A 144,179-nucleotide genomic window follows, 5' to 3' on the forward strand; every position below is an offset into this window, starting at 1 on the left:
TGTTGAATGACTACAATCACACCCTAACACTCCTCTCCTGTCTAAAATAGGTCCTAAGTGAAAAAAGAATGACATCCCCCAAAGAAGAGAAAATTCTACCTTTAATCTCCAATATTAGCTCTTCCCTAGCCATGTTAGGTCTTCCCTGCAACATAAGGTCTCCCACCTGCCAGCCTATTCTGCTGACTTTGGACGTGTACAATGAATAAAATACAAACACATACACATACAAATTGTATTGCTTTTGTTTCTCTGGTAAACCACAACTCACATCGTTTTACAAATCTAATAAAGTATCATAAAAATTGAATGTTCAAAGTAAGATTCATCTCAAAACTTTGACAGAAAGCACAGAAGTGATGTGGAGATCAATAGAGAACTATCACTGTGACAATATGATTATTATCTTGAACTGTGGTGCTTGGAATATTCTTTTGCAGAGAGAAAGCTACCCAACCCCATAAAGGCAAGTTGTCTGGGCTGTAGACTCAGAAATGAATTAAACCTCGTCTCACTATTTATTGGTTGCATGTGTGAAATAAGGCACATAAGCTCTCTGTATCACAGGCTCATCAATTTAAAAGTGCAATTGACTTTAAAATTCCATATAATAATAAAAATAAGCAGCTATGTTCCTATCCACAGGAAAATACGGTCTTTCAGTTAATTTTTACTGGATATTTTCTTTCTTCCGAATGTGAAGAGATTCTTGGAATCCTTTGGAAAAATTATTGTATTATTTCAATTCGATGATTGTATTACTGAAGAAATAATTCCTTGGTTTATATGCTTCCTGGGGTCAAGTGAGAATTAACATCTTAATATGTGTTCAGCTATTTGCTCAGTGATTAACATAAGTCAAGGTAAACAATAAATGTTTATTATTGTTCACGGCTGTGGCAGAGAACATGTTCACCAAAAATTTCTTCCCACAGTTCTCCACATTCTTGCAGCTTGATAGGACCATGTGAATAGTTTGAGCCAATTAGATATAAGAAAGCGGAACATGTTTAATTTCCAAAATGAACCACCAAAAAAAGGGGAAGAAGTTGAAAAGACTAGATGTTCCAAATGTTGCAACTTCAAGATATAAACAGTTCAGTTCAGTTCAGTCGCTCAGTCATGTCCAACTCTTTGCGACCCCATGAATCACAGCATGCCAGGCCTCTCTGTCCATCATCAACTCCCAGAGTTCACTCAAACTCATGTCCATCTAGTCAGTGATGTCATCCAACCATCTCATCCTTTGTTATCCCCTTCTCCTCCTGCCCCCAATCCCTCCCAGCATCAGAGTTTTTTCCAATGAGTCAACTCTTTGCATGGGGTGGCCAAAGTATTGGAGTTTCAGCTTCAGCAACTGTCCCTCCAATGAACACCCAGGACTGATCTCCTTTAGACTGGACAAGTTGGATCTCCTTGCAGTCCAAGGGACTCTCAAGAGTCTTCTCCAACACCACAGTTCAAAAGCATCAATTCTTTGTCACTCAGTTTTCTTCACAGTCCAACTCTCACATCCATATGTGACCACAGGAAAACCATAGCCTTGACTAGAAGGACCTTTGTTGGAAAAGTAATATCTGCTTTTTAATATGCTATCTAGTTTGGTCATAATTTTCCTTCCAAGGAGTAAGCTGGGTTCTAGAGCAGCTAGGTGGACTAGAGATCCCTTGTCAATATCTACAGTTAGTGTGAAATAAATGTTTCTTGGATGAAGTTTTTAAAGTTAGATGATCTTAGCCTCAATATCCTATTTGGTTTAAAAGAACTATGTACCAAGCTTACTCTACAGTAAGAATAATCAGTGACATTCCCAAAAACCAGATTCCAAAAAACCATTAAGTAAAATATATTGAATGATCTACATAACTTGTACTAAGACAAAATAATAAGATGAATCACATTGAAAAGAGTATTTTCTTAACATTTTGTTTGTACATTTGCTTTTAAAGTTTGACTTTCAGGGAATTTATATACTTTTTACTACAGATAAAATTTATTTTAAAACTCTTTACAGTAGGTTTAATTATTTTTAGGGAGGCTAACATGTATTAAAAGGGCTTGGCATTTTCAGTTAGAGAGCACATTTTAATATTCAAGATAAATCCTTTTATCTGAACAAATGTATAAATTTAGGTTCAGAAAGTTATAATACCATTTCCACTGTCACTCAAATGTGACTGCAGATTGGGATTTTGTCAGTATTTGAAGAGCATTATTCTTCAATTATCAGAATGTTGAGATAATGAAATGATAATAGAATAAGGTTTTTTAAAATCAGTTTCAATATCTCTGATGATACTTAGAAGAATAATTCAAGTACCAGTAAAACAACTTACATAATTATAATACTAGTGATACATAGAACTGTGACTGGAACACTCTGGAATGCTAGACCATTGTCAATAAGCTTCATCATATTTAATATCATGAGCTAAGTCAGTCACATATTTTCTCATTGAAAGGATAAATCATATTTAAATTCCCCAAAGTAAATTTCCTTTAAAGTTTAGAGGAGAGTATATTTAGACCTAAGGAAAAATATTCAGAAATATATTAACTCCCTATACTTTCTTGAGATTATACTGTTGAACTATATTTCTGACAATAGTCATTCTAAATGTTAGTTTAAAAATGAATTTCAAGGAACTTACTTTGGTTTGCAATAATCTAGTTAGTCACAGCTAGTTATTTTCAACAAAAGTTACCTACATTAATAACAACACTGGAAATGGGGACCTAAAACATCATTTACAGTCAAGAAATGTTCAGTTAGAAAGATGAAATATTCTTTTCATAAATTTTTTTCATATAATCTCAACTCACTCTACAAAGGTAATAGAGAAAGTAAAGTAACAAAAACTAATATGAAAAAAATATTTTGAGATAAACAATGCCAAAATTATCTTCAAAATAAAACCTACAAAGTAGTTCCATTAATGAAATATCTGACAAGTTAGACTCAACACATTGGGAAGAAACTTGCAAAAAGTCAAATTCTAAAGACAAAAATCAAAAGCAGGATGACTTGCACAGGCATTGTGTATGGTTAGCTCAAAGTAGGGTGCATTTATTAACTCAGTGACAATTTAAAGATACTAGCTGCAGAAACAGTAATATTTTATATGTGAATAGCATTTTATGTTCTCCAAAATATGGGCTATGAATTACTTATTAATCAGGAGAAATATATTAATATGCACAGCTGCTGTCATAAAAGTGAATTTTTATAAAGATTCTATAATGCAATTATATATAGCTCAGCACATAAAATAGTGAGAGTAAAAGCATTAGTCATTCACTTGTGCCCAACTCTTGGTGACCCCATGGACTGTAGCACCTTGCTCCTCTGTCCATGAAATTCCCCAGTCAAAAATACTGGAGTCAGTAGTCATTCCCTCCTCCAGGGGATCTTCTCCACCCAATGATCGAACCTAGATCTCCTACACTGCAGGCAGATTCTTAATAGCTAATTATAAAATATTAAGATAAATTATATATGACAATAGGAACGTAACTACTTTAAGCTGTATACTTATAAACTAAAGAACTGATATTAAAACTTAACTATTGCTTTAAAAAAATATGAAATTATTAGAGGGAATAAAATGAGAATTTCATTCATGTCCAAGTCCTGCCCATGAGACAAGGGCTGATAGTTTATTCTGTCCCAGGGAGATTTTCCCTAATTTAGGGAAGAATAGTTTTTCCTCATAATTTAAAAAAAAAAAATCAAGTTTGGGGAAATCACCTGTGCTAAATCAAAATCATGAAATATAGTCAAAGTAAGAGCATATAAAGCTAATTATTTGGTGTCTAGAAAATCAGAAGAAGTAATGAGATTTTTTAAATATGGGGCCAGTTCATTCAGTTCATTTAAGCCCTAGGATGTAGCTCAAATGGTAAAGAATCTGCCTGCAATGCCAGAGACCTGGGTTCTGATTAGGAAGGTCCTCTGGAGAAGGAAATGGCACCCACTTCAGTGTTCTTGCCTGGAGAATTCCATGGACAGAGGAGCCTTTGGAAGACCCTAGTCCATGGGATTGCAAAGAGTCAAACATGATTAAGTGACTAACACACACACAGTTCATTCAGGGTGGTCTTAATAAAAGGACTAAGATCTTAAGACTTCTTATATCATGTAGAGTAAATAGCAGTTGCTTCAGAGATGAAGCTGACATAATCATACTGACCTTTCCTTACAAGTCTAAGGGATAAGAAAGAAAGAAAATTCGGTATGCTTTCCTAATTTATATATCCTGACTCCTATGAAATGAATCCATGTCTGATTCATGTCTCTTTCCTGAGATCATCAGAGGGCAGACACACTGAAACCATACTCACAGAAATCAAGTCAATCTAATCACACTAGGACCACAGCCTTGTCTAACTCAATGAAACTAAGCCATGCCCATGGGGCAACCCAAGATGGGCGGGTCATGGTGGAGAGGCCTGACAGAATGTGGTCCACTGGAGAAGGGAATGGCAAACCGCTTCAGTATTCTTGCCTTGAGAACCCCATGAACAATATGATAAGGCAAAATGATAGGATACTGAAAGAGGTACTCCCCAGGTAAGTAGGTACCCAATATGCTACTGGAGGTCAGTAGAGAAATAAATCCAGAAAGAATGAGGGGATGGAGCCAAAGCAAAAACAATACCCAGCTGTGGATGTGACTGGTGATGGAAGCAAGGTCCAACGCCATAAAGAGCAATATTGCATAGGAACCTGGAATGTCAGGTTCAATGAATCAAGTCAAATTGGAAGTGGTCAAACAGGAGATGGCAAGAGTGAACATCGACATTCTAGGAATCAGCTAACTAAAATGGACTGGAATGGGTGAATTTAACTCAGATGACCATTATATCTACTACTGTGGGCAGGAATCCCTCAGAAGAAATGGAGTAGCCATCATGGACAACAGAAGAGTCCGAAATGCAGTACTTGGATGTAGTCTCAAAACTGACAGAATGATCTCTGTTTGTTTCCAAGGCAAACCATTCAATATCACAGTAATCCAAGTCTATGCCCCAACCAGTAATACTGAAGAAGCTGAAGTTGAATGGTTCTATGAAGACCTACAAGACCTTTTAGAACTAACACCCCAAAAAGATGTCCTTTTCATTATAGGGGACTGGAATGCAAAAGTAGGAAGTCAAGAAACACCTGGAATAACAGGCAAATTTGGCCTTGGAATGCTGAATGAAGCAGGGCAAAGACTACTAGAGTCTTGCCAAGGAAAAGCACTGGTCATAGCAAACACCCTCTTCCAACAACACAAGAGAAGACTCTACACATGGACATCACCAGATGGTCAACACCAAAATCAGATTGATTATATTCTTTGCAGCCAAAGATGGAGAAGCTCTATACACTCAACAAAAACAAGACCAGGAGCTGACTGTGGCTCAGATCATGAACTCATTACCAAATTCAGACTTAAATTGAAGAAAGCAGGGAAAACTGCTAGACCATTCAGGTATGACCTAAATCAAATCCCTTATGATTACACATTGGAAGTGAGAAATAGATTTAAGGGCCTAGATCTGATAGATAGAGCGCCTGATGAACTATGGAATGAGGTTCGTGACATTGTACAGGAGACAGGGATCAAGACCATCCCGATGGAAAAGAAATGCAAAAAAGCAAAATGGCTGTCTGGGGAGGCCTTACAAATAGCTGTGAAAAGGAGAGAAGCTAAAAGCAAAGGAGGAAAGGAAAGATATAAGCATCTGAATGCAGAGTTCCAAAGAATAGCAAGAAGAGATAAGAAAGCCTTCTTCAGCAATCAGTGCAAAGAAATAGAGGAAAACAACAGAATGGGAAAGACTAGAGATCTCTTCAAGAAAATTAGAGATACCAAGGGAACATTTCATGCAAAGATGGGCTTGATAAAGGACAGAAATTGTATGGACCCGACAGAAGCAGAAGATATTAAGAAGAGATGACAAGAATACACAGAAGAACTGTACAAAAGGATCTTCATGACCCGGATAATCATGATGGTGTGTTCACTCATCAAGAACCAGGAATCCTGGAATGTGAAGTCAAGTGGGCCTTAGAAAGCATCACTATGAACAATGCTAGTGGAGGTGATGGAATTCCAGTTGAGCTATTTCAAATACTTAAAGATGATGCTGTCAAAGTGCTACACTCAGTATGCCAGCAAATTTGGAAAACTCAGCAATGGCCACAGGACTGGAAAAGGTCAGGTTTCATTCCAATCCCAAAGAAAGGCAATGCCAAAGAATGCTCAAACTACTGCACAATTGCACTCATCTCACATGCTGGTAAAGTAATGCTCAAAATTCTCCAAGCCAGGCTTCAGCAATATGTGAACCGTGAACTTCCTGATGTTCAAGCTGGTTTTAGAAAAGGCAGAGGAACCAGAGATCAAACTGCCAATGTCCACTGGATCATGGAAAAAGCAAGAGAGCTCCAGAAAAACGTCTATTTCTGCTTTCTTGACTATGCCAAAGCTTTTGACTGTGTGGATCACAGTAAACTGTGGAAAATTCTGAAAGAGATGGGAATACCAGACCACCTGACCTGCCCCTTGAGAAATCTGTATGCAGGCCAGGAAGCAACAGTTAGAATTGGACATGGAACAATGGACTGGTTCCAAATAGGAAAAGGAGTAGGTCAAGGCTGTATATTGTCACTATGCTTATTTAACTTATATGCAGAGTACATCATGAGAAACTCTGGACTAGAAGAAGCACAAGCTGGAATCAAGATTGCTGGGAGAAATATCAATAACCTCAGATATGCAGATGACACCACCCTTATGGCAGAAAGTGAAGAGGAGCTAAAAAGCCTCTTGAGGAAAGTGAAAGAGGAGAGTGAAAAAGTTGGCTTAAAGCTCAACATTCAGAAAACGAAGATAATGGCATCCAGTCCCATCACTCCATGGGAAATAGATGGAAAAACAGTGGAAACAGTGTCAGACTTTATTTTTGGGGGCTCCAAAATCACTGCAGATTGTGACTGCAGCCATGAAATTAAAAGACGCTTACTCCTTGGAAGAAAAGTTATGGCCAACCTAGATAGCATATTGAAAAGCAGAGATATTACTTTGCCGACTAAGGTCCGTCTATTCAAGGCTATGGTTTTTCCTGTGGTCATGTGTAGATGTGAATGTTGGACTGTGAAGAAGGCTGAGCACCAAAGAATTGATGCTTTTGAACTGTGGTGTTGGAGAAGACTCTTGAGAGTCCCTTGGACTGCAAGGAGATCCAACCAGTCCATTCTGAAGGAGATCAACCCTGGGATTTCTTTGGAAGGAATGATGCTAAAGCTGAAACTTCAGTACTTCGGCCACCTCATATGAAGAGTTAACTCATTGGAAAAGACTTTGATGCTGGGAGGGATTAGGGTCAGGTGAAGAAGGGGACCACAGAAGATGAGATGGCTTGATGGCATCACTGACTTGATGGATGCGAGTCTGAGTGAACTTCGGGAGTTGGTGATGGACAGGGAGGTCTGGCTTGCTGCAATTCATGGAGTCGCAAAGAGTCGGACACAACTGAGTGAGTGAACTGACTGAAGTTCAAGGATCGAGAAAACAACTGGAGTAGCCGTATCTCCAAACACTCTGTATATAACTTGCATTAATGGCACCATGTCTTCAGAGTACTATGACTAGAGAGCTATGTTATTTAACTCTTAATATTGTATTAATCTTGCCCTCAGCCTATAACTTGGATGATCAGGTTCATTACTTACTGGGGTTATCAAACCTACTTTTCTGAAGGATCTGATTTCCTGAGCCCTGCCTTTTATAGGTTTTATGTTATCTTCTGTTGATCTTTACTATGAAATACGGAAGTAACAACATGCACCCTAGGAATCCCCTCGATTCCATACATATTTCTTCTTGTGACAAATTATTAGCAATCTATTTTCCCCTAGGTTTTGTAACCATCCTTCTTTATTTCTGATGTTTCAGCAGAATGAAGAGCTCAAAATAGCCAGGTGTTAGTCTCTACTTCCAGTATAAACAAATAATTATATCCCTTGGATCAAAATATTCCTTTATTAGGAACTAAGATAAATAGCAAAACAACATCCACAAGTTTGCATGAAAGAAAAGCAAAACCTTACAAATGTGTTGTTTGTTGCAAGGGAATCAAAACGCATACCATGAGGAACCCGTGTACTTATAGTATACATGTAGTATTTACTAGAAAAGTATACATAGCATTGGTTGGAGAATAACTCACAAAGGAGAAGTAGCACAGTGCACACTGTCTACTGAACTATCATTATTTCAGAACTTAGGCAGGGTGGAGATGGTCTGAATGCATGCTGCTCACTGTTCAACCAAGGAGGGCCTGCAGGACGAGGAGGATGGGAGAGTGACTGGGAGAGCATTCCAAGACGGCAAACAAACCCAACACCAAACTGTATTGCAGATTCACAGGTGAGCCTTATAAAAGACAGGAAAAGTCTAGTTTCACTAAGAAACAAAAGATACGTCAGGATACCTCTGGGCTCAATTAGAATGTCATAGGGGATGCATAAAAATCAGGGCACTCAGTGCCCTGGGGAAAGTCTTGCATGCCAGAAATGTGCATATAAGTTAAAGGCCTACTTGTCTCTCTATTGGCTCTTAGCACTAGGAGTCAAATTTCTCTCCCCCTTTTTTCAGGGGGAGAGAAAATCTAGACTTGACTCTTACTGAATTTATCGGATTTATTCTTATCTTATCAAGTATAATATGAAAGGTCTCTCCAACTTCTCTTAGTTCCCGGACCAGTGAACTCTATGAGAACAATAGCACCATGTCACTATTTCAGAGCAAGTTCAGCAAAGTCTGTAAAATAGCACAAGCAACCTCAGAGGTGTTATCTCCCAGGCGGCCCCCACATTGACTCTTTGGTCATTCCACTATTTGGCTGGATCAGCCAGTACATGAGTTAAGTACATTTGGTGGATGTACTATTTCTCACACTGAAATAGGTTTCTCAGTTAGAAGTAATGAGGTGCGGGATGTATGATTGAGAGTAAGGTGCTCTGAAATTGTACAGATGAAGGTGCTGGAGGAGGAACCAACGTGGATGCTTATGAAAGACAAATCCACTTATGAAATATGTATCTATTTTTATGAAAACAAATTTTGAGTTTTATACTGTGCCCCAGGCCTTGCAAGTCTGCACACAGGTCCCTCAGTGATAACCCTCCCTACTGAATGTTGCCCCACCAGGGGTGCAATTCCCATAGATAATGTGTCTGTGACTGGTCTTTCCTTCTTTATGTGGTCTGTAATTGAATGTGCAGAAGATATTCAACCAACCCTCAGGTCTTCAGGATGAATTATCCTGTATATAGGTATGGATTCAGCATGTCCATGGGACAGGTTAGTTCAAGGTCTTCCAAATTTGTCATTTTGGATGGACAGGGAGGCCTGGCATGCTGCAGGCCATGGGGTCACAAAGAGTTTGACACAACTGAATGACTGAACTGAACTGAACTGAAGTCTGTTATTCTCTTCACCTACTTTACTGAACTACATAGTTTTCAGGAACTGGGAATATAACCAAAGGATGGATTCAATAGGCTTACTTTGAAATAGACTTGGGCCAAACCTTTATTTACTGGTCACCATAAGCTTCAGTGAATCATTGTGGCATTTCAGGTCCACAGGGATTAAGGTCAACTCATAGTCAGTTCAGTTCAGTTCAGTTCAGTCGCTCAGTTGGGCCCGACTCTTTGCGACCCCATGAATCGCAGCACGCCAGGCCTCCCTGTCCATCACCAACTCCCAGAGTTCACCCAGACTCATGTCCATCGAGTCAGTGATGCCATCCAGCCATCTCATTCTCTGTCATCCCCTTCTCCTCCTTCCCCCAATCTCTCCCAGCATCAGAGTCTTTTCCAATGAGTCAACTCTTTGCATGGGTGGCCAAAGTACCAGAGTTTCAGCTTTAGCATCATAGTCCATGTCTGGGGTTTTCCTCTTTCTCCAGCACAGAGTCACAGACAAAATGACTATTTACCCTATCAGCTGGTGTTTAGAAGATGCCTTACAGTCCTGTACACGTAACTGTTTCAAGACCCTCCTTAAGAGGGCCTGGTCGCTTCTTCAGTCAAGGGGTTCTGGTTTATAGATGAGCTAGTATAGAGGAATTGGGTGGAAGGACCTCTTATGGCAATGATGAAAGATTTCATTCCCCATATTTGTATTTTATTATATTTTTTCCTAGGACCCTGTAATCAATCAGCCATGCCCCAGATCCCTAAAGATCAAAACACTTTGAATGGCAGTTGCTCTTATCTCTGATGGTTGAGTACTGTCAGCTGGCTTCTGTCACTCTGGGATTTTACCATTCCCATTAAAATCATGTAGATTAATTTAGTGGCAGTTTCTACCATCATACCCAGTCTATTCATGGCAGCTAACACCAAGCTTGAAAGGATTCTGCTTCTCCCCTCATAATGCATTTCCTAATGCCCCAGGGATGGGAGTGTTTTCTGTAACTTTCAGGCAACACTGTCAAAAGGAGAGAAAGCAAATTGCATATGACAATTTTATAGTAACATCACTAGATTAAGCCTGTTGGATTCCTTCCTCTAAATGATTACAGGGAAACTCTGGCATCTTGACCTCATAAAACATAGCCCTTGTGGAATCCATGCTTTAGTCAGTCAACCAAGCAAATGGTTCATCATTTACAGCTGAGTTAGTCCATTAAATCCTGCACCTGATAGTTACAGCCTATTTAATTTTCTATTCTACCTCTTAGTCCATCATGCTCAACATCAATTCACGTACATGATTCTTAGCTGTCACATGGTAAATATAAGCAATTCCTTTTATTCTGTGTGCTCTGTAAGCCTCCTTCTCCCAAAATAATTATGATTCTCCCCCTGGGTTTTATTGGAAACCCAATAAGTGACTCTAGTTTTAGAAGTATGATGTGGGTATTTTATGAAAGGCTAATTTCCTCCAAGAGAGGAAAAGAGTTGTTTCAACTCTGGCAAATGAATTTGGGGGCTCAATTATGGGATTTATTAAATTTTGGAAGCCCAGGGTTTCCAGCTTTCTCTGAGAACACACAAATATTTGTCTATGTCTGAGGAAATCATTCCTTCCTCCTTAATAAAACTGGTAAAGTTTCCTGTCCAACTTGCTTTAAATTCCTCCAAACTGTACCGTAAGACTTTAAACCTGATCTTCAACCATGTCTGCAAATTTAAAAATCCATTTACTACTGTTATGATATTCTCTGGTTTTTATCAGAATTTTGAGCTAACAGTTCAAAATTTTGAGTTTAACCTTTTTTTTTTTTTTTTTGGTAAGGCCTTCAATGCTGTTTCAAATACAATACAATACAATACAATACAATTTCAATTACAGTATTTATAACCATTATTGCCATGGTGGACAAGTTCAGCAGTTTATTTAGTTCTTAGAGCCCTGATACTTCAAATAGTTTTGATGCTATCATGTACCATAGATTACCAAAATTTCCCTTTTTTGCCTGTAAAAATGTCATTCTAACATTCACGCTCTAACACGTGAACAACTCTAAGCCCCATTCTTTCTTGAGGGCTTGTTTCCCAGGACTATTCCTTATAGGTAAAATTGTCTCTGCCACATTTCAGCCAGGTAAACAGAAATCACTCTGGGTCCTCAAAGCAAATTCAATGCAAGATATTGGTTTCATGTTGATGGAAGAGCTAAGGATATTGTGAAACAAACCAGAGGTTAGTAACGATAGGAAGCCACTTTCCTGGATCAGTATTAAGGGAGCCTGAGGCAAGAGTACCCAACATTACCTGGAAGTATGGCAGGAATGGAGGCCACAGAGAAGCCATACTCATCTCTGGAGACATAGCTGCTGCCAGAGAGCTTATTCAAAGTAGAGCAGGAAATGGAGAAATATCCCAACTTCTCCCAAACTCCTGGTTTCATTCCTCATTCTCCTGGCATTGTTGGGGGTCACTCCTCCTATGATACTGAGTGAAATACTGGAGAGTTTAGAAAGAGATTGGAGAGCAAACCATCTCTACAAATAAACAAACGCTGTTGTCCTTTCTAGAACAGAGCAGTTCACTTAGGAGGAGAAAATATTTCCCTCTCCACCTTGGAGTGAACTGCTCTGGTTACACTGAGCAATTATCACTGCATAGTGAAAAGGGCAGCAACCCCCTGCAGATAATCTACTTAGAATTAGAAAGAAGGAAAGAGAAAGAAAACCAACTAAGTATGCATTAGGATGTTTATCAGGAGTAAGAAATGGAGGGGAAACAAGCATTTGAGAACTAACACTCAAAACAGATGTCCTTTGCTTTATTACAAGAGACTGGGATGCAAAGTAGGAAGTCAAGAAACACCTGGAGTAACAGGCAAATTTGGCCTTGGTGTACAGAATGAAGCAGGGCAAAGGATAATAGAGTTTTGCCATGAGAGTGCACTGGTCATAACAAACACCCTCTTCCAACAACACAAGAGAAGACTCTACACATGGACATCACCAGATGATCAAAATCAGATTGATTATATTCTTTGCAGTCAAAGATGGAGAAGCTCTATACAGTCAGCAAAAACAAGACTGGGAGCTGACTGTAGCTCAGATCATGAACTCCTTATTGCCAAATTCAGACTTAAATTGAAGAAAATGGGGAAAACCATTAGACCATTCAAGTATGACCTAAATCAGATCACTTATACAGTGGAAGTGAGAAATAGATTCAAGGGATTAGATCTGATAGAGTTCCTGAAGACCTAAGGATGGAGGTTCATGACACTTTACAGGATACAGGGATCAAGACCATCCCCAAGAAAAATAAATGCAAAAAGACAAAATGGCTGTCCAAGGAGGCCTTACAAATAGTTGTGAAAAGAAGATAAGTGAAAAGGAAAGGAGAAAAGTAATGCAGAGTTCGAAAGAATAGCAAGGAGAGACAAGAAAGCCTTCCTCAATGATCAATGCAAAGAAATAGAGGAAAACAATAGAATGAGAAAGACTAGCGATCTCTTCAAAAAAATTAGAGATATCAAGTGAACATTTCATGCAAAGATAGGCCCAATAAAGGACAGAAATGGTATGGACCTAACAAAACCAGAAGATATTAAGAAGAGGTGGCAAGAATACACAGAAGAACTATACAAAACAGATATTCATGGCCCAGATAATCATGGTGGTATGATCACTCACCTAGAGCCAGACATCCTGGAATGTGAAGTCAAGTGGACCTTAGGAAGCATCACTATGAACACAGCTAGTGGAGGTGATGGAATTCCAGTTGAGCTATTTCAAATCCTAAGAGATGATGCTGTGAAAGTGCTGCATTCCATATGCCTGTAAATTTGGAAAACTGAGCAGTGACCACAGGACTGGAAAAGGTCAGGTTTCATTCCAATCCCAAAAAAACAGCAATGCCAAAGAATACTCAAACTACTGCACAATTGCATTCATCTCACACGCTAGCAAAGTAATGCTCAAAATTCTCCAACCCAGGCTTCAACAGTATGTCAACCATGAACTTCCAGATGTTCAAGCTGCTTTTAGAAAAGGCAGAGGAACCAGAGATCAAATTGCCAACATGTGTTGGATCATTGAAAAAGTAAGAGAATTCCAGAAATACATCCACTTTTGCTTTATTGACTGCGCCATAGACTTTGACTATGTGGATCACCACAAACTGTGGAAAATTCTTAAAGAGATGGGAATACCAGACCACCTGACCTGCCTCTTATGAAATCTGTATGAAAGTCAGGAAGCAACATTTAGAACTGGACATGGAACAACAGACTAGTTCCAAATCAGGAAACGAGTAAGTCAAAGTTGAGTATTGTCACCCTGCCTATTTAACTTATATGCAGAGCACATCTTGAGAAATGCTGAGCTGGATGAAGCACAAGCTGGAATCAAGATTGCTGGGAGAAATATCAATAACCTCAGGTATGCAGATGACACCAGCCTGATGGCAGAAAGCAAAGAAGAACTAAAGAGCCTCTTGATGAAAGTGAAAGAGGAGAATAAAAATTTGTATTAAAACTCACCTTTCAGAAAACTAAGATCATAGCATCTGGTACCACCACGTCATGGCAAATAGATGGAAAACAGTGGAAACAATGACCAACTTTATTTTGGGGGGCTCCAAAATCACTGCAGATGGTGACTGCAGGCATGAAATTAAAAGATGCTCACTCCTTAGAAGAAAAGTTATGAACAATCTAGGCAGCATATTAAAAAGGAGAAACATTACTTTGCCAACAAAGGTCCATCTGGTCAAGGCTATGTTTTTTTCAAGTAGTCACGTGTGGATATGAGAGTTGGACTATAAAGAAAGCTGAGTGCGGATGAGTCGATGTTTTTGAACTGTGGTGTTGGAAAATACTCTTGAGATTCCCTTGGACTGAAAGGAGATCCAAACAGTCCATCCTAAAGGTGATTAGTCCTGACTATTCATTGGGCTGACTGATGCTGAAGCCAAAACTCCAATACTTTGGCCACCTGATATGAAGAACTGACTCATTTGAAATGACCCTGATCCTGGGAAAGATTGGAGGTAGGAGGAAAAGGGGACGACAGAGGATGAGGTGGTTGGATGGCATCACCTACTCAGTGGACATGAGTTTGAGCAAGCTCCGGGAGTTGATGGTGGACAGGGAGGCCTGGTGTCCTGCAGTCCATTGGGTTGCAAAGATTCGCACACAACTGTGTGACTGAACCAAACTAACTGAAGCATTTAACTTTGAAAAGTGAAGGAAAGAAGATTTGGTCAAATTAGTGATAAAGACAGTGTTATAGAAACTCAGAAACACAGTTGAGATAGGCCAAGGTGGATGAGGATGTTTTCAGGACAAAGGATTTGGATCCATTTGATTTGGTCTATCCCTCATGAGAGATGGCACTGTGAGTAGGTGGTAGATTTTAGGTTCTTCCTGATGAAATGGCGAAAGACTATAGATAATTACATGAAATGTGAACACAAGGAATTAAATGGTTAGCAAATATTAATCAAGTCTGGGGTCTGAGGGCAAGATAGTGTAGTAGAGGATGTGAGCTCACCTGCTCCAACATAAACACCAAAATCACAACAAACGGCTAAACGACAACTGGACAAAAAAAGAAACGAGACTACCGGAAAAGATAGTAGGAGGAGCACATTCACAACATAATCAAATCCCATATCCAATGAGTGGATGACCCACAAATGGAAAATAATTACATCACAGAGGTTCTCCTACAGGAGTTCCAAGCTGCACATCAGGCTCTCCAGGATGGAACTCTGGCATCAGAAGGAGGAGCCTCCAGAACATTTGGCTTTGAAGACCAACAGGGCTTAATCACAGGAACACCACAGGACTGGGGGAAACAGAAATTCCACTCCTGGAGGGCGCAATGTCCTGTATGCACTGGGAAAATGTGCGCAGGGGAAAAGACAGTGACTTCATAGGAGACTGGGCCACATGTACCTGCTGGACCCAGAGAGTCTCCTGGGAAGGTGGAGAGGACAACTGTGGCTCACTGAGGGGGCAAAGAAAACAATATAAAAGATCAGTGAGATTAAAAGCTGCTTCTTTGCAAAGATAAATAAAATTTGCAAACCATTTGCTAGACTCATCAAGGGAAAAAAAGGGAGAGGGCTCAAATCAAAATTACAAATGAAAAAGGAAATATAATGGATCATCAGGTCGAAAATGAAAGCGAAAGTGTTAGTCACTCAGTTGTGTCCAACTCTGTGTGATGTCATGGACTGTAGCCTGCCCAGGCTCCTGTATCCATGGGATTCTCCAGGCAAGAATACTGGAGAGGATTCCCTTTCCCTTCTCCAGGGGATCTTCCTGACCCAGGGACTGTGAACCCAGGTCTCCAGCACTGCAGGCAGACTCTTTACCATCTGAGTTCACCAAGGAATGATATAAACAACTATATGTCAATAAAATGGAAAACCTAGAAAAATGGACCAATTCTTAGAAAGGTACAATCTCCCAAAACTGAACCAGCAAGACATAGAAAACATAAGTGAAACTATGATTTTAAAACTCCCAACAAATACAAGTCCAGGACCAGATGGCTTCACAGGTAAATTCTATAAAACATTTAGAGAAAGGCTAACACCTATCCTTCTCAAACTATTCCAAAAAATTGCAGAGGAAGAAACATTCCCAAACTCACAGTGTGAGGCCACCATCACCCTGATACCAAAACTGAGGATAACACAAAAAGTATATTACATGCCAATATCACTGATGAACATAGACCTCAAAATCCTTAACAAAATACTAGGGATCTGAATTCAACAATACATTAAAAGAATCATACACCATGATCAAGTGGGATTTATCACAGAGATGCAAGGATTTTTCAATATTCACAAATCAATCAATGTAATACTCCACATCAACAAACTGAAGAGTAAAAACCATTATGACCATTTCAATAGATGCAAAAAAATTATTTTGATTAAAATAATTCAACACCCATTTTTAATTAAAATTCTCCAGAAAGTGGACATAGAGGGAAACTACTTCAATAAAATAAAGGCCACATATGACAAACCCACAGCTAACATTGTACTCAAAGAGGAAAACCTGAAAGCATTTTCTCTAAGATCAGGAACAAGACAAAGATGGCCATTTTTGCCACTTTCATTCAAAATAGTTTTGGAAGTCCTAGCTACAGCAGTGAGAGAAGCAAAAAAGAAAAAGGAATCCCAGCTGGAAAAGAAGCAGTAAATGAATTCAGTAAATTTACAGGATACAAAACTAACACAGAGAAATCTGTTACCTTTCTATGCACTAACAACTAAAGATCAGAAAGAGAAATTAAGAAAACAATCCCATTGACCATCACATCAAAAAGAATAGAATACCTTGGAATAAACCTACCTAACAAGGCAAAAGATTTGTATTTTGTGAACGATAAGACACTACTGAAAGAAATTGTAACTGACACAAACAGATGGAAAGACATACCATGTTACTGGATTGGAAGAATCAATATTGTCAAAATGACTGTATGACCCATTTCCTATCAAATCACCAATGAATTTTTTTTTTTGCACATTTAAAACAAAAGACAATCTTAAAGTTTGTATGAGAACACAAAAGACCCTGAATAGTCAAACTAATTCTGAGAAAGAGAAACAGCAGGGCCAATCACACTCCCTGACTTCACACAGTACTCTAAAGCGTCAGTAGTCAAAGCAGTATGTATGGTACTAGCACAAAGAGAGACTTACAGATCATTGGAGTAACATATAAAGCCCAGAAATAAACCCACACACCTACAGTCAATAAATATATGACAAAGGAAGCAAGAATGTACAATGGATAAAATATAGTCTCTTCAATAGGTGGCGTTGGGAAAACTGGACAGTTATGTATAAAAATTTGAAATTAGAACACTGTATAAACCATACATAAAAATAAACTAGAAATATCATAAAGGACTAAATGTAAGACCAGGTATTTTACAACTCTTAGGAGAAAACATATGCAGAACACTCTTTGACATAAATCACAGCAATATCTTTTTGGTTCCATTTCTGTAAGTAATGTAAAGAAAAACAAAAATAAACAAATGAGACTTTAAAGCTTTTGCACTGTATAGGAAACCATAAAAAAATGAAAGGACAACCTATAGAATGCGAGAAAGTATTTGCAAACAATGCTACTGACAAGGGATTCAGCTCCAAATTTATAAACAGTTTATACCTGGTAGCTCAGACAGTAAGGAATCTACCTGCAATGCAGGAAATGCTGGGTTCGATCCTTGGGTTGGGAAGATCCTCTGGAGAAGGGAACGACAACTCCCTCTTGTATTCTTGCCTGGAGAATTCCATGGACAGAGGAGCCTGGCGGGCTACATACCATGGGGTTGTAAACAGTTAGATATGACTAAGCAAATAACACTTTCACTTTTATGCAGCTCAATGCTCAAACAAAAAAACAACCCAATCAAAAAATGAGCATAAAACCTAAATAGACATTGCTACAAAGAAAGCTTACAGATGACCAAGAGGCACATGAAAAGATGCTCAGCATTGCTAATTAGAGAAATGCAAATCAAAACTGCAATGAAACATCACTTCACACCAGTGAGAATGGCTATCATCAAAAAACCTACAATCAATAATGCTAGAGAGGGTGTGGAGAAAAGGAAACCATTCTATACTACTGGTGGAAACGTAAATTAGCGCAGCTATTTTGGAAAATAGTGAGAAAATTCCTTGAGAAACTAAAATTAGAGTTGCTGTATGATCCAGCAATCTCACTCTTAGGCATACACCTGGAACAACACTTGGTTTGAAAGGATACATGCACCCCGATGTTCACTGCAGTACTGTTTATAGTAGCTAAAATATGGAAGCAATGTAAATGTCTATCAACGATGAATGGATAAAGAAGAGATGGTACATATATACAATGGAATATTATTCAGCCATTATGAAGAGTTAAATAATGCCATTTGCAGAATGGATGGACCTGGAGATTATCATACTAAGTCAAGTAAATCAGACAGAGGAAAACAAATACATATTACTTATATGTGAGATCTTGAAAAACGATACAAATGAATTTATTTACAAAACAGAAATAGATCCAAATGCATAGAAAACAAGCTTATGGTTACCAAAGGGAAAAGGTGCATAGGGATAAATTAGGAGTTTGGCAGTTAACATATACACATATCTATTAACAAAATAGATAACCAACAAGGACCTACTATACGGCACACAGAACTTTACTCAATACTCTGTAATAGCATATATAAAAAGAATGGACATATGTATATTTATAACTGAATCATTTTTCTGTACACCTGAAACTAACACATCATTGTAAATCAACTATAAACCAATATAAAATAAAAATCTAAGAAAGTGTTTACTGAAATTATATTATTAATTTTCCAGTGGAAGTCACAGGTGCCAACATGGATTGTTAAAATTAGGCTGGCACACCACAAAGATCTTGTTTTTAAAACTAGATAGAACTAAATAAAGAGGGACAAATCATCTTTAGTGATTTATATATATAATGTTATTTATTGTGTTGTACATAATTATTTATAGGAATGCTGAAATTTTTTTTTTTGATTCTGCATTCCTAGTTTCCAATCACTGAGTAAATCAATCCAGCACACTGAATGCATGGGATAAGCAAAAATTCTAATTGTACACAGGTTTGAACATTGGCTCCTTGAAGGACAAGCTGTGATAGAAATATGAATTCCAGAATGTAAAATTCCTAAGAGAATTTTGTCTCTCCTGCTTTTATTCTCTTAAGATTACATAAACACCAATGGCATTTTGTTGCAAAGAGACCAGAATTTTTTGTGTGTTGCTGTGTACGCATTGTCATTATTGAATTTTTATAGTTCAGCCTTCCATTAACTTCTGAAGAAGCTGACAAACTTCTCCAATTAGATTATTGTTTTCAAAACTTTTTGACTCCAGGAAAACATTAATGGTGATGTGTAACTAGGTTAGCATTATAGCTTTATATTTCTTTTTTTTAATGCCTATAGAAACAGAGAACATTTAGAGATAGAAGGAGTTTTAGTGAACCAGTGAAGTTGCTCAGTTGTGTCCAACTCTGTGATCTTATGGACTATAGCCTACCAGGCTCCTTCATCAGTGAAATTTTCCAGACAAGAGTACTGGAGTGGGTTGCCATTTCCTTTTCCAGGGGATCTTCCTGACCCAGGGATCGAACCCAGCTTTCCCATATTCAGGCAGATGCTTTACGATCTGAGCCACCAGGGAAGCCCAGAAATCTTAGAGGTCACGTTCTTAGAGGTCACGTAGTTTTGTTTACCCTATTTCACTGATGAGAAATACCGAAAGGATATTTATCAATTTTTCCAGAAGTTCATAAATTATTAGTGACAGAGCCAGGATGGGAATCCATTTTTTTCCAGATAATCTAAGAAAGCATTCTTTCACTAATGTTTCATTTGTTGACTATGCCAAAGCCTTTGACTGTGTGGATCACAACAAACTGTGGAAAGTTCTTCAAGAGATGGGAATACCAGACCACCTGACCTGTCTTCTGAGAAATCTGTAGGCAGGTCAAGAAGCAACAGTTGGAACTGGACATAGAACAGACTGGTTCCAAATTGGGAAAGGAGTATGTCAATGTTGTAGATTGTCACCCTGCTTACTTTACTTATATGCAGAGTACATCATGAGAAATACCCGGTTGGATAAAACATAAGCTGGAACCAAGATTGCCAAGAGAAATATCAATAACCTCAGATATGCAGATGACAGCACCCTTATGGCAGAAAGTGAAGAAGAACTAAAGAGCCTCTTGATGAAATTGAAAGAGGAGAGTGAAAAAGTTGGCTTAAAGCTCAACTTTCAGAAAACTAAGATCATAGCATCTCGTCCCATCGCTTCATGGCAAATAGATGGGGAAGCAATGGAAACTGACAGACTTTACTTTTGGGGCTCCAAAATCACTGCAGATGGTGACTGCAGCCATGAAATTAAAAGACACTTGCTCCTTGGAAGAAAAGCTATAACCAACATAGACAGCATATTAAAAAGCAGAGACATTACTTTGCCAGCAAAAGTCCATCTAGTCAAAACTATGGCTTTTCCAGTCGTCACATATGAATGTAAGAGTTGGACTGTAAAGAAAGCTGATCGCAGAAGAATTGATGTTTTTGAACTGTGGTGTTGGAGAAGACTCTTGAGAATCCCTTGGACTGCAAGGAGATCCAACCAGTCCATCCTAAAGGAAATCAGTCCTGAATATTCATTGGAAGGACTGATGCTGAAGTTAAAACTCCAATACTCCACCTGATGTAAAGAACTGACTCACTTAGAAAAGACCCTGATGCTGGGAAAGATTGAAGGTGGGAGGAGAAGGAAACGACAGAGGATGAGGTGGTTGGATGGTATCACTGACTTGATGGACATGAGTTTGAGTAAGCTTCGGGAGTTGGTAATGGACAGGGAAGCCTAGCGTGTTGAAGTCTATGGGTTCGCAAAGAGTCACATATGTCTGAGTGACTGAACTGAACTGAACTGATAGTTGACTTCATTGGAGATGGTGGAGCATGTGATATAGTTCTTCTTCATAATTATGAGTCAGTACAAACATTACAAACACTTATTTTCTATTTTTGAAGGTAACCCAAACTGGCTTATCCAGGGGATAACTCATTCCTTACTGCTATCAGCTTCAGGTTATTTGCACACAAATTTCTTCAGTTCAGAGTCATCTTATCAACAGTTTTCTCCTTGTTTGCCTATGCTGAATTTCTTACAAAAAAAATTAGCTTTTGCTTCTGCCTCCCTCTCTCAAATTGAAGCCTTTTTTAATCTTGGCTATTCAAGATGGAACTCTCTTATCATCTTTTTACTTTATAGTTTAGTGTAATACAACAAATAGGAACTGGAACTGCTAAAAACACAAATCCAAAACAGCCCAGAAATAAACCCAGGTATATATGGTCAGTTAATACAATGAAGAAAAGACAGTCTCTTCAATAATTGGTATTGGGAAAACTGGACAACCACAGGTAAAATAAAATTAGAACATTCTCTAATACCATATATAAAAATAAACTCAAAATGGATAAAATACCTAAATGTAAGACCAGAAACCATAAAACTCCTAGAGAAAAACTTATGCAGAACACTTTTTGACACAAATTGTAGCAATATTATTTTTGGATCTGTCTCCTAAAGCAAGGGAAATAAAAGCACAAATAAACAAATTGGGCCTAATTAAACTTAAAAGCTTTTACACAGCAAAGGAAACCAACAATGAAAGAAAAAGACAATCTATTGAATGGGGAGAAACTATTTGCAAATGATATGACTAATAAGTGGTTTATATCCAACATATGTAAGCAAGTCATATAGCTCAACATCAAAACTCCAAAAAATACAATTTCAAAATGGGCAGAATACCCAAATAACCACTTTCCAAAGAGGAAACGCAGATGGCCAACAGACACATGAAAAGGCTCAATATTCTTAACCATCAAGGAAATGCAAATCAAAATCACAATGGGATATCACTTCACACCTGTCAGAATGGCTGTCATCAAATATCAAGTAAACGTTAGCGAGGATGTGGAGAAAAGGAACCCTTGTACACTGTTGGTAGGAATGTTAATTAGTACAGACACTGTGGAAAATAGAATGGATAATTCTCAAAAACTAAAAACGCAAGTATCATTTGACCCAACAATTCCACTCCTGGGTATATATCTGAACATAGCAACATTATACACAATTGTTAATTTGTGAAAGAAACCAAAGTGCCCATTAACAGATGACTGGTTACAGAATATGTGGTAAATACATAGAGTACTACAGTCATAAAAAAGAAAAGAATGAAGTGTTGCTCTCTGCAACAATAAGGATGGACTTATAGGGTATTATGCTAAATGAAATTAGTCAGACATAGAAAAATACTATATGGTATCACTTATATGTGGAATCAAAAAAAAATTAGTGAACATAACAAAAAGAAAAAGAGTCATAGAGAACAAACTAGTGGCTACCAGTGTGGAGAAGTGGGTAGGGCTATCAAGTAGGGGATTAAGAAGTAAAAATGATTATGTATAAAATAAGCTACAAGGATATATTATACAACATGGGGAATATAGCCAATATTTTATAACAGCTATAAATGAAATATAACCTTTACAATTGTATATCACAATATTCTACATCTGAACATAATATTTTACATCAACTATACTTCAGTTTTAAAAAAAAGTAATTGAAAACCAACTTGCTAGTCAGGAACAGGAGAGGCAGAGAATTAAATGTTTGCCGATCCTCAATCTATGGCATTTCAGGAGGAAAAGCAGACAGCCTCTGACCCGGGACAGGGCATTTACCTGTGAGCCTCCCATTTACCCCCGCATCACCCCCTCCATGGATTGTGGTCTCAGGCAAGGCTGTGTTAAGGAGTCACATCTACATCTTGAGAACATACCTTCAAAAGCATCAGCACAACACCTTCACCTGCTCCCACTGCATCCAGAAATGGGAGGACCCTGAAAGGCTGAAGATGCCAGTTTTTCCAGCTTTTTGTCTCAGGAGAAATTCAGGAACAAGGAGCTCCTACAGGAAAACCAAACTGTGATTTGCTTTCTTTCCTGTTTGCACATCCTCTCCCCTCTCACAGACACCTAACATTTCAGCTCCAACATGAAGTATGTGGGCTGCACTGACCTGCCCCTTCCAAATGCATGCAGAGCAGATACTGTCACCCCCAACTTGGACCAAAGGCTGGATGCAACTCACAGATCTACCCAGTAGCCTCCATGCTTAACCCTGGCCTCAGTCTAGAATCACTCTAAATCACGTAATTAAATTATGATTTAATTAATCACATAATTAAAATAGCATTAATGCTTCCACCCAGATCAATCAACAGACTCTGAGGGGGGAGGGCACAAGTGATGGTATTTCTCAAACCTGTGATCCTAGTGGGAAACTAATGGGAACCACTTAACAGCATTTCTTCTGAAGCTGCTTTAAAGTGTATGAAAATCTCTTGAGGATCAGGGCCCCCCTCTAAGAAGTTATGATTCTGTAAGTTTGCAGAATCATGGGCAGGGCCCATGAAATGTCATCTTTAACAAGTGTGGTGGTGTTGCTGCTGCTGCTCCTGCAGGCTCATTCTCAGTAGCACTGAGCTTGAGATGCCCCACACAGCACACCTGAGTCCTCTGCATAGTGTGAAGGTTGGGGAAGGAAGCATCCAGAACCTCAGGCACCATTGGGCCAATGCCCAGTGTCAGAGCTCATTCTGGAATTGGCAGTGCTATGTTGCCTGGAACGCATGCTGCAGCCATGGAAAGAACCATATGGTGGCTTCAGAGTGGTGTAAAGGGCCCCCTCAGAATTCTACTCGAAGCTACACTTTGTCCTCGAGTCTAGTATCTGGTCTCTGAGAGACGACCCATGGTGTGAACACCTGTCCACAAGTGAGCAGGACCTCCTCTCCAAGGCATGAAGGTGTTTTCATCACAGCTTACCTCCAAATAAGTCAAAGACAGCAATTGAGGATGGGTTAGCATCTTGTGATGGGAATGGAAAGAAAAGTCTTTGAAAAGGAGGCCATGAATTATTTAATGATACACAAAGAAAGTTGTGATGCATGATACATGATAAGGGAGATCACAATAACTGAAAAGAATGCAAAGCCACACACCAATAGTCTTTTAAGGATGACATGTGGGGGACTTGTTGAAGTGGCGTGTACACAGACAGATGTGCCCTGAAGCTAAAGAAGCTAAAGCTTCAGGGGCCACTCCAATGACTTCAGATGGATCCCAGCATTTATGTTGACACGTGTTTTTGCAATTTTTCCAAAAATGAGCTATTGTAACCATGATTTTTTTAGAATGCTTTCTTTTTTCTAAACTCAATGTCCCTATTACACTTTCCCTGAATGGGATAGTGGGAATTAAGCTAAGTGAAAATTGAGTTGGTAGATATACACAGTTTGGATTTGGACTGAATAGTATATATTGGTAGTATTCTCAAACACTTCCAGGGAAAGATAAATAACCATGCCCTAATGTATCAGTATTCTTGCCTGGATAATGCCATGGACAGAGGAGCTGTCCATGGGGGCAGGCTACAGTTCATGGGGTCGCAAGAGTCAGACATGACTCAGCGACTAAAGAGAGATAGAGAGAATGTATCAGTGGTTCCTAGGAATACTTCAGCCTCCCACTGTGCTGTTTCTAGGTGCTGAGAGCTTATCACTCTATGAGCAGGGCCTATGAAGCTTCTACTACCAAGTGCAAGAAGGCACTGGAAAAGGAACATTTTTGAAATGTAGCAATTGGCTAGCTGTTTGAAGAGTAGCATGCTATACCATGCTTGTGTCTTAAGTGAAAGTAAAAGATCCAGCCCAGGCCTCCTGCATTGCAGGCAGACTCTTTACTGTCTGAGCTACCAGGGAAGCCACTTGAGTCTTAAGCAGGTATTAATAAAAATTTTCACCGTCTTTCTTAGTTTTGTATTTATGGTATTTATCCCTTTTTCAAAATCTATTAGCTGTATTTTCTCATTCTAAATATTCACTTTCATATGTAATTTAGCATCATTTTGTATTTTCTTTAAAGAGCCCCTCTAACCCCCCACTTTTATGTTTCAGGCCCCACAGATCATAAATCAGTACTTAGGTGAATAACTTTCCAAGATAATTCTTCTGGGTTTCAGCACAGCCTGATCCTGGCTCATTCCAGGAGCCAGAACTGAGCAAGGTGGAGGCAGGAAAGAGCTATTATGAGCAACCAAAGAAATCAAAACAGGTAAAAGCCTCTTCTGAGAAGTGCAATAAAAAGATCAACATCAGAGACTATTGACAAATCTAAGGGCATCATCATGGTGCCAGGAAACAGGTTCAGAAGTTTCACAGGCCCAGTTGTACTGCAGAGAGTAATGAGCAGTGGTTGCACCAAAGAACATTTCCATGAAAGAGCTGACATTTCTAAGACTTGTTTTTATGAATGTGCACTGCCTAATAGGAGAGTAGTTTGGCTTATTTCAAAGTCAGTACACACACTATGTTCACTGACAATTATCAAAGGGAAGATATTTAACACACGCAAGACCACAGCCCCTAGGGACTGAAATCAGTACTTTGTTTTACTTGTATTAGTGTTTTTAGTATATATAGTTGAAAAATATGCTGTACACATATACATACTCAAGTTCTTGGGTTCTGGGAGAGGGATATTTCTTCTGTTTTTATGGGATTTGGAGGAGGGCGAAAACAGGAATTAATTCCCTCTTGCACAAGTTTATGATAATCTGATTTCTGATGCGAAATTTGACTAGACTTTCGATTATTCATCATAGTGTCTCAGTCATGAAATTAGCTGTGCAGTAATTTAGTTCAGGGAGCACAGCTAGTTTGCAATATAAGCTGCTTAGAAGCCAAGCATCCCATCACCCAGAGTAGGGTGTTTATACTCATTCTTATATTTTGCATGTGAACATGAGCAAACAGCAGGCACCCAATTTTAATCTTTAGGTGGATTGAGAAGGAAACCAGTTCGGGTGGAAAGATGTGAGTTTTGTAAGTATACAGACAGAGGATACAATCCTAATTTTGCTTTGGAAAGTGATCTAAAATCTCTACAACTCAGCTTTTTCCTCTGAAATGTGGGAACTAAAAACCCACCTTGGAAAGTTGTGTGAGGATTCAGTGGGGTGACTGTTGCAAATGTCCTTGTTATAAGTGCCTAGTAAATTGCTTCCATTTGTAACTGATACAGGAAATCATATCCTCTGAGAAGTCTGTATTAGGCATTTATACATTATCTCATTTAACCCACATGTCTGCTTTACATAGTAGGGGTTAATATTTTTTTTTTTAACTAATGAGGAAGAGTACTTTCCACATACCAACTAACAATTAGAGAGTAAAAAAGATCAAAACCAAATCTTGTAATTTCTTAGCTTTCTAACAGAGAATCTGCAAGTTAAGATACTGTGTATTTTTAAATGATTTATTTTACCACTATTACTCCTGACCCAACACACACTCAGGTTATGAGAAATGAGAATACAGCATAAACATAACCTGAATTATTTTAAACAATCAGGATTAAAATGTAACATTGATACCTTCAGCACAGTGAATGAGAGCTCATCCCTAAAGAGATTAGGGAGTTGACATCTTCAGATGAAAACTATGACAAGATGTCAGCAAAAGAAAGTTATAATTCTTCTAACCCATTATTCACTATTTCACTGAGACTTGAGGTTGACCTAAGTAGAAAAATAACCAGTGTCCTTCAGACCCGAAGAATATGTTGAGTGAATTGATTCTGTATTCCCAAATTACAAATAATGCTCCACAATTGCAACATGTGTTGGAACTCTATTTGGCTCCTGAAAGCCACATTACTCTCGCTCTTTTAAAGAACTTAGCTATTTCTGGACAATTTTAGTTCCTCCTACTGTCTCTTTTATTCCAGTTGGCTAAGAGATGATTAAAATATGTTCACAACAAATACATTTAGATGTGACAATAGCAAAAACATTGGGGCAGTGTGTTGTTCTAAGATTCTATTTGAGGGAGTTGAATCCTGACTTTTACTTGTGGCCAAGTGCCCTTGGGCTCAAGTACTCAGATTAGAGAAAAATAAGATTATAAGAAATCCATAGTGTTTACCTGCTATTAGACTATTTACATACTTTATTAATTTTCATGACTTTATGAAGTAGTTACTTTAAATATCTTCATCTTACAGGTGAACACAGAGACTTTTTTAAAAAGGCTGAGGAAATTGTTCAAAGATACATAGCTCCTAACCAGCATCACTAAAACTCAAATCCCCATTTTAAAAATATTGCTAACAGCCTCACAAATAATGCTATCTACATGTTGCCATTTGTGAAAAATCTTTGAGATAAATTCATGTAACAGTCAATGTACATAGAGGGCTTTTAGTAAATATCACTTCCTGTCTGTTTGTATCTACTTTTAGTTTTCTCAAAGCAGTTTGCATATATCATTTCATTTGATCTTCAACGGACAGCAAAACTGGAAATTTGGGACACAGCAGTATCAACACATTTCTCATGGAACTGGTCCTAGGAATCCAGGGTTTCTCCTTTTACATGTCACCTTTTCTCCTCTCCAAACCTGTCAAAATCCTGTAGGAAGTGACTTTCATTTTTAACTTCTGTTGAGTCCTCCCTCCCTCCCTTTTAAGGCTTTAGACTGAAAGGCATATGCTTATTTTCATAAATGGATGAGCGCCTTGATATTACAGAAATTGATAACGCACACTTAAAGTGATTACACTGATCTTTGGAATCTTCACGGCAGGAAGGCCACTCTCGACAGGACTTTCCCTCCCTGGGCAGTGATGAGCCTTAATGGAATCTGGCCTGCAGAGTGTCTGGGCTGTGTGTGGGGCTGATGTCAGAGCAAGTGCAAGCAAGTTCTCTGAAACTCAACCTTTACAACATAGTACAAGTCACACATTCCTTCAAGGCACCACCCGCCGTTTCCAGTGGGAATCTACTGAAATAACTCTCTTGGAAGCAGTGTGGAGGGATGGGGGAAAGGTGTTAAGTGTGTTTTAAGAGGAGGTAGTGGATGAGTGAGTGGGTGAAGACAAAAGGGGGATATGGCAAGTAAAGATGGAAAAAAATAACTACTGCCACCAAAATATTCTGCTCAGGGATAAGGGAGTACATCATACAGCTGTAAGCACTCATCAGTATATTTTGCATATTTACATATACAAAGTATTTCCAAACAGCCTTGTGTTTGTTTTAAAATCCCACACAGAGATGTCTGGTAAAGCTGTCACCATGCAAAACTTATTTCCTTGGTGATATTTTCAAAACTGCTTTCAAATTTATGTATATACAACATAAGAAACCGAACAGGCATTGTCATTACCCACATTATAGAGAAAGTTCCATTTGTTCATTTACCCATCAGACAACATTCAGTGTGAAACATCCGTGTTCTAAAGCAGAGAAAGCACCTGGTTGGTTGAAGCCAATTTTTTATTATTACTTTTGTTTCAATACAAAATGAAACACAAAGATCACCCAGTGATCCTTGGTTAGTCCTGAAACCAAGAAAGTGCGGTTTTCCTCCTTACTGTTTACTCTCATTCTTGATTTAGGGGTTGTTTTTTGTAAGAAAAATGATAACACTGAACGGACTTCTCATATAGCCCCCTTTTTTTTCTTTTGAACCATAAATCTCCTGAAAACCACACATAGCCCATTTGAAAAAGATTAGGGAACTTCTAGCAGAGGAATGGGCTAGTTGAAAGTTGTATTTTCTTTTTAGCAAGATCCACAAGAAAAGGATAGAGTGTCATGCTTAAAGGGGAACAGATTTTGTATTCTTTGGCAAGATATTAAATCCTCTGTGGCTATATTTGGCTCCCTACAAATAGTCTCTTGTACAAGTGCAAAGCAAAGATCAATGCTGGTGTTCTTCATTCAGCCACAGCCAAACTTGGTATGGAAAGTAAAACAGTGGGGCTTAAGTGTTGTTTTGAAGAGATTCTAGTTCATTTATTGATCAACAGCATTCCAGAATCTAGGTTCCTACTTTACACATTAAATGTATCAAAACATATTTGCTTTCCATAACAGTTTTTCCACTGCTTAACTGATAACAGATGGAAAGATTCAATCTGGACAGGAATGTAAAAAGCTTTACCACGTCAATGTAGTCATATATGGATGGTTAGTCAAATGAGTATAAACAGGTCAAATAAGATGCTTGGAGACTTAGGACATCACAGGATGGGCATAGATTCCCAAAAAAGGAAGCAAAACAATTAAATGGTAGATGATTGTCCCCAGAGAAAACACACTTCAGCTAGGAAGAATCTGCACCAGATGTCCTGGTCTCCACCCCCCTGAGTGCCTCTCTGACATAAACACAATATAACCTTTTGGATTCCAAGGCACTATAAGAACCACATAAATATTTGAAATAACAAGAACTTCCTTTATATGCAATTATTTAAGTGAATGTAGATGAATCCTTACACAGATGACCACTATAAACATGGAACATGCCTTGCTATTTACAGTGATACATTAAACCCTCTTAGATGAAAAGGCTGATAACCATTAACTGAAATCCAATAGTAACTGTGGTAGGTTGAATAACACCCTCAAAATGTTCACTTCCTAACCCCTAGAACCTGTGAATATGTTACCTCACATCTAAGGACTTTTGTTAAAATGAAGAACTTGAGATGGAGAGATTATTCTAGATTATCCAGGCAGGGCCAATGCAATTACAAAGGTCCTTAAATTTGTAAAAGGGAAGCAAAAGAGAGGGTCAGAGTGATACCATATGACAAGGACTTGACTAGTGGTTCTTGGCATTGAAGATGGAAGAAAGAGGCCATGAGCTAAGGACTCTGGAAACATCAAAGAAATAGTCCTCCCCAGAAGAACACAGCTGACATCTTGCTTCTAGCCCACTGAGGCCAGTACTGGATATTGGACTTAGAGCCACCAGATAAATTTGCGTTGCTTTAGCCATTAAGATTGTGGTAACTTTTTACAGCAACCACAGAAAACTCTTTACACTGTCTAATCTGAATATGGCAAACAGTTAAGAAGGCTGTGTCATGTTACTTTCACCAGTGACGATGAATGTCTACTAATTGAAATACTGATCTCCAAGCTTTGCAGTTACACATCAGAAATGCATTTAACAAAAAAATAGAGGGCCCATGCAGGGAACCTCTGCTGCTGCTGCTAAGTCGCTTCAGTCGTGTCCGACTCTGTGCGACCCCATAGACGGCAGCCCACCAGGCTCCCCGTCCCTGGGATTCTCCAGGCAAGAACACTGGAGTGGGGTGCCATTTCCTTCTCCAAGGGAACCTCTAGCTTACTTTAAAAATATTAAGTCTTGGACTTCTCCTTTCCAAGCGTATTTCTTTAATGTCAATGAATTGTCAGGAAAGTTTTCCACAGGACTTACAGCAAGTTCCACATTAACAAATGCAAAAGCAAAACAACAAAGTACACCTCTGCTAAAGAGTTAATTGATAACTTCAGAAGCATTGTATTAAAAAGTTCCCAAGCCTGTTATTCTGTAATTGATATAGCCCATTTCACTTCCTGTTCTATTATAACCCTTGTTTTGTAACCATACAATTCTCACTACAACACATAAATCCCTTGACTGTAAAATTAACCCCATTAAAAAAAAATAAACCACCACCTAAAGGTGTTTTGATTTCTAAAGATATTTGTAAGTTGCTTAACTGAATAAGAAAAAAAAACAGAAGGCTTAATTGTCAAAAATGTGGACAAAACCAAATTGCTACATTAAAATATAAGCATCGAGTTCACATTAAGTTATTTATTGAACTGAAGATGACATTTGTTTTAACTACAAAGTCCTCCATTATTTTATATCATCAACACATAGTTATGAGACCTATTTGAAGAGTGAATAGAAATACAAAAATGTCTCTTCCTCCATCCTGATGAAAAACAACAAACATATATATATATATATATATGATTTTATAGTTAGCTTGTGAAGCTAAAATCTTATGAGTTACATATACTTTCCAAATTGAGAATGACAATAGAGCTAAGATTAATTTTTCTTTCTGGGCATGTAAAATGAAGATAGCATAAAATTGCTCATCAAACTAATAAATCTGGAATTTTTTTTTAAATTTAAGGGTTCTAAGATAACATTTCTATTATGTTTTCAGTTCACTGAATCAAGTGACAAATATAAAGCTCATTGTACTATGTATTTTTACAAAAGCTTTCACCTGATCTAAATTTATGTGATGAAAATGGTCTATGTTTTCTTTTTCAATATATGAACTTTAAAATGATGCAAAGAATTCACATGAAAACCCTTCCCTAAATTGTGTATCCAGAAACATGTATGGAATAGTGATTTTAAATCAGATACCATATCTAAGACTGTAAACACTCTAAAGAATTAAATCAAGTGTCTAAATAATCATTAATTTTTGCCCTAGTTATAGCAAAGAAAAAAATGTACAGCTCTATCAATATAAAAAGAAAATATATCACAGAAGAGTTCACATCTTATACATATACCAAACAACTAATTAAAGAATATTGTATTTTAAAAGAATTATTCTTAGGTCAAAATTTAGTAGTCCAGAAATTGTTAACAAGGAAGCTAACTGATGATGACCTATCATTTTCTAGAAGGTGTGACTGTTTATTTACACAAGAGAATTGGTACATTTTGCTTACCATTTCTTAAAATTTTAAAAGAAGATTGGGATAATTGAATTGGATCAAATCAATTTGCAGTTTCAAGAGAACACTAGTTTGATCAGTTATTTGAAACCATAAAAATATTTTTCAAACAAGCACATACAATGGACAATAAAAGAAATGACAGAATTAAGAAATTTTAATTATGACTATTTCTATACCTTGGAAAAGTATACAGAGGGAAATTCCCAGAGAGCACTAAAAAGAGAAAAACTTACTAAAAAATTCTGAAAGTCTGTTCTGTGCCCAATCTCTAAGATCAAGTCACCAATTAATTAACATTGAGGAACTATTAAGATGTGAGGTTCCTTTGTGGACCTCACCTTTTCCCCACTTTCTAGAGCCTTCCATTTGTGCACAGTTTATATATTCTTATTCAATATACATTATTTTTCTAATTATATTGAAGTATATTTGATTTACAGTGTTGTGTTAATTTTTTCAATACAGTGGTACAGCAAAGTGAGTCACTTCATATATACATATATACACACACATATATATATATGTATATATCCTTTTCATGTTCTTTTTTTCCATTATGATTTATTACAGGATATTGAATACAGTTCCCTGTGCTACACAGTAGGACCTTGTTGTTTATCAGTCCTAAATATACTAGTTTCCATCTACTAATCCCAAGCTCCTAATCCTTCCTTCCCTCACCTTACCTCCCCGTTGGCAACCGGAAGTCTGCTCTCTATGTCTTTGAGACTATTTCTTCAACATATACCATTAAACCAAATTTTTACCCTGATTCTTCTAATATGACTTGAATATTGTTTTAATCTTCAATAATAAAGGGTTCTTGGGCCATGTTTTTAGAGAATATATTTTAATTTCTCTCTCAAAATCCACCTTAAATCTTTTGAAAGATATGACTTTTATTCTGGAGGAGGAAAAAATAAAACAACTGAGTCTTTAGGGTCCAGTAAATTAAAATTGGCAGGTTGATTTCAGTCTTAGTATCATAGTTTTGGCTTTTCCACTGTCTTATCTGCTGTGAAGATGCTCAATCACAAGAATTCTAATGGCCATCGATACCTCCCTTGTAACCACAAGGGCTCAAGTGAACGCTTTCCATCTTCAACAACTGACACAGTGTCAACATCTGCTTCCAATGAAGTTGTTTCTTTTTTCTCAAGTCAAATAAATCTGCTGACTGAGACTGTAAAGGGTTTTTTTTTTTTTTCTCCTCTTTTCATGCGGAAAAATTTTTTTCCACCATATTTTGCAATTTTTCCTCCAAGTTGAAAAAACGGATAACTTCAAAGGAGATGTTTTTAATCTAGGTGCTAAGAAAGCCCAAAATATAATAAAAAAAATAAAAACTTTTGTAATTTCATGAAAATGTCACTTTCATTTTGGAGACAGTAATCACAGGGTTCTGGATGAATATAAGTCTGAAGTTAAGAAAACTCAAGAGTTGGACCTACACACCACTAAGAAGTTAATTTATTTTCTTTCATAAACAGCACATTAAAATGTCAGAAATAATTAAGAAATTTACATTTTATTGTCAATATCTAGTAGAAGACAAAGATTCTCTTGCAACAATTTCTTACATAAAAGCACAGCTGTATATCAATTTGCTATAGATATGGGTGTGTAAAGAAAAGGGACACTTGGGAGCTCAATTTGATGATTTACTTACTCAAGTGAACGATACTTGAGGAATCTGTCATTAACTGAATGTCTACTATGAGCCATATTATTGAGTGTATATATATGTGTGTGTGTGTGTGTGTGTGTGTGTGTAATATAATTTCCAACCTTCCTAGCCTGCCAGTTAGGTATTATTATCCTACTTTACTCATGAGATAAATAAATGAAGCCCCAAAACACACATCTAATTGTGGCTGAGCCAGAATTCAGAAAATGACGTAATGTCCAAGTCAATTTTTGCTCACTGATTCATTGCTTCTCTATTCATCCTCCAGTCAGAATTGTAACATAAATACTGTCCTTTTCTACTGCTTTGTGTCACTGACCCATTTTCTTAATTTGGCATATATTATGTAACCAAGGGCTACTCAGTAAGGAACAGAATGCAGTTTCTTAAAATATAGTATCTGATTGCTATTTGCATAATAAGGAGCTTCATGAGGGCACATTTTATGCCAGTGCCTGGAATTGTGGGGTTTTTTTAAGGTTGTTACAACATGAAAGAAATTAATTCCTCAGTTACTTGCAATCCACTTGTTCTCATGGCAAAATGTAGAGCAATCCCCGTTATTTTTTGCTTAAAATAGTAATGCACATAACTTTAAGAGGGGAGAAAAATTAAATGGGAAAGTTAAGAAGGGACTGTTAACCTTATAAAGATGAAACATTGATTTTTAAACATTTAGAGGTGCTTTTCAATTAAACAGTGAGGAACCAAATAACCTGTTAGGATCTAACTAGTCACTATTTTATTGTTCCTCAGATAATGATAGTTTAGTGGTCGAAGCATAGATTAGATGGAAAATCAATGAGATAATTTCCTAGGGTCTAGCTCACAGATCTTTAGAAAGCCTGAATAAAGACTAATTTGAAAAATAACCAAAAGAGGAGTGTTTCCAAATGAAACTGAAGAGGGAAATGGTAGCCCTCAATAACACAGTCCGGAAACCTCCAAGACTACTGTATCTTTTTGGTGGGAGAAAATCCATCCAACGAATGATAACATTTTAAGCTTAAACTCAGACTACCATACTAAATTACAACTCATCCCTTGTATGGCATCCCGGGGTTATGGTACTATAATGGTAACAAAGGCATGCCAATCACAGAGACACAGCCATTTTTCTTTGACTCAGATTTTGATCCACTTCTTGCATATGCAAGGATCCAGTCTTTGCAAAGTGCCAACACCACCTGGGCCTATTTTCAACGGGGAATCTTATTCACAAATCTCTCTTGTGTACAGCAGAATTTAGGTCCCTAACGTTTCTTGGGTCCTCAGAGCCGAGGAATATTTTACAAGATAGCTACCAGGGATGACACCAGGGTGCAGTGTCACCCTAAATTTAGGGTGACGTTATCTGTCAGCTCTCTCTCCTTCAACTCAATTCACTAGAGAGTAAAGAAAGAAGCAGAGAGTTGATATATTTCTTCTCAAAATTGGGAAAATCCAATTGAGTGATCTGAATAGACTGGAATACCACACAGTTCTAAGAGAAACTGCACAGTTACCAAGTTCCAAGGGAAGAAGAGAAAAACAAATCATCCCCACCCATGGGATGGCTGCTACACTGGCCTTTGAGAATTCAGGAGGATACAAAATAACACCAATTTTAAAGATGCGTTAAACCTTGTGCTACACAGATAAAGGCAGAGTACAAATACAAAATTGAACTGAAGTCGCTCAGTCGTGTCCGACTCTTTTGTGATCCCATGGGCTGTAGCCTACCAGGCTCCTCAGCCCATGGAATTTTCCAGACAAGAGTACTGGAATGGGTTGCCATTTCTGTCTCCAGGGGATCTTCCCAACCCAGGGATCGAACCCCAGGTCTCCTGTACTGCAGGCAGATGCTTTACCGTCTGAGCCACCAGGGAAGCCAACTGCAGATCAAAATGTCAATAATTTAATCAAGCCACTCCCTAGAAATCTAAGTTTATATCATTAGTAAATCATTAGTAAGTGGACGATTCCTTAAGTTTGGACCTCACATTAGGTAAATGTGTATACCGTGTTAAACGGAGTCTGGTTAAGAAGAAATATAGTGATGAAAATACAAGAGAGGGCATAAATTTATAACTAATAAGATGCACCCACCAGGAAAGAAGAGTATGGCACAATAGGGAAATATTTGAAAATGATCCGTGAGAATTTTGCCTAGCTATGCAGACTGTGTTGTTCTTATAGTTAAAATGTTCATAGATATAAGTTATCCTATTTAAGATGGAAAATGATATTTCACTAAACATTTAATTTCATATGGATGAGGACAGGGATGGGAAAAATTTGAGAAACATTGTTAACAAACTACAACATCTATGTCACACTACTTTTTTAACATGACCCAACTCTGGAAGCATCAGAAAGAATGGACTTTATATTGAAAGTTCTTAAAATGTCAATAACTGCTATTTGATAACCTTAATCTTTTCCTAATTGTATTTTAATGATTATCCCAACTTTTTCTTATTTAGATCCTGAAGGACATGTCAAGTTGAATCCTGAGTCCCCAGCAATAAATTTCAAACAATGAATTGCTAATTTATTAAATTAATTTCAGTAATTAGAGTATAAAAATTTATCCTGCCCCCAATTTTTTTCTTAAAAAGAATCAGATCAATTAAAACCAGAGTTAAACAAATAAGACTCACCAAAACCTGTTTAAAACAATATACATGCAATACATTATCCTTCAATTTATAATGATGGATAAAACTCTCAGAAACAGCCACTGAGTGAAAGGGTTTGTCATGTGTCTCGTACTTTCCCAAATAGAATCCTTTCAAACTACCTTCAGGAAAAACTCACTTAAAATATGACCAAAATTGTCAAAAATGAATAATTATAAACAAGAAAAATAAGTCACTGGCACTCAAAGATAGCATGGTTAAATGCTTTTTTTTTTTTTCCCCCAGTAGTTGGTTGTAAATTCTGGTTCCATTTTATCAAAGTTGGATGGACTACAAAGATAATTATATACTTCAGGCAAACTCTCCATCTGATTCAACGTTTATGAAAACTTTCTTAGTCAACCTCCAAGCAATCTTTGGGAGAAATCAAAGTAATGAATAGCTTTTCTTTAGTGTGATCATTACAAAACTTCCTTTTCCAGCTACACATGTAACTCAGAGCTAAGTAAGCTATCATGGAAGTAACTCTTCACTGAGACTTAATGTAAAACAGTACTATACTGGCTTGGCTATGGTGCTGCTTTTGCAAAAAGGAGAAACTATCAAACATTTGAGGTAACTCAGAGCACAGAGCATATCACAGACATCTTAGAGACAAGCATTTTAAACACTTTAGCCAGGGCTTCTCTGAGAGCAAGTTCTTTAAACAGAACTTAACAATTTTTACAATATTAAAAAAAAATCCCTCAAAAATAGCCCAGCAATGCTAAATCAAACTTCCTGTATTTTTACAAAAATAGAAGAACATAGAAATACAAAATTGTGTTCCTGAAAGAATGAACATTTTCTTTGTGGTTCATCTTTTCCTGACAAGGTAACTTGTTCAAAAAGAAGGGAAAAAAAAAAAAAAAGTCAAACCAAAAATTAAACCATGTATTGATAAAAGCAAGACAAAAAGAAAAAGAGAGAGAGTTGCACAGTTGGCAAAGGCTCAGATGAGGGAAAGAAATAAACAAAAATGCTTTTCTTCAATGTCTAGGACTCATTCTGCTTTCCCAAGAAAAGGCTCCAAACCAAAGTCAGCTGGAGAGCACTTCCTCTTTTCCTTCCACATCTAGCATGTCCCACTGCAGAATGACAGTCCCTGGCAGCATCTTTTCCCAGTGGGACCATGGATTCATGCTCCAATTTAACTTGATAATACTGTGTGTTTCAGTACCACGGTGACTCCTTGCCCTTGTCTTGATGCTGTAGACCTAGAAAAGGTGTGAGAAATAGAAAAGTATCAATATGTGCAGCACTTGAGAATGGGCATTTTCTACAATGCACTAGAGATACAGAAACCAAAGTGACAACTGAGCTCACAAGTTTCAAAAAGCCAACCAAAACTCTAGACTGGAGCAGTGCTATTAGCACAGTACGCATTCTTTACGGTGGCTTTTATCTTACTGGAGTAGGTATGAATAATCAATAATATAAATGAAGCTTTCTTATTTCTAATCTCAAAAGGAACTGACATGGGAATAAAATGATACAATTGATCTCTAGGGCATATTTAGGCCGAGTTTCAGTTACCACTTTTCAGCAAACATCAGATGATACTTTTGGACTGAGGCAGTGAACTACATTTACTTATTTTTATTGCCTCCTCTTTCAGAAAATATTTGTGTGTGTGCATTCAGTCATGTCCAACTCTTTGTGATCCCCATTGACTGTCGTCCGCTAGGCTCCTCTGTTCATGGAATTCTTCAGGCAAGAATACCGGAGTGGGTAGCTATTTCCTTCTCCGGGGGATCTTCGCAAGCCAGGGATCGAACCCGGGTCTCTCACATTGTGAGCAGATTCTTTACCATTTGAGCCACCAGAGAAGCCCCACCAAAGCATCTGTAGCGATTTTATTTCTTGTCGCTCAACTTGTCAAATAATTGTGTAAAGCAATGGATGTCATTACGAAACAGTTACAATTAGTCAGTCATTATAGGAGTCATTAAGACACTACACTAAACAAATTACATAAAAGGGAAAAGAACGAAAAGGAGTCAAAGAAGCAGCTCATAGAACCACAAGGCACGATCTTTGGTTTTATAGCATTTGTATACTGGGAAAAAGCACCTCTTTCTGAATGCCAAATGATTAGTGCCATCTTAAGTTTTATCTCGTGTACTAGCATTATGTTTAGACAGAGAGGCCACAGTTTCCCTTTCCCATTTCAAAAGAAGAGGAGGAGGAAGAAAAAAATAAAAAGGATCTGGGGCATATCAACTCACTCTAAGTTTGCTTTATTCATTTTCAAATAATTTTGTGGTCAGAATAATTTGCAACCTGACAAAGTCTCCGCTGGGTGACTTTTATAATCTAAACCACCTTAACCGACAATCTGCTGACTGCATAAATATTTTTTTCATTATTAAAACGTCTCATCTTCTGTATGACTCAGTATTTTCCACACTTGAAGACCCCATCAATCTATAGAATGTCAGCACCGCAAGTCATGAATAGTGTTGGAATCATCAAGTAGTTTGAGTGTCTTTTTTTCTTCTTAAATAAAAGCAATCCTTAGTTTGCAAAGAGAGATGACTCCACCAAAATCATGTTAGCCTTTTTCTGTGGACAAGGATTATGTTACTTAACACAGTCCTAAATATTCTAATCAGAGTTAATGGTTGGAATAATTCTCGCTCTTCAACTGTGTTTCCAAGTCTGCATGACTCCAAAGCAAACCTTAAAAAAATCAATTCACCTATGGCCTACAACATATTAAATGGCTTATGTTGTCCTTTTGGCTTAATTTCTTCTCAGTGATGGGACATAAATACAACTTTTCCTTTGATTACCAGGTATCCATACCTGTAAATTTCAAAGTCAGTATAAAGAAAAGGAACAACCACAGACAAAAGACTCTACTACTAGTAAGTTGTAACAGGGATATGATTTTTCTTGTTAAACACTTGTTGAAGGAAGATTAAAATATTTAAGAATCTGTCAGTACACTTAGTTTTCCCAGTGGTGAAAGGAGACAAAATCATTAACCCATGATTCTTAATGTGGTCTTGTTGTTGTTCAGTCACTAAGACATGTCCCACTATTTTTAACCCCATGAACTGTAGCATGCCAGAATCCTCTGTCCTCCACAATCTCCTGGAGTTTGTTCAAATTCATGTCCATTGAGTCAGTGATGCTATCTAACCATATCATCCTCTGCCACTCCGCTTCTCCTTTGCCTTCAATCTTTCCCAACACCCAAGTCTATTCCAATGAGTCAGCTCTTCACATCAGATGGCCAAAGTATTGGAGTTTTAGCTTTAGCACCAATCCTTCCAATCAATTTTCAGAGTAGATTTCCCTTAGGATTGACTGGTTTGATCTCCTTGCAGTCCAAGGGACTCTCAAGAGTCATCTCCAACACCACAGTTCAAAAGTATCAATTCTTCAGTGCTCAGCCTTCTTTGTGGTCCAGCTTTCACATTCATACATGACTTCTGTAAAAATCATACTTTTGACTGTACAGATCTTTGTTGGCAAAGTGATGTATTTTCTTTTTAATATGCTGTCTAGGTTTTTTCATAGCTTTCCTTCCAAGGAGCAACGGTCTTTTGATTTCATGACTGCAGTCACTGTCCACAGTGATTTTGTGCTCCAGTTGCTTTAGTCATGTCCAACTCTTTGCAATGCTATGGGCTATCGGCTGCCAGGCTCCTCCATCCATAGGATTCTCCAGGCAAGAATTCTGGAGGGAGTTGTCATGCCCTCCTCCAGGGGATATTCCCAACCCAGGGATCAAACTCAAGTCTTCTGTGTCTCCTGCACTGCAGGTGGATTCTTACTGCTGAGCCACCAGGGAAGCCCCCACAGTGATTTTAGAGCCCAAGAAAGGAAAACCTGTCTACTTTTCCCCCTTCCATTTGCCATGAAGTGATGGGACTGGATACATATATCTTTAATCCATGATCCTTACATGAGCTATAGATACTTGGGGATTCCCCAAATTTTCTTACAAGAACATAAAATCCACTTTGCTATTATTTTGCTACTATTCAGGCTTTTTTTTTATTTATTTCTTCTCACTCCTCAAACTCAAACCTATATGAAATTAGTTTATAATACATTTTGAAATCTACTTACTGGCTTGCTGAAATCACTCAGGTGTATCTCTTGATATTAGTAACTCAGTTTTAGGTTTATTATTTACTCTGTGATATTTTCAGGGAAAGTAAAACATTATAATGATAATGGTAGCAAACACTTTCTTAGGGCTGAACACACTAGATATTGTTCTATTTTATGTGAAATATCTCATTTAATCCTTTCAATCATGTGATATATATATAATGTATATATATATATATTCATTTTACAAATGAGAAAATTGAGAGTAAGCGAGATTATGCCAACTATTATGTGGTAGAACCAGGACTGAATGTTGGAGGTTTGATTTCAGAGTCAATAGTTTTAACCACAATGTATATGGCTCCCCTTTTTTTTTCCAGATTTTATTTTACTTTACAATACTGTATTGGTTCTGCCACACATCAACATGAATCCGCCACGGGTGTGTATGGCTCCCCTTTTGTGGATTATCTTGTCTGTAGGCTGTGACACCAGCCTCTATTCTTGGAATTCCCAGAGTCAAAATCCTTTCATTAAATCAATTCAAAGAAAAGTCAATACATTTTAAATATTGATTTTTGCACTATTTAGAAACACCCTGATTTATCAGAACTGATACCAGTGTTAATAAAATAACTCTGTGTGTTTTTTTAAAACTATACATTTGCAAAGCGTTTCTGAGTCACAGAAGATGACTGCACAGTAGTTTGTTATACTTCAGATCGTGTAATAGGACATGTTTCATGAATAGATGTGTAACCATTCCTCCCTGCCCCCACCCAAATAAACTGCCACAGTATAAAAACTGGAGACGTAGGGTGGCCGTCTGACTCATGAGGTGTTTGTCAGAAATGGGCCCAAAGAACAAAGACATCACCCTGTTCGCTTCAGAGTTTGAGAGTCTGAGATCAAGTCAGGAGAAAAACCTGAAAGAAAACAAGCCCACAGACCCAGTTCCTCGCTTCAGTTCCAATACCACCACCACTTGACCATCAAAAGGAAAAAGAAAATCCAAATCCAGGAACAGAGCAACAGAAGTACAAACATAGGAAAGATGCACTGAATACTTGGGAGTGGGAAAGAAGTTTTGGTTAAAAGAGATCATATTAGGACTTCCACTCAAAATTTGAAGAATCTGACAATGTAACGAGGCATTGTAACTCATTTTCTAGCTGAAATTTTTGGGAGCCTATTGCTTCACGGATTTCTTCTCTTCAAACAAACCTCTAGGAATAAGGAGGTGGAGATGGCAGCAGGGTGTGCCTAAGCAGAGAAAGCCTAGAAACTTCCCCCTCCCTTGTTTCCTTCAAGTCCTAGGTGTCTGATGAAAAGATCTTAAATTTCTCATGGGCTCCTCAAACAAGGATACAGAAGTTGCTTCAGAGAGATTTCTGGCAGGCCTGCCTCTTTATCCCATAGCTGTGATATGGGTACCCCGTGGCAGATAAAATGATACGAGCCACCCTAGCTGAGCACCTCAGAGGCATCACAAACTTTAGGAAGCTGAATGAAGTAGTCATCAGTGGAGCACTGTGTGGGGAATGCACAGAGAAATGGTGGGGGAGGGGATATGTTTGCAAACAAAAGCAAGATAAGAAGGAAATGACAAAGCTAAGAAGCAGGCAGCAACCACTTAACCAACAATGTTCAGGATATGACTAACTGGGAAAACAGAGGCAGTCCCTAGGGAGAGAATGAGGGAGGCATCTGGGAAGAGGGTTCAACTAGAAGTAGGGCAGTGTTTTAAACTGAGGAATGAGGAAACCACTGTGCTGGACTACAAACACTCGGAACTGGTGAAGTCATTATAGCACAGGGAACTATAATCAATATCCTCTGATAAACCATAATGGAAATGAATATGAAAAGGAACGTATATACAACTTAGTCACTTTGCTGTATAGCAGAAATTAACAACACTGTAAATCAACTATACTAGAATAAAATGAATTTAGAGAAAATTAATTGAAAAGCTAAATTTTCTGCTATTGGGTAGAAGTAAATAATAAACTGGCTTACTGAAAATGCTATACTCCAGCACATCTGAGTTTCAGGACCATGTGATCATCAGTCATATCCACTAGAAAAGCATATCCTACTTCTAAAGAAGAATAATCCCTTGACAACATCACTATCACTCTTAAGTAACTTTAATATGATTCCAATTAATTGTATTGCTGGAGATAAAAGAAGTAATGTGGTAACCATGCACTGGTGAATATGCTGTTGATAAAAAGAGAAGAAAAATAGGAACATAAAACCTGGATGTGCAGGTGGAATATTTAATGACTGAAAAGAAAAGAAAATACTTAAATGAAATACTTAGTTTCATAGATACTGAGTCTAGAAAACCCCTGTGGATCAGAATGGTTGATACTATATTAAAAGACGCTGGTGGTTTATTTCTACATTTAAAACATGAATACCTGCTTCATCCTTGCTTTAATAGAGAAAAGCCATAATTGTCACAAATATAAATATACACAACGCTGTATTGGCTGCTATATCAAAATACCCAGCGTTCGCCAACAGCGTAACGTCTAACACTGACACACTGCCAAATAATAACAAACTACGTGATGTGAGAGACAGTCACGTTATCTTCTTCTACTTCATAAAATTATCACTGATAATTATCATACAACTGCATTTGTTTGAGCACCTGGGCAATCAGTTTAAATGCTAATGAAGAACGTTTAAATAAGATCTAACGGGGGTAGTATCTTAACACTAACGAAGTAAAAATAAGAGTGGAAGGCTATTCAATTTGGGAACTGATTTCATTACAGGTAAATATCAAGATAGATCATGTTTAAGCATCAGGAAGAATTCCCTTCATTTGTTTTTAAAACTTCAAAAAAAAAAAACCCTCAAAATATCATAGATTTGTTGTTTAAAGATCAAGTTATGAAGTATTTAGAAAGTAAAAGTTCTATATAATGTACTCTGTCATCACACAGCTTGCTGAGTATACTTCAGATGTACATACATACACCACTGTTTATCCTATGTGACAACAATGCTTATTTCACCAGCAATATTGACTTGCAAAACCATTTCATGTCAGTATATGTCGATCAACTCTTTTGAAGAATATTAATTCTTCAATATGCACAATATTCATTCTTCCCTATACCATAAATTACTCAATTCTATATAGATATGCATCGTTTGAATACACACACTGTGGTATGTACATAAAAATATATTTGTTACTTATGTGAATATTTTGGTAGGTAAGATAGCTTCCTGAAAATACATTTGTATAATTGCTGAACCCAAGTGTATAAATATATTTATACTTACATAGTTCATGGTGAGTGGTAAATGTTTCAGGTAGTTTGCCTCAATATTCATATTTTTACTATTATCATTATAAATTTAATGTATCTAATTGTTTCAATTTGCATTTCCTTCAGTTCTTGTGAAGCTGAACATTATGTGATTTAGTATTTCTTCCTGCGTTTTATCTTTTAGCTGACTTTCTATGCTTTGATTAATAACAAAATAATTTCCTCACTGACTTCTAAATGCCTTTTGTATATTAGCATTTTTTTCTCATGTATCACACATATTTTTGACCAATTTAATGAGTACTAAATACCTCCATACTTACTACCTAAACTTTGGACAATAATTATTTTAAAAGTCATCACAAACAAGAATGTATTCTTGAAACAGACCAAAGATTAAATTTATTGTTAAACTGAATTACAATTATCCATGTATCATTACAACTCTTACATACTAAAACAATGACAAAAGATACCTAACTATGAATGCATAATCATTTATTAGCAGAGGGAGCATTCTCAGTATGTGGAGGTATCTTCCTGGGTACATTTAGAATTGTCTTAAAATGTCCATGTAGTAGTCTTGTCAGAAACAATGAGGTGAAAGCTGTCTAAACCTGTCAAATATCTTTAATTCAGATTCAAAAGAGAAGGAGAAATTTAAAGCCCATTGAACTTGATGTTACTGGTAGACTATAATTTACTATATTATTGGAAGAAGCATGGGACCCATACACCTGAGGCCAAGATTGCAGGTGACTAGCAGTTCAGTGGCCAGGTGTCTCCCTCTGCTCCTGGCCCAAGCCGCAAGCACACTTAGTCTGTCTGCTCTCTCAGAACCCTCCTCCCTCCAAAACCACAAATTTGTGCACTGACTCTCCAGCTTTTGCCCTTAACGATATCCACTTCCTCAGATTCCTGCACTTTAAATGCTCAGCTAGGAGGGAACTGGCAAGTACTTTAAGCATCAGGATATGTAATTACAAACCTGAACTAGTCATTCTACAACTGACCTTTTGGACAATATAAAATACAAATTATAGAGTTGATAGTTCTTTTGTTATTGTTGTTCTTTGTGTTTTTTTTTTTATTTTTATTGGAGTATAGTCCGCTGGATCATGGAAAAAGCAAGAGAGTTCCAGAAAAACATCTATTTCTGCTTTCTTGACTATGCCAAAGCCTTTGACTGTGTGGATCACAAGAAACTGTGTAACATTCTGAGAGAGATGGGACTACCAGACCACCTGACCTGCCTCTTGAGAAACCTGTATGCAGGTCAGGAAGCAACAGTTAGAACTGGACATGGAACAACAGACTGGTTCCAAATAGGAAAAGGAGTACGTCAAGGCTGTATATTGTCACCCTGCTTATTTAACTTCTATGCAGATTACATCATGAGAAACGCTGGGCTGGAAGAAACACAAGCTGGAATCAAGATTGCTGGGGAAATATCAACAACCTCAGATATGCAGATGACACCACCCTTATGGCAGAAAGTGAAGAGGAACTAAAAGCCTCTTGATGAAAGTGAAAGAGGAGTGTGAAAAAGTTGGCTTAAAGCTCAACATTCAGAAAACGAAGATCATGGCATCCGGTCCCATCACTCCATGGGAAATAGATGGAAAAACAGTGGAAACAGTGCCAGACTTTATTTTTTTGGTTTCCAAAATCACTGCAGATGGTGACTGCAGCCATGAAATTAAAAGATGCTTACTCCTTGGAAGAAAAGTTATGACCAACCTAGATAGCATATTCAAAAGCAGAGACATTACTTTGCCGACTAAGGTCCATCTAGTCAAGGCTATGGTTTTTCCAGTAGTCATGTAAGGATGTGAGAGTTGGACTGTGAAGAAAGGTGAGCGCCAAAGAATTGATGCTTTTGAAATGTGGTGTTGGAGAAGACTCTTGAGAGTCGCTTGGACTGCAAGGAGATCCAACCAGTCCATTCTGAAGGAGATCAGCCCTGGGATTTCATTGGAAGGAATGATGCTAAAGCTGAAACTCCAATACTTTGGCCACCTCATGCGAAGAGTTGACTCATTGGAAAAGACTTTGATGCTGGGAAGGATTGGGGGCAGGAGGAGAAGGGGATGACAGAGGATGAGATGGCTGGATTGCATCACTGACTTGATGGACGTGAGTCTGAGTGAACTCTGGGAGTTGGTGATGGACAGGGAGGCCTGGCATGCTGCGATTCATGGGGTCACAAACAGTCGGACACAACTGAGCGACTGAACTGAACTGATAGTTGCTTTGCCATGTTGTATTAGCTTCTGTTGTTCAGCAAGTGAATCAGGTATACATATACATTATCCACTCTTTTTTGAATTTCCTTTCCATTTAGGTCACCACAGAGCACTCAGTAGTTTTTTTGATCATAGCAGCAATTTACCATGCTCAAAACATGAACGTCAGTGTGATAACCTCTTGGCTGAGAGAAGCTGGGGCCCGGAAGGTGCAATATGGTGTGTAGACACTGCTCATCAAGTCAGTGACCTCAATTTCAAAAGCAGATAAAAAGTCACTTTGAAGATAGAGACAAAGAATAAAGGAAAAAAGGAATGGGGAAGAGTGAAATAAAATACCTTCTATAATTTCTTCTACAGACTTTCCCTCAGAACTGGAGAGGAACAAGACCAAAAAAGAAAAAAAAAAAAAGAAAGAAAGAAAGAAAGAAACGCCTGGATCATTTATTGTAACTGAAACCACAAGTTATAATACTCTCAAGAGATTCTAAGTATCCAGACATCTGCTGGATAACAAATGCAGCCAAACATGCATCTTTAAAAAGGTTTCTAGGTTATGCAGTGACAGCTTTACGATCCAGAAAATAGATAATCCAACCAGAGGCAGAGGTAATCTGGATCCACTGCTTATCCATAAAACCTTAACTAAGGACACAACATCAGCACAAGTGTTCTACCTGAAACTATGAGTTAGTTAAGGACTCTCACATTTTAACTGCAGAAGTACAATGTATCTTTTATGCCTACTTAGTTTAAGTAATCATTCTCCCCATTAAATCAAACCATATTGGAAAATATTCAGTAAGAATGAGACATGTTGCATATAGATCAATTCTTCACTGACATCAGTAATTTTTCATCTCACTTCTCTGTGACATGAACACAAGCGTGCTCTCTGACATATTCCAGAAACTTCTGTCCAATCCAAGCATACATAAATAGGGTTTCAATGACTGTGAAGATGCTAAGTGTCATCTGATAGTGCTCAAACAAGGCAGCTATGAAAATAAGCATTATAACACATGCTTGTGGTCGACAAAAATTAAATCCCTAGTATATCAGGCTGTAACCAACCAAACAAACAAACAAAAAATGGCATATTTGGGCCTCTCATCAGTCTCTTGCAAGAATTTTTTTGGTCATCTTTTTGCCAAGGAATTCAGAACATGTTGGCCACAAACAACTGTTTGTGAAACATTATATTGTTGATAAATAAAATAAGAGAAAAGTTAGTCAGAAAGTGAATAAAAAGAACTTGTCAATTCCACCAGCCACATAAAATTTTGTATAGAATCTTTGTAGGTGATTTCAAAGTTAATGTAAAATTGCCTGGACACAAGTTATGAAACAGATTTTGTCATAGGAGCTGTTTCTTTTAAATGTACTGCTATATGTGATACAGTAAATAGGAAAGCAGTACTGAAAAGATAATTTGCTGATATGAAATATGCTGACCACTGAAACAAGCCTTTTAATGCTTAGAGTGGTTATTTATTTGTAATCATGTGATAATTAAACACTTTTTCAATCTCTATAGCTCCCCTCCTAGACAAGCAAATAAGCTTCTCTTGGGAAGACCCTGTATACTTTGACAAAATCACCAGTCCCAATGACAGGGAGTTGATGACAACTCCTTCAAGAAAACAAAAGAAAATTGTGCAGCCCACATTTGCTTGCAATTTTTAAGAAAATATTTCAGAAAGCAAGAGATGCCATCCAATTTATATAGCTACCCATAGAAACTTGTTCATAAAACTAATACTAGAATGGAAAAAGAACACATTTTAGCTCACAGCTTTTGGAGATAGCAAATATTTTATTAACGGAGTTTTGGTGAATTTAACTACATGCATAGTCTAACTTCCTTGTCTGCACATAAAATTTCCTTTCAATCTATGAGTGACAAGAACATCCCAACAACCCATAATCATAGTGAGTAGGATATATTTTTTAGTAATCTCTGATGACATCACCCTTATTGCAGAAAGTGAAGAAGAACTAAAGAGCCTCTTGATGAAAGTGAAAGGGGAGAGTGAATAAGTTGGCTTAAAGCTCAATATTCAGAAAACTAACATCATGACATCCAGTCCCATCACTTCATAACAAATAGATGGGGAAACAGTGGAAACAGTGGCAGACTTTATTTTGAGGGGTTCCAAAATCAGATGGTGACTTGCAGCCATGAAATTAAAAGATGCTTACTCCTTGGAAGGAAAGTTATGACCAACCTAGACAGCATTTTAAAAAGTAGAGACATTACTTTGCCAACAAAGGTCTGTCTAGTCAAGGCTATGGTTTTTCCAGTAGTCACGTATGGATGTGAGAGTTGGACTGTGAAGAAAGCTGAGCACCGAAGAACTGATGCTTTTGAACTGTGGTGTTGGAGAAGACGCTTGAAAGTCCCTTGGACTGCAAGGAGATCCAATCAGTTCATCCTAAAGGAAATCAGTCCTGAATATTCATTGGGATATTCACTGAAGCTGAAACTTCAATTCTTTGGCCACCTGATGCGAAGAGCTGACTCATTTGAAAAGACCCTGATGCTGGTAAAGATTGAAGGCAGGAGGAGAAGGGGATGAGAGAGGATGAGATAGTTAGATGGCATCACTGACTCAATGGACATGAGTTTGAGTAAACTCCGGGAGTTGGTGATGGACAGGGAGGCCTGGTGTGCTGCAGTCTGTGGGATCGCAAAGAGTCAGACATTACTGAGCGACTGAATTGAACTGAACAGAACCACATGGTAGAGAGTTCCAGATGGAGAAAACTATATTTAAAAATGTGAAAATATTCTGATGACCCTTCAAATCCTTATCTTTTTGATTCTTTATCTTCCCTTTTCTCATAATCTGCCCAATAATATAAAAGTACCCGGTTTTCATTGTATGGCCAACACAAGCTGACACCACTACTGGGAAATTTGGCTCTGACAAATATTACAGCTATCCTTCAAGAACAGAAATAAATTAAACTAGAAACAGGAAGTGATGGAAGATTTAAAGTTTGCATCTCTATCATGCATGATGCCTCACATCTCCAGTGTGACTTTGTTTTCCTGTTTGAAGAGTACCATACATATGAAGAAGAATGAGAACTTCAGTTCTGCACTATGCATCACAGTCTAGAAAACACAGCCGTGTGCATTAGTCCATTGGAATCTCCTGGTTGTGTCAGAGTAGGAAGTATCATCTCTATTTTGCATCTAAGAAAGAAGAGTGGAGAGATTTTGAAATTTGCTCAGCACAATATAGCTAAAATAAAATACAGGTTCAGCAATCCACTTTTTGGCCCTCTGCTTTTTCCATAAACACTGCAAAGATTAATGTTCCCTATACATTTATCATCATTTTATCATCAATTCTTCATCTTAGCTCCCTAAGTTTGGGAGGAAGAGTAAATTATTGATAAAAATCAATATTTCTCTTCTTTTTCATTGTCTCTTTCTCATATATACACAGGAACACGAATATGCACACACACTCAAACATATTTTTCTCTTATAAATTCCTCCTTCTCTCCTCCTTAAACCACGTTAGTGACAACAATACTTTCAGTCCCAAAAGGAAACACAAATTAACAAGCTAGTCTTCTCTGCTTTCATTGAAATGCATAAATATACATACAGGATTTCTTGCCATCTGTTTTTCCCAAAAAAAAAAAAAAAAGGCATATAGGGTCTTCCCTGGTGGTCCAGTGGTTAAGACTTTGCCTCTCAATGAAGGGTTTGCAGGTTGGGTCCCTGATCCCAACATTCCTTGGGGCCAAAAAACCAAAATGTAAAACAGAAGCAGTATTGTAACAAATTCAATAAAGACTTTAAAAACGGTCCATATCAAAAAGTCTTTTTGAGAAAAGGGCATCTAAATGTGCTTCTTCATCTTTTTTTTTTTTTTAAAGTCAGCAACATCACGCAAAACATACTTCACTCATAGATCCCCTCTTAATGGCAATCAGTTAATTCCACCTCTGAGATATTATGAACATTGTCACAATAAACATTTTTGTACCTGTCCTCACATGCTGCTGCTTGTATTTGTGTGGTACAGATTCACAAGAGAAGAATGCTGGGTCAAAATTTAGGAGAATTTTTAACGGTAGTACATATTTCAGTTTACTTAAAAAAAAAAACTTACACTTCTCTAATTTTGTAACAGCAATATATGAAAATAGCATTTTCCCTTAACCAAGATGTCCGTTACAAGGATTTACACACACACACACACACACACACACACACACACACAGAGGCATTTATTTGTATTATACAAATGCACCTTAAAACATTCAGAATTCTCTCAGAAGGTGTCTGTATTTGTCCTGTAAGACTGAAAGAGAATCTCTGAGAAGAAACCTCCATGCTTTGGGCATTGTAACATTATGGCACCATCCTAAGGATGGGCTTCCCAAGTGGCTCCATGGTAAACAATCAACCTGGCAATGCTGGAAATTCAAGAGACATGAGTTTGATCCCTGGGTCTGGGAGATCCCCCGGAGTATGAAATGGCAATGCTACTCCAATATTCTTGCTTAGGAAATCCTATAGACAAAGGAGACTCCATGGGGTCACAGAGAGTAGGACATGACTAAGTGCGCGCGCACACACACACACACACACGCACACATGCACCCCTCTGGATGAAGGGCCAGGATAGAGAATGGGGAAGATCTACAGCACTCTGGGACAGCAAGGGAGTTTCATTACAGTCCTGCAGAATCTAGCCCTGGATGCTGGAAACTGACAGCAGTGCTCTGGAATGTATTTCTCCCTCTGATTCACCATCCTGCTACTTTTAATGCAGATCTCACTCTCTGGCTGGGATCTACTGGCATTCTACATGCATCTCAAAGATGGTTTCCATTACCCTTCTGGTCACGGAACTGTCATTCTGGACATGTGCCTTATACAACTAACACCATTCAAGAGTGTGTAAATACTGTAACATACTTTCGGTTTTTTGCTTTTTTTTTTTCCTTTCAGTGGAAAATAGGCTTACGCCACAGGCCAAAAGAAAAACAAAGGTTTGCAGAAAGAGTGGCACAATCAGCCGTTAATTACTAGAGTCTTTATGTTATCAAGTCATAATAAACTGTCAAAAAAAATAGTAAAAGTCCACAGGAAGTATCCGTTTACAAATATTCTTCCTAGTATTTTCTTTAATGCACAACTATTTCTTTGTGACATTTTAGTTATTCTAATTAAGATAATGCCTTCAAGGTAAGTATCCAGAAATCTGTAAATCTCTATCAACCAGCACAGGCTGTCACTGAAAAATCACATAGTTCTAGGGCTGGCTTCTATATTAAAAAGCCATTTAATGTGTCTCCCTGCTGAAATCAAATAATTAGAAGTAAGCTTCTCTGTCTATTCTATTTTATGACACTATTAAATAAAATTCATTAATTTCCTTATTTGTAAAAATCATTAATAATGTTAGGAAAGATTACAATAAATCACCAACCCCACAACCTTCATAAACATATTAAATGAGTAATAACTATGCTCCAAAGAAGTGGTAAAGTAGGAAAGAGTGACATGGCTTTTAGTGGAGCCTTTATCATATATGTTGCTTTAATGCCCTCTTTTCTTTATACTGAAAAGTGTGTTAGTGCTTTAATATTTTTATATAATTAATACTATCTTGTTAATGATTACTGTGGCTCTAGATGATTCCCATCACTTCATGGCAAATAGATGGGGAAACAGTGGAAACAGTGGCTGACTTTTGTTTTTCTGGGCTCCAAAATCACTGCAGATGGTGACTGCAGCCATGAAATTAAAAGACGCTTACTCCTTGCATGGAAAGTTATGACAAACCTAGACAGCATATTAAAAAGCAGAGACACTACTTTGTCAACAAAGGTCTGTCTAGTCAAGGCTATGGTTTTTCCAGTGGTCACGTATGGATGTTAGAGTTGGACTATAAAGAAATCTGAGCACCGAAGAATTGATGCTTTTGAACTGTGGTGTTGGAGAAGACTCTTGAGAGTCCCTTGGACTGCAAGGAGGTCCAAATCCTAAAGGAGAGATCAGTCCTGAGTATTCTTTGGAAGGACTGATGTTGAAGCTGCACCTCCAATACTTTGGCCACCTAATATGAAGAGCTGACTCATTTGAAAAGCCCCTGATGCTGGGAAAGATTGAGGGCAGGAGAAGAAGGGGACGACAGAGGATGAGATGGTTGGATGGCATCACTGACTCGATGAACGTGGGTTTGGGTGGACTCCAGGAGTTGGACAGGGAGGCCTGGTGTGCTGCAGTTCATGGGGTCGCAAAGAGTCGGACATGACTGAGCGACTGAACTGAACTGAACTGAACTGAGATGATTTCTCTCCAAATTTAGTGCATCTCTCTTTCACTGTAAAACCTGGAGTTGGAACATTATGTTATCAGGTAAATATTCAAATGTTAGGTTGATAACTCTAGGTTTCCTTTAGTCTTTTTTCATAAATGTATATATCTATAGAGAGAAACAAATTTAAAAAGGTTATTTTATGCAAAGCTCCATGATTTTGATATCCTTAGTGATCCAAATACCAAAATTTGTGACATTTTAAAGTGAGATGTTAAAATAGCTTAGCAAGGTTATTTTGAAAACTTTCATGCCTAAGTTTTGCCCAGGCTTGTCAGCACCAGACCACCTTCAAGAAAGCATGGTTTTGAGATGTGATCTAGAGAGATGGTAACTTACAGGCTGGATGGAAGAGCAAGTGGTAACTTGATAACCATTTCTCTTTCATAGACAGAAACTGCTTGTCCATTTGCTGTTCTAGTAAGTGAACTATTTTTAACCTGGCCTTTTATTTCCTGCATCTGATAAAACAAAGATATTTATATTTCTAATGGGTTTCAATGTAAAGCATCCCTATAGTATTAAGCAAGATTGACCACCATGATCCTAAGCAAAAAAGTAATTCAATTAGCCTATTTTTAAGGGAACACTATATAATAATTGTGAGCAACAATTACAATTTAGAGTGCATTAAAATACATTTTGTCATTTATGAAAGATGTTTTTTTCACAAAATATTCAGATAAGAAGATTCAGATTAAACTTGATATATATGGGCTTCCCTCGTGTCTCAGACAGTAAAGCATCTGCCTGCAATGCGGGAGATCTGGGCTTGATCACTGGGTTGGGAAGATTGCCTGGAGCAGGGCATAGCAACCCATTCTGGTATTCCTGCCTGGAAAATTCCCATAGACAGAAGAGCATGGTGGGCTACAGTCCATGGGGTTGCAAGAGCTGGACATGACTGAGTGACTAAGCACAGCACTGCATATATATATATATATATATATATATATATATATATATATATGTAAGTATAAATATATATACATATGTATGCTGCTGCTACTGCTGCTAAATTGCTTCAGTCGTGTCCAACTCTGTGCGACCCCATAGACGGCAGCCCACCAGGCTCTCCCGTCCCTGGGATTCTCCAGGCAAGAACACAGGAGTGGGTTGCCATTTCCTTCTCCAGTGCATGAAGGTGAAAAGAGAAAGTGAAGTCGCTCAGTTGTGTCTGACTCTTAGCGACCCTGCGGACTACAGCCTACTGGGCTCCTCCGTCCATGGGATTTTCCAGGCAAGAGTACTGGAGTGGAGTGCCATTGCCTTCTCCGATACATATGTATAAATATAAATATATGTATAACTATAAAGTTATAGGTATACATACATATATTTGTAGTTTGGCCACCTCACGCGAAGAGTTGACTCATTGGCAAAGACTATGATGCTGGGAGGGATTGGGGGCAGGAGGAGAAGGGAATGACAGAGGATGAGATGGCTGGATGGCATCACTGACTCGATGGATGTGAGTCTGAGTGAACTCCAGGAGTTGGTGATGGACAGGGAGGCCTGGTGTGCTGCGATTCATGGGATCGCAAAGAGTCGGACACAACTGAGCGACTGAACTGAACTGAACTGAATACCATAAAAAATTCAGGAAACTATTTAAGGTGATTTTACTCATAATATTTTCAGACACAAAGTGTCTATGAAGAATAAAAAAAAGATAAGGTCATTTGTGAACTTTTTACTTCCCTATTATTGCCCAATGTGCCCTATCCACTATCACAATTTAGGAGTTCAAAAATATTTTTTCCAGGTTTTTTAACAGACTATATCTATACCCAAGTTAAGCCCATCAGTATGAAACCCTCTTCAAAAATAATTTGCTACATGCCTCAAAATTTGTAAGAATACTAGAAAAGTAGTTTCCTGAGTTTTCCTGGAAATTTTCATAACCTCCATTTAGCAAGAAATTTTCATATCTATCAGCTATTGTAGTTACAGTTTTTCTCTGTCTAGGAGGAACTCTGTTCCATCCTATGATGAATAATCTTGATTTTAATACCTGATGGTATATTCATCAATGTCTGGAAAATTCTGGAAAATTCAAAGGACAAAGGAGCCTGGCAGTCTATAGTCCACTGGGTCACAAAGAGCCAGAGACAACTGCATGCACGTGCCAGACACACACACATATCATGCTAAGTCGCTGCAGTTGTGTCTGACTCCCTGTGACCCCATGGACCATTACCCTCCAGGCTCCTCTGTCCATGGGATTCTCAAGGCAGGAATACTGGAGTGGGTTGCCATCCCTCCTCCAGGGGATCTTCCCAACCCAAGGACTGAACGCATGTCACATTTGTGCCTCCTGCATTGGCAGGTGGGTTCTTACCACTAGTGCCACCTGAGAAGAGCTACACACACAGAGTTATTGCTTATATGACAAAATATTTGAGAAACCAGAAAGTACATAAATATATGTTAATTCTCTTTTAGCTCCAGATTTCTTGAACCTGTAATATACTACAGAATATTATTGACTATTGTTTGGTTTATTAAATTTTAAGCTACCTAAATATACACTAGCAAAAAGAACATGTATACCTCAACTCTAAGCTGTTTATATATTTTATATAGAATTATTGTGACATTTCTCAAAGTAAAAAAAATTATAACAAAATTGGAGCTAAAATAACATGAGGGATGCTAAGAAAAATAAATCTGTGAATCTAGAGATGAAAACCATCTCAAGCCCTGAGCAGCTTGTGTTTACAGGAAAAAAGTCACAAAGCATGACTCTTTTTCCTTTCTGTAAATTTAAATCCAGTGGATGAAATGGAACTTACAAATAAAGTCAACTTTGTATTTCAGTAAAAAAAAAAAAAAAAAAGACTTCATTAACAAATCTTACTTGACAAATTAATTCAAACTGGTTGGAATATGCAACATTTTATGTCCTACATCAGAGAAACTGTTGTTAATAACAGAACATATGAAAGCATTTCCATAAGATGCATTTTTTGGTTATGGCCACTAAAAGATGAATTGTAAGTCAGAATTTACCTAATGTCATCATTAAAAAATCTGAGCATGATATTCTTGCATTCACATATACATATCTAATAATACATTATATCAAAATCACAAATATTTCTACATTTAACTCTCTTCTTACTGACATACAAAGGGTACCATACAACACTCTGAGATTACTGAATTTAATCCTCTGTATCCTGAGTCCTCTCTTCTTCAGTTTACCCTTCTAGGTATTTTCTTCAGACCCATCTACCCTTTCTAAACTATACCTCTTCACAGTAGCTACATGTTAGGTGAAAGTTACTAGTAGAAGTTGAAAACCACATGGCTTTTATCATGAAAAAAACAGTAATAGCATTTCCCAAAGAGCATTCTATGAGAAGTTAATAAGTATACTAAAAACAAAATGTGCCCAAAAGAAAGTCAGGTGGAAAAATATCCTATTAAGCAAAATTTAAGATGTTTCTTTACTAAAGAATGCGTAATAGCCTTTTATATACTAAACTGAGTTCTGATCTTAATTGGATGTACAGAGAAGGCTATGTTAACAAATTAATTTCACCAAAAATCTTTCTATTTTTCAATTAAGCCTCTCATCACATTTAGGAACTACTGTTCTAAAGGAACAGAATCCAGTTCTGGGACTGCTAAAGAAAAGAGGAGAGTTTTATGTGAGATTTTGATAACAGCCTTTTGGTAAAGAAGGATATTTTGCACAAGGAGGGAAGACAGAGATGCTCTACGATTATATCAACACACTGATCATTCCAAGAGATCTATATGTAATATCCATTCAACAGAGGGAGCAATAAGTGATAGCGAAAGTAGGGCCAGGGCAGGGTGAGGCAAAATCTAAGGATTTATGTGCTTGCATGCCCCAGAAAGTGGATATCTTTTTATATTCTGTGTTGCGGCACCTCACTCTCCTCACCTTACCTTGGGCCCTTCAGAAAAGACGGACTATCTCTCCTTATTCTTAGAGAATTTTTTGTCTACCAAACTGCAGAACTCTATTTTATTACTATATTACAATATTCTGTAATAAATCTTTTAAAAATTAATTTTAATTAATTAAAAAATTAATTACAGTTAAAATATATTCTCTTTATATCTTTAAGAAACAGGTTTCAAAATAAAGTGAAGTACTCTCAACCCCATAGTTCTACTATGTATGTACATACCCAAGAAAATTAAAAATATATGTTCACCCACAAACTTGTTACATGAGTATCCATTATAGCATTATCCTTATTAGCCAAAAAGTAGGAAAAAAAAATTGATAAATGAATTCACAAGATGTGGGCATACGTGCATGCTATGTCATTTCAGTCATGGTTGACTCTTTGTGACCCTATGGATAATAGCCCACCAAGCTCCTCTGTCCATGAGATTCTCCAGGCAAAAATACCGGAGTATGCTGCCATGCCTTCCTCCAGGAGATGTTCCCAACCGAGGAAAGGATCAAACCCACCTCTCTTATGTCTCCTGAGTTGGCAGGTGGGTTCTTTACTGTTAGCATTACCTGGGAAGCCCAATAAATGTGATATACCTATACAATGGATTCATGTCCACCCCAAAAAGGAATGATGTTCAGATACATGCTACATGGATGAATCCTGAAAACCCAGGCCAAGGGAAAGAAGGCAGACAGAAATGACCACATACTATATGACTCTCTATATATGGAATTTCCACAGAAAGAAAACCCGTAGGAGCAGAAAACAGATTAGTGGTTGCCAGGGGATAGTGAAGGGAGGAAACTGGGACTGATTCCTTACAGTTATGGGTTTCTTGTGGAGGTCCTAGGCATGCTTTATAATTAGATACATAGAGATACTTGTAGAACATCATCAACATACTAGAACCCACTGAACTGTAGGCTTTAACATGCTGAAGTATATGATAGGTGAAGCATTGTTCGATAATAAATTTTTTAAAGCTAAAATGAGTGAGGGTCTGATCACTTTCTCTTATGTAGCTAGAATTTATATTGTATCTATTATGTGCAAGGCATATCTTTAAATGTTTAACTTCATTAACTTACTTAATCCTCAACACCATCCAGTGAGATATATTTTAAAGATAAAGAATTAAAGGCACCAAGCAATTTAAAAATTTGCCCCAAATTCTGTAGCTAGCAAGGCACAGAGCTAGGCTTATAAAACCAGGCAGTTTAACTTCAAAGCTCATGTGCACACAAATTACTAGCAGCAATGACCTTTATAAGTTGGAGTATATACTTTCAGGCACATACATGCATATGTATGTATATAGATAGATTAAAAAGGATTTGTATGGGACTATATATACTAGAGGTCAGCAAACTATAACCCATAGACCAAATCAGGCCCACCATCTGCTTATACATAATCCATGAGCTAAGAATGGAAGACTGGATTTTATATTTTTAAATGGTTGAGAAAGAAGGAATGAAAAAAAAATAAGTATCATTTTCATTGACACACAAAAAGCATACAAAATTCAAATTTCAGTGTCCGTCAAAGTTTAATTGGGCATAGGTACATCATTTATTCATTTTTTTTGTCTGTGGTAGTTTCTATATTATGAAAGCAGAGTTGAGAAGTGGCAACAAAAACTGTGATCCTCACAATGCATTAAATATTTCTATCAGGCCATTTACAGAAGAATTTTACTGACCCTTGGATTATACCATACAAGGTACTCTAAAACTTTCTTAGATCACTAAGCATTACATAATATTTAACCTCCTAGACTTCTTAATTTCATTAAATGACTGCAAAATAAAAAGGTACCTAATAATTATTAAACCTCTTCCCTCCTGAGGAAATAAGTGTATCCTTTACCAAATACCTTTCAAAATTGGATTAGTTTATTTGCCTCTTAATGTGAAAATGACCTACACTTTGGTGGCCTAAGAACCTAGACTTCGGAAAGTTTCATGCCTATATAAGCTGAATGCAGGCTCTTTTCACAGCTGCTCAATAGCCACCTAACATAGATGTTGAGTTCTGAGCTGTTTTGGGTGGCATGGTTAGGTCAACATTGCACAAATTATATACAGGCACTCTCATTCTTTTCAACCATCTTACCTTTCCAGCTTGGGCTTATGATATAGAAACTTCTATCCTTTAACAAATGGTAAGATAAGCGGAAGAGTAGCTACTGTTACAGCTACTCTTCCTGTTGTAATTCTTCTGTTGCCCCTCTTTGCGGACGCTGGGGACTGTCAGATCTCTCTGTATTCTGTGTTGAGATACTCATTTTCCTGAGGTTCGCAGCATAGAGCCTTCAGTTGTCTCTTTCTGGCAATTGCCTTCAGCGGAACAAGGCCACCTTGCCTAATGTAATGACTATTTTTCGAAGTGCAAATACACACAGTAACCGATCAAAGTGAGAACATAAAAGCCCATCCACCTTGACTTAAGGCAGGATAATTTTAAAAAGCCATCCCAGCTCCAGAACTCCCTGTAGAATCCATTAAGTTTCAGTAGAACTTATTCATTGTGAGACTTCTCCTGGTTAATTCTTCTCTTATTGTACAAAGATGTTGTCCTGAGAACACTACTACACAAACTTTCTACAAGAAAAATTGTGTCTTAGAGTCTGTTTCTTGAGGAAACTGACTGAAAACACTCCTAACCCTTCCTAAAAGAAGAGAGATTTGATATTTGATATGATGCCTGAGTTTAGGAGAGGAAAATGAGTCCTGAAGGCTTTATCCCTTCCATCCTCTCTTTTTGTGGTCAGACCTCATGCAGGGAGATGTATGCTCCTTTCTGCTACCTGTGTAAGGTAAGGCATGCCCCAGTTCATACTTTTCTGTGGCAAACCTAATCAATCATTATCGCTTTTCACAGTAACAAGGCTCTAAATTGTGCAACAAGGAAGATGTCTATGGGAATCTTCTCTGAAGAGAATATTTCAATAGGATTGGATCTACCAGAATCTAAATTTAGATGAATATTCTAGGAAGCTCAATTGTGGTAGTAAGCCTAATTTAAGATCTCTAATTTGGCCTAAAAATTTGTACTGATGCAATGGCTCAGTGGGTTGATCCCTGGATCAGCAGATCCTCCGAAGGAGGAAATGGCAACCCACGGAAATGTTCTTGCCTGGAAAATCTCGTGGACAGAGGAGCCAGGCGAGCTAAAATCCATGGGGTCACAAAGAGTAGGACACAACTGTGTAACTAAACACACACAGGTGATAATTATGCTATGATTTTACCTTTATCTTTTTGATTCCCTTGTCTTTGTTTGTTCAACTGGGTTAAACTTATGGACAGGAATGAATCATGATCATCATCCTAAATCCACAATGACAAAAAGGAGCACTACATATTTCTATAGATAAATCTTCATTCCTTAATATTAATTATTTACAGTCTAAGATAACAGTTTTAATCAATAGTTTCATTCACCTACATATAAAGGCAGATGCTACCCCAACAATGCTTTAGTTTGGGGCAGATTTGGGGTCAAATATAGCTTGAGCATTTGAGATTTAGGAAGATGTTTTCAAATAGGAAAACCGAGCCATTTCCTTATTAGTAACTGAACTAGGGAAGATCCATCTCAGATTTAGTTTAAAAATTAAAAGCAATGATATATATACACAAAATTTTAATATATATTATTATATAGTATATAATAATAAAATGTTTATTTATATATTTATATTTATTATAATATATAAATTAATATTATATATTATTATAAATATATATAATATCTCTGGCAATATCTTAAATAGTGGGTACTCAATACATATTAATTCATAGCTCAGCATTAAGAACTATTATATAATATATCCACATGGGTTCTCTCTAGGTTCTTCATAGAGAATGAAAATCTTCTCCTACTTCCTGAGGGTAGGAGGATGACTTTTCATTCCAAAGAGATTATTTCAAGCCAAAATTCTGAACAATGAATCAGTGAATCAAGCTCACATCAAAATTAAATACAAAAGTAGGTAATCAGTGACAGAAACAGAGAGCAAAGGCAATCACATCCACTTCCGGAATGCTTATATCCCTGAAAAGTTCACATGTTAAATCTTATCCCTCAGTATAATGGTATTTAGAGATGAGGCCCTCAGAAGGAGAATAAGTCATGAGGGTGGAGTCTTCACAAATGTGATTAATGCCCTTAGAAATGAGAGTGCAGAGATCTGGTTTTGTCCCTTCCACCTCAAATGAGGACACATTGCAAAGAAAGTCTCTATGAATCAGGAAGTAGGCCCTCACCAGACACTGAATGTGTTGGCACCTTGGTCTTGGATTTCCCAGAGAACTAACTGTGAGAACTAAATATTTGTTGTTTACCACACCCAGTATACAGTAGCTTCCCTGGTGGCTCAGACGGTAAAGTGTCTGCCTGCAATGTGGGAGACCAGGGTTCGAGTCCTGGGTCTGGAAGATCCCCTGGAGAAGGAAATGGCAATCCACTCCAGCACTCTTGCCTGGAAAATCCCATGGACAGAGGAGCCTGATAGGCCACAGTCCATGGGGTCACAAAGAGTCAGACACGACTGAGCAACTTCACTTCACTTCACTTCACACCCAGTATATAGTATTCTGCTGAAGCAGGCCAAACTAAGAAAGAAGAGAATGTTCCCTTTGCTTCTAGAAGCATTATTAACCTTGGCCACACAAGTACTGGGAAATTGAGAGCCTGCAGAGACTGGCTGCCAATGATGGCAGCTAACTCACTGGGACTCTCATTCAATCTGGCCCAAGGCATCAAACGACTCAAACTAGTAGTTCATACTACTAGTATGTGGCAAAGGATGGAGGCAAACCTGTGGTGGTTAGTTTCATCACATTCTCTTCTTACAAACAGGAAGAACCAAGTTCTTGCCTGACAGTTTAGAAAAGCAGCTTGAACCCAAAGACTAAACAGGAAGCAGAAATGGAGACATTAGGCAATGAGAAACATTGAAAAGCTTAGCAGAGAACCAGTTAATCAAGATAAGGATGCACCTAGGTATGGGATGAACATAAATGGATGCTGAGCATTTGTTACTCTCTGGAGTTCTCTGTTGTGATTGGCATTCAGATTTAAAATCCTGTACACTAAGAATACACTTAAAGAGACAGGAATATCAGCTCACCTTACCTGCCTCTTGAGAAACCTGTACGCAGGACAAGAAGTAATAGAAGCAGACATGGAACAATGAATTGGTTCAAAATTGGGAAAGGAGTACATCAAGGCTGTACATCATATGCAGGGTATATTATGCAGGGTATATTATGTGAAATGCCCGACTGGATAAATCACAAGCTGGAATCAAGATTGCTGAGAAATATCAACAACCTCAGATGTGCAGATGATCCCATTCTAATGGCAGAAAGCAAAGAGGAGCTAAATAGTCTCCTGATGAATGTAAAAGAGGAGCGTGAAAAGGCTGGTTTAAAACTCAACATTCGAAAAACTATAATCTTGGCATCTGGTCCCATCACTTCATGGCAAATAGATGGGGAAACATCTATGGAAACAGTGACAGATTATTTTTCTTGGGCTCGAAAATCATTGTGGAGAGTGACTGCAGTGATGAAATTCAAAAACACTTGCTCCTTTTAAGAATAGCTATGACAAATCTAAACATTAAAAATCTAGGCAGAGACATCACTTGGCCAGCAAAGGTCCATATACCAAAGTTATGGTTTTTCCAGTAGTCATGTACAGATTAGATATGAGTGTTGAACCATAAAGAAGTGTGTGCTGTGTGCTAAGTCACTTCAGTCTTGTTTGACTCTTTGTGACCCTATGGACTATAGCCTGCCAGGCTCCTCTGTCCATGGAATTCTCTAGGCAAGAATACTGGAGTGAATTGCCATTTCCTCCTCCAGGGTATCTTCGCAATCCAGGGATCAAACTTGTCTTTTATGTCTCCAGCATTGGCAGGCAGGTTCTTTATAACTAGCGCTACCTGGGAAGCCCAGACCACAAAGAAGACTGAGTGCCAAAGAACTGATCCTTTCAAATTGTTGTGCTGGAGAAGACTTGAGAGTCCCTTGGACTGCAAGGAGTTCAAACCAGTCAATCCTAAAGGAAATCAACCCTGAATACTCATTGGAAGGACCGATGCTAAAGCTGAAGTTCCAATACTTTTGCCACCTGACGCAAAGAGCCGACCCATTGGAAAAGACTCTGATGATCTGAAAGATGGAACACAAGAGGAGAAGGAGGCAGCAGAGGCTGAGATGGTTAGATAGCATCACTGACTCAACGGGTATGAGTTTGAGCAAACTCTGGGAGATAGGAAAGGACAGGAAAGCTTGGCGTGCTGCAGTTCATGGGGTCACAAAGAGTTGGACATGACTGAGCGACTGAACAACACATGAAGAATAAGGAAGAGTAAGACAGCAGAAGTTCCAATACTTTGGCCACTTGGTGGGAAGAGCTGATTCACTGGAAAAGACCCTAATGGTGGGAAGATTGAAGGCAAAAGGAGTAGAGGGTGGCAGAAGATGAGATGGTTAGCATAACTGACTCAATGGACAAGAATTTGAGTAAACTCAGGGAGGTAGTGGAGGACAGAGGAACTTAGCATGCTGCAGTCCATAGTGTTGCAAAGAGTCGGACATGACTCAGTGACTGAACAGCAACAATACAAAGAGGAAAACCAAGGAACACTATGAAAAGGTGAGTTTTCTCATCACAAGGGAAAAATAAGGAAATAATTAAAATTTATAAAAAAAATTTAAAAGTGTGTTTCCTTAAACCTCTGGAAAGAAAGTCCTAATTTTTCACAAGGATTCTCAGAAAAGAACCTGGGTTTGGAGGTGGTGGTGGCTGACTTTAGAATGTAGTTTCTGAGGATATAATCACTGACTTGATTTGTTTTTTAGCCTCTGATGTTTGCGATTTTGGTGAGCTTGGAACAAATAACACTATGAATATGAGTAGTCTGGTCAAAAAACCAAGCTCAAGCAACTAGTGAATTCCAGAGAGGAGCTGAATGTCCTTTGAAGAAAGATTTCCCTTACTGTTATTTTTTCCCCAAATCTGTTGAATATAAATTTTAGAGTAGCCTCTTATGTTTGATGCTTTAAAATAAGAGAGAGAGAGAGAGAGGAAAGAGGAGGAGGAGGAAGGGAAAGAGGGAAGGAAGGAGGGAAATAACAAAAGACAAATGAAGAGGAACAAAAGGGGTTGGAAAAGAGAAATCCATTCCTTTAAAATTCATTTCCTAATTCTTTTCAAACACCATGATTATATTCCATGAATTGCATTTCAGAAAGTAGTTTGGTTTATACATCATAAATGGGATCTGACAAAAAGAGAGAAGGAAAAATTACTGAAAGATACTAGATCTGAATTGTCAGGCATTACATATCACCCTTAGAGAGTACGGAGACATGGGGGATTTAACCAATGTGCTTAAATCTTTGTAAACATAAGGTACCAGAGATTCCACTTCAAATAAACAGATTACTAGCTTAAGAAATGGGAGAAAAGCTCTGAGACCTCTCTCAGGTAGTCACACCAGTTTCCGCAGGAATGCAGGAACTGTTGCAAAACGGTGAACTGAAAACCATATGGACAAAGATTAACTTCCCATGTAAGAGAAAAAAAAAATACTTCAACATGTTTAAAACGCCCTCCATTTTCAGTGATTCATTTCAGGCATTTTTCTTCTTTCTATAGAAAGGAGGAAATCGCCGGGCTCACCTGCGTCAAAGCCCACACTTGGCACTAAGTCCACGGTTCCGTGAAAGGCTCCGGCCCACGCTGAGGTAGCGGTGGTGACTGTCGTTGGATCTGTCTTTGTGATGTCACACGGGGGCGCGGCAATCCTGGCCGCACGCATGGAGGGCATCAGCAGGGGCCCGTAAGGTGGATCCAGGGCCGAGCCCGCAGGAGGGTGGTGGTGATGGTGGTGGTGGTGGTGGTGGTGGCGGTGATGCACGTGCGGGGGGTGGTGCCGCATGTACACGTCATGCACGTGCCCGTAGGACGGGCTCACCTGAGATGCCAGCGGGTAGTGCCAGGACTCCGACACTGGAGGTGGAGGGGCGGAGCCAGTCTGATGCAGCCCATGTCCCGGCCAGGGGCTGGGGTCGGCGGTCGTAAAGTTGCCCGGGGGTGCAGTGACCTGGAAGTCAGGATGAACGCCCCCCAGACAGGGTGCGGGTGGGGGCTGGTAAGAGCTGGTCCAAAAGGAAGTCGGGAAACTAGTCCGCTGGCTTGAGAGAGCTGAGCTGTCTGAGAAGACAGAAAAATAACATTATTTACATAAGATTCAGTTCTGGGATAGACTTGCCTCTACTTGTCCAGTATTTTCAAGCAAGCTAATGAGTATGCACTCTTTTTCTCCCCACACAGAGGTGAATGATACCAGTCACAGGTTTCACGCCAAGCCAATGTGCAGGGGCCCAGATGGTGAATGAGTTCCCAGCGTTGGGGCTTAGTTTAGGGGGTCACTGTCTAGGCTGAGGTGGACAAGTCTAGGACTGGAAAACTTCGCTTTCTCCTGTGTGTCTTAATGCCCTTAGGTCTGAGCAGAGGTCACGGGTACATACATCACAGGTTAAAAAATAAAAGGTTATGCCATAGACATGATTCAGGTAGATTGCAAATGATGTTTACCAACTTCTTTTAAAGGCATATACAATTTTCACTCAAACTAAGCATTTTAATGTCCAAACAAAGGGAAGTAAGATCATACTTAAGGATACTTGCCAGCACTCACTTTACATCAAGAAGGATGTATTCCCAGTTTAGTTTTTCTGTAGAGGTCTGGGACTTTCTGGACTGAAAATAATAATAGTTTACATTTAATATCAGTGACCCAGTAGTACCAGATACAAGGCCAGGAGCTTTTCATGGATTGATCTCATTGGGTCCACACTCCAAACTTATGAGGTAGTTACTGTTATTATCCACATTTTAGAGATGTAGAAGCTGAGGCAAGTAATGGCTGTCACTCATCACAACTGTGCCACAAGTCAGCACACTTGTAACTATAACCTGAACACCTAGAATTTGGTGGAAATTCTGTGGAAAACACGAGTGGAGGAGATTCAGGTGGGTTATGGATTGGAGGAGATATTGAGAAGGGGGGAATGATATCAAAGAATAGCACCTGGAGATAAATAAGCGAGAGAGAGAACAACTCCCAGCTTTGCTTCAATTTCTCCACTCAATGTTCATGACATATTTATAGATGTCCTACTACGTGTGAAACATGGGGTGACTAGGGATGATTGGACAGATGCCATCTTCAGTCACATCTGGCAGGGAACAGAGAAGTAAATAGACACGAGCAACGTAACTTAGATTGTGCTCTCAGGAGGGGAAATACACAGACAGGGCACTGAAACTGTCTTAGAAAGTAACAGCAAAATCAAAAGGGTCAGGAGGGCTAGCCATATGAAGAGTTAGAGAAGGGTGTTTTAAGCTAATGAAAAAGTGTGTGGAGAAAGGCCAGGAGAACACATACTGGCACAAAGCAGCATCTGAGGAATCAAAAAAGGACTCAGTGGGCAGATGCCGGAAAACATACTACGGTCCAAGAAGGACCCACATGGGTATGGCCTTACAGTTCAGTTCATTTCAGTCCAGTCACTCAGTCGTGTCTGACTGTTTGTGACCCCATGGACTGCAGCATGCCAGGCCTCCCTATCCATCACCAACTCTCCCAGAGTTTACTCAAATTCATGTCCATTGAGTTGGTGATGCCATCCAGCCATCTTATTCTCTGTCTTCCTCTTCTTCTGCTGCCTTCAATCTTTCCCAGCATCAGGGTCTTTTCAAATGAGTCAGTTCTTTGCATCGGATGGCCAAAGTATTAGAGCCTCAGCTTCAGTATCAGTCCTTCCAATGAACATTCAGGACTGATTTCCTTTGGGATGGACTCGTTGGATCTCCTTGCAGTCCAAGTGACTCTCAAGAGTCTTCTCCAACAGCACAGTTCAAAAGCGTCAGTTCTTCAGCACTCAGCTTCCTTTATAGTCCAACTCTCAAATCCATACATGACTCCTGGAAAAATCATAGCTTTGACTAGACGGACCTTTGTTGGCAAAGTAATGTGTCTGCTTTATAATATGCTTTCTAGGTTGGCTTTTCATAGCCTTACAAGCCATGCACTAAATGTGGGTACTACCCTGAGGAGGTGAGCTTAAAAGGAGTTTTGTTTTTACTTTTTAAATTAATTTTTATGGAGTATAATTCCTAGGAAGGATTATGGTCAGATCTGTGTTTAGAGAGATAGCTACTCCAGCCATGGCCTGTTGCCTCCTGCACAGGTATCTGAGCAAGCCCTGGCCTGGGAGTCTGGAAAGCCCAGGTCTAGAGCTGGTGTCTAGCAATCATCCTCTCTTATTGTAGGACCCCAAGTGATCTGTCAGCTTATCTGTGGCTTAGTATCTTCCAATCAAATATAAGGCATTTGAGCTCATTTAATTCCACATATCATCTGGCCCCATGCTTCTAACCATTCTGTGAAATGTCCTAGGGATTATTTCTATCTATAAAGATAAGGTGGTTAGTACATTAGTTATGCATGTACGGTAGAACAGTATTTTTATACTGGGTTCCACATAAAAGAACCTTGCTAGATATCTCCAAGAAATGAAGGTTATCCCAAGAAGTATTGTGAAATAAAAGTTTATATGAAAAAGTTTATGTGAAATAAAAGTTCATGAAGTAAGAACGTGGACATGTCATGTTCTTCATAAACTTCCAGGACAGTTTTTTGTTTGTTTGTTTGTTTGTTTTTACCTCAGGGAAATCTTAAGTAACTTGACTCAACCCCCATATATGTACTTTGATGAACATAATTAGGATATCACTGGGTTGTTTCAAATATTTTCTTTCTTTAGCTTCACTAAAGGCAAAGTCACTACACTGTAAGCTCTTCCTCTCTCTCCCTGTCAGCCTCACGGCAGAGCTATCATCCACCCCATCCACAGATAGCCAACTTTTCACTGTCTCAATTCAAGTCTCCCCCTAGCCCCTGCCCAGAATCTCCTTGGATCTCAAACCCTTGAGGAAACGTAAATGATGATCTTATAGAGGCAAAGGATGAAAAGCAAACTATTCTTCAAACCTTCCAGCAGACCTGGCAAAGTTTTACTCGAATGACTTAGTTTTATCGCAATCACAATCTATTAGAAAATAACACTTAAAGTCAAGCCTACTGGCATTGGGCAAATGTGATCTATTTAAGCATTGTCCTCCTCTGACATATGAAACCTGGCTGCTAATGACAAGAAAGAAAATTGTATAAGGTGTAGGAAGAAAATTCAATTTGCCTTAGATGATGGCAGTGCTAAGTTGCTTCAGTCATTTCCAACTGTTTGCGACCCCATGGACTGTAGCCTGCCAGGCTCATCTATCCATGGGATTCTCCAGGCAAGAATACCCAGAGTGGGTTGCCATGCCCTTCTCCAGGGGATCTTCCTGACCCAGGGATTGAACCCATGTCGCTTGTGTCTCTTGCATTGGCAGGCAGGTTCTCTACTACTAGTGCCACCCAGGAAGCCTATAAATGATGGACATTTGTAGAATATTTCTATCATACTCACAGTGAAAGCTGTCAACATTTAAAGTTTAAAATTCATAAAAGATTTTATAGAGGCTTTTTATATTACGTAGTGTAGCTTTGCCACCACCAACGGGCTCCTTTGCTCTCAGAGATCCAATCTTTGGTTCCAAACCCTTCATTCTGCTCATAAGTTTTATCTCTTGTGGGACCAGAATCCCATTATAACAGCTGAACTCAACCCACAGGTGTGTGCCAGAGATAGAGTTCTCCTTATTAATATCTCCCGTTAAAATGCCAAAAATACAGAGAGTATATGTCATTTTCCTGGATGCTTTCCTTTTGTTTCTTTCATTCATGTCCATAGACCTAATTTTATTGTACAGATGTTTACACATTTTGGATATGCATGAAGAAATATAAATAATGAAAAAATTCCTTACAAAAATATTATCCTATTTATTACATATTGTATTGTGATTAGTGAACATGTTATCATGGAAAGTAGAAGTCTGTTCTAAAAAACACACCCCATAAAGGCTGAACAAAGCTTTAAAATGTGCCAGGGAAAAATCAAATTAGAAGCAACTTAGTATTTTCCCAGTCAGTGTGTCTCCTGAGATTAACATAAAGTTTGCAGAGATCAAGGCAGTGTTTTGAAAAAATAATGTTGCATTCTACAAATAAATGAAAAGATACTGAATAGAAAATATGTTTATGCGCAAGTCTACATTTCAAAATCACTATCTGGTATCTTGATTGTGAAAAAAGAAATTCTTGATACAAAGAAACAGATGATATTCTTTGTTTCATGCCTGGGAATCAGTATGCTTATTTCATATGTATGTAAATTTTTTTCATTACATGACTCTTTGCTTACAAGTATTTAATCACAGCCACATTTTTTGGATGAAAAAGCTTATGAAAAACTGCACACAGTATTTCCATGCAATATTACTTTTCAGCAATTCAGAACTATGTGATATTAACACTCTATGGTGACTTTGGGCTCAATGACACAACATTTGGATAACGTTCACACTGAGTCTAACACGCACAAAATGTCTAGGTATACTTTGGTTCCATTTGCATTTGGGATTACAAAATATTACACACAAACATACAGACCCGATTTCTAACAACAAAAAGGAAAAAAAGTAAATTGTCTTAATACAACCAATCCAGTGCATACCCAGTAATCTCACTGCTGTGATTTTTAACAGAAATATGTCTTAGAGACATAAAAGAGCTTAACATGGTACATCAAGAGGTTCTTTTCAATTTCACAGTAGCTGGGATATGTTTTACATTAACATCCAGTTTTTCTGAAAAAAAAAAAAAAAACTAAAGAAACATTTTATGCATGAGAAAATTAAACATATAATTTTAAAAATATTTTATTAATTTTGAAAAAAGAAAGAAAGTAAATGTATTAGCCCCTCAGTCATGTCTGACTCTTTGAGACCCCATGGACTGGGGACTGCCAGAATCCTCTCTCCATAGAATTCTCCATGCAAGATTACTGGAGTGAGTAGCCATTCCCTTCTCCAGGGGATCTACACAACTGAGGGATCGAACCCAGGGCTCTTGCATTATAGACAGATTCTTTATTGTCTGAGCCACCAAAAATGAAGACTATAGTAAAATGAAAAATGGGTTCCTAAGAACTTAAAAGTTCAGGAAGCAACAGTTAGAACTGGACATGGAACTGATTCCAAATAGGAAAAGGAGTATGTCAAGCCTGTATATTGTCACCCTGCTTATTTAACTTCTATGCAGAGTACATCATGAGAAATGCTGGGCTGGAGGAAGCACAAGCTGGAATCAAGATTGCCGGGAGAAATATCAATAACCTCAGATATGCAGATGACGCCACCCTTATGGCAGAAAGTGAAGAGGAGCTAAAAGCCTCTTGATGAAAGTGAAAGAGGAGAGTGAAAAGTCGGCTTAAAGCTCAACATTCAGAAAACAAAGATCATGGCATCCAGTCCCATCACTTCATGGGAAATAGATGGGGAAACAGTGGAAACAGTGTCAGACTTTATTTTGGGGGGCTCCAAAATCACTGCAGATGGTGATTGCAGCCATGAAATTAAAAGACGCTTACTCCTTGGAAGAAAAGTTATGAACAACCTAGATAGCATATTAAAAAGCAGAGACATTACTTTGCCAACAAAGGTCCATCTAGTCAAGGCTATGGTTTTTTCCAGTAGTTCTGTATGGATGTGAGAGTTGGACTGTGAAGAAAGCTGAGTGCCAAAGGATTGATGCTTTGAACTGTGGTGTTGGAGAAGACTCTTGAGAATCCCTTGGACTGCAAGGAGATCCAACCAGTCCATTCTAAAGAAGATCAGTCCTGGGTGTTCTTTGGAAGGACTGATGCTGAAGCTGAAACTCCAGTACTTTGGCCACCTCATGCGAAGAGTTGACTGATTGGAAAAGACTCTCATGCTGGGAGGGATTGGGGGCAGGAGGAGAAGGGGACGACAGAGGATGAGATGGCTGGATGGCATTACCGACCCGATGGACATGAGTTTGAGTAAACTTGGGTAGTTGGTGATGGACAGGGAGGCCTGGCGTGCTGCAGTTCATGGGGTGGCAAAGAACTGGACATGACTGAACAACTGAACTGAACTGAAGATCTTAAAAATTTCCAGAAAACATAGAATTAATACTGACTGAAAACATCCATGCTAAAAGTTAATATTTATCTTTTTAATTAACCTTAGTGAAAAGCAATGTTCCTCCATTCTCAGTCTACAATTTTCTTCCTCTTATTCTACTTTCTATAAAAATAAATTTTGGGGTCAGAGGTGAACTGATATGTGTTCCAGTGTTACCTGTCACTCAGTAATTTATCGTTACCATTATGTACAAAGATTGCGCTCCACTTATTTTGTTCTAGAGTTGCTCAAAATAGTCCTTGTGACTCTAAAATGAGAATTTCAGAGGGCGCTATCAGATGCCCATAATCCTTAAAGGCAGGTAACTGAGATAAACCAGGCCTCAAATCTTCTCCAAAGTGTTTATTTTAAACTTCCCCACAGTGATCACTTCCAATGGCCTCCTGGAGAGGCCACTCAACTCTCTTCTTCCCTGGGTTAGCTGACCCAAGAGACAGGCCCTCCTTCCCCTTCTTCCTTTTTGCTGTCTAAGTTTAATGCTCATTTTGAGAGATCTTATGAGAATGTTGCTCCAAGAAGACACTGTGTAGATCAATTATGCAGAATATATTTACTTTGCAACCATAAAAAGAAAAAAAAAAATATCAAGTTTACCATTCAGCATAGTTTTTAAGTTAGTGATCTATTTGGCTGTGTCTTGACTGAACTACTCCCTTTTCCTACACACACAAACACACACATACACACTTTCTGTAATAAAACTTAAGCACTGAAATCAGTGAATAGATACATTTGAAGCTGATGTTTCTATTTGGATGGGATGAGACAATCAGATTCATTAGGTTTTCTTAGCTGAGAAGCCCTATATAATCCATTAGAAGATATACTGGGAGAAGAGGTAGTTCATGTGATGTTGTGCCTAATAAAGGACGAATATTTCCTGTCAGTTTTTTGACAGGAAAAGTCACAAAACATCTAAAGAGGACTTTCCTAAGTCCATCAAGATACAAGCTCAAAGGATGACCACAATTCCATCATTAGCTGACACTCTATCATTTGCCTGAAGATTTACTGTGGAAATACATTCAGCAGTCAAACATAATTCAATTTTAAATTCCTTTGAAGCACTGCAGCACTTGTGCAGCACTGTAAAAAAAACCTCATGCCATAAATTAAACCCTTTAATTTAATACAGCTGGTCAACAGTTCCTCATAAAGTATTACTGCCATGGCCATCAAAATTGTCAATAGCCTTCCGTATCTAGTATATTCAAGACACTGTGCTTTTTGTCAGGAATACAAACTTCCAGAAAACAATGTTTCTGAATAAAGATACAAGGTTGGTATTCTGTGTGCCAAATGAGTGAAAACTTACTTGAGAGAGAAAAGTCATTTGACCTTCAGTTAATGCCTTGCATCAAACCCTATGCTAAATTATTCATATATATTCATGTATATCATCAAAAAATCTTTACAACAACATTAGGAGATGAGTAATAATAAACACATATTATAGTTGAAGCTACTCTCAGAGATACTTTGAGCATCGACGATAACATTGCCACCAGGCAATAATAAGGTCCACTTTTGAACCCCCAAACAAACATAATCCAACCAAAGACAGCGTTATGCAAATTGGTGCTGCTTTGGCAGTTAATATTTGAAGCAACTCTCTTCACCAGACATGGGAATCCCTATTACATTTTTCTATAACATTGTTACCAAATCCTTAATTTTATGTTGTGGATTTCCTATGAATCTTATTCAACTTATGTACACTTAACTAAAAACACCAATTCACAACTATGGCAAAGTTTTATTTATAATTGGATAGTACATAATACATTTGAAATCACAATTTCATGGAGAAAAGACTTCAACAATCCCTTAACTCAAGTCCCTTATTTCATAAATAACACCGTACCCAAATATTTATACAACTTATTACTATAAATTCTCTATTAAGGACTTTTTTGTTTTCTTATCCTGGGTACATAGTATGAATTTGGTTCATTTAACTTAATCACTTGATCATTCAATTTATATTTCATATCTTTCATATAGAAATGCATTATCCTGCAATGATGTGAGATGACTAAACAGGACACATATAGTCTTAGCTGAAGAGGGATAAATGAAGATTGAAGAGCATCCTGTGATACTCTGATAAACTAACTTACAAAGCTCTAAAAATTCTGGTCTCTACCTATACCTTTTCCTTTCACTCCACTTACACCAGCATTTTGGCTTCTCATTGAACATTCAAGTTCAATCCTTCCTCAGGTCCTTTGCACTGGCTGTTTCATCTGTCCAGAAGGCAATGGCACCCCACTCCAGTACTCTTGCATGGAAAATCCTATGGATGGAGGAGCCTGGTGGGCTGTAGTCCATGGGGTCGCTAAGAGTTGGACACAACTGAGTGACTTCACTTTCACTTTTCACTTTCATGCATTGGAGAAGGAAATGGCACCCCACTCCAGCGTTCTTGCCTGGAGAATCCCAGGGACGGGGGAGCCTGGTGGGCTGCCGTCTATGGGGTCGCACAGAGTTGGACACGACTGAAGCAACGCGGCAGCAGTAATCTTCCTCTAGATATTTGTGTGAGGAGAAGCACTGTTATATCCTTTGGGTATGTACTGAAATAAAAATCTTAGACCATCTATTGTCACCCTAAATAAAACATGGTAAAACAATACCTTGCTTCTCAATATATTGATACATTTACTATCTGTCTCTTTTACTAGAAAGCTTCATGAGTGTACAAGCTTAGACTGTCCTGTCCACTGATATATTCCCACTACCTAGAACATAGCAGGACCTTAATAAATATCTGCTGCATAAGTCAATGTCAATGAATGAAACAGGAGGCAGATTTGTAGGGCAAATTCAAGATAATGTGAAGAAACTTCTAATGATACTAAAACACTCCCATTATCCACCCTTTCAATGCTAAAATTTGACATCTTTCTAAAGGTCCTCTCCATTAAGTCATGCAGATTATGGGGAAACAATGAATTGTAGAGTTGTTATATTTACACAACACTTGACTTAAAACTATTCTGGTTATGATACTTTAGACGATCACTCTTACATCTATTTGTAATTTGGAACTTTCATTCCTATATTCCAAGTTCAGTGGTCACCGGGCTGCATATGCCAGTATGCTAAAAGAATTAAGCGCTGCATTTTCCCCTGGAGAAGGGAATGGCATCCCACTCCAGGATTCTTGCCTGGAGAATTCCATGGACAGAGGAAACTGGCAGACTACAGCCCACGGGGTTGCATAGGGTCGAACACAACTGAGTGACTGACAGTTTCACTCACTATCTCAGGACTGGCTGTCATGATAGGATTTATTATTGATATATCAAACACTTTATTAAAGTCAGCTAGGTCGCTGAACTTTTCCTAATTTCACCCTCCACGGTTTTAAAAGTATTCACAATATGCTATCTAATAGGACATCATTGGTTCTATTAGCATCTTAGAGTTGGAAGGACTACGTTTCTTTGGTTAAGTCCATAATTTCTAATCAGGTAAGCAGTATGCTTCCCAATTCACCTATGTCGAGGTCTAGGTCACTTGAGTATGGATTCCACCTTCCTTTTTACAGTCTCTGTGTATATTAACATTTTCGTATTTACTAGAAGGAGGGAGAAAAGAAGGGAGGGATGGTGACAGGATAAAATGAGGGGAAAAGGAGGAAAAGGAAGGAAAAGCAGGCAGACAGGCAGGCAAGTACAAACCTTTCTACGGATGCTGAGAAGGAAGCAGCCACTCATCACCTCTCACCCACCCCTAACACAGGTGTCCAGCCTTTCCTCATCACAGGATCGCCTGGGGCACTGGTTACAGTAACTCCCAGAGCCTCCTTCTGGACCCTCTGTCTGATTCAAAGGTTTGAGTTAGGAGGCAGCAATCTGTGATTTTCACAGCACTAGATCTATAACTATCAAACCTGAGCCTGCACATGAATCCCTGGGAGGGCTGGTTAAAACATAGGCTACTCTACCTCTGAGTTTCCGATTCAGTGGGTCTGGGGCTTAGCCCAAGAATTTGCATATCTAACAAGTTCCCTTGCAATGCTCATGTTCCCAGTGCTAGAAACCACACTTTGAGAACAATTTCACTAGATTCTTCTTGGAACCAGGTGAGTTCAGAAGAAAAGTTCATAATGCATTTCTCTAAACCGATCATTGGAATGACGGATTGTTTTTTCTCTGATGTTGTATTTCTTTCAATTAAGTGAGTCAGAAATAAGATTTGAACACACTTCTGTGACCTCTATGGAGAGGAAAATAAAGGAGAAGAAGCCCGATCTATTGCTTTGCTTTACTGAGGTTAAAAAAAAAAAAAAAAAAAAAGGGCAGAAATCAGGCAGATACAGTCACTGATATCTGTTTTGTACACTACAAAGTGTTAACATCACAACAGAGTGGGACAGAGTAAGCCATCAAGCAAACACAGAAGGCTTTCAAAGTCTGTATTCCTGGGACAGACTCAGATCTCTGCTATGTTACCACATAGCACCTAGTGGAATGAGCAAGAGCTAATTTTTAAACGCTGATCCAGGCACGCCCATTATTTAGAGATCCAAATTGGGCCATCGGGGCTTAAGGAATGGTGCTTCGCAGCTCAGTCCTGCCACTATAAACTCAGGCCGGTTGCATCACTACTTTCCATGAGGAATTTAAGGGGTGTGACTGCATCCTTTCCAACCCTGCATTCCACATGTGACAAAACTGATCCAGCTGTTTGTCTGAAAGAAATTCCTTGCTGTCCTTAAAAATTAAAAAGCGAGTGGATATCCGTCCTCCAGGGGCAGGTCTCCAGCTGGAACCTGGTACAGACGGTTGCGAAACACAGCCAGTGGCCTGGAGAGCATCTGCTCTGGAATTCTTACCTCGCCATAAGGGGGTTAGCCCCATCTTGCTTTTTGAAATGGCAGATTCTTGATGAAGGGTGCTGGCTTGGCCCAAAGCTCTTGAGAAGTGTTCATCCACTACTGACCCAATGTCTCCCTGGAAATAAGTGAAAAGGACACAGCGAGAGTTAAGGTACTCCATCTCGGCAGGCTGGTCTTTCTCCTCCTCCTCCTCATCCTCCTCCTCCTCCTCCTCCTCCTCTTGTTTGCTGGGAAGGGTGACTTCCAGAGAGTCCTGCATCTTGCTGTATACCGCTAACTTCTTCTGGGATGGAATAAACAAAACACAGTATCAAAGACAGTTTGTTAAAAAAAAAAAAGCATTAACTAGTTAACTGTTCACTTAAAAAAAAAAAAGACTCTAAATATTAACATATGTTCGCAAACTGATTCTTCTTCATTTGCTTTACTCCTTCTCCCCGACCCCCTTCCCCAAAGCGGCTTTCTGCTTCCCACCCTGAAAAAAGACTGTTATTTCAGATCTGGTGGGGGAAAAAATGTCCTTTATCCCATGGCATATTCTCAGACTGTGAAAGGTAGTTGTGTTTTTCTTTTCTTAACCTAGGTATACCAAAAGGAGAAGGAATTTTTAAAAAAGAAAGTGACAGATCCCTTCCACTTTTGTTCTCATTTTCTATTTTAAAGATTTAATGTACAGCAACATTATAGTTCAGCATGGGGAGGAATAGAGAAGGAGGCCTCACTGCCTGGGGGAGGGGTAGAGAAGAAAAGAGCTTTTCACAAATGAAATACACTAAAATAAAAACAGGAATGTAGCATCTTATAAAAGGATTTGGCAGATGTGCTGAACTCATTTCTCAAAAATCAAACTAAAATGACAAAATAAGCCTGTGTGAAGATCCATTTTGCATGGAACATATTTTTTAGATGTTCCACTTACCACCATTATCATAAAAGGAGGGAAAAAAGGTATTATGATGACTTACTGAAAATAATACAAGTACTAGCAATGGCTACTATGGATTTCAAATCAAAGTGAAAAACACTTGATAATTTAAAAATATTTTCAAAATACATAATCATAGCTATATAAGTAGTTTATATTATGACTGACACATATTTATTACCCCATTCAATCTTTACAATCCTATAACAAACATTGTTATTATTACTCTTTATATTTTAAAGATGAAGAAACTGAGGCACAGAGAAGTGAAGTAACTTGCAAAAGGTCACAGGCTGTACAAGTGGTGGGCCCAGAATGAATATGAAAAATATACAGATAGATTTACACATGTGTGTACATGTGTGTCAGAGGAGGGCAGAGAAGGATATGCAGTGTGGAAAAAAATCACCAAAATGTTATGCTTTGTATTCTTTTTCTGGGTGATAGGCTTGTAGTTGTTATTTTCTTATTCCTGCTTTCCAGTATTTCCAAATATTTTCCATCGAGCACATATCACTTTTATAATCAACAATTTTACTATAAATTATATATAAAAAGATAATGCTAAAAATGTTAAAATTCATTATTTTAGCGACAAAAGCAGCATCCTATCATCTGTATACCTACAAAACCTGACCATTTGTTATACCATTGTTCTTATTTCAGAGAAAAATTCATACTGGAAAGTGAATGTGAGTAGATAAGAAGTGAATCGTTCCAGAAAATCAGTAAGCATAGATTGTCAAATGTTATCAAAACACTTAAGCCAGATTCTTAATGTTTCTAATGGTAACTACTAGCTTCAAAATCCATAGCCACAAACTATAAACGCATCATTCAAAAAACTTAACCCTTTTCCCCAGCAATGAATATGTTGTTCTCATGTGAGGTAGGCTCTGAAATGTTCAGGCACATTACAAGCAGTTGGTTACTATTTAGGGCTATTATATATACGTGTGTGTGTGTGTGTGTGTGTGTGTGTACCTACATATGCATACATACATACATATATATTCCTTTTTATTTAAAATTTGTTTCAGTAAGGTTATCGATTCATGATGAATAGAAAATTCATTCCCTGTGAGTGAACATGCCTTGCTGATGAATAAGTAATTGGTAATGACTGAGTGGTTACAAAATTCTTACAATCTGTTTTGCACAGATTTGAACATGTTTATGTTTAACTTCAATAATAAAAACACCAGAGTAACATAGGTTATATATACAATGAGAGTACTGAACTAACTGACCTCTAAAGTTACTCCTGACTATAAATTCCATTATGAAGTTAAACGAATAGTATAATTTCTTGATGGCACTGTTTCTCTATTCACATGTGCATTTACCGAAGTTATAAGGTTTTAAGCAAATGCACACACTCTGCCAAATTCTCAGGCATGTTAGAAAGAAGCACTGTTTTTATATGGGGAAAAAAATTAAAACTACTATAGAGTGGCTTCACTACCACAAGTGTTCAGTATTATCTATTAAATCGATTCCTTCTTCTCTGTTAACATGCAGCACAGAATCAGTTTGTGAGAGTCAGGCTTTACATCTACTTGTTTCATTTGTTTAACATTTATTCTTTAAATGAAAGAACCCTGGCTATGATAATTATCCAAAGAAAGGCAATTGTTTATTTTATCCCAATTAGCAATTGATACTTAAATAAAATAAGTTATATGTGAAAGACTTGAGAACTGCAAATCAAATACGAACTTAGCTTCCATTTGTATGCAAATATAACATAGTATTATGATCAATAATGATGATAATAAAATTAATTTTTACATTGCTGGCAGTTTAATTTAAACTATACATTTTCAGTCTATTAAAAATTACACAATTTTCCAACTGCTATAGAATTTCATGTTATTCTTTTTGGCTCAATTGTTTAGTGATTGGATACAAATAAACTAATCTAAAATTTACACAGTTTTCACTATGAAATGGGAAAAGATATGCAAAATCTTCCATTGTATCAAAATACCTTTTATCTGTCAATTCTCTGTCAATGGATGCATTGATTCTCTATAATCTTTATATTTCCTATATATAATATACATCTATATATGGTTTTATATAAATATATATTGAAATATTCCTTTCAAATACACACGATACTGCGTGAATATCTATATTATATGCCTTTATTTAAATACACTTGGGGGAGGATTATAAAATAATTTTTTTTTCTCTTTCCTAGCTTTTCGAGGCAGATCTTCTACTAATTAAATGAATTTGCTGGAGACTATCCAACAAATAAAATAGAAAAGGAGCCTATGGTATATCGACCAGTGGACAAGACATAAAGCATATTTACTGTCACTTCTTTCACTTTTTTTTTGAGATAAAGTTCCATCAATTTTCACAAATATTTTAGTGAACCAATTAAATATTTACATTTACAACACAAGCACATTTATGACCTCACCATCAACATCACTGGTTTAAACAAGAATTCTAAAGTATCTGATTAGCCAGATAGCTTCCTGAAAGGCCCACACTGAACTTATACACATTTCTTGAACATTAAGTGTGAGCATGAGGAAAATGGGAACACAAAATTAAAACAGCAATTGATTCACATGCTGACATTCACACCTTTCTAATCTTCCTCCCCATTGATTCTTAAGCCCTGACTACCTTCTGTTATCTGTTCTTCTGTGACTGTAAACTAGTCCTTTGCCTCCCCCCCTCCAAAAAAAAATCTAAGTATGTTACTTATGTACGCTGTTGCCATATTCTATATTTACTTGGTGTATGCTCCTTGGAATGAAACTTCCCTAGCATGATCTTTGTTCTTGAAAAGAATATACAAAATTCAAAACATTAAAAATAAATCTCAAATCATCAGAACCTAGATAGATTTCCTGAATCAAGGCTGAAAGGCAATGTGGTTTATATTTTTCTTAAAATGTACTATCACTCCCTAAAAATAGCCCAGTCTGTCAGAAATATTCATGCTTTTCTTACTAGACACTTAAGAATTGTTAACAAAAATAAGTCATCAGAAGGAATGTCAAAGACTGCAAGTTGGCTTATTGAATGTACCCCTCACTGCAGAATAATAGCAAGTTCTCTTCAGGTAAAATAACCCTCAGTTCGATGAAACAATGACTGAGCTAACAGCCACAAAGTTAAAATTCACTCTGAGAGGCTTGAAAGCAGCAGGGTGAAGGAAGTCTGGCTAGGCAGTGCAAACCATGCTAAACCACCTCACAGACTGCCATCAGGCACAGCAGAAACAAACTCGCACAGGAATGTGCCGGGGAAAGGATTTGTCTGACAAGAGAAAGACTTCCATGTCACGAGCCAAATACCACTAACTCCCCAAGGCTTAAGCCTACAAAATGCCAAATGATTACTGTGCATATGTGGAAACTTTTTCCTAAGGAAACAAAAATATTTTAATGAATCACTGAATATTTGGAAATAACTTAAAAAAAAATTCTACTGACTATCTTTTCTAAGGCAATGGTTCTTTCATCCTGACAGATACGGTTAGGGCCTATAAGAAAGGACCACTAGCCTCTAGTCAATGTTTCAAAACTATAAATCCCATAAAGCAGTGCATTGATCTTTGATCATATTTTTCTGAATTTACTTGAGTAACAGATTTTAAAATCTATCTCAGAGAGACTTGAAGTTTTGGCCCTTAGTCTATTTGGAGGAGGGGGAATAGGTGGAGGGAGGTCAGGGTGAGGATCAGGATAAGGAAAATAGTTCACAGAACTTTGATGTATTTTTGTTTCACTAACTCTCACCGGTGCAGAAATGTTCAGTCTAAACAATTATTCTCAATTTATACACACAAAAGCTGATTTATTTGGCCAGCATCTAACTAGTAAATGGCAGGGATGGGATTAGAACTTATTTCTATCTGACTAGAAAGCATCTGCTAAGAAAACAGATTAAAGAAAATGAGCCTCTATATAATATTTAGCTGAATAAGCAAACAGAAGCCCACAGGTAGCATGGTATCATATGCTAAGAAAAGTCAAAAGTTATTTATAACATTTAAAAATTAGGAATGTAAACATATCAAAATATGGTTATTAAATAAAACATTGTTTTTCAAAATATATGTATACCTAGAGGAACCTGCCCTTCTATATCTAGAAATGTGTTGTCCCCTTAGCAAGTCAGAAACAAAATAAAGTTTTTCTGAAAATACTATTTTGGAAATATAAGCAGAGTCAATTTACAAGATACATTCATACCTCAAGATTTGTTTGTTAGCTTTGTGTGTTTGTTTTTATTTTTCTTAACAGAAGAAGAAGCAAACCAAAAATAACATTAGCTCTTTATGAGCACACTTGCTGCTCACTGATTCTGGTCATTATCAAAAAATCAAACCCACCCCTTAAAGGATGAACATTTTCCAGTTTTGAAGATGTTCAAAAAAATGTGCCACAGGCTGAGAGAGAATTTCAAAATTTGCATTCCCAAAATGTTTTAAGCAATGATCACATCATGAGGGTATGTGTTCTCTCTCAAACAGACTTCTTTGAATGAAACAACATTTCTGACGTATAAATTTCTGGTATGTTTGTATAATCCTATTACTAGATTTAGGGTATGATTTCACTTTTAAAAATTTATCTATTATTCATGGAATTGTCAGTTAACTCCTACTTTGAGTCAGTCAGTGTGCAAAGACTTGGAGCCACAAAAATGATAGTCACAGCATTTGAGAGAGGGTTGTAAGGCAAATGATAAAGAGAACTTGAGGGTTTATTTACCTGGCTAATTGTCTAATTTCTCCAAGTAGCTAATATTCAAAAATTTTTATATGAGAAAATAAGTAACACTGGGTAAATTACTAATTGCTTTTCTTGCTTCTAAGGATGCCCAGATGGGAAGGGAACACAATAGAAAGAAGAACTGGAATGGTTTAGGAGATTTGACCAAAACTAGTCCATATATCTGGGTAAAGAACTGAAACCTCTGGCCCTGAACTTCCTCTTCTGAAAATGAGGAATTTTGACTTGATTATCTCAGAAGTCTTATACAATTCTGTATCCTAATAAGCAACATGCTGGAGCTCTAGACAAATTCACACTTAATTTTGTTTCTTACATTGGCTGCCTCTTCTGATTTTTCAGGACACTGGCCAAAAAACCTACAGATCAGTGAAGACTAATTATTTTGCAGACATAGGTCATCTAGCTCAATTCCTAGGTATTAGTTTGGGTAATTCCTTTAGCTATCTTCACAGGAATAAGAAAGGAGGCATCCTTCGAATCCTCTCACCCTATCCACTAAGGACAAGTGTTTTGGCACACTAAAATAATACAGTTTTAGAAGAAAAGGACACCTGTTCACTTCAGGCCTTTCTTCCTTTCCTTTCTTTCCTTTTTTTGTTTTTTTTTTTTCTTCTTCACTAAAGTAGGAGACAAGTGAAAAATAGTTGTTACCCTAGTTTAGATCATACTTGTGAATTACTGGCATAAATCTGATATCTGCTGAAATATCTATAAGCATGGCATTTATGACTTACTTCTAGCAGCAAATGTTTGTATCTAATGGTTCAAGGCATTCTTAGGCTCTTCCTAAATGAATAGCTAAAGTAGAAAACCAGCTGCTAAAAGAGGTGCTTTTTCAAAGATTCAGTGCAAAGTTTTGACCAAAGTTATTTCCCTCACTGGTCTCTGCCAGAGTCGGGAAACTTAAGTATTAGAGAGCTTTGTTTCTTGAGTGAAAATGTCTTTCCTAGAGATGATACCATAAATTGTGATATATTACTAGATTTATCAGTTTTGAGATTTCTTTCTAAAGCCAGCTGGAAATAGGGCCTATGAGAATGAGATTCACGTGTCCAGATTTTAGAACAGCAGTCACTTAACTTCTCAAATTCACTTTAGAATCTGACTTAAGCATTCCTAGCATAATATTTTTGTTTTGGTTTTGTTTTTTCATTTATTTATTTTTAATTGAAGGATAATGGCTTTACAATATTTTGTGGGTTTCATACATCAATGTGAATCACCCCATAGGTATACATTTGTCCCCTCCCCCTAGAACCTCCCTGCCACCTCCCACCCCATCACAGAGCCTGGGTCTGAGTTCCCTGAGTCATACAGCAGATTCCCACCGGCTATTTTACATACGGTAGTGTACCTGTTTCCATGGTACTATCTCCATTCACTCCACCCTCTCCTTCCCCACTCTCTGTGACCACACGTCTGTTCTCTATGTCTGCATCTCCAGCGTTGCCCTGCAAACAGGTTCATCAGCACCATCTTTCTAGATTCCGTATATATGCTTTAATATACAATATTTGATTTTCTCTTTCTGACTTCACTCTGTATAATAGCCAAGCATAATATTTTTAGTGTTACTGAAAAGCCCCTTTGCATAGAAAGATAAAAGATAGAAATGTACATATTGCCGAACTGGGTCAGCACAACATCTCTTCTGTAGTTGCGAAAAGAGGTACCATGAGGGATTATTCTACCTCCTGATCACCCTCATTTCCTTTATCATCTCCCGGTCCTCTCCAACTCTGTGAGATGTGAGCCTCTACCAAGCACTAGGTAAAGAAGGACTTCCATGCATTGAGAGAAAATATCCTTAACTTAAATTTCCACAGAATGCTTCCTTGTCCTGGCATTTGGTTTTCTGCTGAATGAAGCCTTACTGCCTGTGATTTTATGGATTTCCAGCCAGCCCGTACTATCGGTATTGTAATCTCCATTTTGGTTGATTGCCAGAGACAACAGTTCAGTTTAGTTAGTTTAAAGTTTAATTTTCCTTCTGGCTTTGAATTTTCTGGCTGGAAAGTTATTGGGAGCATAAAGCTCTGAGGCACTTGAAACTTCTCAGTGTCTACAGTCAAGTTATTTTGTGTTGTATGGAATCAGAGAGGCTGTTCTTTCTCAAAGAAGTCCTGTATGAACTCTTACAAATCCACTTAAGTCCTTGCTTACAGTTGCAAGAAAATTAGATCCTCCCACTTAAATAAGTGGCCTGTGTATTGAAACTATTTAGAATGTAATTGTATGCTTTCCTCTTAATGAATCTAAACTTATGTTGGAATAGCAATGATATATAAGGCACTTAAAGCTGACTGTTAATACCACTTCCTGAATATTATTTTCAAATAAATACATGTTCATTTGCTAACTGATATTCTGCTTCATCAACAAAGGATGCAACATGGCTAGCAAAAGTCATTAGCATAACACAAATGCTTGCAAAAATACTTTGGAATGCCTAAACTAAAAACGTACACTACCAAGGACTTGGAAAGAATTTCAAGCCCCAAGGCCAAAGAATCTATTGCATATTAATCTTCTTTATCAAAAAGTTGATTTGGAGCACTAAAGACAAAAATAAGCCTATTGCACAATAGCAAAAAAAAAAAAAAAAAAAACTTAGGGGACCACATGGTATGGTGGAAAGATGGCTATACTAGGGAGCAGGGGATCCGGTGGTCCTAATTTTGTCACCCATTAGCTTTGAAATCTTTAGTCAGGCATTTCAGCCCTATAAACATGCATTTCTCCATCTGGAAAAGGAGGGGTTGAAGTGCGTGTTTTCCAGGGTTTTTTTTCCCTAACAAACAGAGTCTCGGAGAGATTTTAAAGACCTAACCAAAGTGGCAGAGGCCAGAGAAAGCCTGAAAAATCCCTTACAAACTTATAACTGGAGTTCTGCCTCCCAGGACTTTTAATTCTCTTAAGTGGAAGCATGCATGTATAGTCACCCAGCTGTCACCCTGGAAGAGGGGAGATTAAATATACTCATATATGAAGCCCAAAGTGTGACTGTTAAAAACTCTTATGCACAATTAGTGAACAAGGGGTATTCTCCTCTGTTTTCACTGCCTCGTCTATGAACTACCCAGTTTTGAAAGCTCTAAGTATCTCCCTAATGTTAACATTATGAAAGTATGGGGGGAGGGAGAGGGAGATTTTAGACAACCGCAGATTGCCCGCATTTAAGGTGAGGAATCCACAGAGTATGAAGGGAATTTATGATTTCACATTATTTCCCTCAATTTTTCCTGACACATATCTTAAATTTTTTTTTTTCATTTTTCCTACTGTCACTACTAGGATACAAGTACATTCCTTTCTGTCCATGTTCTGCAGTGTCATCATGCCTTTGGAGCATGTGCTAAGAGCTCTCCTGAGGGGATAGTAGGGGCTGCTACTTTCGAGCTAGGAAGAAATGGTGGGCACGGGGACCAGACAGCTTAGCAGCCCTCAACAAATCCTGGCTCTAGAAACCACACTGTAATAAGTATGCACAGCCATGCAGTTTCCAGGAAGTAACGTCAAGGACTATAAAATTGACTCTACAGGTATATTTACATAAAGTGCTAACCTATTACCCACCAACAATGTATAGTATGTTCAAATAAAAATATAAAACTTAAAATTTCAAACATAACACTGTGCTTTTAGGGGAAAAGCTGAGAGTACATGTGCCTGGAGTATGAAGTTCTACTATTTCAAAAAGAATTTTCTGCTATATAATCATACATTAAAAGGAAAATATACTTAAGTTTAAAATCCAGTGTAATAAACCATTATAACATAATAATTTGCAAAGACTTCAGAGCTATATGGCTTTAAGGGAAAAAAATCAATTCAAAGATACAATAATTGAATATACAGAAGTGACAGAAAAACTTTAATGCTATCTTTCATAACATTTTCTAAGTGGTGACTAAACTTTGTCACTATCACTTTTTCTGCTTCTTGTCCTCAACAAATCAATTTTTTAGTGTAGTAGGGCTTGTAGCTCTTATTTTTGTCTCTCAGGCAAGACGCTACTAGGGGTCACTTCCCATGTACAGAGAAAACAATCTTCATGGATAATGATGATAAAAACTTATGGAATGCAAAAACAACCAAAATATGTATTCTCAGATGACTACGTTGAGGACAAGTCAATATTAGTCCCACTTCACCCATACACACACCACATAGTCTAAAAATGTTGTCAGCCTGATAACAATTTCCTAATTTAATCTTTTTTCCAACAGAAAATATAGGTCATCAAAATAAACTCCTGACAGTAAAAGAACAGTGGCTACACTACTGTCTTTTATTTTGCTAGCCAGTTATAGTCAAATAGTTTCTTTACTCCACAAAACAAAATCTCAAACAAGCCAGTGTAGTCAAAGCAACATGAAAATTTCAAGCACACTTCTCAACAAAGTTCTTAAGCTCGACTCAGCCTAACACCTACTTAAACAATATCTACAGAAGCCCAAAGGGTAGCAGAAATGACTATTTACTAATATGTGATACTCATCAAGGTAGACAATTCAAGTGAAAAAGAAAGCTCAATTTTTGATTTGTTCATGGTCTTAGCAAAAGAATGCAATTTGGGAACTGAGTTCCGGGGCTACTGCAAAAGTTAGATAAGGCATTGGAGTCATTTTTTATTAAAAACTATATTTCATGATTAGTTATTACAATTTTTCTGATACCAAGCCTTATTTTCTAGCTCAAAAACTTATTCCAATTCTAACCCTCACTAAATATTCATATTTTAATGCAACTATTTCCACAACACTAGAAAATAAAATCTTACTCAAAAGTAGTCTGCTAAAGTTATTTTTGACAGGGAAAAACACCTTAATGAGTGCTTAATAAAGTTTAAGTTTATTGCTCATCTATGTTCCAATTGATAACTGAAGGCCTCCACAGTGTCTGAGATGGAAGAAAGGAAAGAAGAAGAGGGTGGTTTATCTGGAACAGAGTGTTCTTAAAACACACAAAACAGATATCCAATGTCTCTTTGCATCACTTGCCTGACTTGGATTTAAATGGTTTTCTCCATTACTTATATCTTTTACATTAAAGCCAAAGACTCAAAACAAAGAGTCTAACCAAAATGTTTTAACCTATTACCCTTGATCACAAATTACAGTTTTCCCATTCCCCTCCCTAAAAGTAATCTTGCTTTTAAATGCTGAAGCTGATGAATATTAAAAAAAAAAAAAAAAAAAAGCCACCAAGTGAGGCTCCTTCCTCTTTTGCCCTAGTTGTCCTGGTTAAGCTCATACTGCTCAGCAGATGAATCTAGAGTATGTACCCTTCCAGAATCGGCTGAATTTCAGTCTCTAAATTATAAACAGAAGTTATCATTTCTTTCCAAAGAGTAGCACAATAAATCTAGTAAAGAGACAGAAGTAGAGGAAATATTTTAAATGACCAGATTAATTAAAGAGCCAAACCCGGAAGACCACAATAAAGCACAGGGTTTTTAAGAAACTGAAAAAAAAAAAAAAATCAATAAACACTGTGGATGTTATTATTAGAAACGCACCTGGATCCCTGATAGGTATCTCCACCTCAGAGTACATAAATCACATTGTTTTAAGTCTCACCAAATCAACCCACCCTAACTCCCAGAGTCTGAGGACCCTATTTTGGTACACCCTAGCCACGTGCTCACGTATGTGCTTTATGTAGGCTGACTAACCCTTGACACTCTGTGGCATCCAGAAAGGAACATCCAGGGATACCGAGCGCTAAATTCCTCAGAACCCTATTCTCCCTTCTAAAGGAACACTATCATCTCTCTAGCTCCTGAACCCTTCTTATCTGACAGCATTCAGCCACTCTTGGCATGGTGGAGACACAGCATTCAGTGATTCAAGGTTACTTCTTGGCTGGGAAAGGAGAGGGTTCTGTCCAATAGACTGAACCATAGCACCTCTGTGCTTTGATGAAATTAAAAATAGATGAGGGATTTGGGGATCAATACTTGCCCCCTAAGTCACAGTATGGAAGAAGACAGACTTTACAAAGGCCTTCTAATATAATTTGACGAATATCACACTAGACCCATGTTCCACCAGAAAAGTCCCAGAAGAGACAATCTGTGAGCTCACTATCCGGATAGCCTCCCCGGTGTCAGTGACACATTTCATCCTCTTAATCAAGAAAACCTACACTCCACCTTTTCGAAGGAAACAAAATTCTTGGTTTAAAGGAAGTTTACTCACATATTCTTAAAACAGGCGCCCTTGGCGAGCTTCAAAGAACTGAGCCCTAGGAGCTAGGGTGGCTATCACCACAGCTCACTGAAGCCCCCAGCCAGGGGCTGGGAATCCCCACCCGTCGTCCACCTGGCTGTTCGTCCTTCCCGAAACTCTGCTCTGCTCTTCTCTTCCGATGGCTTTCTGTTCAAGGGCGCTCCCGCAACTCTCAGAGCATCCTCCGCGCCACCCACCCCAGAGGGACGTCGTCGCGGGAGCCCCAGACCGATACTCTCCGTGCCCCTCGCCCCCGCCCCCGGCAGGCTGCCCGGTCGGTGACTCACCTGCTGGCCAGGTTGGGGCGCCGGGTGGTAACAGGCTGTGGGGCAGGTTGCAGCTGCCACGGGGTTGGGCAGATACTGGGGCGCTCCATACGGCTGGGGGTGATACATCACCTCCGCACAACTCATGGCAGCCGGGGCAGCGGCGGCCCCGGGGCTGCGGCCGCGGCTCTACGCGCTGGAGCGGCGGGCGCCGCCGCCGCCTCTGTCGCAGCTCCAGCTGCAGCTACTGCGGCCAAGGCGGATCCTCGGCGGCCGCGGGCTCCGCGCGTCGCGCGGGCTCGGGAGGAGTTGGCAGTTAGCGGGGGCCCATGCGCGGGCACCCTCATCTTCAGCCCCTCTGGGTGTCCCCTGGCCTGCGCTTATATAGCGACTTGGGGACGCAATGGCCCGCCGCGCGGCGGGGACATGACAGTGCGGGGTTCTGGCGCCCACGGCCGCGCCAGCCGCTGCGGAGCGCCGGCCCGGGTTGGGCAGACCTGGGGAGCCGGGCTCTGGTTTGCATATACACAATGCACGCCCGGGGCTCGTCCTATCACCGACGCTCCCGGCTGGGCGAGGACCAGGAGGCGGGGGCACGGGGAGGGGGCTGGCCGGGGAGGAGAGGGAGCGCTCTCCGCTCCGGGTCTGACGCGGAGCTCGGCGAAGTTCCTCCAACTCGGCCGGTGGCGGGCCGGTCGCCCAGCAGGGGGACCCCGGGGAGGACCGGCCGCGGATTGGAGCGAAGTTGGAAGCCCTCTCCGCCTCCCGGCAGTGGGGTGATGGTGGGAGGGAATGGTATGCGAGAAGCTCCACGCCCTTAAAAAGCTCCGCGGATTCCCAGCCCATCTCCTGTCACCTGGCCGCCGGGCGTGAGGGCTTCCCAGCACCGAGATTTTACAGGGAACACCAACGTAGAGGCCGAGGCTAAATGAAGGCCAAGTGTACTAAGAGGTAAAACAAAGCAGGCGCAAAATGAAGTGGGATTAGCTCCTACATTAAATATAACCGTAAGTGCTAACTTCCTTGCAAGAGCACACGTGCCCAAGAATGCAGCCCAGTTCTCTCCAATCTCCGCTTTAAGTTTACACCTTCATGGTATGACCTCCTGTGGGATGTCAGGCTCTTCTGGCCTTTTCAGCCTGGTTTCCATAAAATAGCAAACAGTGACACGGGATTAAAGCTACATCCAGCTGTTGTTTAAAGATTTGTTTGCAAGTGGTTTACAATCTTCTCCAATATAATTGTATTTCAATATAATCAAGTAAAGTAGAAAAGAATTATACTTACTTTGTAAAGAAGCAAAGTAACACGAACAATCTCTTTTTGTTTGCAGGAACTAACCTTTGAGAAGTTAATCTGGATGTCAACTGTACTGATGTTCCAGACAGATGTGGCCCCCTTAAATTCACATGCTGAAGCCTAACGCCCAATGAGACTGTATTTGGAGACACAGTCTATCAGGAGGTAATTAAGGTTAATAAAGGTCATGAACACAAGGTCCTAATCTAGGATTGCTGTGTTTATAAGAAGAGGAAGAGATACCAGAGGTCTGTCTGCTTTGGCAGGCTTGTAACACCTAGTGAGAAGCAAGTCAAGAAGAGAAGCCTCACCAGAAACTAACTTTGAGGGTACTTTTATCTTAAATTTTTAGCCTCCAAAACTGTGACAAAAAAATTATTTTTTTTAAATATGTTTAAGCCACACAGTCTGTGACATTTTCTTATGGAGGCCCTAGCAGACTAATACAGATGTATAGTACTAACATACTGTTTACATTATTAATTTTTATAATATTATAAATATAAATGTGTGTATGGTTATATATAACTAGCCAGACACACAAATATATAAACACATGTACTCTAACACATGCCCTCCCTCATACACTCAAATATACAAACTGTAGTTATTGGATAGGAACTGTTAGCTACTCATAGTAGCTCCTAGTCACTTGCTCATTCTCTGATTAATTGAAAATTAAAAATATATTTATTAAGGGCTTTCACCATTTAGACATTGTGCTTTCTGTAAAAGAGGATATATTCCTATCAGTTGTTGTTGTTCTTCAGTTGCCTAGTCATGTCTGACTCTTTGCAGCCCCATGGACTGCAGCATGCCAGGTGTCCCTGTCCCTCACCATCTCCAGGAGTTTGCCCAAGTTCATGTCCATTGCATCGATGATACCAACCAACCATCTCATCTTCTATCCCCTTCTTCTTCTTCTGTCTTCAGTCTTTCCCAGCATCAGGGTCTTTTCCAATGAATCAGCTGTTCACATCAGGTGACCGAAAGATTAGAGCTTGAGCATCAGTCCATCCAATGAATATTCAGGGCTGATTTCCTTTAAGATTGTATGGTTTGATCTGCCTGCTGTCCAAGGGACTCTCAAGAGTCTTCTCCAGCACCACAGTTCAAAAGCACCAATTCTTTGGTGCTCTGCCTTCTTTATGGTCTACCTTTCACAATCATATGTGACTACTGGAAAGACCATAGTCTTGACTATATGGACCTTGATCGGCAAAGTGATGTCTCTCCTTTTTAACATACTGTCTAGGTTTGTCATAGCTTTCCTACTAACAAGCAATCATCTTCTAGTATTATGGCTGCTGTCACCATCTGCAGTGATTTTAGAGCCCAAGAAGGGGAAATCTGTCACTGCTTCCACCTTTCCTCCTCCTATTTGCCATGAAACATAAGGTCCCTATAGTCAATACTATGGTCTTTCCAGTAGTCACGTATAGATGTGAGAGTTGGATCATAAAGAAGGCTGAAGACCAAAGAATTAATCCTTTTGAACTGTGTTGTTGGAGAAGACTCTTGAGAGTTCCTTGGACTGCAGGGAGATCAAACCAGTCAATCCCAAAGAAAATCTATCCTGAACATTCATTGGAAGGACTGATGCTGAAGCGGAAGCTCCAATACTTCAGCCACCTGATGCAAAGAGCCAATTCACTGGAAAAGACCCTGATGCTGGGAAAGATTGAAGGAAGGAGAAGAAGGGGACAACAGAAGATGAGCTGGTTGGATGGCATCACCGACTCAATGACATGAATTTGTACAGTCTCTGGGAGACAGTGAAGGATGGAAGCCAGATGGGATGCAGTCCATGGGGGTTGCAAAGAGTTGGACATGACTGAATGACTGAAAAGCAGCAACAATTTGCCATGAGGTGGATGGGGCTGGATGCCATGATCTTATTTTGATCTTATTTATATATATATATATATATATATATTTAGTTTTAAGACAGCTTTTTCACTCTCCTTCTTCACCCTCATCAACAGGTTCTTTAGTTCCTCTTTGCTTTCTGCCATTAGAGTGGTGTCATCCACATATCTGAGGCTGTTGGCAATAGTTCTCTTGGCAGTCTTGATTCTAGCTTATAACTCTTCCAGCCAGGCCTTTCTCATGATGTGGTCTGTGTATAAGTTAAATAAATAGGGTAACAATAAGTAAGACATATACAAATTTATTTAAAATACTTCTTACTGCTTTTTCTCAAGTCGAAAACCGCTGGTCATACCCATCTTCTCTGTTTCAGATTTTATCTTTTCACCTTCTGTCCGGGTGGCTCCACACAAATGTTCTGTAGGACCTCAGTCATAATAGCACTAATATTGTCCCCATAGCCCGGACCTGATCTTCCTCTTTTGATCTCCATTTCAGGTATTGAAACTGCCATCCTAGTTACTGAGCTGGAAATCTGGGTATCATCCAACATCACAGTCTCCACATACAGTCTTGGAGTCCATTTCATCCCCACTTACACCTTTCTACTGAGTCTCTCCCCTAATCCCTTTATCTCTGCTGCTATGATCCTTAGTTCACTGGGAGATCTCTCACCCAGAATCCTGCAAGAGGCACCTACCTGATTTCCAGGCCTCAAGTTCAAACCTCTTCGATCCATTTGTCCTATTCTCTTCCGTTCCAGTCACTGCAAATCCAACAAAGTAATGATGCTTGCCCCTCTTTTTGGAAAAATTTCCCCAGCAGCTCTTGACAGTCTGCAGTCCCAACTCTTTAACATCCAAATTTTGGCTCTTACCTATGTCACCATCTCCTGCAACTGTCCATTCAGCCATCTGAATTGAGACCTCCCTTTCTAGGAAGAAGTATAGTCACTTAACACTTCTAACTTTATCTTCAGATAATATGTCTAAAACTGATTATTTTTGTACAATTATGTGTGCAATATGTCTCCTCCATTAGACTATTGCTGAATCATATATATCTTGTATATGTAACATTTAGAACGTTTTCAGGTTCTATTTGTTGACTTAGAAAATAAAGGCAGAACTAGCTCGAACATGTTCATGCTCCAATTTCTGCATCTTCCTCATGCCCCATAGAGCCTCTGTTTAGTATGTTGCAAATATTTAATGTATGACAAAGGTGTAGTTCTCAGACACTAATGTCATAGACTCAAAAGTCTGGAGGTGTTTGGCAAAATTTTCTATAATGCAATATATATATTTTGGTGTCTTTCTTCCTCCCTATCCTGCACTGATAGAAGAAAATGAAGATAAATTATGCCCAGACAGAGAAGTAGGAGAATTCCTATTAAGGAAAGCTAAGTTGGAGTTCTTGTAGGAGAGAAGATATGTCTGACTTCCCCTAGGTAGAAGTTTAGGGTTTTAGAATAGAAAAGAATAAAAAAGATCACCTAGTGTACAACATTTTCAAAGATAAGCAAACAAGTGATCTAAAGCAAGAGAATTCCAGAAAAGCATCTACTTCTGCTTCATTGACTATACTAAAGCCTTTGTGTGGATCACAACAAACTGCAGAAAATTCTTCAATAGATGGAAATACCAGACCACCTTACCTGCTTCTTGAGAAACCTGTATGCAGGGCAAGAAGCAACAGTTAGAACCAGACATGGAACAACGGACTGGTTCAAAATTGGGAAAGGAGTACATCAAGACTGTATATTGTCACCCTGCTTATTTAACTTATATGCAGAGTACATCATGCAAAATGCTGGACTAGATGAAGCACAAGCTGGAATCAAGATTGGTGGGAGAAATATCAATAATCTCAGATATGCAGAGGACCCCACCCTTAGGGCAGAAAGCAAAGAAGAACTAAAGAGTCTCTTGATGAAAGTGAAAGAGGAGAGTGAAAATGCTGGTTTAAAACCCAACATTCAAAGAAAGATTCTGTCATCCAGTCACTTCACTTCATGGCAAATAGATGAGGAAACAATGGAAACAGTGAGAGCCTTTATTTTCTTGGGCTACAAAATCACAGCAGATGGTGACTGCAGCCATGAAATTAAAAGACACTTGCTTCTTGGAAGAAAAGCTATGACCAACTTAGACAGCATATTAAAAAGCAGAGACATTACTTTGCCAACAAAGGTCTGTCTAGCCAAAGCTATGGTTTTTCCAGGAGGGATGTATGGATGTGAGAGTTGGGCCACAAAGAAGGCAGAATGCCGAATAATTGATGTTTCTGAACTGTGGTGTTGGAAACGACTATTGAGAGTCCCCTGGAATGCAAAGAGATCAGACCAGTCAATCCTAAAGGAAATCCATTCTGAATATTCATCAGAAGGACTGATGCTAATCTGAAATTCCAGTTATTTGGCCACCTGAAGGGAAGAGCCTCCTCATTAGAAAAGACCCTGATGCTGGGAAAGATAAAGGCAGATGGAAGAGAAAGACAGAGGAGGAGATGGCTGGATGGCATCACCGACTCAACGGACATGAGTTTGAGCAAGCTCTGGGAGATGGTGAAGGACAGGGAAGCCTGATGTGCTGCAGTCCATGGGGTCACAAAGAGTCAGACATGACTGATCTGAACAACGAAGGAAATGGAGGCAGAACTAAAATCAAAGCCTCCTGGTCTCTGGTCTCTTAGTTCAGTTTTCTACCACCCACAATAATATATATAAACAAACAGATGCACACACACACACACATATATATATATTTACATGCATATATATATATTTACATGCACACATATATATGTGGGTGTGCATACATGTACCTATTCATGCATATTCATTTGTGCATATAAGCCGAGGTTTTAGATGAGATCATCTTTTGGTGAACCTAGAGTTGTGAAAAAGGAGTGGGTTGGGGGGAATGTAGGCTGACTGCATTTAACAGTAGTGAGTCATCCAGATCAGAGGTTTCAATCTGACCAATGATGTACTCATTTTCATATCTGTCATGCAGAGGTGTCACAATTATTTGGAATAACATAGTAATGGGATGAAATTTGATGATTTGCATTTCTGAGTTCAAGTTCCTCAAAACTTACTCATTTATCTTTATTTTCTTCTTTCGGTCTGCCCCGCTTCTCTTCTGGTTGAGTGCCATGAAACTCAAGCCTACCGGGTGTTTAGCCTCCTACTGTTTTATATTCCAGCCACTGTGGTTCTAATAGAATGCTTGTATGTGTGTATGCTCAGTTGTACGTGACTCTTTGTAACGCCAAGGACATAGCTCCACCAGGCTCCTCTGTCTATGGAACTTTCCAAGCAAGAATATTGGAGCAGATTGCCATTTCCTACTCCAGAGGATCCTTCCAACCCAGTGAATGAACCCACATCTCTTGTATCTCCTGCATTGGCAGGCACGTTCTTTCCCACTGTACCACCTGGGAAACCACCAATAGAATACTTAGAATACCTTCAATGTTTCCAACTCTCTGAGTCAGGGATTTACCGTCACTATATTTTTGGCACCACCCACCAAATTTCCCAGAATACTTCCAAATTTTCTAGCTGGAATTTAATGAGGTGAACTCCGCAAACCAGTTTCATTTGGAGGGGTAACTTGAAGTGGATTTCCCCAATATCTCTTGGGATAAGATAGGGTAAAGCGGGGGCTGCCTTTTGTTTTAGAAGGATGAAAGCTAGGCTTATCTTTAGCTTAGAGTCTTAGTGTGAGAAAACAAATGAGATCTGCAGGGCATGTGTTGGATGGCTCACCATGTGTATCCAAACATTCTTCCTAAGGTATAAAGAGTTGATTCTTGGCTAGCCCTCTGGTCTCAGCTGAGCCCACTGATAATGCAGCCTGCTCTAGGAAGTATGGCTCTGAAGAAGTAGACTTGGTTCATCTACTCAGGAAGCTGTCAACCCTTGAATACAAAAACATAGGTGTTCTAGACAGAATATTTCCTATGGATATGTTTATCTTATACAGCAAAAGAGAGTTAAGATTGCAGTGGAATTTAGGCTACTAATGAGTAGATTTGAAGATAGAAAAATGATCCTAGGTTATCTGGGTGAGCCCAGTGTAAGTAATCACAAGGGTCTTTTTAAGAGGGTAGGCAGGAGGCAGAAGAGTCAGTGTCCTATTGACAGGAAGCGAGAAAGACTCTCCAGGCCATCTCTGACTTGGAAGATGGAAAAGAAACATGAACCAAGAAGTACATGACCTCTAAAAGCTGGAAAAGGCATGAAGTAGGCTCCCCTGGGGTCTCTAGAAGAAGTGCAATCCTGCCAACCACACCAGTTTGAACTTCAGACCCCCAGAACTATAAGACAATAAATTTGCATTGCTTTAAGTCACTGAGTTTGTGGTGATCTGTTACAGCAGCAGTAGGAAACTAATCACCAGTTTAATGGGGGGCAGGGGAGGCTAGAAGAGAGGACTTTGGTGGGCATGTCCCCTTTGCCCTACAGTTACCTCTGAGGAGAGGCATGATAGAGAGGAACCAGTGAGAGGCTCTCTAAATCTCAGGAGCCAAGGAGAGACTCTAGTTGTCTGGACCAAAAGGTGATGCTGATAATACTAGTAGAATAGACATAAAAACAGAAGATAAAAAGTCACATGTAAAACAGTTAAACCACTTAGCAGTTGTCATCTAAGATCACCTTCCTTCAGGGTACTCTCTTCAGTGCCCAGCAACTTCACTGTGTTCCTCCGGCATGCTGACCCACATCTTCTTATAAGTACTGTCTCCTATCTTATCCACCATTACCAACCCTCAAAAATCCACTTTCTCCTTTTCTATTCACTCTTCCACCCATATACAATCATATTTCTGCCTCATCACCCCACCAAAATTTATTAATGTCACCAGTAATGATCATGTTAACAATTCTAACTTTATGTCTTTAACTTCATCCTAAATGATGCTTTGTAAATTTTGAAACTGTGGATTAATCCCTCCTTACATTTACCTCTTCTCTTGACATCCTACCATTATGCCCCTCTTTGATAATCTGCCTTCTTATACTTTGGCTATTCTTTCTCAGTCTCCTTCACCAAATGTCCCTCTGCTTAAACTCTAAATATCTAGTTTTTTAGTCTTTTGCTTGGCTTTTTTTCCTCATCTTACTCTATCCCCTCAACCTGAGATCTCATCCATCTTCAAATCACCTCTATATGCAAGTTACTTACAAAAATTAGCATCCAGCCCAGAGTCCAAGACTCATGGAATGGAAATATATCTTATATGGGGTTCTTAAAGCTCAACATTCAGAAAACTAAGATCATGGCATCTGGTCCCATCACTTCATGGCAAATAGATGGGGAAACAGTGGAAACAGAGGCTGACTTTATTTTTTTCGGCTTCAAAATCACTGCAGATGGTGATTGCAGCCATGAAATTAAAAGACGCTTACTCCTTGGAAGGAAAGTTATGGCCAACCTAGATAGCATATTATAAAGCAGAGACATTACTTTGCCAACAAAGGTCCATCTAGTCAAAGCTATGGTTTTCCAGTGATCATGTATGGATGTGAGAATTGGACTATAAAGAAAGCTATGTGTAGAAGAATTGATGCTTTTGAACTATGCTGTTGGAGAAGATTCTTGAGAGCCCCTTGGATTGCAAGGAGATCCAACCAGTCCATCCTAAAGGAAATAAGTTCATTGAAAGGACTGATGTTGAAGCTGAAACTCCAATACTTTGGCATTCTGATAAGAAGAACTGACTCATTTGAAAAGGCCCTGAGGCTGGGAAAGATTGAAGGTGGGAGGAGAAGGTGATGACAGAGAATGAGATGGCTGGATGACATCACTGACCCAATGGACATGAGTTTGGGTAAACTCCAGGAGTTGGTGATGGACAGGGAGGCCTGGTGTGCTGCAGTCCATGGGGTCGCAAAGAGTCAGACATGACTGAGGGACTGAACTGAACTGAAAGTCAATAAATAAAGCAAGTGAAACTATGCATGGCCCAAATTGTTATTGAAAATTTCTTCAAACCCCCGCAGTGAACAAAATCACATATACTGTGTCTCAGAAAGTTCAACAGACAATTTAACCTCCAGCATTGAAAAATTTGCCTTTTCTTCAGTTGACCACCAGGTGAAAAATTGATCCATGTTTAGGAACCACGTCTTTTCAAAAAATGCATAAACCAATCTTTAAATGCTAATATCATATTCAGATTGACTATATATATATATATATAATATACATATAAGAGAAAGTGAAAGTGTTAGTCGCTCAGTCGTTTCCCACTCTTTGTTACCCCATGGACTGTAGCTTGCCAGCCTCCTCTGTCCATGGGATTTTCCAGGCAAGAACACTGGAGTGGGTTGCCTTTTCCTCCTCCAGGGGATTTCCCGACCTAAGGAGTAAACCTGGGTCTCTTGCTTTGCAGGCAGATTCTTTACAGTCGTAGACATCAGGGAAGCCAAGTAGTAATTTAGATCAACTCAAGGAATAATAATAAAGGATTCATGGAGAAGGCGATGGCACCCCACTCCAGTACTCTTGCCTGGAAAATCCCATGGACGGAGGAGCCTGGTAGGCTGCAGTCCATGGGGTCGCTATGAGTCAGACACGACTGAGCGACTTCACTTTCACTTTTCACTTTCATGCATTGGAGAAGGAAATGGCAACCCACTCCAGTGTTCTTGCCTAGAGAATCCCAGGGACAGGGGAGCCTGGTGGGCTGCCATCTATGGGGTCGCACAGAGTCGGACACGACTGAAGCGACTTAGCAGCAGCAGCAGCAGCAGCATCTGACTCTTAATCCAGCTAGCTTTACTAAGTTTTAACTCACTGGTGAATATAATGCTTTTTTTTTAATCATAAATTCTCTCTTCCCCTCTTTCTCTTTCTCTCTCTGTTTCTTTCTCTCTGCCTCTGCCAGCTAACCTGTACCATTTCTACCCATTTCCTCCTATCCACTCTGCAATTTTGTTCTAGCACATGTCATCCTACCACTTGCTTCAGTCCAATGAGCCCTCTCCCTAAGTCTTTGCATGCACCCTTTCCTTGGAAAAAATTTCCTCCGACTTGGCCTACTTACCATTTAGAGCTTAAACATGCTTCCTCAAAGACATTCTTCAATTTAAAGTACACCCCTATTCTGCCCCCACTATTCTCTCCAATAACAGCCTGCTCACATCTCCTTCTTAGTATTTATCCTATTTTGATATATAGGCTTTTTTAACCCCCTATTTTTCTTCCTATCTCCTCACTATGATCCAAGAAGAAATAAAATATATATGTTTTATTCTTGCATGCATGCTAAGTCACTTCAGTTGTGTCTGACTGTGTGCAACCATTTCCTTCTCCAATGCATGAAAGTGAAAAGTGAAAGCGAAGTCACTCAGTCGTGTCCGACTCTTAGCGACCCCATGGACTGCAGCCTGCCAGGCTCCTCTGTCCATGGGGATTCTCCAGGCAAGAGAACTGGAGTGGATTGGCATGTCCTCCTCCAGGGGATCTTCCCGACTGAAGGGTCGAACCCACTTCTCTTACCTCTGTTGTCTTGGCAGAAGGGTTCTTTACCACTAGCACCACCTGGGAAGCCCATATTTTATTCATAGTCACTACTATATCATACTTAATGAAATCATGATTGTATGCTTTATGAAAGGATAATTTCGTTTGAGGTTCAATATTGTCACTGTTATAGGCTTTGTTTAGCAGCAGATGTTTCACCACCCAAAATGTAGGTTATAGAACTGTTAGATGATTTAAAGCATGTACTTTATGAGAAGATGAATAATGTAGTAGGTTTATATGGATCAGTATTTTTGAGTCTTCATGGGGAAGATGATGAAAAAAGGGAACTCACATTTTATGAGCACCTGAAATGAACCAGGCATTTATGCTAAGATTCTTTTTCTCTCACTCATTTAATTTTCACAAAAATCCCATGAATTAGATGGTGTTACCATTTTAGATATGAAAAAGCTAAAAGTCAGAAAAATTAAATAGCTTAGAGATCACCTACCTGGTGAGTGCCTAGTCAGGATTTGACCCCAGGTCTGATTCCAAAACACGTGTTTTTTAAAAAATTATCATTATACCATACTTTATATAGAAATTAATGAGCACTAAGTCGAACAAAATGGTCTATATTTGTATTTAACTTTATGTGTTTGTGTTGTGAAAGAGATAAAAAGATAGATAAAAGAATTAATAAGGCTCACAGAAATTTCCTTCATCAATTATTTGTCTAATGGGTCAATTTAATTAAAATTTCCTGTTGAACCTGAGTTTCTGGCTTTAAGAACTGGTTTGGAAGGAAGTGAGTAGGGAGCTCCTGGAACTTCTGAAAGTTAAGTCGCTCAGTCATGTCCGACTCTTTGAGACTCCATGGACTGTAGCCCACCAGGCTCCTCCGTCCATGAGATTCTCCAGGCAAGAATACTGGAGTGGGTTGCCATTTTCTTCTCTAAGGGATATTCCCGACCCAGGGATCGAACCCAGGTCTCCCGCATTAGAGGCAGACACTTTAACCTCATAGCCACCAAGGAAGAGCCAAAAGTTCTGAAATGCATTTTAAAAATTAATCGCTAGGGATTACAGAAGTAGCTTCAAAATTTCCTCCTTGGGTAGAATTGAGAAGTTGTTTGTTTGGTTTTTTTTTTTTCCTGAAAAGTCCTTTTTTGTTAAATTTTTTGCTTCTATTTGGTTCTTTTCATAATCTATTAAAAGCAGTATCAGATTTGTGGTTACCAGAGGTCGGGGTGGGGCTAGGGGGGATTAGATAAAGGTAGTCAAAAAGTATAAACTTCCAGTTATAAGTAAGTACTAGCGATGTAATGTGCAACAATGTTGAGATAATTGACATTATCTCTGAAAGCTGTTAAGAGAGTAAATTGTAAGAGGTCTCATCACAAGGAAAACTTTTTTTTTTCAATTTCTTTAATGTATATGAGATGATGAATGTTCACTAAACCTACCATGGTAATCATTTCATGATGTACATAAGTCATATTACATATTACACTTTATACAGTTTTTAAACATTGTTTAAATTGAAGTATCGTTCATTTACAATGTTACGTTAGTTTCAGTTGTACAGCAGGGTGATTCAGTTATTCCCAGGCCACACCAGTGGGAAAGAACCTGCCTCCCAATGCAGGAGACATAAGGGATGAGTGTTCGATCTCTGGGTCAGGAAGATCCCCTCAAGGAGAAACTGGCAATCTATTCCAGTATTCTTTCCTGGAGAATCCCATGGACAGAGGAGCCTGGCAGTCTACAGTCCATGGGGTTGCAAAAATTTGGACACAATCCTAGAAATTGACGTCTCCCCTTTGGTAGCCATAAGATTTGTCCTATGTCTGTGAGCCTGTTTTTCATGTATGAGTGATATCATATGACATTTGTCTTTGTTTGACTTACTTCAATTAGTATGAGCATCTCTCGGTCTATTCATGTTGCTGCAAATGGCACTATTTCATTCTTTTTTTTTTTTTTTTTACAGCTGAGTGATATTCCATTATGCATATGCACCACATCTCCTTTATTGGTTTATCTGTCAATAGATACTTAGGTAGCTTCCATATATTGGCTATTGCAAAACATGCTGCGGTGAACATTGGAGTACATGTCCCTTTTCAAATTAGAGTTTTCTTTGGATATACACCCAGGAATGGGATTTCAGAATAATATGGTAACTCTGTTTTTGTTCTTTTAAGGAAACTTCATAACTGTTTTCCATGACGGCTGCACTAATTTACATTGCCACCAGCAATGTAGAAGGATTCCTTTCTCTAAAAACATTTACAGATTTATGTCAATTTTATTTCAATAAAACTAGAGAAGAAAATCAAATAACCTTTGATAGTACCAGAAATGTGGCCTTAGTTGTAGGAAACGGAGACTTTGAAGGGAATACAGCAGAGTAGGCAGGTGGACAGGACAGCAAGTCTTGTAGGGGACAGTGATCAGGGAAGTCACCAGCTGGCTGAGCTCCTTACCAAGTGAGCAGGTGCTGGCTGTGCTGCAGCGTGACTAGTAAAATCAGTGTCACAAAGAGCCTTCAGATACTTACATGAAGGATGAAAAGAGCACAAGCCTTAGCTCCAGACAAAAGTCTGAACTTCAGTTTTCTTATGTCTAAATGGAGATAGTTTGATTTATAGGACTTGTGTGAGGATTAATAAATACTATATATAAAGCTCATAGGGGAGAAATCAACTCATGCTGAACTTCAAAATGTTAGCTTATTTCCCTGTCACAAACCTTCCTCAGCAAGTTGTGAAACAGACAAACTACAGAACAACTCAATACTTTAAAAAAATAATTTGTGGCTCCTTTTAAGAGTTCGGATCTGAAAATGCACAAGCCAACCAGCCAGGCCTGTGAATCCATAGACAATCTAGGGCACAGGACATGCAAGAGTTGTGCATGGCACATGCCTATTGTGTTTTGCACCACTCTATTCTCTCCAGCCTGGTGAGATTTAATGGCTAAGCTTATAAGAGTCAGCGTGTTCTCTCTGCAGATTGTTTTTAAAACATCCATGCAAGAATTTCTTAGGCAAGGTTTCTTACAGAGATATTATTTGTACTCTGATTCAAGATGGTATTTTTTTCCCCTGATGACTTTAAACATCTAATAAAGTGCCACTTCTCTGTCTTATTTACTTCTCTTATGATGTGTTTAGCTCAGAGCACACAGTGCTCGTTACAAGTTGAAGCTCTCATGTAAAGACTCCAAGGATGAAGTTTCATCTACTTATAATTTAATAATGAGTCTATTTTCAGTCCTTCTAGTTTTGTTTGTTTAATAAAAATGAGACTTTATCTCCAGTGAATCCACCAGGGACATACAGCAAGTGGCATCATCACCTGCTTCACCAATTTCTCACTCACTGGAGGTTCACTGAAACTCTGTACCTCTGTTTACGCAGTTTTGAAACAGTCAGCAGGCTCCCTGTGTAAAGTTTGTTGAGATTATTTTTCCTCTAGTAACTTTGGCTGGAATTGTAAGATTTTATAGTACTACTTATTTATATACTTAAATAGAGATTTAATAAAAAAGGAATCCAAGTTGGGAACAGTGAGATAAAATGAACAGATACCAAGACACTTCTTAGCCTGCATTAACAAGTCAGCAAAGAGTAGGTACTTCACCATGAAAAGATCATTTGTCCTCATAGAAGTTAATGACAGACCATTAGTTCAATGTGTACCTTGAGCTGGTTGTTGTTTTGCTAGTTTTGCTGGTAGTAATGGCTGATGTGGACTAATCTAACTACATTCTCTCTGTCAGCTTGTGACAAGTGGAATATATTCACATGAAATCTGGCCTGGTGTGGGTGCAGTTCTGTCCTTGGAGTGGAACAAAGCTAAATAGGCCAGGAGGGACTGAAGCCTTGATCTTGGCGTCATTAACACTGTGTTCTAACCCACCAGGCTAACAAGCCACAGACAAAGATCAATTGGACTAATAAATCACAGCAGCCAGCATAATCTGGTTTGAATTTATTTCTCATTTTTAATACATCAGTTTTATAATTTGATTTAAATATTTTAGGATAAATGAAGCCAAAGGCCCATGTTGCTGTCATTCAGAGGAGAGAAGGCAGAGAGGAAACATGATGCCTCACGCCTCCCCACAACCCCTTGGCACTAAGAGACACTATGGGCTGTACTCTCACTGACACAAGAGGTGTCAGCCTGGAACACGAGGGCAAATCATGATTTTTATAGGTAATTTATGTTTAATAAGCACAAAAGCGACTTTGTATTTAAGGAAAACATTTTAGACCCTGTTGAAGGCCAATAGCTTTTATGAAACAAACAAAAAAAAATTACTCCTCTGTTTGGCTGCTAGTTCTTTGCCAGATTTTCAGGCATTGTGTTTGTTCCACACCTACAAAGGTATGCACACATTTAAAGTCCTTAGAGTAATTTAGCTGCATCCCAGCTGCCCACTTTGTTCTTATTGTATAAATAGGTCACACTGGAAAGGATGTTTTAACGTTATTATCCCTGTGGCTATAGAAGCCTGGAATATATTCAAAATCCCATCTACTTCCACGTGCAATATAGGCATCACTTCTTCTAGGCAGTGTATCTTAACATTTGAAAATTAACTTTCTTTATACCATTATACTTTGTATTGCCTGCACCTTATATTTGGTGACTTGATTGTATACAGTTATTATTTTTATTGTTCTTTATTTTGATCTGATCATTTCCATTATCATAATTGCCTCCATCATGAAAAGATTCAAAAGACAAATTCTATGAGGGAGGAGGTAGAGTTAGATATTTCTTTGGTGCTTCCTACAGCACCAAAAGTGGGTACACTGTGACCCTGCTTAGATAAATTTGAATTGAATGACTCTCTGCCATCAGTGAATGTTGTGGGTTGTTGATCTATAAATGGCCTTCTTTGGTCTCTTTAAACATCAAACAGGAAGAACACAAATGCAAAGGACTTTTTGTATGAATATTAGACAGAAAATATACCTTTAATTATTTTAGCATAATTTTCATATTTTCTTTAAAATAATATCAAAATGTTTGATTGATCAGTAATACTTTTGAAAATGCTTTTTTTTTCATTTTCTAAGGATTTTAATGTAAGCAATCTCTTTAGTATAGTACAACTATGTTACAACTGAAAAATACAGAGTCCACTGAGATTTCAGGAGATGTTTAGCATCTTCAGTTATTACAAATTATAGTAGCTCATCGTTTATATGTTAGTGTTCAGAGAGATTACAAAGTCAAGTCCATCCTGGTGGTATAGTTATGGGTGGACTTCTTGAAGTTATCTAATCATAACAGAAACTTGATCAAGAAAGGGGAATTAAGGAATAATGATAATAGTAATAGAAATAACACCAAGAATAATCATAGTTAACCTTTACATAGTGTCTGCTATGTGTCTGGCAGGTCTTAAACGCTTTACATTTGCTGTTAGCAACTCATCTAATCCTCACAATAGATAAGGAAATCAAATATCGTGTGATTAAATGATCACCCAAACAATCTGTCTCAAAAAGGGTTTTATAGAATGTTGATGTGCAACTTTGGCAGTTCTGAATAAATTTACCCATTCGCTCATAGGAAACCACAGTCTCTAGTCTACAACTTTTTCTTGTGATTGAACAGACAACTTTCTTCTCGGATGTCTGCAGTGATGTTCTGTGCTCTGGACAATAGTGGTATTATTCACCAGAGGGACAAAAGCATGAATGATAACCTGTGCTCTGTGTATACCACCTTCCTGGAATCTTGAGGGGATATGGATGCACACAAACCATCCAAATAAAATAGTACCTCTGCTGCCTTAATACTGGTCCAGTTTATTTTTTACTTATAGTATCCAAATATAAATTTTATTCTTTCTTAAAAGTGGATAACTGAAATAAGAGCATATCAGCTGCCAACTTTGTAGGATTAAAACTCAGAAATTCTCAAGGACTGAACTATTTGTTTATACTTTCCCTGGAAGTACACCATGTTCTTTATGGATAATAAATATTTTAAAAAATCTAAAAGTAATTTCAGAGCATTTGATAATCAGGTCACGACATAATCAGCTTCAGATAGGCTACAAATATAAGGAGCTCGATATGAACAGATGGGAGAGATAAAGCTGTTCTAGGGCAATGTGAGACACAATATTGAATATTAATTGTTACTTTCAGCTCAGGAGCTATGCAAACCCTCGTCATTAACTTCAGCATTGCTCCTCCAAGTGTGGTCTATAGTTCAACAGGTTCATTATCATCTGAAAGCTTGTTAGAAGTAGAAAACCTCAGGCTGCATCCCAAACCTGCCGAATCTGAAACTGTACTGTGATGAGATCTTCCAGGTGGTTTCTATGCATGTTAAATTCAAGACGCACTAAACTGGAGTGTTTTTCTATATCCAATATCAAAGTGTAACATCAAATCACATATGTCAAATTTAGCCTAATTTTAAGACCACAGTCACCTGGTAGAAATAGGCTAATGGTGATAAATTCATGACAGTTTATACACTATGAAATCATATTCTAGGCACTTACCTCATTTCATACTCTCATTCTGCCCATGAAAAAGTCATAATACATACATGTTTTTTTATGATAAACTGTTGCTAAGAGAGAAATTCTCATGGGGCCAAATACATAGAGAAGGTGACTTCAACCTAGATCTTCTAAAGCCAAATCCAATACCTGTCCATTCACAACAAACCATCTATGGTTGTCAAAATATTTTAAGTTGTGTCCTTAGAAATGCAAAAGAGTTGGCCATATCCTTCTAAGATATGACATATTCCCTATTATAACTCTGAGTCTTCCTAAAGGTAGACAAGTTAATCCTAGGTATAAGTTCACTTAGGTATAAGTGAACTCAAGTTACTTCAGAAATTTTTCAACTTTTTCTGGATGTATTCAATGATTTCAGGTTAAACTGGACATTTCAGATCGCCCCTGTCTACTCCTGCCTGGAATATTAGGCTATTGAAGGTGGAGTGTGGCAGGGGCAGGACAACAATGCATCTGTGGCCCTAGGCCATGCACGGGAGCCCACAGTTGCCTGGAGTTCTCAAGCCTGACACCCCACCTAGCCACCTGAAGGAGGCTGCCTCTCTCAGCATGCCGGAGAGAGGGCAGAGGCCTGGGAAATTCTGTCTTTTCCAATTTCACTTATGACTGACTTCTGTTTTTCCTCCTCCCTTTTCTAGATCTGACTTTAAAGGTGAGGGTGGAGGGGAGTGGACAGCGTGCCTGAAACCTGCTCTCCTGTGCCTTCACCAGTATCTAATGTTCTAGCTTCCCTATTTCTTCTAGCCTGGAGAGTTCTTATCTCATCAAAGTCAGGAAAAACTTGATCATCAAGTATTCTTGCATGGTTCTTATAAAAATTTAGAAGTTAAGAATTTGATATATTTGTTGTCCAGTTTCCATAGCTACCACTCCTCCTTGAGGCAATGCCCACCTGAAGTCTAGTGACTTACAGGGAGGAGAGGTGACCAGGTAAAATGAAATAAGACAGGCCAGCATCTGCTGAAAAATATTATCCCTCCTGGTGTCCCCTAATTCTCATGAGATAATAGGAAAGACTGAGGCCAGAGGCACTGGCCTTTCTAATCTCTCTGACAAAATCTGAATATATTCAGGTGTATTCCATTCTCAATGATATTCTTTGAATGCTCTGGACAACCTAATAGATGGCCATAGAAAAATAATCAAAATTAAGATTAAATTTCAAAGTTAAGAATGATTTCATGTAAGGCCTGATTATGGAAACTGTGAAAATTGAGGCTAAAAAAAGTAGAGACCAAAGGAAATAAATATTATAATATCTGTCATATCATGTGAAAAGAATAAATTTTCATTGCTGATGTTGTTCTGTTTTGTTCCAAGGAAGAAACTGGAATCAATGAGTTAAGTTTAAGAAATGAAAGTTGAGTTCAAATTAAGTACACTGGAGACAACATGGTCATTTTCATTTTATCCCTGGTTGGAACAACATTACAGAAGAGCCCAAATTTCTGATTTATCTCATGAAAGAGAAAGCCTCTAGGAAGGTGAGCTTCCTAATTTATATTGAATGATGGTATTAGAAGAGAAATAAATTTTTTAATATGCAATGCCATTCAGTACTATGTTGTACTTTTTATATTATCACAATGTAATACAGTAAGGAAGCTTGACTATTACAGTAGGGAAGAACTTCCAAAAATGACATTCAACAAAGGACTGGATTTCCCATGCAAAAGCACCTATCCTATTATGGAAACTGGAAAGAAGTAAAATGAACACATTTATTAATAAATATATTCATAAGTTACATATTTATTTAGTAACAATATATGCAAGATACTATACTATATGCTAGTTATTCTAATATGCAGTGAAGAAAAAGTAGTAGGCAAGACTGGCAGAAACTCCTGACATTAGCTAGTAATTTTGATTGGATAATTCTCATGTTTCTAAGGTTTTTAGTGTCAATTCAATAAATTAATAGATTAATCCCAACTTCATCCTACTGTGCAACATTCCTATAACATTTAGCTATCCTTATTTTTTCTACACTCCCAAGGATGTATGTGTATGTACATTTTTGGATTTATTCAGACATGTTTTATACTTCTGATAATTTACCTAATGATTGTTAGCAATTGTGAAAAATCTGAAATTTTATCCAACTTGCAAGTTAACAAGTTAACTGGGATGCTAGGAGAAGGCAAACAGGTCCTGGATCAGAAATAAAAGATTATTCACATTAATGGCTATATCTAAATATCGACATTTGCCCTGATTGCCTGAGACCCCAGTTATTACACGGAGGAATGACAGGATCTAGGTGACATGTGTACATAAAATGGGTTGCAGTAAAGGAATCTCAAATTTAGGAAGTGTCAGTCTTTCAGAACTGGCTTCAAGCAAATCTGCCCACATTTTGTCCCAGACAGAGAGGCATTATTTTTTTTTTTTAATAGTGGAAAACAAGCCAACAGCTCTCTTTTCTGGGGGAAGACACTATCTCTGTCTTCCAAGGTTGTTCTCCATATAAACATCCCTGAAAAGATAATCAGGACAAAAGGTTGTCCTGCTTAGCTGCTGCTGCTGCTAAGTCGCTTCAGTCGTGTCCGACTCTGTGTGAGAGGGCCATAGAGAACTGTTTTTTGATGAAGATACCCACTTTGATACAAGCTGCCATGAACCACAACTAAGCCCATCATTTTCGTCACCATACCTGCAATTCCTAGCAGAGTGCCTGGGGCACAGTAAAAGGAGCTAACACTTTTGAGATATGCCAGGACTTTTAAAATGCTGCATGTGTTACTCAACCCCAGCAACTAGTATAAGACAATGACAAATACTGCCTGCCTTTTATGAGGAAACGGAAGCCAAAATTATTCACCAACTCACCTAAGATTATACAGCTAGTGAGTGAATTTCCTGAAGAAGCAAACAGTGAATGGATGGAAAAATAATGTTGAAACAGAAAGGAACCATCCACAATGATGTGCATCAAGCTGTGGATGCAATTATAGGTTGCAATTTTGAGTTTGAAAATCATGCAGTTTGTCCCAGACTTCATATGCTACTAAAATATAACTAAAATCAGAGGTTAATGTGTATTGTTACATATCTGTTGATTTCCATAACTACAATCTGCTCAGAAACTCTATGCATAAGTCTGCTCTATAACATGTCTAATTGAAGCTTTATTGTTTAGGTTTAATTTGCCTGACTTGGCTAAACTTCATGGTAAGAAACTAATTCTCTCTGAAAAAAACACAAGGATTTATTTCATACTTATTGTTCTTAGCAGTCTGTTCATTGGCAGAACATTAAAAACAAGTAGAATTGCTCTGTTTTATTAACTGTGGAATAAATGTACAATGGAAAAACTAGCTCAGGACTGAAACAGAGAGAAGTCATTTCTGTGCTATGTAGTTGCCCCTGGCTGTAGACAGCACTGTAGCTACAAAAAGAACATATTACATTATATCTTGACTTTTGTTTTTCAAAGAAATATCATCTTTTTAAAAATTCCTAATTTCCCGCTTCATTGCATTATCATTTATGCTCAGATTGCAAACATAACAGACATGTACTGAGGTAGAGGGAGACTGAAATATATGCACAACTGCATATCAACAGGATATATATGGACACCAAGGTGGGAGAAAAAAGGAAGAAGTTAGGAAAAGTCAGGAAAAATTATGTACCCTAATTTCACACCCTAACATAGATCTATCATTGCATTTATTTGTATATTACCGTTCAATATTTACTTTAAATGACTCATCAATAAAATCACACAACGCATATTTATTGAACACCTGCTATGTGCCAGATACTGTTTAAGATGCCTAGGATATCAATTCAGTTCAGTCGTTCAGTCATGTCTGACTCTTTGCCACCCCATGAATTGCAGAAAACCATGCATCCCTGTCCATCACCAAATCCCAAAGCTTGCTCAAACTCATGTCCATTGAGTCAGTGATGCCATCCAACCATCTCATCCTCTGTTGTCCCCTTCTCTACCTGCCTTCAATCCTTCCCAGCATCAGGGTCTTTTCCAATGAGCTAGTTCTTTGAATCACGAGGCCAAAGTATTGGAGCTTCAGCATCAATCCTTACAATGAATATTCAGGACTAGTTTCCTTTATGATTGATTGGTGTGACCTCCTTGCAGTCCAAGGGACTCTCAAGAGTCTTCTCCAACACCACAGTTCAAAAGCATCAATTCTTCGGTGCTCAGCTTTCTTTATACTCCAACTCTCAAATCCATATATGACTATTGGAAAAACCATAGCTTTGACTATACAGATCTTGGTTGGTAAAGCAATGTCTCTGCTTTTTAATATGCTGTCTAGGTTTGTCATAGCTTTTCTTCCAAGGAGCAAGCATCTTTTAATTTCATGGCTGCAGTCACCATCTGCAGTTATGTTGGAGCCCAAGAAAATAAAGTCTCTCACTGTTTCCATTGTTTCCCCATCTATTTGCCATGAAGTGATGGGACCCTATGCCATGACCTTGGTTTTTTGAATGTTGACTTATAAGCCAGCTTTTTCACTCTCCTCTTTCACTTTCATCAAGAGGCTCTTTAGTTCCTCTTCACTTTCTGCCATAAGAGTGGGGTCATCTGCCTATCTGCGGTTCTTTATAATTCTCTAAGCAGTCTGGATTACAGCTTGTGCTTCATGCAGCCAGGCATTTTTCCTGATGTGCTCTAAATAAACAGTGTGACAATATACAGCCTTGATGTACTCCTTTCCCAATTTGGAACCAGTCCATGTCCAATTCTAAATTTTGCTTCTTGACCTGCATACAGATTTCTCGGGAGGCAGGTCAGGTGGTCTGGTATTCCTATCTCTTGAGAATTTTCCACAGTTTGTTGTCATCTACACAGTCAAAGGTTTTAGTGTATCAGTGAAGCAGATGTTTTTCTGGAATTCTCTTGTTTTTTTTTTTTCTATGATCCAAAGGATGTTGGCAATGTTTTCTCTGGTTCCTTTGTCTTTTCTAAATCCAGCTTGAACATCTGGAAGTTCTCGGTTCATGTACTATTGAAGCCTAGCTTGGAGAATTTTGAGCATTACTTTGCTAATGTGTGAGATGAGTGCAATTGTGTGGTAGTTTGAACATTCTTCTGCATTGCCTTTCTTTAGGATTGGACTGAAAACTGACCTTTTCCAGCCCTGTGGCACTGCTGGGTTTTCCAAATTTGCTGGCATATTGAGTGCAGCACTTTCTCAGCATCATCTTTTACAGTTTGAAATAGCTCAACTGGAATTCCATCACCTCCACTAGCTTTGTTCATAGTGATGCTTCCTAAGGTCCACTGACTTCTCACTCCAGGATGTCTGACTCTAGGTGAGTAATCACACCATTGTGGTTATCTGAGCCATGAAGATCTTTTCATATAGTTCTTCAGGTGTATTCTTGCCACCACTTCTTAATACCTTTTGCTTCTTTTAGGTCCATATGATTTCTGTCCTTTATTGAGCCCATCTTTGCAAAAAATATTCCCTTGGTATCTCTAACTTTCTTGAAGAGATCTCTAGTCTTTCCCATTCTATTGTTTTCCTCTGTTTCTTTGTTTGATCACTAGGAGGGCTTTCTTATCTCTCCTTGCTATTTTTTGGAACTCTGCATTCAAATGAATATATTTTTCCTTTTCTCCTTTGCCTTTCACTTCTCTTCTTTTCAGCTATTTGTAAGGCTTCCTCATGCAACCATTTAGCCTTTTTGCATTTCTTTTTCTTGCGGATGGTTTTGATTACTGCCTGTTGTACAGTGTTACAAATCTTTGTCCATTGTTCTTCAGGCACTCTGTCTATCAGATCTAATCCTTTGAATCTGTCACTCCCACTGTATAATCATAAGGAATTGGATTTAGGTCATACCTGAACAGTCTAGTGGTTTTTCCTACTTCCTTCAATTTAAGTCTGAATTTTGCAGTAAGAAGTTCATGATCTGAGCCACTGCCAGCTCATGGTCTTGTTTTTGCCGACTGTATAGAGCTTCTCCAGCTTTGGCTGCAAAGAATATAATCAATGATTTCAGTATTAACCATCTAATGATGCCCATGTGTAGAGTGGTCTCTTGTATTGTTGGAGTTGTCTCTTCTGTTGTTGTTTGCTATGACCATTCAGTTCTCGGCAAAACTCTATTAGCCTTTGCCTTGCTTCATTTTTGTACTCCAAGGCCAAACTTGTCTGTTACTCCAGGTTTCTCTTGACTTCCTACTTTTGCATTCCAGTCCTCCCCTATGAGGAAAAAAACATGTTTTTTCTGATGTTAGTTCTAGAAGGTCTTGTGGGTCTTCATGGAGTGATTCATAGAGCCTGGGATATAGGGGTACACAAAATGAAGTAGATAAATATTCCTGCTGTACCTTTTTGGGTGGTATATATCAAATTTTTAAAATTACTTAAAAAATTTTTTTTACTATACAATACTGTATTGGTTTTGCTATACATCAACATGAATCCACCACGGGTGTACATGAGTTCCCAATCCTGAACCTCCCTCCCACCTCCCTCCCCATACCATCTCTCTGGGTCATCCCAGTGCACCAGCGCCAAGCAATATGTGAACATTTCTTATGTTACTCTCTGGTTTTTATAAACCATCATTTTTAAGAACTATGAATTCTCTTACCTGAATAATTTATGATTTAAATTACTTTCTATGGTTGTTGTATTGTTGTTTTCATGACTTGATTATCTGGCAAATAACCCCATAATGAACATCTTGACAGATTGGTTTTTCCTCCATATTTCATACAAACATTCTTTCAGTTTATATTTCCCAAGGTCTTGTGCCACTTTTGGACACATTTTCTTCTTGTTGTGTCCAAAAATCTCATTTAACACATTGAATTTTTTGCCGGCAGAATCATCACTGAATGATTTCAGGGGCCAAAGAGTGATGCTCCTGCCCTCTCCTTCCTCTGTAACTGAAATATTGAGGTTAGAGTTCCATCTTTGTTCTCTTTTAAAATGCACATAACACTGAAATACTTAACATCTTACATCTTGATCTATAATCATATACATCTTGATAGGAACAACTAAGCAAAGAGCAGATTTGATAGGGGAAAGAGAGGAAAGGAGGCCAGTGGTGACCACTGTACCATGTGTGTGTGTGTGTGTGTGTGTGTGTATTATTCATTGTTTTATTATTATTGTGAAACACCTGGTATGAGACTATCTGACATTAAAGAATTCTGTCCAAGTGCAAGCATGTCCGTAGATAACTGGGTAAAGGGGGCAGATTTGAATCTCATTAGTACAACATCTTAGTTGTCTGAAGTCAACAAATAGGAGTGATTTTATGTATCACATTATCAAAATGTTTTAATGCTTAAGGGTAATAAAAAGCTGGGGATGGGGAAGATTCATAGACTTCTATAATTACAGGATCTAGCAGAGTTCGTTCATTTCCAGATAAAGAAGCTGAGAAATTTTTTTAAAAATTTGAAAAACTTGACCAAGTCATTAAAATAGTGTATTTCCATTCAGATATTCTTTCAGCTATAGTTTACTGCCTTTGTGCCTTGGTGAGTATTTGGATATTTTATAGCCGCCTTTGAAAAACTAAAAGTCTTTCATCTTTCTGGAGGAAAGAGGAAATCAGTAGATGCTTTTCTTTAATTTCATTTTTCTCTTTGACCTAGGATCCTAATAATTTTTCTAAACTGATTTATGGAGCAAACTTTATATAAATGTGGAACAGGAAAGGGAAAAGAAGGGGAAAAAAAGAAAATAGGAGAATGAAACAACAATTTTAAAGGAAATTGAGTGAATTAAGATTTTCTTCTTTTATTTTAAAAAATATATATACATTCAATTTGTGTTTTTGATATGAAAATCCAAGTTTCCTTTGCATTACACTAGAAGAAGCCATTCAATTTCTTCCTTAGGGGTCCTCCTTCCCAGGACAAAATGAAGCCTCTTCTTTTCCCTGTTGTAATTTGAGCCAGGCTAGAACACTGTGTTTCTTAAAACAAAGTTCTTTCTATCCTTAAGGAAGGCTAAATAATTTTTTAAATTGCTAATGGATTTAAGGGTCTGTTCTAACAGATGACTGTGCTCCTCTCCAAGAGTCTGATAGTCCTATTATAAGGGAAAAGAAGGCAAAAAAAAAAAAAAAGTATTTATTTATGAGAGAACGAAAGGGTGTGGGTGAAAATTCTTGGGGAAGTTGGGAAAAGTTAGAACCCTGAAGAAGCCAAAAGCCGAATGTCTCTAAACATAGTCTTCCTGCGGATTTGCTTTTAGAAACTCTTAGGGAAAGGATGTGGGAACAAAGATCTTATGAGAAGCACAATTCTAATGCCCAGGAGCTGTGCTGGGCAAGAAACTCAATTTCAGCCAATTGCCTAGTCTCTACATAATGGAAATCTCTTCCTTATCTGCTGCTGACTTTGGGGGTGACTGAGAGTAATGACCTGCACACATCATTCTAACCTTCCCAGGGAACATTATCTGGTTGCTCCATGACGTTGATTGCCCACAGTACCCAGAATATTTGCCTACTGATGGATATCAAATCACTTATTATCAGGAAGAATTGTGACTCTATCATTGGGAGCAGGATGAAACATATATATACAAAATATACTAAACAGGAGTGGAGATATCTAAATATATACCACTGCCCACTTTTTGTTAAATGTGATCTTTCTTAAATGCACTGCAGTGTTCACAGCAGCATTATGTAGAATAGCCAAGACATAGAAGCAACTAAAGCCTTCCCAGGTGGCATTAGCTGAGAAGAACCCACCCACCAATGAGCAGACATAAGAGATGTGGGTTCAATCCCCGGGTCAGGAAGATCCCCTGGAGGAAGGCATGGCAACCCACTCCAGCATTCTCGCCAAGAGAATCCCATGGACAGAGGAGCCTGCTGGGCTTCTGTCCATAGGGTGACAAAGAGCTGGACATGACTGAAGCGACTTAGCACACATGCACACAACTAAGTGTCCATGAACAGACAAATAGAAAATGAAGATGTGATATATAATACACCTATAGAATGGAATATTACTCAGCCATAAAAATGAATGAAGTAACTCCATTTGCAGAATATGGATGGACCTAGAGATTATCATACTAAGTGAAGTAAATCAGAGAAAGATAAATATCATATGATATCACTTATATGCAACATTTTAAAATGATACAAATGAACTTATTATTTACAAAATAGACTCAGAAATATAGAAAGCAAATTTATAGTTACCAAAATAAATAGCAGAGGGAGAGGGGGATAAATTAGCAGTTTGGGATTAACATAAATAAACTACCATATAAAACAGATAAGCAACTGTATAGCACAGAGAACTATACTCAATATCTTCTGAAAAAGTGAAAGTGAAGTCGCTCAGCCTTGTCCGACTCTTTGCGACCCCATGGACTGTAGTCCACCAGGCTCCTCTGTCCATTCAACTTTTCCAGGCAAGAGTTCTGGAATGGGTTGCCATTTTCTTCTCCAGGGGATCTTTCTGACCCAGGGATTGAACCCGGGTCTCCCACATTGCAGTCAGACGCTTTACCATCTGAGTCACCAATCTTATAATAAACTATAATGGGAAAGAATATGAAAAAGAATATAAACAATTGATCTTGTGTTTTGTTATCAATTTTTCTGAGAGGATAGCTGAGTACTTGGATAAAAGTAGATTTTTGATTACTCTAATTATCTTCCTAATCAACTTCTTTGGTTCTCAAAGGGTTTGTGATTAAAGAAGTGACAGTGAGGGCAACAAAAGCAACAGTGCCTTTGTAACGCACACACCATAGGGCATGCAATAGTTGGTGGTGCTCCTTATTAAAGATGCCTAGGGAATGCTGACTGGTTAGACAGGATGGGTCATAATGCTGCCCCAACAGGGAACCTGATTTAGATTTTAATTTCAAACAGAAAAAGACTCCTCCCATCAAAATTCTACACAGGATTCTACAATCAAGATAGAAACGAAAGCATACCCTCTGATTGTCTCTGGTCCATATCGATCAAAAGATGCTAAACTGTAGCATTACTTTGCTATCTTGGGGTTCACAAAAAGAGTTCATGAATTGTAATCAGCAATAATCTCTTTTTATAAAATGATCTTTCACAATCTGACCACGTGGAAGTGTTCAGTACATTGTAGTACAAGTGTCTAATACATCAGTACTGATAAATTTAACCTCCCTCTTCCCTCCCTGAAAATACCCATAAGCAATCAATGTGATTTGATTTTGTTTTGTTTTGAATCACTTAGTTGAAAAATTAATCTGATATTTATCTTAGTTCACCAGTTATTTGACTGAATTACTTAAATTATATAAGACTATTTTGGACAGAAGCAATGATTTGAACTATTTTTCTCCAATACTATTATAGTTTATTTTTTACTGTCTACTGGATCACTAGCAAAAGTAACCAAGTAATCCTTCCCTCTTTTTGTTTATTTGCTGTGTTATCTTGAAATGAGAAAGAGAGTGAGAGTGAGAGAGAGGCAAAGAAATTATATTTCATTCTTCTCTCTCTGCTCATCTTCCTGGACAATTATTCATTCTTGAATAATGCATGTCAGTTGAATTTGCACATGTTCATACAATTTATAAACTGCCAGAACACAGTTTTGTGTAACTACCAAATTAAAATATTATGTCCATTAAAATGCAGCATTCCTTATTTAGATTATGCAGTATTTCTTTGGGAATTGAAATGACTCAAAAGCATTTTATAATTATTTACTGAGGCCCACTTCTCTTGTAAAACTCACAGGCCATAAACTCCATGATATACATTACATGCTGAGGGTTATTTCCTTAAAAGGGAAATAAAAAGCTAAATTTCTTAATTGTAAAATTTAGTAATTAAATTGCAATTTAGGAAACTATATCAAAATTTGTGAATTACCGTCCCCCTCTAAAAAATCTGTAGATAAATGAGCATTTGCATACTCATTTGTTTGCTTTGTCTCTGTTAATCAATTACTTATTTTTAGGCATCTATTCATTTTTTAATTATGTATGAAGTAACTCATGGAAGCAAAAGTGATTTCCTACTAACTAACAAATACATGTTACTCAGTATAGAGGCATAATTTGCATACAATAAAATTTCTCCCCTTAGGAGTATAGTTTTATGAGTTCTGATGAACATACAGTCGTCTAACTGCCATCACAGTTAAAATATAGAATACTCCCATCATCCTTCCAAAAATGTCCTTGTTTCCACTTGTAGTCAGTGGCCTCCCCCACCACCAGTCTCTTCCAACCACTAGTCTGTTTTCTTTTCCCACAGTTTTATCCTTTTCAGAGTGTCATATACATGAAGAGATATGGTATGTAACCATTTAAATCTGGCTTCTTTCACTTAGCGTAATGTCTTTGACATTCATCCATGGTGTTACATGTATCATTAGTAGTTTGCTGGTTTTTTATTGCTGAATATTACTCTGTTGTATGGATGCACCATGTATTTCTCCATTCACTAGTTGATAACTACTAGGATTGTTTCCATTCTTGATGATCAGGAATAAAGCCTCTATAAACATTAGCATACAGATTTGTGTGGCTTTATGTCTGCATTTCCCCTGGGTAAGTAACTAGAAGTAGATTGCTGAGTCAGGATGCTAATGACTGTTTAATTTCATTTAAACATTTTTTATGGCCCCTCCCTATAAGTAGATTATACTCTTTGTCCTTTGATATCAGGATTCTCTGTATGACTTCTTTAGTCAATAAAAGCACCTGTGAAGCTCCTGAGTAGACGCTCTAAGGAACAATTCATGACTCTTCCTCACACTTTCTCCTCCACCAGGAGAGCCAGTTGTCCTTAATAGGGCTGCTCCTTCCGCCAGAATCTAGGGAAGAAGATGCCTGGCACACAGTCACAGTCACTCCACAGTCTGCATATAGCCTAAGAAATGAATATGTGCTGTTGTATACAATGAAGGCTTTGAGTTTGTGACCTCAGCATAAATGATAATAGCAAAACTGATTGAGAAACCTTGGAAACTACTTAAATTCAGGTTACATTTGAAATTCACTTCCTGGAATTTCTTTCTTTACTCCCTTGGGCTTGATAAATGACTGCATTGAATTCCCAACCTCTTCTTTGCTTCTTCATCATTATTTTTATCTTTCTGCTTCCATTCTCTCCAAACCAAGTCTTCAAATCACACTTTTTCCTCTTCCCAGTAATCGCACTACTGTAGATGTGTAGGGCTTCCCAGGTGGCTCAGCGGTAGAGAATCCACCTGCCAATGCAGGAGACATGAGTTCAGTCCCTGGGTCAGGAAGATCCCCTGGAGAAGGAAATGGCAATCCACTCCACTACTCTTGCCTGGGAAACCTCATGGACAGTAGGGCCTGGTGGGCTACAGTCCATGGGGTCACAAAGAGTCACCTCAACTTAGCGAGAAAACAGCAGCAGCAGCAGATGTGTAACTAAAAGCTCAGTTGCTCAGTCACGTCCAACTCTGAGACCCCATAGACTGTAGCCCACCAGGGTCCTCTGCCCTTGGGGTTTCTCCAGGCCAGAATACTGGAGTGGGTTGCCAAGCCCTTCTCCAGGGGATCTTCCCAACCCAGGGATTGAACCCAGGTCTCCCACATTGCAGGCAGATTCTTTAACATCTGAGTCACCAGGGAAGGCCAACTAGTCCCACAGTTTCCAATTTATATTTCCTAGCCTAAACTATGTATTCCTGATACTGTATGAACTTAAAAGAAAAAAATCAATGCACTCCTCATAATTATGTTTCTACTAAAAAGTTTCAGTAACTACTCACAACTTATAGGGTTACTATAAATAATTTACCTTTATTCACAAGGTACTTCTACTGGCTTTTGAATTTCCACCTACTCCACCTCCACCAATACTGGCTTTTGAATTTCCTCCTACTCCACTTCCACTAATACAAATATTTAATGGAACAAACATGTTTCATTAAATGGACACTCTCTTCCATCACTGAATGGACCCTCTTCCAATCACACAAGTGTACTCCTGGATCCAGAATTTGAAGCAGATATTTCTTTTTCCTTTGCACCTTATTTTTCATCTTCATTTTAAATCCTCCAAGACTTCTCTTAAATTATATTTTTTAGGAAAAACTGATTCCATTCAGAGTTCCCATTGGCTCCTCCAAGCCACTCTCCACAAAGCGGCCTGAACATACTTTAAAAACAGATATTCATCATCCCTTCACTCTACTCAAATTATTTCACTGGCACTTAGGATAAATACTAACAACTTGAAGCCCAAATTTCAGTTCAGTCGCTCAGTCATGTAGGACTCTGCAACCTCATGGACTCCAGCATGCCAGGCCTCCCTGTCCATCACCAACTCCCAGAATTTACTCAAACTCATGTCCATTGAGTCTGTGATGCCATCCAATGGGTTGGCCCCTATTTACCTTTCAGACTCTCGACATTCCTCTCTAACATTCTGACCGCAGTGGTCCTCTTTTTGTTTCTTTGAACATCGTGCTCCCTCCCCCTTTGGGATCTTTGTGCTTGCTATTCTCTCTACCTAAAATAATATTACTGTGTCTCTCTTTCCTACTTAACTCCTTCTTATCCTTTAGATCTCAAGTCTATTATTGCTTCCCGGAGAAGCCTTCCCTGACTTTTTTGAGCACATCCAAACTTCTTCATTTGTTCTTTTACAGCACCACATATTGATACCTCCTTTAGCATACTTACCACAGTTGTAATTTTATATTTATCTGTGTTATTATCACATCATCTTCCTGTCTGGTTTTCAGCATTGTGGACTTATCTTACCCACGGAGCAATAATATCCGGTACATTATTTGCAGGATGTTTCTCAAAGACCTCTAGCCCATGGTCTCTCTGTATCTGTACCATACTGAGTAAAAGCCTTTTCTGATTTGAATTTGGATCACTATCACTCTGTGCAGTCATTTCTTCTTGTGTGATGTCTCATTTACCAACGAATGGAAGTAACCTAGTAGCTTCTATACTAGCTGTTGAATAAATGATCTCTAGCTACTATTGAATAAGAATACATTTAAACTGAAGGTTGGGTTTCCCAGGTGGTGATGGTGGTAAAGATCCCTCTTGCCAGTGCAGGATACATAAGAGATGCAGGTTTGATCCCTGTGTCGGGAAGATCCCCTGGAGGAAGGCACGACAACCCATTCCAATATTCTAGTCTGAAGAACCCCTATGGAGAGAGGAGCCTGGTGTGCTACAGTCTATAGGGTCTCAAAGAGTCAGACACAACTGAAGCAACTTAGCACACTCACAGGTAGATTGAAGGTTAGCCTATGTAGCAAAATTAAAGTATTTAAATGCATGAATATTAGTCACTTTAAAATTTCCAGTCAATAATTTTATTTATATATTCAAACAAAACTGTTTGAATTAACTCATTGAGTGCCATCATCAGCATTATGATTAGGGTTGCCAGATAAAAGATTCAACCATAAATAACATTTTAGTGTTATGTTTCCAATATTACATAGGGCAGAATTGCACTAAATTTATCTGCATAATTTTTATTTGAATTTCAAACTTAACTGGGAATCCTTTATTTTTATTTGCTTATTCTGGCAATGCTAGCCATGACCTTCCTTGAATGATGATTATTGATCAAGTTCAGTGCAGTTAGTTACATTCAGCATCAAGTGTGGCTGCTGATTATTTTATTTTATCCTTACAACCAAATAACTGGGTCCTATAACCATTCACTTTGAACATGCGGAGGAACTGTGGTACAGAATAAAGAACTTGCTCAGAGTCACATAGCTAACAAGAAGTAAGTCATGTGTGTTTCAAGGTATGTAAGGACTCAGAGTCTTCACTTCCAGCCACCATAATATACCACCTTATCTAACACTATCTACGCTATTGAACCAGGGCTTTCCTGGTGCTTGCAAAGCAGGAGACCCAGGTTTGATCCCTGGGTCGGGAAGATCCCCTGGAGAAGGAAATGGCGACCCACTCCAGTATTCTTGCCTGGAGAACTCCATGGACAGAGGAGCCTGGCGGGCTACAGTCTATGGGGTCGCAAAGAGTCGGACACGACTGAGCAACTTCACTTTCCCTTTCAAGCTATTGAACATATACCAGACAACTACAGAGACAACACGTGGTAAATCTGAAATCCCAATGCATTGGATCTGTGAAACAGCAAATGAATTTCTGATAACTCCTAAGGAATTTCATGGATTCCGAATACATAAATTTGCTACAGTATCACCATGTGTTTAAGTTATAACCTTGTGTCTACTTCTATTACACATGAGTTAACTACTTTGTTATTACTATTATTATTATTTTGGTCACACTGTGGCGTGTGGAAACTTAGCTCCCGGACCAGTGATGGAACCCAAGTCCTCAGTAGTGAGAGCACAGAGTCATAACCACTGGACTGCCAGAGAATTCCCATGAGTTAACTAATAACTTTTCATGACATAGGGAAAAATCTAGATATAGTTTTCATGTCCTTAGATTAATGTAATGGATGCCTCATCTGGTAACAAAAATTTCTCCAAGACCAAATTTTCTTTAAAAATGTATAAAGACTTACACTAAATGTATGCTTTAATTTCAGTGGTCACTTTAAATATTAAGAAACTACCCAGGACTTTCCACTATATTCATGCAAATCCAATGTAAATAAGTCCATTTGGAGAGGAGTACGTTATTACTTTTGAATCTCTTTTGTAAGTATTAATTTTAATTTCTCTCTCTTTAAATTGAATTGTTAAGTGACATAAAATAATTTCTGAGTTCCATCCAAAATGTAGCATGGATAGCATACAGTGATGGATTAAGTGATTTTAGTGCAGAGTTTAAATATCAGCTTCAAAGATGTTAAGGAAGAAATGTTAAAGTGTATCACATGTCAAGTAGGCTGGGCCTTCATGTATGGTGCATTCAATTATCCTTTTATAATCTTCTTTTAGGAAAACGGGACTCTGCTTCTTCATCATTAGAATACTTTCACCAAATAATAGGTTTTAGATCTCACACTGAGCCCATACACATTCTCTCCCTGGGTCACTTTGCTTAGCTCCCTCAACTCTTTCTCACCTCTTCACACCACTTCCCTGAGATCTTGTCACTCAGCACACCCAGGGATAAGCTATCCTCCTTCTCTGATGTGGTGGCAATAACAAAGCCAACAATAGAGGCTCTTGAGTCAGTCAGACTAGAGTTCAAATCTGAGGACTGTTTATTAGCTGTGTGACCAGAGATTCAGTATTTAACCATTCTCTCCCGCAATGTTTTCACTCAAAAAATCACAAGTATAATATAACCAACTTCTTAGGGTTACTATGAATATTAAACTGATAATGCAAAAGGGTCATACGTAGAGAGTAAGCAGTCAAAATGTTAACCAACTGTTATCATTATTATTTCATATCAGAAAAATGTGAACAGCATGCTTTTGTAAACAAGGAGAAAATAGTCCCCATTTTCACTCTCCTGTTGAACTACACTCTAACCTCCCCACTCAATTTCCTATAAATAAGCTGCCTCTAATGTAGGTACTTTTTTAGATTTCAAAATGCGCCAGAGAAAAGCTATTAAGTTTGACAATATCAGTGAAAAACAACAGAGCAACATATATTGCTATTTTTTCTTGCTCTTACCCATTCCCTGGATGGGCTACAGTGCATGGGGTCACAAATAGTCAAACTTGTCTTAGTGACTTAAAAAAAAAAAGAGAGAAAAAAACTAATTCCCCACATCACCACTTGTTTATCAATCGCTAGACTAAATTGGTACTTGAACACAGCCTCCAAAAAGAAAAAAAAAAAAATCATTTGCAGACATTATCAAAAGTTTGCTCTTCCAGAATAAAATTCTTCCCTGATTTAGATGACAGAATTGAAGCAGGTATTTCTTATTTTGTTAAAAGCATTATCACTGGGTTTTGAAAAGTGAGTAGAACCTCAGTGCTCTTCAATGACAAATATAATGCTCTTTCTTCGTGTTGAATGCCACTTCACCATCCTACCATCTGTTTTTTTTAACCTGATGGGAATATTGCCTATTCATCAATATTTCAATAGAAATTCCATTGATCTAGGAGATAATTAATTACCAAGATCAAAACAGTTTCTCCCTGTTTCTCTCCTTCTTTCTCTCTTTTCTTGTTCTCTCTGTGTCTTCAGACCTCATTGTCTACAAAAAAAAAAAAAAAAAACCTTCTCTTAGCACACAAGAAGCTAATCTTGCCTTCCTGGCAATGTTGTGGGTATAAATGTTTTATCTTATTTTATGCCAGATATCCATGTGTCCTACACAAAGGAGATTTGTAAGCACCCACATTTGCATGTTCATTAGGTAGAGTTTCACGTGTCTGCATTTTAAAAACTGTGTCAGTATCGGAGTAGCAGATATTTTGCCACAAAATAAACTTTGGAAATCTTCATGTTCTGCAAAACTGATTATAGATCCACAAGTATCTGCTTATGTTGATTGCAGAAATATCTCCAGGTTGGCCCAGTCTTTACTATAAACATTGTTCTTAACAAATAATAAGAAGTACTCAATACATCCTTCTGTAGGAAAATTTAAAAGAATGTTTGAGAGGTTAGCACTGGTTACTTTTATGTGTGTTTATTAAATTAAGTCTCCACAAACCCGTTATGGAAAAAATTTGTGTTGACTATTTTTTTTAATGGAAAAATTAATATGTATATTGTGTGCCTGCTCAGTCCCTTCAGTTGTATCTGACTCTTTGCGACCTCATGGACTATAGCCTGTCAGGCTCTTCTGTCCATGGGATTTTGCTGGCAAGAATACTGGAGTGGGATGCCATGCCTTCCTCCAGGAGATCTTCACCACCAAGCTATTGAACCTGTGTCTCCTCTGTCTCCTGCCTTGCAGGCAGATTCTTTACTGCTGAGACACCAGGGAAGCCCCATATGTTTATTGCACATTCAATATTTGCATTTGTTTCTTTAATGAATATTTTTAAAAGAGATTACTACATTTCAAACTTTGAAGAAAGCCCTAAGATAGAGTTTTAAGCAAGTTGACATATCCAGGTCCCTACTTTCATGTAGTTTGCATTCTAAAGAAGACACACAAGTTAATAACTAATTTCCATTTGTACAGTTCAAGGAAGAAGTCTTAGTTGATTCAAAACAGTGTCTATTAGAATGGATGGGGAATGGGAGTGAATCAGAGAAATATGAAGACCTAGAATACAAATAAAATAAAAATTGCCAGATAATCACATGGTCTGTTATTCTTTTTAACTAAAATGGATTCCTCATATGTTGTTTATTAAATTAACCTATCCCATATATTAATGTAATTATGAAAAATTGGGTTTTCTCTATTATACCTGAATTAAACCAGAATCCTCATTAAAGGAAAAATTTGTATTCTGAAATCTGTTTTCATGAAACAGTTTGGGGATAGGACATAAATTCTTTAAGAAGAAAATGGTTCCAAAACTTAAATGTAAGTTAACAAATAGATATGATTTCATATAATGATAAAATGGCAAATTTCTTTGACTACTCCTACTTTAGGACTGTGGAGTCAAGATTGCCGGGAGAAATATCAATATCCTCAGATATGCAGATGACACCACCCTTATGGCAGAAAGTGAAGAGGAACTAAAAGCCTCTTGATGAATGTGAAGGAGGAAAGTGACAAAGTTGGCTTAAAGCTCAACATTCAGAAAACGAAGATCACGGCATCTGGTCCCATCACTTCATGGAAATGAATGGGGAAACAGTAGAAACAGTGTCAGACTTTATTTTTTTTGGCTCCAAAATCACTGCAGATGGTGACTGCAGCCATGAAATTAAAAAATGCTTACTCCTTGGAAGAAAAGTTAAGACCAACCTAGATAGTATATTCAAAAGCAGAGACATTACTTTGCTGACTAAGGTTCAACTAGTCAAGGCTATGGTTTTTCCATTGGTCATGTATGGATGTGAGAGTTGGACTGTGAAGAAGGCTGAGCGCCGAAGAATTGATGCTTTTGAACTGTGGTGTTGGAGAAGACTCTTGAGAGTTCCTTGGACTGCAAGGAGATCCAACCAGTCCATTCGGAAGGAGATCAGCTCTGGGATTTCTTTGGAAGGAATGATGGTAAAGCTGAAACTCCAGTACTTTGGCCACCTCATTCGAAGAGTTGACTCATTAGAAAAGACTCTGATGCTGGGAGGGATTGGGGGCAGGAGGAAAAGGGGATGACAGAGGATGAATTGACTGGACGGCATCACCGACTCGATGGACTTGAGTTTGAATGAACTCCGGGAGTTGGTGATGGACAGGGAGGCCTGCTGCGATTCATGGCGTCGCAAAGAGTCAGACACGACTGAGCGACTGAACTGAACTGAACTGAACTTTAGGACTGTAACTCACATGTAATGAAGTTAAAACTATAACCAGAAGGTTACTTATATCAGAGATTCAGGTATGTCCTGGAAAAGGACTCTAGTTCATTAAGTTAACAAAATTTATTAAACTCCTCCTTTGGCCAGATCTAGAACATTGGATTTGTAATAGAGTATTTACTTTAGTTTAGAAGAAATCAGGAGCTCTTTCCTCAAATATTATTGCTGGATTTTTAAGTGTGAGTAGATGCTTATCAGGCTTCCTGGTAGCTCAGCTGGTAAAGAATCTGCCTGCAATGCAGGAGACCTGGGTTGGATCACTGGGTGGGGAAGATCCCATGGAGGAGTACATTGCAATCCACTCCAGTATTCTTGCCTACAGAATCCCCATGGACAGAGAAGTCTGGTGGTCTACAATCCATGGTGTTGCAAAGAGTTGGGCACAACTGAGCAACTCAGCACAGCACAGCACAGCATGGATGCTTATCAGATTGAGAGGAGATGAATGACTATTCCAGGGCTATGGACGGGCTGGGACAAACTCGTGGAGGATTAAAAGGGCTTTGCATGTTCAGAACACAGAGGAAATATAGCAAATTATTGGAAAGAAATAGTGGCACTTTGGATGCCATACTAATTTAGACTTTAATATGATTTTAGGGGTGAACCTTCAGTGACCTTTAAGTAGCAGAGTGACAAGACCAGATCTACTTTTTAGAAAGTTTTTGTCTCTTAGTATAAACTATGATCTGAGGATTGGACTGACCACACTGAAACAGATGTACAACATGGCACTAATCCAGCTAAGAGGTGATCTCACTCTATCCATTCTATAATCTGGAATTATTACACCTGTCTAGTTCTTCCTAGCGAGAAATCAAAGGGGAGTTTAATACATATAGGGTTGTGAGATCAATAAAACATATAGGCCAATAGAACATATTTAAGCCTAATACCATTTTGACTACTAAAAGCTAACATCGTGTTTGAACAGTTTTTGCCCAGAGAGGGTGGAGGACATAGCACATGGGATATAACCCTCATAAACAGTATGAATCTTAGACCCAAACAATGAGAGTCAGGGCTTCATCTTTTATACAGTTTCTTAAACATCAAATAGCAACTAAAATGTTTAGATCCACTTACGTTCCTTTCCTCATCATTCACAGATGACTTGCATTTCTGTATTTCTTTAATGCTGTTGTCACCATGTCAGTTTCTCCCCAGGAGCAACTGGTGGGATCTGAATTTGCTGGGCAAATCCACTGCTCTGGGTTTCTAAGCAACGTGCTTTGCATGTGGTCAGAGTTAAAGCTTGTTGTAGTCTAGGCATTTTGGTTGCTGAAGAAGTGTTTCATTTTGGACTTGTTTGTCTGTTTTGTTTTACATTTTCAACCATGCTTATTCATGGTTTTTCATCAAATACATAGAACTGCCTACCATAAGGAAAGTTACACAAGTCTGTAAAAAAGAAAGAAAAGAGCCATACTTTTTTGAATATTGATCTGTGTAGAGAGTCAGATTCACTAACATTGTCTTTGAAACAAGTTTCTTGTTTCTCTGAATTTTAACATTTTTCTGTGTAGTTATTTCCCACATTTGTCAAGAAAATCAATGATATCTTCCTGGGCATGAGATTGGGTGGAATAAACGGTGAAATGAGGAGAGTCTTTAACCCAGCAGAGCTCAGACCCTGCTGAGGAAAATGAAAGCCCAACTCCCCTTTTGTCATCAACCACTGACTGTTGTTGGGAGAGAGAAGCCTCGTAAGCACATAAAAGTGCATGTCTGGTCCCTCTGGCTCTGGGATACAGCAGAGCCTGCAAGGGCAGTAGGATAATCTCAGGGGTATCCACTCTTATTCTGCTGAATCCTGTCTGGAGACTGGGAATCTGGAACCTATCCTTGTTGACCTTCTAAATCACTAATTAGTTCTCCCAGGCTGTGAAACACCAGAAAATCTAGTCATAAAAGATGGGGATTCAGCCACACTTGTCTCAAACACATGCAAATGACCATGAACACAGCCCCTGAAATCTCCTCTCCCTTGGAAAGAACTGAGTAATGAATTCATATGCTATATTTTGCAATAAAACAGAGTTTTGAAATCATGTTGGCTTGGAAGTCAGAAGATCCCCTCCCTTATAGTAGATCACGGAAAATTTTCAAACTCCTTTACATTTCCCTCGTATCAGCTCCCTTTTAAATTTGTGGTTGACCACACCCTCATTTGTACCTTATTACCTAGCCAAACTAACTTATTTGTGGCTCAATGAAAACACAGTGCTATCATATTAATATTTCATGCCTCTCTTCTAATTCTCTTCTGCCCACCTAAAGTTTTTTTTTTTCTCTCCTGTTTTTATGAATCTTTACTTTTAATCTAAGATGTTGCTCTGAAATCCCTCTCTTGTGAAAATTATTTCAATAACTTATCTTTATTTCTTTTAATTTCAAGATCCTACCTAACCCAGAACTGGCACAAAGAAGCTATTCAGTATATACATATCTTTGTTGCTGTTGTCGTCCAGTTGTTAAGTCATGTCCAACTCTTTGTGACCCATGATCTGCAGTACACCAGGCTTCCCTGTCCTTCACTACCTCCAAGGGTTTGCTCAAACTCATGTCCATTGAGTCAGTGATGCCATACAACAATCTCATGCTCTGTCGTCCCCTTCTCCTCCTGTCTTCAATCTTTCCCAGCATCAGGGTCTTTTCCAATGAGTCAGTTCTTCACATCAGGTGGCCAGAGATTTGGAGCTTCAGCATCATTCCTTCCAGGGAATATTCAGGGTTGATTTCCTCGAGGATTGACTGGTTTGACTTCCTTACTGTCTAAGGCACTCTCAAGATTCTCCAGGACCATAATTTCAAAGCATCTGCTCCTCAGTGCTCAGCTTTCTTTATGGTCCAACTCTCACATCCATACATGACTACAGGAAAAAACAGAGCTTTGACTATGTGGACCATTGTCAGCAGAGTGTCTGTGCTTTTTAATATGCTTGTTTAAGTTTGTCATAGCTTTCCTTCCAAGTAGCAAGTATCTTTTAATTCCATGGCTGCAGTCACCTTCTGCAGTGATTTCAGAGCGCAAGAAAATAAAATCTGTCACTGTTTCTACTTTTTGCCCATCTGTCTGCCATGAAGTGATGGGATCAGATGCCATGACCTTAGTTTTCTGAAAGCTGAGTTTTAAGCTAGCTTTTTCACTCTATTCTTTCACCCACACCAAAAGGCTGTTTAATTCCTCTTCGCTTTTTGCCATTGGAGTGTTATTGTCTGCATATTGGAGGTTGCTGATATTTCCCCTGGCAATCTTGATTCCAGCTTGAGCTTCATGAAGCCCAGAATTTCGCATGATATACTCTGACTCCTTTCCCAATTTTGAACCAGTCTGTTGTTCCATGTCCAGTTCTAATTGTTGCTTCTTGACCTGTATAGTTTGTCAGGAGACAGGTAGTTCTTAAAGCGATGGTATGCCCATCTCTTTAAGAATTTTCCACATTTTGTTGTGATTCACAAAGTCAAAGACTTTAGTGTAGTCAGTGAAATGGAAATAGATGTTTTACTGACATCCTCTTGCTTTTTCTATGATCCAGCGGATGTTGGCAATTTGATCACTAGTTTCTCTGCCTTTTCTAAATACAGCTTGTACATCTGGAAGTTCTCAATTCATGTACTGTTGAAGCCTAGCTTGAAGGATTTTGAGCATTACCTTGCCAGCATGTGAATTGGGCATAATTGTACGGTAGTTTGAACATTCTTTGGCATTGCTCTTCTTTAGGATTGGACTGAAGACTGATCTTTTCCGGTTCTGTGGCCACTGCTGACTTTTCCAAATTTGCTGGCTAACTGCGTGCAGCACTTTAACAGCATCATCTTTTACATTCTGAAATAGCTCAACTGGAATTCCATCACTTCCACTAGCTTTGTTTGCAGAAATGCTTCCTAAGTCCCGCTTGACTTCTCACTCCAGGATATCTGGCTCTAGCTGTGGGACCATCATGGCTATCCAAGTCGTAAAGACCTTTTTTGTATAGTTCTGTGTATTCTTGCCAGCTGTTAATCTCTTCAGCTTCTGTTAGGTCCTTGCTGTTTCTGTCCTTTATTGTGCCCAATTTTTGCATGAAATGTATCTTTACAAGATGTATCTTTAAATGTATCTTTATAAAATGTATCTTTAAATATATCTTTAGAAGAATGAAACAAGCCCTTGCTTATAACCAGTATCTGAATTAGTTTATGGTTTTGAGCTATCTTCTTTCTTTTGCTAGAAATAACTTTCTGTATCTGTAAAATGGGTAAAAACTAGATGATCTCAAAGATTCTCTCTATAGATCTTTCATTGTAGTCATTAGGTCTGTTTATAACTATTCTCCCCTCCCTCTTAGCCAGCCCATTTTAGGCTGAAGTGTGGCATGATCAACTGACTTTAGTGGAAAAGACATATGTATGTACGTATGTGTTAGTCTATCAGTAGTGTCCCACTCTTTGCAACTCTGTGGATTGTAGCCCGCCAGGCTCCTCTGTCCATGGGATTCTCCAGGCAAGAATGTTGAAGTGGGTTGCCTTTCCCTTCTTCAGGAAAAGACATATGCTCTTTGCCAATTTAAGATACTGCAATGCATGGTTTTTACTCTCCCTTCTTCACTTGTAATGACTGGAGGTTGACATGGAACCACGCACCATGATGGTCTGTGTTGGACAGATAGCATGAGTGAAAACCTGTTGCTGTCTCTCAGATTTGGGAGCTGTTAGCAAAAACAACCACCACAGTCTAGCATACCCTTTCCTGACTGAGTTCAACCCTTATCTTTCACGATTCTAGCTCATTTAAGAAAATACACAAACTTCGATTACAAGTCTAACGTCAGGCCATAAAAGTTCTGGTTTCAAAAATTCTATTATGTTAATATGTACTGTATAAAGGTTATTTTAAAACTATCAACAACACTTGAAGCATTAAAATGTGCTTCTATTTAATGTCAGTAAGCAATTACAATAAAAATAAAAAGACTTCTAAATTGGTTTTCTACAAACCATAAAGAGAAGTGGGATAGAATGGGAACTATTTTCCTCTTCTGCATTTAATTTATATTCAGAAAAGATGGTTTAGTTTCTATATTTTGGAAAACAGCATTGCACATGGACTTAATTTTACTAAAAATGCAGTGTTTGTATATATTATTTTCCAAGTCATTCCTCTTTCCATGAAAATGGCCATTTTTTTCCCATTTCTGCTATGATACATTCTCACAATTTCATAAGTTATATGGTAATGTTTTTTTGATATTAGAAAATTTTTTCAGATATATTTTTCCAACTTTAAAGCTTTCACCAGAAATTTAGACCAATGTCAAAATAATCCAAATAAATATTTTAAATATTCAGGCATCCATATGTTTCTAATTTTAGAGACCAGTCATTGAATAGACTGACAATCAAAAGACGGCTGATATCTTTCAATGTTATGCATGAAATTTATGACCTCAAATTAACTTGCAGTTTAAATTTTATTTGAAACTGCATTTTTTTTTCTTCAAGAGGAAAATTCTTTAGTATTTTATCTGTCAGTCATGTCCTCTCTTATCGTTTATTGTAAAACTTGCTTTTTGTGACAAGACTCTTTATAGTCAAAGAATGAAATTACTATTATTTCTTGATTGTCAATACTTCAAAACACTTCATATTTCCACTTTTGTTCATGCTAACCGGTGATAAAGCAATCTTATTTTCATCTTAAATCTGAGTCACACTGGTTTTCCACAGACTACTTAAGGAGCCCTGAGATCCTAAGAATAGTGTTGTCATTCAACAAACAGTTCAAACTCCTGGTAGTCAGCTAAACAGCTGGGTATCCTCAGAGAATTACTTATCTTTGGAAATTTTCAGTTCCTTTTTTACAAATGTGGGCACTGATAGTCATCTCCTCATATGTTCACCATTAGAGAGAAATGGATGTGACATTTAATTCTAGAACTACAAGCTCCATAAAGGCATTTTGCTGTTTTATTATTTCTGCAGTTCCAGTGCCCACCCTGCTTTACATGGAAGGGACTTGTTTAATGTTTATTGAGCCAATGATTGGATAAATATTTAATAAATAAAATGGGTCAATGACTGGGTAAAGAATTTATATAATATATTGTCATATAAATTATAATTATCAATATTAAACTGAAAAGTGAAAAACTTTAGTTAATTAACAATAATTATCAATATTTCTAACACTTTTATTTCATGATACCCTACCTATTTTTACCTGTAAACTCACCTAATATTTTGTAATTCGATTCTTTTAAAAAATGTTTTGATCAAATTTCCTAATTGTGATAAATCAAACTGCTATAGCCCAAGATCCTGGACTAACAGAAAGAAAATCCTTATTCAGCATTCATTAAAAGCCATTCATTCTATTCAGTATTCTGTATCAGTCCACAGAGATGGTAAATTATCTTGATTTTTCAGATTAATTCACTTAAGATACATTCATTCAAATGATTTCAATGAAAATATAAGGCCTGACAGCATTCATTTTGCTTAAGTTGTATTAAGACATGTACTCTCCAGATGTCATTTCTTCAGTCATACCCTTAGCACTTTCCTAAATGCTCCCCAAATGCTTCACCGAACACTTACCACACAGTGACACAGAGAGTCTCTCTCTCTTACTCTCTCTCTACCCTCTTAAAAGGAGAGACTAGGGAATTATTCGACAAGATCACACAATGGAAAAAGCATCAGCGTACAGCCATACCTGTTCCTTGCTTCAGAGTGTTGGCCATTTCACTTGTGGACTATAAAGACTGAAACAGTGGACATCACACCCTCCTGGAGGTGTTGAGGTTTACTTTTTGTGAAGGCTGGGCTCCTTGGCTCAGAAGTGTTGCTATTCCCTCTGAAGTTCCATGATGAGACAAAAAAGTAACGAGCAGCCCTTTAAAATCGCTGCTGGCTTGTTAAATGAGGATAGCAGAGCAAAGGCGACACTCTGGGACACAAGACAAATCCTGAAGCCTGCGTCTATGGTTAAATCCCTACTAAACCCCAAATGATGAGAGAAACTATGCTTAAAAATATCAGAGGAAAGGTTAAGAAACCAGACAATGTGTGCCTTTGTTGTTGCCACAAATATCTCCCCAAATATTCCACACTTGTATGTTATTATTTCATCATTTTATGCTATTCCAGGAGAATCTGCCAGGGGGGCAGCACCTAGGTGTCTATGTTTTACTACTGCACACAGCAAACTCTCATTTCCTTTTAAAACAGAGCTAAGTCCCGGCTGTGGCACAACAGCTCCCTTGAAAATAGTCCTATAAAAGGACTTATATAAATCATGGGAAGAAATATATTTATTTTATGTAAATAAACTAGCAAAACAGCATAGCCACACACTGGAGAAATGCAGGTAAGAAGAATAAAAGATTTCAGTTTATTCTAGTCCAGGATTTCTTTAGGGACAAGCTTATAAATTGTTTTAACAGATCCATACTTCTAAATTATTGCCAGGTTTATTGTTCTTGGTTTCTTGGCCCAAAAGTAATAAACTATGTCTTTGGGATGGGGGAAGTGTCTGGAGTCTGACTGCTCAAGCAGGAGAAGAGATGTTACACACCTCATGTTTGCTAAAATTCTTCACGAGGCTCCTTCCAAAACACGTTAGAGATTTTAATTAATAATAATAATTGAGAGGATCTCTTTGTTTGGGGCCAGCAGTGTTTCTCCTCTGTCCGGTAATCTGTCTGCTGTGGGACAGCTGCTTAATCAGTCTGTGTGGAGTGAATCACTGACAGAAAACTTTCTTTAGTAAACTACTGATTAAATAGGGTTTCAAGATTAATTCATGTTTATTCAGTCTCTCAGCAAGTAATTCGCCAACAACTTTAGACCCAAGTCAAACTTTTCACTTTAAAAATAATGGAGAATTTGATGCTCTGAATTTTGTGATGCCAGGTACTTATTCTCAAGTGGACAGGCAATAACATGGTCCTGAGGACCTTGGGAATGTTCTTCCAGGGAACTAGTATACACGCAGCCCTGTACAAAGGAAGAGCTATTCACAATGTTGGTGAAGAGTTAGACTCTAGCTGATATCAGAGCAGGTTTCAGATTTGTCAAAATCCTATTCGCTTGATGCTCAAGTCCATTCTTTTCTTTTAGTGCCAATTGTGATCCAGTTTTGCAATGAGAAATTCCACTTCTAAGAATATATATATTATATATAAAAAATATAAATAAAATATATAAAATTAAAATTAAATATATATTTTTATTAAATTTTATTTATTTTTTTAATTTTTATTTTTACTTTATTTTACTTTACAATACTGTATTGGTTTTGCCATACATTGACATGAATCCACCATGGATGTATATGCGATCCCAAACATGAACCCCCCTCCCACCTCCCTCCCCACAACATCCCTCTGGGTCATCCCCGTGCACCAGCCCCAAGCATGCTGTATCCTGCATCGGACATAGACTGGTGATTTGATTCTTACATGATATTATACATGTTTCAATGCCATTCTCCCAAATCATCCCACCCTCTCCCTCTCCCTCTCCCTCTCCCTCTGAGTCCAAAAGTCTGTTATACACATCTGTGTCTTTTTTGCTGTCTTGCATACAGGGTCATCATTGCCATCTTTCTAAATTCCATATATATGTGTTAGTATACTGTATTGGTATTTTTCTTTCTGGCTTACTTCACCCTGTATAATCAGCTCCAGTTTCATCCATCTCAACAGAACTGATTCAAATGTATTCTTTTTAACAGCTGAGTAATACTCCATTGTGTATATGTACCAAAGCTTTCTTATCCATTCATCTGCTGATGGACATCTAGGTTGTTTCCATGTCCTGGCTATTATAAACAGTGCTGCGATGAACATTGGGGTACACGTGTCTCTTTCAATTCTGGTTTCCTAGGTGTGTATGCCCAGCAGTGGGATTGCTGGGTCATATAAAAAATAAATAAAATATAGATATATGTATATATGTACATATATCACAACTCTCTCCTGCTCTTCCTCTTACCTGAACATAAATCCAGAATCAGTCTGGTGTTTTGTTCTGCTCTAAACAGCATACTTTCCATTAGCTCCCTGTGTGGCTTCCCTAGCCATCCCCCATCCCTGTCTCTTCCCAGACCACATTCTTGGTGTCAGGTCTTACTCCAGCTAGCAACTCAGTCAACAGGCATTTAATGAGAATCTGGTCATGTGTGCAATAATTTGCATTGCTCACAGTCCTTCCTGTTCACACATCTGAGTTTGGGCAAGTAGAACTAGGAAGTTTATAAAAGGCTGAGAACCCCTAGACCGCCCCTTCAGCTAAAACAAATATGCTGTATTTCTAAGATTAGGTTTTGTTACCTCTTGGAAGAAGAGCAAGAACTTAAGTGAGTCATTTCTGCCGATTGCTAGTCAACTTGCCTTACTTTTTAAATCCAGATGTAAAGAGTCAATACGGTGCCCGATACATTCTTCTCCTCAAAGGAAAGAAATTTAACATATTTTCTCAGTTGGATTTAAGATATAACTCTAAGTTCTAGAAAAAAGAGAAAAGATACCTTGCCTATTATCCAAGTGTTTTATATCAAATGGAAGTTGAGGAAGCGGGTCTTTGTTTAGTTAATATGCATTACCTGTTTCTCCCAGGAATGTGAAAAACTGGCTGCACTATAACAATATAAAACTTTCAGATTTGACAGTTTGTTTCTTTAAGTATTTAGCAATGAATATATATAGGAATTGTCAATCCATAGAAAAGAATATTTGTATAAATATTTAAAAATAGATAGGTAGCTTCTAGGAAGCAGAGTTAAAATAACATGGAGTAGAGTCAAAAATAACATGGAGTTGTACCAATTCGCCAGTTTAAGTAACATGAGCAAGATATAACTCATTTACAGAACACCTACTTTTATTCTAACAGCACACACACACACAAAAAAAACACAAAAAGGGTGAAAGGAGATAGTTTCTACTTGTTTCTGGAGACTACAAGGAATATACACATGGGAAGAATGAAAATCTTAAGGAGTGATACATGGAAAGTTTGGTATAAATCCATTCATGATCTTTAACTTAGGACTGGCCCCAACTAGAACAATGACTCAAAAGTAGATTCATCCTCTTCATTTGAAAAAGAAAAAAATGTTTAGCACTTTAATCTTCTGTAGATATTCTAAAAATAGAGGCTAAAGTTAAAATAATTCTCACTAAAATGCCTGAGATTTATTCACTTTATTTAAATGTGTAATTCTATATTATAGGGAATCTGGGAATATAATAAGACTATGAAGGTTTCACTGGGCTTCCCTGGCAGCTCAGCTGGTAAAGAATCTGCCTGTAATGCAGGAGACCCCAGCTCAATTCCTGGTTAAGGCAGTTCTCCTGGAGAAGGGATAGGCTACTCACTCTAGTACTCTTGGGCTCCCCTGGTGGATCAGATGGTAAAGAATCCTCCTGCAATGAGGTAGACCTGGGTTCAGTTCCTGGGTTGGGAAGATCCCATGGAGAAGAGCATGGCAACCCACTCCAGTACTCTTGCCTGAAGAATCCCCAAGGACAGGAGAGCCTGGCAGGCTACAGTCCATGGGGTCACAAAGAGTTGGACACAACTGAGTGACTAAGCACAGCATATGAAGGATTTATTAAAGCAAATGGCGGCTCGCTGCGTGTGTGTGTGTGTGTGTGTGTGTGTGTGTGTGTGTGTGTGTGTGTGTCCTCAGTCATTGCTGACCCTTTGCAACCCTACGGACTATAACCCACCAGGCTCCTCTGTCCATGGAATTTTCCAGGCAAATACTGGAGCAAGTTGTCATTTCCTCCTCCAGGGGATCTTTCCAACCTAGGGATTGAAAGTGCGTCTCTCGTGTCTCCTTCATTGGCAGGTGGATTCTTTACCACTGCACCACCTGGGAAGTTCTAAGCTAACTGCTTAGTCTATTACAAAAGTCCAAGGAATCCATAACCTTGGTCTTCTGTCATCAGTTCTCCCACAAGAGACTATACTTTATCCCACCCAAAAAGATGACGAGGTGATTCCTGATGTATCTTTTTACCTCTGACTCAAGTGTAACGATTCTGGAATGAAACATAGGTAACTCTGAATCATTAATTTTTGGGTTCCCTCCTTCATTTTTGGTGAGAATATATTAACAGCAAAATAATTGAAAATTATAATTATGATTCAGTTTCAATGGCACTTTATCACTTTAAATTCTTTGGGAAAAAAAATAGTAGTGTAAGGTAAATACATTATCCAAAGCCATCGGTCAGGGTTCTGGTGTGATATAAATGCACGCACATAAACAATGGAAGAAGTTGGTTCTCCACACTGGTTGCTGACTAAATTTTCTGGTGCTCCTTGAGTATCTAGGTAAGAATATAAGTGTTGACCATCATGGAATACCAGCTGTCATCCATAATATTTTTTCACGTGTTTAAGGTAAACTCCCTGCTCCACACTGGAAAATTATGTGGAATGAATACTTTTCATGTGTGTGTGCATGGGTGTATATGTGTGTCTGTCTATGAGAAAGAAGGATGTTACTTTTATGCCAAATAATTTCATAAAATTAGAACGCTATTACTGAGGTCTCTGAGGGAGGAAATATCTGCATTATCTACAAAATGTCAGTGATGGTACAGTAGAAAGAATAGTGCTCCACAAAGGTATCCACATACTAATCCCGGAAACTTGGGAACATGTTGCCTATGTAGAAAAGAGGTCTGCCGATATGATAAAATTAAAAATCTCAAGGTAAAAGGATTATGCTGGATTATCTGGGTGGGCCCAATTTAATCACAAGTGTTCCTGTAAAATACTTCCCGGGTGTCTCGGTGGTTAAGAATCCCCCTGCAATGCAAGAGATGCAGGACATGTGGGCTTTATCCCTAGGTTGGGAGGATCCTCTGGAGGAGGAAATGGCAACCCATTCCAGTATTCTTGCCTGAATCATCCCATGAACAGAGGAACCTGAAGGGCTACAGTTTATGGGGTCACAAAGAGTCAGACAACACTAAAGTGACTAAGCATACACACACATCCTTGTAAGAGGGATTTGGGAGGATGTCTGGCTCTAGGTGAGTGATCATATCATCGTGGTTATCTTGGGCATGAAGAAAAAAGACGATGTGATCACTCACCTAGAGCCAGACATCCTGGAACGTGAAGTCAAGTGGGGCTTAGATACCGTCATTATGAACAAAGCTAGTGGAGGTGTTGGAATTCCATTTGAGCTATTTCAAATCCTGAAAGATAATGCTGTGAAAGTGCTGCACTCATTATGCCAGCAAATTTGGAAAACTCAGCATTGGCCACAGGACTGGAAAAGGTCAGTTTTCACTCCAATCCCAAAAAAGGCAGTGCCAAAGAATGCTCAAACTACCACACAATTGCACTCACCTCACTCGCTAGTAAAGTAATGCTCAAAATTCTCCAAGCCAGGCTTCAGCAATACATGAACCATGAACTTCCAGATGTTCAAGCTGGTTTTAGAAAAGGCAAAGGAACCAGAAATCAAATTGGCAACATCCACTGGATCATGGAAAAAGGAAGAGAGTTCTAGAAAACATCTATTTCGGATTTATTGACTATGCCAAAGGCTTTGACTGGGTAGATCATAATAAACTGTGGAAAATTCTGAAAGAGATGGGAATATCAAACCACCTGACCTGCCTCTTGAGAAACCTGTATGCAGGTCAGGAAACAATTAGAACTGGACATGGAACACAGACTGGTTCCAAATAGGAAAAGGAGTACGTCAAGGCTGTATATTCTCACCCTGCTTATTTAACTTATATGCAGAGTACATCATGAGAAACGCTGGACTGGAAGGAGCACAAGCTGGAATCAAGATTGCTGGGAGAAATATCAATAACCTCAGATATGCAGATGACACCGCCCTTATGGCAGAAAGTGAAGAGGAACTAAAAAGCCTCTTGATAAAAGTGAAAGTGGAGAGTGACAAAGTTGGCTTAAAGCTCAACAGAAAATGAAGATCATGGCATCTGGTCTCATCACTTCATGGCAAATAGATGGAGAAACAGTGGAGACAGTGTCAGACTTTTTGGGAGGCTCCAAAATCACTGCAGATGGTGACTGCAGCAATGAAATTAAAAGACGCTCACTCCTTGGAAGGAAAGTTATGACCAACCTTGATAGCATATTCAAAAGCAGAGACATTACTTTGCCAACAAAGGTCCATCTAGTCAAGGCTATGGTTTTTCCAGTGGTCAGGTATGGATGTGAGAGTTGGACTGTGAAGAAAGCTGAGCACCAAAGAACTGATGTGTTTGAACTGCGGTGTTGAAGAAGACTCTTAAGAGTCCCTTGGACTGCAAGGAGATCCAACCAGTCCATTCGAAATGAGATCAGTCCTGGGTGTTCTTTGGAAGGAATGATGCTAAAGCTGAAACTCCAGTACTTTGGCCACCTCTTGCGAAGAGTTGACTCTTTGGAAAAGACTCTGATGCTGGGAGGGACTGGGGGCAGGTGGAGAAGGGGACAACCAAGGATGAGATGGCTGGATGGCATCACTGACTCAATGGACATGAGTTTGAGTGAACTCTAGGAGTTGGTGATGGACAAGGAGGCCTGGCGTGCTGTGATTCATGGGGTTACAAAGAGTCAGACACGACTGAGCGACTGAACTGAAGGAAGAAAAGGAGACATAACCATGGAAGCAGATTTTGAAAGAAATTTAAAGATGCTCATGTTGACGTCAAAGATGAAGAAAAACCCAAAGAATGCAGATTGTTTCTGGAAGCTAGAAAACGTAAAAACAGATTCTTCCCTAGAGTCTCCAGAATGAGTACAGAATTTGACGTTAGACCCTTTTGGAAAGCTGACCTCCAGAGGTCTGCTATGATACATTTGTACTTCTGACCTCAAGAACTGAAAAAACAGATTGGGTATTCAGTTCAGTTCAGTCACTCAGTCATGTCCGACTCTTTGTGACCCCATGAATCACAGCACGCCAGGCCTTTCTGGCCATCACAATCTTCCGGAGTCCACCCAAACCTATGTCCATTGAGTAGGTGATGCCATCCAACCATCTCATCCTCTGTCGTCCCCTTCTCCTCCTACCCTCAATCTTTCCCAGCATCAGGGTCTTTTCAAATGAGTTAGCTCTTCGCATCGGTGGCCAAAGTATTGGAGTTTCAGCTTCAACATCAGTCCTTCCAATGAACATGCAGGACTGACCTCCTTTAGGATGGACTAGTTGGATCTCCTTGCAGTCCAAGGGACTCTCAAGAGTCTTCTCCAACACCACAGTTCAAAAGCATCAATTTTTCAGTGCTCAGCTTTCTTCACAGTCCAACTCTCACATCCATACATGACCACTGGAAAAACCATAGCCTTGACTAGATGGACCTTTGTTGACAAAGTAATGTCTCTGCTTTTGAATATGCTATCAAGGTTGGTCATAACTTTCCTTCCAAGGAGTGAGCGTCTTTTAATTTCATGGCTGCAATCACCATCTGCAGTGATTTTGGAGCCCCAAAAAATAAAGCAAGCCACTGTTTCCACTCTTTCCCCATCTATTTGCCATGAAGTGATGGGACCAGATGCCATGACCTTAGTTTTCTGAATGTTGAGCTTTAAGCCAACTTTTCACTCTCCTCTTTCACTTTCATCAAGAGGCTCTTAAGTTTTTCTTCAGTTTCTGCCATCAGGGTGGTGTTATCTGCATATCTGAGGTTATTGATATTTCTCCCAGCAATCTTCATTCCAGCTTGTGCTTCTTCCAGCCCAGCGTTTCTCATGATGTACTCTGCATATAAGTTAAATAAGCAGGGTGACAATATACAGCCTTGACGTACTCCTTTTCCTATTTAGAACCAGTCTGTTGTTCCATTTCCAGTTTTAAATGTTGCTTCCTCACCTGCCTGCAGGTTTCTCAAGAGGCAGGTCAGGTGGTCTGGTATTCCCATCTCTTTCAGAATTTTCCACAGTTTATTGTGATCCACACAGTCAAAGGCTTTGGCATAGTCAATAAAGCAGAAGTAGATGTTTTTTTCTGGAACTCTCTTACTTTTTCGATGATCCAGCAAATGTTGGCAATTTGATCTCTGGTTCCTCTGCATTTTCTAAAACCAGCTTGAACATCTGGAAGTTCATGGTTCATGTATTGCTGAAGCCTGGCTTGGAGAATTTTGAACATTACTTTACTAGCATGGGAGATGAGTGCAACTGTGTGGTAGTTTGAGCATTCTTTGGCATTGCCTTTCTTTGGGACTGGAATGAAAACTGACCTTTTCCATTCCTGTGGCCACTGCTGAGTTTTCCAAATTTGCTGGCATATTGAGTGCAGCACTTTCACAGCATCATCTTTTAGGATTTGAAATAGCTCAACTGGAATTCCATCACCTTCACTAGCTTTGTTCATAGTGATGCTTCCTAAGGCCCAATTGACCTTGCTTCCAGGATGTCTGGCTCTAAGTGAGTGATCACACCATTGTGATTATCTGGGTCTAGAAGATCTTTTTTGTACAGTTCCTCTGTGTAGTCTTGCTACCTCTTCTTAATATCTTTTGCTTCTTTTAGGTCCATGTCAATTGTGTCCTTTATCGAGGCCATCTTTGCATGAAATGTTCCCTTGGTATCTCTGACTTTCTTGAAGAGGTCTCTAGTCTTTCCCATTCTATTGTTCTCCTCTATATCTTTACATTGATTGCTAAGGAAGGCTTTCTCATCTCTCCTTGCTATTCTTTGGTACTCTGCATTCAGATGTTTATATCTTTCCTTTCCTCCTTTGCTTTTCACTTCCCTTCTTTTCACAGCTATTTGTAAAGCCTCCTCAGACAGCCATTTTGCTTTTTTGCATTTCTAGTTGTTGGGGATGTTCTTGATCCCTGTCTCCTGTACAATGTCACGAACCTCTGTCCATAGTTCATCAGGCACTCTGTCTGTCAGATCTAGACTCTTAAATCTATTTCTCACTCCCACTGCATAATCATAAGGGATTTGATTTAGGTCATACCTGAATGGTCTAGTGGTTTATCCCCACTTTCTTCAATTTAAGTCTGAATTTGGCAATAAGGCGTTCATGATCTGAGCCACAGTCAGCTTCTCGTGTTGTTTTTGCTGACTGTATAGAGCTTCTCCATCTTTGGCTACAAAGAATATAATCTATCTGATTTTGGTGTTGACCATCTGGTGAAAACCCATGTGTAGAGTCTTCTCTTGTGTTGTTGGAAGAGGGTGTTTGCTATGACCAATGCATTCTCTTGGCAGAATTCTATTATCCTTTGCCCTGCTTCATTCTTACTCCAAGGCCAAATTTGCCTGTTACTCCAGATGTTTCTTGACTTCCTACTTTTGCATTCCAGTCCCCTATAATGAAAAAGACATCCTTTTTGGGTGTTAGTTCTAGAAGGTCTTATAGATCTTCATAGAACCATTCAACTTTAGCTTCTTCAATGTTACTGGTGGGGCACAGACTTGGATTATCATGATATCAAATGGTTTGCCTTGGAAACAAACAGAGATCATTCTGTCATTTTTGAGATTGCATCCAAGTACTGCATTTCAGACTCTTTTGTTGACTATGATGCCTACTCCATTTCTTCTAAGGGATTCCTGCTGACCGTAGTAGATATAATGGTCATCTGAGTTAAATTTACCCATTCCAGTACATCTTAGCTCACTGATTCCTAGAATGTCGATGTTCACTCTTGCCATCTCCTGTTTGACCACTTCCAATTTGCCTTGATTCATAGACCTAACATTCCAGGTTCCTATGCAATATTGCTCTCTACAGAATCAAACCTTGCTTCTTTCACCAGTCCCATCCACAACTGGGTGTTGTTTTTGCTTTGGCTCCATCCCTTCATTCTTTCTGGAGTTATTTCTCCATTGATCTTCAGTAGCATTTTGGGCACCTACCTTCCTGGGGAGATCATCTTTCAGTGTCTTATCTTTTTGCCTTTTCATACTGTTCATGGGGTTCTCACAGCAAGAATACTGAAGTGGTTTCCCATTCCCTTCTCAAGTGGACCACATTCTGTCAGACCTTTCTACCATGACTGGTCCATCTTGGGTGGCCCCACAGAGCATGGCTTAGTTTTACTGAGTTAGACAAGGATGGTTTGTAGTAATGTGTTGCAGTAGCAATAGAAAGCTAATGCAAAGCGGTACTGGGTACTGTATATTGAGCAAGTGTAAAGTCTCTGAAGCTAGACTACTTGGGTTTGAAACCACATTACTGTGCTGCCTAATGAATTTTAGTTTTCTATATCTCAGCTTCTTCATCTATAGAATAGGGATAATAATAGTAATTATTTCACAGGGTTGAGGCAAAGGACTAAATGAATTAATACATGTAAAGCACTTAAAATATGAGCCTGGAATAAAAACATCACTGCATATGTATTATCCCTTATTATAAGGGTGGGAGCAATTGATATATCTGGCAATTCACTGATCCTTTGTGGCTGCTGCCTCTTCGGATGGTGAAAGTGAGAGTGAAGTCACTCAGCCATGTCCAACTCTTTGTGACCCCATGGATTATAGCCTACCAGGTTCCTCCATCCATGGGATTATCCAGGCAAGCATACTGGAGTGGGTTGTCATTTCCTTCTCCAGGAAATCTTCCCAAACCAGGGATTGAACCCAAGTCTCCCACTGTAGGCGGACGCTTTACCATCTGAGCCACCAGGGTGCCTCACTTCAAATGGTGAGTGAATGCCAACTTGATCTGTTGACAAGGTGATTTTCCAACTATAGTGTCTGGAACTATAATGTCTCCTAATCTGTTATTTTTTCATTTTGTTGAAATGGTTCATGGCCTATTTCTTGCCATAAAGAAGGACAAGGTAATTTCAAATAATCCTCAAGCAAGGGGATTATGGTCAAGATTCCACAGTTTGATCAGCAGAGGGACAATGCTATGGAAGGCAGAATGGGATCAAATTTGAAGTCAAAGAGAGTCACAAGGAATGTCAAATTTGAGCACCGCTGAACATACCAGATCTGTTGACTGATTCAGTGTTGAAGAAGGAATGTGACAGAGCAATAGTGAAAGCATGGTAAAGACCACAAATATTGGGAAATCTGTACAAATTTACTCAAACCATGCTTTGTGGTTATGGAATTTCTCTAATCTGCTTTTACTCCAGAAATCCAAAAATCTATCTCCAGTAATCAACTGGCCATCTCTACATATCTCTTTCTTATATTCCTTATCTTGCTTGATTAATTATAGTAACATTCCATTCAGAAATTGGGAGCTATCATCAACCTCTCCCTCATAACTAATGTCTAATTTTCTAAATCCCATCCATTATACATGCCAAGTAAATCTGAGCTGTCTTATATCTCCACTCCTACAGTTTAAGTCATAATAATTTCTCATCAGCTTCCTAACAGATCTGTCTGCCTTTCAAAGAATCCTACACACTCCACCTGAATTAATTTTGTACAGATCAGATTGGTTCATGCCATGCCTCTGTTTAAAATATTTTCATAGACCCTTGTCAATATAGAACTAAACCAACACTTCTTCACAGGGACTTTAATGTTCCAGATGCGTCTCTTTTTCCATCCTCAGGGCTCTCTGCTTACTAATATATAGGTGACTGTGTTCCATGTGTTACCTCTTGATCTGACTCAGACACACAATTCTCCCTTTTCCTTTCTCAGTGTTGTGTGTAGTCTCCCTTTCGCTAAGTGCCCCTCATCCATTATTCATCCGGTGTGTTCCTTCTCATCTTTCCAACTTTGCTCTAATGTTGCTGCCTTTGCCAACAGTGCAAAGCCTTCCTTTACTGGTGGCTCAGATGGTAAAGAATCTGCCTGCCATGCAGGAGACCCAGGTTTGATCCCTGGCTTGGGAAGATTCCCTGGAGAAGGGAATGGTTACCCACTCCCTTATTTCTGTCTGGAGAAGTCCATGGACAGAGGAGCCTGGTAGGCTACAGTCATGGAGTCGCAGAGAGTCAAACACGACTGAGCAGTAACACATTCACTTTCACCTTTCTTCACTGTAAGGAGTTTGTGTCCTATGTTGATAGTAATGTGAATATCAACCAGTAAGTATGCAAGAACTCAGTGTATAAGAAATACACTTTACTTTTTTAAGAACAAAATCAATCTTATTTTGAGCATTCATCTTATAAGTGTAGGATAAAATTATTATAGGTCAATTTAGTCCCCTTGCCTCTTTCCCTGGGCTTGGGTTTAAGTTTTGGGAGAATTAAATAATTCCAAGTGCTTAGGAAGAGGTAAACTGCATCTTTAACAATTTCATTCTTGCCTTTCTGCCTGTGGTCACTGGACATCAGACTATTAAGCTCAGTACTGAAATTCCTACTCCCATGGGCCCTTCTAGTGGGCTTGTTATTTGCTATTAATATGGTGCTTCTATTGGAAAACCCCATGGAGAGAGGAGCCTGGTGGGCTACAGTCCATGGGGTTGCACAGAGTTGGAACTGACTGAAGTGACTTAACATACATGCCCCTATGACATGCTATAGAAATTGCTGTAATGATGTCTATGCTGGGTCTTGATGTCAACCTCTCAGGACCCTATCCATAGATGGAGGGCACCCCAATCAATCTCTCTCCATTCCTCACATCCCTCCTAGCCTCTGACCTTATACCATCTTCTCCATTTCTTGTCCTTACTGTTGGGAGAGTTGGTGGGAAAGATAATTATTTTTCTTTCCTGTATCTGTATATCTTAAATCTTCTTCATTCTCCCAAGGCCTTAAATATCTGAAAACCAAGGCCAAGAAGATCTCAAATAGTCTCTTTTAAAAGAATTGTTATTGCTTTTGTTGCCATTGTGGGCATTTTGTTTTTGTTTTGATGCTTCCCTCCTGAAAGAGATGAACATGGCAAGGTCTATTTACTGGAGTTGGGAGGATGGGAAATAATAAATCCAGGTAGGAGAAAGAAAAGGAGACATAGTTAATATCTTAACAATATTATTGTCCCACGTTACAAACAGGATATGAGGCAGAGACAAGTGGCAGGATCTAAAACTACTACTTCTACCGATGCTGAAAGTGAAAGTTGCTCAGTCGTGTCTGACTGTTTGTGACCCCATGGACTGTATAGATTCTCTAGGCCAGAATACTGAGTGGGTAGCCTTTACCTTCTTCAGGGGATCTTCCCAACCCAGGGATCGAACCCAGGTCTCCCCCATTGTAGGCGGATTCTTTACCAGCTGAGCCACAAGGGAAGCCCAGTGCTGCTTCAGGCCAAATGGTGAGGTGGAAAGAAGTTGGACTTTGGACATTATATCCTTTCTCTTATCTCATCAAGTCTTCCTCTCTCCTGGTTTGCCAGTTTCCTCCCAAATCCATGAAAAGTATGCTTCCAGAAAGGCTCACAGGAAATTCACAACAGTTGATTTTTGCACATTAACCTTATACACATTATAGTAGTTATAGTCATGAGCTAAATAAGGCAGAAGCAGAAGATATTTAAGGCTGAACAAAGACTCTGATTCTGAAGTAAAAAGTAAAAATTTTTGTCATTGGTGCT

The 144,179-nt window shown here is 38.5% G+C and overlaps 1 protein-coding gene across 3 annotated transcripts; it reads right to left on the bottom strand.

Annotated features, from left to right (window-relative positions):
- Window positions 1–28,173: 28,173 nt before the first annotated feature.
- VGLL3 (vestigial like family member 3) lies at window positions 28,174–87,686 on the bottom strand. Of its 3 annotated transcripts, none has more exons than XM_027978989.3 (4): window positions 87,222–87,686; window positions 75,005–75,122; window positions 63,664–64,197; window positions 28,174–37,281 (listed from the first exon to the last, which is right to left on the bottom strand). In XM_027978989.3, exons 1-4 carry the CDS (start codon window positions 87,345–87,347, stop codon window positions 37,238–37,240), a joined length of 822 nt encoding a protein of 273 aa, XP_027834790.1. In that variant the 5' UTR covers window positions 87,348–87,686; the 3' UTR covers window positions 28,174–37,237. The 3 variants fall into 3 exon arrangements, with proteins under 3 accessions (XP_027834790.1, XP_027834789.1, XP_027834788.1); XM_027978988.3 differs by having other exon boundaries at window positions 75,005–75,287; XM_027978987.3 differs by having other exon boundaries at window positions 75,005–75,290.
- Window positions 87,687–144,179: the final 56,493 nt, after the last annotated feature.

Source organism: Ovis aries, chromosome 1 (assembly GCF_016772045.2).
Source record: "Ovis aries strain OAR_USU_Benz2616 breed Rambouillet chromosome 1, ARS-UI_Ramb_v3.0, whole genome shotgun sequence".
Taxonomy (NCBI): Eukaryota; Metazoa; Chordata; class Mammalia; order Artiodactyla; family Bovidae; genus Ovis; species Ovis aries.

Excerpts from the sequence above, each read along its gene's own strand:
- VGLL3 (XM_027978987.3), bottom strand. The coding sequence starts at position 87,347 with ATGAGTTGTGCGGAGGTGATGTATCACCCCCAGCCGTATGGAGCGCCC. Across the intron at positions 75,291-87,221 it reads CGCCCCAACCTGGCCAGCAG|AAGAAGTTAGCGGTATACAG; the intron begins GTGAGTCACCGA and ends ATTCCATCCCAG. Across the intron at positions 64,198-75,004 it reads GCTAACCCCCTTATGGCGAG|ACAGCTCAGCTCTCTCAAGC; the intron begins GTAAGAATTCCA and ends CTGTCTTCTCAG.